Raw genomic sequence first — 142,930 nt, 5'->3', positions numbered from 1 at the left:
TTCAGAAAAGTCTTTATTGCGAGCAGCGTAATCACCAGTAGACTGCCTGTGCAAAGAAAGGCGATGCTACCCTTTTCTAAAGTTGTAGCGAAAGCGCACAGCGATATATCGCGCACCAAGTGTTATGCGACGCGTCTCAGTTTCAGAAAAGTCTTTATTGCGAGCAGCGTAATCCCCAGGAGACTGCCTGTGCAAAGAAAGACGATGCTACCCATTTCTAACGTTGTAGCGAAAGCGCACAGCTATATATCGCGCACCAAGTGTTATGCGACGCTTCTCAGTTTCAGAAAAGTCTTTATTGCGAGCAGCGTAATCACCAGTAGACTGCCTGTGCAAAGAAAGGCGATGCTACCCTTTTCTAACGTTGTAGCGAAAGCGCACAGCGATATATCGCGCACCAAGTGTTATGCGACGCGTCTCAGTTTCAGAAAAGTCTTTATTGCGAGCAGCGTAATCCCCAGGAGACTGCCTGTGCAAAGAAAGACGATGCTACCCATTTCTAACGTTGTAGCGAAAGCGCACAGCGATATATCGCGCACCAAGTGTTATGCGACGCGTCTCAGTTTCAGAAAAGTCTTTATTGCGAGCAGCGTAATCCCCAGGAGACTGCCTGTGCAAAGAAAGGCGATGCTACCCTTTTCTAACGTTGTAGCGAAAGCGCACAGCGATATATCACGCACCAAGTGTTATGCGACGCGTCTCAGTTTCAGAAAAGTCTTTATTGCGAGCAGCGTAATCCCCAGGAGACTGCCTGTGCAACGAAAGGCGATGCTACCCTTTTCTAGCGTTGTAGCGAAAGCACAAAGCGATATATCGCGCACCAAGTGTTATGCGACGCGTCTCAGTTTCAGAAAAGTCTTTATTGCGAGCAGCGTAATCCCCAGGAGACTGCCTGTGCAATGAAAGGCGATGCTACCCTTTTCTAACGTTGTAGCGAAAGCGCACAGCGATATATCACGCACCAAGTGTTATGCGACTCGTCTCAGTTTCAGAAAAGTCTTTATTGCGAGCAGCGTAATCCCCAGGAAACTGCCTGTGCAAAGAAAGGCGATGCTACCCTTTTCTAGCGTTGTAGCGAAAGCACAAAGCGATATATCCCGCACCAAGTGTTATGCGGCGTGTCTCAGTTTCAGAAAGGTCTTTATTGCGAGCAGCATAATCCCCAGAAGACTGCCTGTGCAAAGAAAGGCGATGCTACCCTTTTCTAGCGTTGTAGCGAGAGCGCACAGTGATATATCGCGCACCAAGTGTTATGCGACGCTTCTCAGTTTCAGAAAAGTCTTTATTGCGAGCAGCGTAATCACCAGTAGACTGCCTGTGCAAAGAAAGGCGATGCTACCCTTTTCTAACGTTGTAGCGAAAGCGCACAGCGATATATCGCGCACCAAGTGTTATGCGACGCGTCTCAGTCTCAGAAAAGTCTTTATTGCGAGCAGCGTAATCCCCAGGAGACTGCCTGTGCAAAGAAAGACGATGCTACCCATTTCTAACGTTGTAGCGAAAGCGCACAGCGATATATCGCGCACCAAGTGTTATGCGACGCGTCTCAGTTTCAGAAAAGTCTTTATTGCGAGCAGCGTAATCCCCAGGAGACCGCCTGTGCAAAGCAAGGCGATGCTACCCTTTTCTTACGTTGTAGCGAAAGCTCATAGCGATATATCACGCACCAAGTGTTATGCGACGCGTCTCAGTTTCAGAAAAGTCTTTATTGCGAGCAGCGTAATCCCCAGGAGACTGCCTGTGCAAAGAAAGGCGATGCTACCCTTTTCTAGCGTTGTAGCGAAAGCACAAAGCGATATATCGCGCACCAAGTGTTATGCGACGCGTCTCAGTTTCAGAAAAGTCTTTATTGCGAGCAGCGTAATCCCCAGGAGACTGCCTGGGCAAAGAAAGGCGATGCTACCCTTTTCTAACGTTGTAGCGAAAGCGCACAGCGATATATCACGCACCAAGTGTTATGCGACTCGTCTCAGTTTCAGAAAAGTCTTTATTGCGAGCAGCGTAATCCCCAGGAGACTGCCTGTGCAAAGAAAGGCGATGCTACCCTTTTCTAGCGTTGTAGCGAAAGCACAAAGCGATATATCGCGCACCAAGTGTTATGCGACGCTTCTCAGTTTCAGAAAAGTCTTTATTGCGAGCAGCGTAATCACCAGTAGACTGCCTGTGCAAAGAAAGGCGATGCTACCCTTTTCTAACGTTGTAGCGAAAGCGCACAGCGATATATCGCGCACCAAGTGTTATGCGACGCGTCTCAGTTTCAGAAAAGTCTTTATTGCGAGCAGCGTAATCCCCAGGAGACTGCCTGTGCAAAGAAAGACGATGCTACCCATTTCTAACGTTGTAGCGAAAGCGCACAGCGATATATCGCGCACCAAGTGTTATGCGACGCGTCTCAGTTTCAGAAAAGTCTTTATTGCGAGCAGCGTAATCCCCAGGAGACTGCCTGTGCAAAGAAAGGCGATGCTACCCTTTTCTAACGTTGTAGCGAAAGCGCACAGCGATATATCACGCACCAAGTGTTATGCGACGCGTCTCAGTTTCAGAAAAGTCTTTATTGCGAGCAGCGTAATCCCCAGGAGACTGCCTGTGCAACGAAAGGCGATGCTACCCTTTTCTAGCGTTGTAGCGAAAGCACAAAGCGATATATCGCGCACCAAGTGTTATGCGACGCGTCTCAGTTTCAGAAAAGTCTTTATTGCGAGCAGCGTAATCCCCAGGAGACTGCCTGTGCAATGAAAGGCGATGCTACCCTTTTCTAACGTTGTAGCGAAAGCGCACAGCGATATATCACGCACCAAGTGTTATGCGACTCGTCTCAGTTTCAGAAAAGTCTTTATTGCGAGCAGCGTAATCCCCAGGAAACTGCCTGTGCAAAGAAAGGCGATGCTACCCTTTTCTAGCGTTGTAGCGAAAGCACAAAGCGATATATCCCGCACCAAGTGTTATGCGGCGTGTCTCAGTTTCAGAAAGGTCTTTATTGCGAGCAGCATAATCCCCAGAAGACTGCCTGTGCAAAGAAAGGCGATGCTACCCTTTTCTAGCGTTGTAGCGAGAGCGCACAGTGATATATCGCGCACCAAGTGTTATGCGACGCTTCTCAGTTTCAGAAAAGTCTTTATTGCGAGCAGCGTAATCACCAGTAGACTGCCTGTGCAAAGAAAGGCGATGCTACCCTTTTCTAACGTTGTAGCGAAAGCGCACAGCGATATATCGCGCACCAAGTGTTATGCGACGCGTCTCAGTCTCAGAAAAGTCTTTATTGCGAGCAGCGTAATCCCCAGGAGACTGCCTGTGCAAAGAAAGGCGATGCTACCCTTTTCTAACGCTGTAGCGAGAGCGCGCAGCGATCTATTGCGCACCAAGTGTTATGCGACGCGTCTCAGTTTCAGAAAAGTCTTTATTGCGAGCAGCGTAATCACCAGTAGACTGCCTGTGCAAAGAAAGGCGATGCTACCCTTTTCTAACGCTGTAGCGAAAGCGCACAGCGATATATCGCGCACCAAGTGTTATGTGACGCGTCTCAGTTTCAGAAAAATCTTTATTGCGAGCAGCGTAATCCCCAGGAGACTGCCTGTGCAATAAAAGGGCGATGCTACCCTTTTCTAACGTTGTAGCGAAAGCGCACAGCGATATATCGCGCACCAAGTGTTATGCGGCGTGTCTCAGTTTCAGAAAGGTCTTTATTGCGAGCAGCGTAATCCCCAGAAGACTGCCTGTGCAAAGAAAGGCGATGCTACCCTTTTCTAACGTTGTAGCGAGAGCGCGCAGCGATATATTGCGCACCAAGTGTTATGTGACGCTTCTCAGTTTCAGAAAAGTCTTTATTGCGAGCAGCGTAATCACCAGTAGACTGCCTGTGCAAAGAAAGGCGATGCTACCCTTTTCTAAAGTTGTAGCGAAAGCGCACAGCGATATATCGCGCACCAAGTGTTATGCGACGCGTCTCAGTTTCAGAAAAGTCTTTATTGCGAGCAGCGTAATCCCCAGGAGACTGCCTGTGCAAAGAAAGACGATGCTACCCATTTCTAACGTTGTAGCGAAAGCGCACAGCTATATATCGCGCACCAAGTGTTATGCGACGCTTCTCAGTTTCAGAAAAGTCTTTATTGCGAGCAGCGTAATCACCAGTAGACTGCCTGTGCAAAGAAAGGCGATGCTACCCTTTTCTAACGTTGTAGCGAAAGCGCACAGCGATATATCGCGCACCAAGTGTTATGCGACGCGTCTCAGTTTCAGAAAAGTCTTTATTGCGAGCAGCGTAATCCCCAGGAGACTGCCTGTGCAAAGAAAGACGATGCTACCCATTTCTAACGTTGTAGCGAAAGCGCACAGCGATATATCGCGCACCAAGTGTTATGCGACGCGTCTCAGTTTCAGAAAAGTCTTTATTGCGAGCAGCGTAATCCCCAGGAGACTGCCTGTGCAAAGAAAGGCGATGCTACCCTTTTCTAACGTTGTAGCGAAAGCGCACAGCGATATATCACGCACCAAGTGTTATGCGACGCGTCTCAGTTTCAGAAAAGTCTTTATTGCGAGCAGCGTAATCCCCAGGAGACTGCCTGTGCAACGAAAGGCGATGCTACCCTTTTCTAGCGTTGTAGCGAAAGCACAAAGCGATATATCGCGCACCAAGTGTTATGCGACGCGTCTCAGTTTCAGAAAAGTCTTTATTGCGAGCAGCGTAATCCCCAGGAGACTGCCTGTGCAATGAAAGGCGATGCTACCCTTTTCTAACGTTGTAGCGAAAGCGCACAGCGATATATCACGCACCAAGTGTTATGCGACTCGTCTCAGTTTCAGAAAAGTCTTTATTGCGAGCAGCGTAATCCCCAGGAAACTGCCTGTGCAAAGAAAGGCGATGCTACCCTTTTCTAGCGTTGTAGCGAAAGCACAAAGCGATATATCCCGCACCAAGTGTTATGCGGCGTGTCTCAGTTTCAGAAAGGTCTTTATTGCGAGCAGCATAATCCCCAGAAGACTGCCTGTGCAAAGAAAGGCGATGCTACCCTTTTCTAGCGTTGTAGCGAGAGCGCACAGTGATATATCGCGCACCAAGTGTTATGCGACGCTTCTCAGTTTCAGAAAAGTCTTTATTGCGAGCAGCGTAATCACCAGTAGACTGCCTGTGCAAAGAAAGGCGATGCTACCCTTTTCTAACGTTGTAGCGAAAGCGCACAGCGATATATCGCGCACCAAGTGTTATGCGACGCGTCTCAGTCTCAGAAAAGTCTTTATTGCGAGCAGCGTAATCCCCAGGAGACTGCCTGTGCAAAGAAAGACGATGCTACCCATTTCTAACGTTGTAGCGAAAGCGCACAGCGATATATCGCGCACCAAGTGTTATGCGACGCGTCTCAGTTTCAGAAAAGTCTTTATTGCGAGCAGCGTAATCCCCAGGAGACCGCCTGTGCAAAGAAAGGCGATGCTACCCTTTTCTTACGTTGTAGCGAAAGCTCATAGCGATATATCACGCACCAAGTGTTATGCGACGCGTCTCAGTTTCAGAAAAGTCTTTATTGCGAGCAGCGTAATCCCCAGGAGACTGCCTGTGCAAAGAAAGGCGATGCTACCCTTTTCTAGCGTTGTAGCGAAAGCACAAAGCGATATATCGCGCACCAAGTGTTATGCGACGCGTCTCAGTTTCAGAAAAGTCTTTATTGCGAGCAGCGTAATCCCCAGGAGACTGCCTGGGCAAAGAAAGGCGATGCTACCCTTTTCTAACGTTGTAGCGAAAGCGCACAGCGATATATCACGCACCAAGTGTTATGCGACTCGTCTCAGTTTCAGAAAAGTCTTTATTGCGAGCAGCGTAATCCCCAGGAGACTGCCTGTGCAAAGAAAGGCGATGCTACCCTTTTCTAGCGTTGTAGCGAAAGCACAAAGCGATATATCGCGCACCAAGTGTTATGCGACGCTTCTCAGTTTCAGAAAAGTCTTTATTGCGAGCAGCGTAATCACCAGTAGACTGCCTGTGCAAAGAAAGGCGATGCTACCCTTTTCTAACGTTGTAGCGAAAGCGCACAGCGATATATCGCGCACCAAGTGTTATGCGACGCGTCTCAGTTTCAGAAAAGTCTTTATTGCGAGCAGCGTAATCCCCAGGAGACTGCCTGTGCAAAGAAAGACGATGCCACCCATTTCTAACGTTGTAGCGAAAGCGCACAGCGATATATCGCGCACCAAGTGTTATGCGACGCGTCTCAGTTTCAGAAAAGTCTTTATTGCGAGCAGCGTAATCCCCAGGAGACTGCCTGTGCAAAGAAAGGCGATGCTACCCTTTTCTAACGTTGTAGCGAAAGCGCACAGCGATATATCACGCACCAAGTGTTATGCGACGCGTCTCAGTTTCAGAAAAGTCTTTATTGCGAGCAGCGTAATCCCCAGGAGACTGCCTGTGCAAAGAAAGGCGATGCTACCCTTTTCTAGCGTTGTAGCGAAAGCACAAAGCGATATATCGCGCACCAAGTGTTATGCGACGCGTCTCAGTTTCAGAAAAGTCTTTATTGCGAGCAGCGTAATCCCCAGGAGACTGCCTGTGCAATAAAAGGGCGATGCTACCCTTTTCTGACGTTGTAGCGAAAGCGCACAGCGATATATCGCGCACCAAGTGTTATGCGGCGTGTCTCGGTTTCAGAAAGGTCTTTATTGCGAGCAGGGTAATCCCCAGAAGACTGCCTGTGCAAAGAAAGGCGATGCTACCCTTTTCTAACGTTGTAGCGAAAGCGCACAGCGATATATCGCGCACCAAGTGTTATGCGGCGTGTCTCAGTTTCAGAAAGGTCTTTATTGCGAGCAGCGTAATCCCCAGAAGACTGCCTGTGCAAAGAAAGGCGATGCTACCCTTTTCTAACGTTGTAGCGAGAGCGCGCAGCGATATATTCCGCACCAACTGTTATGCGACGCTTCTCAGTTTCAGAAAAGTCTTTATTGCGTGCAGCGTAATCACCAGTAGACTGCCTGTGCAAATAAAGGTGATGCTACCCTTTTCTAACGTTGTAGCGAAAGCGCACAGCGATATATCGCGCACCAAGTGTTATGCGACGCGTCTCAGTTTCAGAAAAGTCTTTATTGCGAGCAGCGTAATCCCCAGGAGACTGCCTGTGCAAAGAAAGACGATGCTACCCTTTTCTAACGCTGTAGCGAAAGCGCACAGCGATATATCGCGCACCAAGTGTTATGTGACGCGTCTCAGTTTCAGAAAAATCTTTATTGCGAGCAGCGTAATCCCCAGGAGACTGCCTGTGCAATAAAAGGGCGATGCTACCCTTTTCTAACGTTGTAGCGAAAGCGCACAGCGATATATCGCGCACCAAGTGTTATGCGGCGTGTCTCAGTTTCAGAAAGGTCTTTATTGCGAGCAGCGTAATCCCCAGAAGACTGCCTGTGCAAAGAAAGGCGATGCTACCCTTTTCTAACGTTGTAGCGAGAGCGCGCAGCGATATATTCCGCACCAAGTGTTATGCGGCGTGTCTCAGTTTCAGAAAGGTCTTTATTGCGAGCAGCGTAATCCCCAGAAGACTGCCTGTGCAAAGAAAGGCGATGCTACCCTTTTCTAATGTTGTAGCGAGAGCGCGCAGCGATATATTGCGCACCAAGTGTTATGCGACGCTTCTCAGTTTCAGAAAAGTCTTTATTGCGAGCAGCGTAATCACCAGTAGACTGCCTGTGCAAAGAAAGGCGATGCTACCCTTTTCTAACGCTGTAGCGAAAGCGCACAGCGATATATCGCGCACCAAGTGTTATGTGACGCGTCTCAGTTTCAGAAAAATCTTTATTGCGAGCAGCGTAATCCCCAGGAGACTGCCTGTGCAATAAAAGGGCGATGCTACCCTTTTCTAACGTTGTAGCGAAAGCGCACAGCGATATATCGCGCACCAAGTGTTATGCGGCGTGTCTCAGTTTCAGAAAGGTCTTTATTGCGAGCAGCGTAATCCCCAGAAGACTGCCTGTGCAAAGAAAGGCGATGCTACCCTTTTCTAACGTTGTAGCGAGAGCGCGCAGCGATATATTGCGCACCAAGTGTTGTGTGACGCTTCTCAGTTTCAGAAAAGTCTTTATTGCGAGCAGCGTAATCACCAGTAGACTGCCTGTGCAAAGAAAGGCGATGCTACCCTTTTCTAACGTTGTAGCGAAAGCGCACAGCGATATATCGCGCACCAAGTGTCATGCGACGCGTCTCAGTTTCAGAAAAGTCTTTATTGCGAGCAGCGTAATCCCCAGGAGACTGCCTGTGCAAAGAAAGACGATGCTACCCATTTCTAACGTTGTAGCGAAAGCGCACAGCTATATATCGCGCACCAAGTGTTATGCGACGCTTCTCAGTTTCAGAAAAGTCTTTATTGCGAGCAGCGTAATCACCAGTAGACTGCCTGTGCAAAGAAAGGCGATGCTACCCTTTTCTAACGTTGTAGCGAAAGCGCACAGCGATATATCGCGCACCAAGTGTTATGCGACGCGTCTCAGTTTCAGAAAAGTCTTTATTGCGAGCAGCGTAATCCCCAGGAGACTGCCTGTGCAAAGAAAGACGATGCTACCCATTTCTAACGTTGTAGCGAAAGCGCACAGCGATATATCGCGCACCAAGTGTTATGCGACGCGTCTCAGTTTCAGAAAAGTCTTTATTGCGAGCAGCGTAATCCCCAGGAGACTGCCTGTGCAAAGAAAGGCGATGCTACCCTTTTCTAACGTTGTAGCGAAAGCGCACAGCGATATATCACGCACCAAGTGTTATGCGACGCGTCTCAGTTTCAGAAAAGTCTTTATTGCGAGCAGCGTAATCCCCAGGAGACTGCCTGTGCAACGAAAGGCGATGCTACCCTTTTCTAGCGTTGTAGCGAAAGCACAAAGCGATATATCGCGCACCAAGTGTTATGCGACGCGTCTCAGTTTCAGAAAAGTCTTTATTGCGAGCAGCGTAATCCCCAGGAGACTGCCTGTGCAATGAAAGGCGATGCTACCCTTTTCTAACGTTGTAGCGAAAGCGCACAGCGATATATCACGCACCAAGTGTTATGCGACTCGTCTCAGTTTCAGAAAAGTCTTTATTGCGAGCAGCGTAATCCCCAGGAAACTGCCTGTGCAAAGAAAGGCGATGCTACCCTTTTCTAGCGTTGTAGCGAAAGCACAAAGCGATATATCCCGCACCAAGTGTTATGCGGCGTGTCTCAGTTTCAGAAAAGTCTTTATTGCGAGCAGCGTAATCCCCAGGAGACTGCCTGTGCAAAGAAAGACGATGCTACCCATTTCTAACGTTGTAGCGAAAGCGCACAGCTATATATCGCGCACCAAGTGTTATGCGACGCTTCTCAGTTTCAGAAAAGTCTGTATTGCGAGCAGCCTAATCACCAGTAGACTGCCTGTGCAAAGAAAGGCGATGCTACCCTTTTCTAACGCTGTAGCGAAAGCGCACAGCGATATATCGCGCACAAAGTGTTATGTGACGCGTCTCAGTTTCAGAAAAATCTTTATTGCGAGCAGCGTAATCCCCAGGAGACTGCCTGTGCAATAAAAGGGCGATGCTACCCTTTTCTAACGTTGTAGCGAAAGCGCACAGCGATATATCGCGCACCAAGTGTTATGCGGCGTGTCTCAGTTTCAGAAAGGTCTTTATTGCGAGCAGCGTAATCCCCAGAAGACTGCCTGTGCAAAGAAAGGCGATGCTACCCTTTTCTAACGTTGTAGCGAGAGCGCGCAGCGATATATTGCGCACCAAGTGTTGTGTGACGCGTCTCAGTTTCAGAAAAGTCTTTATTGCGAGCAGCGTAATCACCAGTAGACTGCCTGTGCAAAGAAAGGCGATGCTACCCTTTTCTAACGTTGTAGCGAAAGCGCACAGCGATATATCGCGCACCAAGTGTTATGCGACGCGTCTCAGTTTCAGAAAAGTCTTTATTGCGAGCAGCGTAATCCCCAGGAGACTGCCTGTGCAAAGAAAGACGATGCTACCCATTTCTAACGTTGTAGCGAAAGCGCACAGCTATATATCGCGCACCAAGTGTTATGCGACGCTTCTCAGTTTCAGAAAAGTCTTTATTGCGAGCAGCGTAATCACCAGTAGACTGCCTGTGCAAAGAAAGGCGATGCTACCCTTTTCTAACGTTGTAGCGAAAGCACACAGCGATATATCGCGCACCAAGTGTTATGCGACGCGTCTCAGTTTCAGAAAAGTCTTTATTGCGAGCAGCGTAATCCCCAGGAGACTGCCTGTGCAAAGAAAGACGATGCTACCCATTTCTAACGTTGTAGCGAAAGCGCACAGCGATATATCGCGCACCAAGTGTTATGCGACGCGTCTCAGTTTCAGAAAAGTCTTTATTGCGAGCAGCGTAATCCCCAGGAGACTGCCTGTGCAAAGAAAGGCGATGCTACCCTTTTCTAACGTTGTAGCGAAAGCGCACAGCGATATATCACGCACCAAGTGTTATGCGACGCGTCTCAGTTTCAGAAAAGTCTTTATTGCGAGCAGCGTAATCCCCAGGAGACTGCCTGTGCAACGAAAGGCGATGCTACCCTTTTCTAGCGTTGTAGCGAAAGCACAAAGCGATATATCGCGCACCAAGTGTTATGCGACGCGTCTCAGTTTCAGAAAAGTCTTTATTGCGAGCAGCGTAATCCCCAGGAGACTGCCTGTGCAATGAAAGGCGATGCTACCCTTTTCTAACGTTGTAGCGAAAGCGCACAGCGATATATCACGCACCAAGTGTTATGCGACTCGTCTCAGTTTCAGAAAAGTCTTTATTGCGAGCAGCGTAATCCCCAGGAAACTGCCTGTGCAAAGAAAGGCGATGCTACCCTTTTCTAGCGTTGTAGCGAAAGCACAAAGCGATATATCCCGCACCAAGTGTTATGCGGCGTGTCTCAGTTTCAGAAAAGTCTTTATTGCGAGCAGCGTAATCCCCAGGAGACTGCCTGTGCAAAGAAAGACGATGCTACCCATTTCTAACGTTGTAGCGAAAGCGCACAGCTATATATCGCGCACCAAGTGTTATGCGACGCTTCTCAGTTTCAGAAAAGTCTGTATTGCGAGCAGCCTAATCACCAGTAGACTGCCTGTGCAAAGAAAGGCGATGCTACCCTTTTCTAACGTTGTAGCGAAAGCGCACAGCGATATATCACGCACCAAGTGTTATGCGACGCGTCTGAGTTTCAGAAAAGTCTTTATTGCGAGCAGCGTAATCCCCAGGAGACTGCCTGTGCAAAGAAAGGCGATGCTACCCTTTTCTAACGTTGTAGCGAAAGCGCACAGCGATATATCACGCACCAAGTGTTATGCGACGCGCCTCAGTTTCAGAAAAGTCTTTATTGCGAGCAGCGTAATCCCCAGGAGACTGCCTGTGCAAAGAAAGGCGATGCTACCCTTTTCTAGCGTTGTAGCGAAAGCACACAGCGATATATCGCGCACCAAGTGTTATGCGACGCGTCTCAGTTTCAGAAAGGTCTTTATTGCGAGCAGCGTAATCCCCAGAAGACTGCCTGTGCAAAGAAAGGCGATGCTACCCTTTTATAACGTTGTAGCGAGAGCGCGCAGCGATATATTGCGCACCAAGTGTTATGCGACGCTTATCAGTTTCAGAAAAGTCTTTATTGCGAGCAGCGTAATCACCAGTAGACTGCCTGTGCAAAGAAAGGCGATGCGACCCTTTTCTAACATTGTAGCGAAAGCGCACAGCGATATATCGCGCACCAACTGTTATGTGACGCGTCTCAGTTTCAGAAAAATCTTTATTGCGAGCAGCGTAATCCCCAGGAGACTGCCTGTGCAATAAAAGGGCGATGCTACCCTTTTCTAACGTTGTAGCGAAAGCGCACAGCGATATATCGCGCACCAGGTGTTATGCGGCGTGTCTCAGTTTCAGAAAGGTCTTTATTGCGAGCAGCGTAATCCCCAGAAGACTGCCTGTGCAAAGAAAGGCGATGCTACCCTTTTCTAACGTTGTAGCGAGAGCGCGCAGCGATATATTGTGCACCAAGTGTTATGCGACGCTTCTCAGTTTCAGAAAAGTCTTTATTGCGAGCAGCGTAATCACCAGTAGACTGCCTGTGCAAAGAAAGGCGATGCTACCCTTTTCTAACGTTGTAGCGAAAGCGCACAGCGATATATCGCGCACCAAGTGTTATACGACGCGTCTCAGTTTCAGAAAAGTCTTTATTGCGAGCAGCGTAATCCCCAGGAGACTGCCTGTGCAAAGAAAGACGATGCTACCCATTTCTAACGTTGTAGCGAAAGCGCACAGCTATATATCGCGCACCAAGTGTTATGCGACGCTTCTCAGTTTCAGAAAAGTCTTTATTGCGAGCAGCCTAATCACCAGTAGACTGCCTGTGCAAAGAAAGGCGATGCTACCCTTTTCTAACGTTGTAGCGAAAGCGCACAGCGATATATCGCGCACCAAGTGTTATGCGACGCGTCTCAGTTTCAGAAAAGTCTTTATTGCGAGCAGCGTAATCCCCAGGAGTCTGCCTGTGCAAAGAAAGACGATGCTACCCATTTATAACGTTGTAGCGAAAGCGCACAGCGATATATCGCGCACCAAGTGTTATGCGACGCGTCTCAGTTTCAGAAAAGTCTTTATTGCGAGCAGCGTAATCCCCAGGAGACTGCCTGTGCAAAGAAAGGCGATGCTACCCTTTTCTAACGTTGTAGCGAAAGCGCACAGCGATATATCACGCACCAAGTGTTATGCGACGCGTCTCAGTTTCAGAAAAGTCTTTATTGCGAGCAGCGTAATCCCCAGGAGACTGCCTGTGCAAAGAAAGGCGATGCTACCCTTTTCTAGCGTTGTAGCGAAAGCACAAAGCGATATATCGCGCACCAAGTGTTATGCGACGCGTCTCAGTTTCAGAAAAGTCTTTATTGCGAGCAGCGTAATCCCCAGGAGACTGCCTGTGCAAAGAAAGGCGATGCTACCCTTTTCTTACGTTGTAGCGAAAGCGCACAGCGATATATCACGCACCAAGTGTTATGCGACTCGTCTCAGTTTCAGAAAAGTCTTTATTGCGAGCAGCGTAATCCCCAGGAGACTGCCTGTGCAAAAAAAGGCGATGCTACCCTTTTCTAACGTTGTAGCGAAAGCGCACAGCGATATATCACGCACCAAGTGTTATGCGACTCGTCTCAGTTTCAGAAAAGTCTTTATTGCGAGCAGCGTAATCCCCAGGAGACTGCCTGTGCAAAGAAAGGCGATGCTACCCATTTCTAGCGTTGTAGCGAAAGCACAAAGCGATATATCGCGCACCAAGTGTTATGCGGCGTGTCTCAGTTTCAGAAAGGTCTTTATTGCGAGCAGCGTAATCCCCAGAAGACTGCCTGTGCAAAGAAAGGCGATGCTACCCTTTTCTAACGTTGTAGCGAGAGCGCACAGCGATATATCGCGCACCAAGTGTTATGCGACGCTTCTCAGTTTCAGAAAAGTCTTTATTGCGAGCAGCGTAATCACCAGTAGACTGCCTGTGCAAAGAAAGGCGATGCTACCCTTTCTAACGTTGTAGCGAAAGCGCACAGCGATATATCGCGCACCAAGTGTTATGCGACGCGTCTCAGTTTCAGAAAAGTCTTTATTGCGAGCAGCGTAATCCCCAGGAGACTGCCTGTGCAAAGAAAGACGATGCTACCCATTTCTAACGTTGTAGCGAAAGCGCACAGCGATATATCGCGCACCAAGTGTTATGCGACGCGTCTCAGTTTCAGAAAAGTCTTTATTGCGAGCAGCGTAATCCCCAGGAGACTGCCTGTGCAAAGAAAGGCGATGCTACCATTTTCTAACGTTGTAGCGAAAGCGCACAGCGATATATCACGCACCAAGTGTTATGCGACGCGTCTCAGTTTCAGAAAAGTCTTTATTGCGAGTAGCGTAATCCCCAGGAGACTGCCTGTGCAAAGAAAGGCGATGCTACCCTTTTCTAGCGTTGTAGCGAAAGCACAAAGCGATATATCGCGCACCAAGTGTTATGCGACGCGTCTCAGTTTCAGAAAAGTCTTTATTGCGAGCAGCGTAATCCCCAGGAGACTGCCTGTGCAAAGAAAGGCGATGCTACCCTTTTCTAACGTTGTAGCGAAAGCGCACAGCGATATATCACGCACCAAGTGTTATGCGACTCGTCTCAGTTTCAGAAAAGTCTTTATTGCGAGCAGCGTAATCCCCAGGAGACTGCCTGTGCAAAGAAAGGCGATGCTACCCTTTTCTAGCGTTGTAGCGAAAGCACAAAGCGATATATCGCGCACCAAGTGTTATGCGACGCGTCTCAGTTTCAGAAAAGTCTTTATTGCGAGCAGCGTAATCCCCAGGAGACTGCCTGTGCAAAGAAAGGCGATGCTACCCTTTTCTAACGTTGTAGCGAAAGCGCACAGCGATATATCACGCACCAAGTGTTATGCGACGCGTCTCAGTTTCAGAAAAGTCTTTATTGCGAGTAGCGTAATCCCCAGGAGACTGCCTGTGCAAAGAAAGGCGATGCTACCCTTTTCTAGCGTTGTAGCGAAAGCACAAAGCGATATATCGCGCACCAAGTGTTATGCGACGCGTCTCAGTTTCAGAAAAGTCTTTATTGCGAGCAGCGTAATCCCCAGGAGACTGCCTGTGCAAAGAAAGGCGATGCTACCCTTTTCTAGCGTTGTAGCGAAAGCACAAAGCGATATATTGCGCACCAAGTGTTATGCGACGCGTCTCAGTTTCAGAAAAATCTTTATTGCAAGCAGCGTAATCCCCAGGAGACTGCCTGTGCAATAAAAGGGCGATGCTACCCTTTTCTGACGTTGTAGCGAAAGCGCACAGCGATATATCGCGCACCAAGTGTTATGCGGCGTGTCTCAGTTTCAGAAAGGTCTTTATTGCCAGCAGCGTAATCACCAGTAGACTGCCTGTGCAAAGAAAGGCGATGCTACCCTTTTCTAGCGTTGTAGCGAAAGCACAAAGCGATATATCGCGCACCAAGTGTTATGCGACGCGTCTCAGTTTCAGAAAAGTCTTTATTGCGAGCAGGGTAATCCCCAGAAGACTGCCTGTGCAAAGAAAGGCGATGCTACCCTTTTCTAACGTTGTAGCGAAAGCGCACAGCGATATATCACGCACCAAGTGTTATGCGACGCGTTTCAGTTTCAGAAAAGTCTTTATTGCGAGCAGCGTAATCCCCAGGACACTATACTTGTGCAAATCAAGGCGATGCAACCCTTTTCTAACGTTGTAGCGAGAGCGCGCAGCGATATATCGCGTCCCAAGTGTTATGCGACGAGTGTCAGTTTCAGAAAAATCTTTATTGCAAGCAGCGTAATCCCCAGGAGACTGCCTGTGCAAAGAAAGGCGATGCTACCCTTTTCTAGCGTTGTAGCGAAAGCACAAAGCGGTATATCGCGCACCAAGTGTTATGCGACGCGTCTCAGTTTCAGAAAAGTCTTTATTGCGAGCAGCGTAATCCCCAGGAGACTGCCTGTGCAAAGAAAGGCGATGCTACCCTTTTCTAGCGTTGTAGCGAAAGCACAAAGCGATATATTGCGCACCAAGTGTTATGCGACGCGTCTCAGTTTCAGAAAAATCTTTATTGCAAGCAGCGTAATCCCCAGGAGACTGCCTGTGCAATAAAAGGGCGATGCTACCCTTTTCTGACGTTGTAGCGAAAGCGCACAGCGATATATCGCGCACCAAGTGTTATGCGGCGTGTCTCAGTTTCAGAAAGGTCTTTATTGCGAGCAGGGTAATCCCCAGAAGACTGCCTGTGCAAAGAAAGGCGATGCTACCCTTTTCTAGCGTTGTAGCGAAAGCACAAAGCGATATATCGCGCACCAAGTGTTATGCGACGCGTCTCAGTTTCAGAAAAGTCTTTATTGCGAGCAGCGTAATCCCCAGGAGACTGCCTGTGCAAAGAAAGGCGATGCTACCCTTTTCTAGCGTTGTAGCGAAAGCACAAAGCGATATATTGCGCACCAAGTGTTATGCGACGCGTCTCAGTTTCAGAAAAATCTTTATTGCAAGCAGCGTAATCCCCAGGAGACTGCCTGTGCAAAGAAAGGCGATGCTACCCTTTTCTAGCGTTGTAGCGAAAGCACAAAGCGATATATCGCGCACCAAGTGTTATGCGGCGTGTCTCAGTTTCAGAAAGGTCTTTATTGCGAGCAGCGTAATCCCCAGAAGACTGCATGTGCAAAGAAAGGCGATGCTACCCTTTTCTAACGTTGTAGCGAGAGCGCGCAGCGATATATTGCGCACCAAGTGTTATGCGACGCTTCTCAGTTTCAGAAAAATCTTTATTGCGAGCAGCGTAATCACCAGTAGACTGCCTGTGCAAAGAAAGGCGATGCTACCCTTTTCTAACGTTGTAGCGAAAGCGCACAGCGATATATCGCGCACCAAGTGTTATGCGACGCGTCTCAGTTTCAGAAAAGTCTTTATTGCGAGCAGCATAATCCCCAGGAGACTGCCTGTGCAAAGAAAGACGATGCTACCCATTTCTAAGGTTGTAGCGAAAGCACACAGGGATATATCGCGCACCAAGTGTTATGCGACGCGTCTCAGTTTCAGAAAAATCTTCATTGCGAGCAGCGTAATCCCCAGGAGACTGCCTGTGCAATAAAAGGGCGATGCTACCCTTTTCTGACGTTGTAGCGAAAGCGCACAGCGATATATCGCGCACCAAGTGTTATGCGGCGTGTCTCAGTTTCAGAAAGGTCTTTATTGCGAGCAGCGTAATCCCCAGAAGACTGCCTGTGCAAAGAAAGGCGATGCTACCCTCTTCTAACGTTGTAGCGAGGTCGCGCAGCGATATATTGCGCACCAAGTGTTATGCGACGCTTCTCAGCTTCAGAAAAGTCTTTATTGCGAGCAGCGTAATCACCAGTAGACTGCCTGTGCAAAGAAAGGCGATGCTACCCTTTTCTAACGTTGTAGCGAAAGCGCACAGCGATATATCGCGCACCAAGGGTTATGTGACGCGTCTCAGTTTCAGAAAAATCTTTATTGCGAGCAGCGTAATCCCCAGGAGACTGCCTGTGCAATAAAAGGGCGATGCTACCCTTTTCTAACGTTGTAGCGAAAGCGCACAGCGATATATCGCGCACCAAGTGTTATGCGGCGTGTCTCAGTTTCAGAAAGGTCTTTATTGCGAGCAGCGTAATCCCCAGAAGACTGCCTGTGCAAAGAAAGGCGATGCTACCCTTTTCTAACGTTGTAGCGAAAGCGCAAAGCGATATATCGCGCACCAAGGGTTATGCGACGCGTCTCAGTTTCAGAAAAGTCTTTATTGCGAGCAGCGTAATCCCCAGGAGACTGACTGTGCAAAGAAAGACGATGCTACCCATTTCTAACGTTGTAGCGAAAGCGCACAGCGATATATCGTGCACCAAGTGTTATGCGACGCGTCTCAGTTTCAGAAAAGTCTTTATTGCAGGCAGCGTAATCCGGAGGAGACTGCCTGTGCAAAGAAAGGCGATGCTACCCTTTTCTAACGTTGTAGCGAAAGCGCACAGCGATATATCACGCACCAAGTGTTATGCGACGCGTCTCAGTTTCAGAAAAGTCTTTATTGCGAGCAGCGTAATCCCCAGGAGACTGCGTGTGCAAAGAAAGGCGATGCTACCCTTTTCTAGCGTTGTAGCGAAAGCACAAAGCGATATATCGCGCACCAAGTGTTATGCGACGCGTCTCAGTTTCAGAAAAGTCTTTATTGCGAGCAGCGTAATCCCCAGGAGACTGCCTGTGCAAAGAAAGGCGATGCAACCCTTTTCTAACGTTGTAGCGAAAGCACAAAGCGATATATCGCGCACCAAGTGTTATGCGACGCGTCTCAGTTTCAGAAAAGTCTTTATTGCCAGCAGCGTATTCCCCAGAAGACTGCCTGTGCAAAGAAAGGCGATACTACCCTTTTCTAACGTTGTAGCGAAAGCACAAAGCGATATATCGCGCACCAAGTGTTATGCGACGCGTCTCAGTTTCAGAAAAGTCTTTATTGCCAGCAGCGTAATCCCCAGGAGACTGCCTGTGCAAAGAAAGGCGATGCAACCCTTTTCTAACGTTGTAGCGAAAGCGCACAGCGATATATCGCGCACCAAGTGTTATGCGGCGCGTCTCAGTTTTAGAAAAGTCTTTATTGCGAGCAGCGTAATCCCCAGAAGACTGCCTGTGCAAAGAAAGGCGATGCTACCCTTTTCTAACGTTGTAGCGAAAGCACAAAGCGATATATCGCGCACCAAGTGTTATGCGACGCGTCTCAGTTTCAGAAAAGTCTTTATTGCGAGCAGCATAATCACCAGTAGACTGCCTGTGCAAAGAAAGGCGATGCTACCCTTTTCTAACGTTGTAGCGAAAGCGCACAGCGATATATCGCGCACCAAGTGTTATGCGACGCATCTCAGTTTCAGAAAAGTCTTTATTGCGAGCAGCGTAATCCCCAGGAGACTGCCTGTGCAATAAAAGGGCGATTCTACCCTTTTCTAACGTTGTAGCGAAAGCGCACAACGATATATCGCGCACCAAGTGTTATGCGGCGTGTCTCAGTTTCAGAAAAGTCTTTATTGCGAGCAGCGTAATCGCCAGGAGACTGGCTGTGCAAAGAAAGGCGATGCTACCCTTTTCTAACGTTGTAGCGAAAGCGCACAGCGATATATCGCGCACCAAGTGTTATGCGGCGCGTCTCAGTTTCAGAAAAGTCTTTATTGCCAGCAGCTTAATCCCCAGGAGACTGCCTGTGCAAAGAAAGGCGATGCAACCCTTTTCTAACGTTGTAGCGAAAGCGCACAGCGATATATCGCGCACCAAGTGTTATGCGGCGCGTCTCAGTTTCAGAAAAGTCTTTATTGCGAGCAGCGTAATCCCCAGGAGACTGCCTGTGCAAAGAAAGGCGATGCAACCCTTTTCTAACGTTGTAGCGAAAGCACAAAGCGATATATCGCGCACCAAGTGTTATGCGACGCGTCTCAGTTTCAGAAAAGTCTTTATTGCCAGCAGCTTAATCCCCAGGAGACTGCCTGTGCAAAGAAAGGCGATGCAACCCTTTTCTAACGTTGTAGCGAAAGCGCACAGCGATATATCGCGCACCAAGTGTTATGCGGCGCGTCTCAGTTTCAGAAAAGTCTTTATTGCGAGCAGCGTAATCCCCAGGAGAATGCCTGCTCAAAGAAAGGCGATGCTACCCTTTTCTAACGTTGTAGCGAAAGCGCAAAGCGATATATCACGCACCAAGTGTTATGCGACGCGTCTCAGTTTCAGAAAAGTCTTTATTGCGAGCAGCGTAATCCCCAGGAGACTGCCTGTGCAAAGAAACGCAATGCTACCCTTTTCTAACGTTGTAGCGAAAGCGCACAGCGATATATCGCGCACCAAGTGTTATGCGACGCGTCTCAGTTTCAGAAAAGTCTTTATTGCGAGCAGCGTAATCCCCAGGAGACTGCCTGTGCAAAGAAAGGCGATGCTACCCTTTTCTAACGTTGTAGCGAAAGCGCACAGCGATATATCACGCACCAAGTGTTATGCGACGCGTCTCAGTTTTAGAAAAGTCTTTATTGCGAGCAGCGTAATCCCCAGGAGACTGCCTGTGCAAAGAAAGGCGATGCTACCCTTTTCTAACGTTGTAGCGAAAGCACAAAGCGATATATCGCGCACCAAGTGTTATGCGACGCGTCTCAGTTTCAGAAAAGTCTTTATTGCGAGCAGCGTAATCCCCAGGAGACTGCCTGTGCAAAGAAAGGCGATGCTACCCTTTTCTAACGTTGTAGCGAAAGCACACAGCGATATATCGCGCACCAAGTGTTATGCGACGCGTCTCAGTTTTAGCAAAGTCTTTATTGCGAGCAGTGTAATCCCCAGGAAACTGCCTGTGCAAAGAAAGGCGATGCAACCCTTTTCTAACGTTGTAGCGAGAGCGCGCAGCGATATATCGCGCACCAAGTGTTATGCGACGCTTCTCAGTTTCAGGAAAGTCTTTATTGCGAGCAGCGTAATCCCCAGGAGACTGCCTGTGCAATAAAAGGGCGATGCTACCCTTTTCTAACGTTGTAGCGAAAGCGCACAGCGATATATCGCGCACCAAGTGTTATGCGACGCGTCTCAGTTTCAGAAAAGTCTTTATTGCGAGCAGCGTAATCCCCAGGAGACTGCCTGTGCAATAAAAGGGCGATGCTACCCTTTTCTAACGTTGTAGCAAAAGCGCACAGCGATATATCGCGCACCAAGTGTTATGCGGCGTGTCTCAGTTTCAGAAAAGTCTTTATTGCGAGCAGCGTAATCCCCAGAAGACTGCCTGTGCAAAGAAAGGCGATGCTACCCTTTTCTAACGTTGTAGCGAAAGCACAAAGCGATATATCGCGCACCAAGTGTTATGCGACGCGTCTCAGTTTCAGAAAAGTCTTTATTGCCAGCAGCGTAATCACCAGTAGACTGCCTGTGCAAAGAAAGGCGATGCAACCCTTTTCTAACGTTGTAGCGAAAGCGCACAGCGATATATCGCGCACCAAGTGTTATGCGGCGCGTCTCAGTTTTAGAAAAGTCTTTATTGCGAGCAGCGTAATCCCCAGAAGACTGCCTGTGCAAAGAAAGGCGATGCTACCCTTTTCTAACGTTGTAGCGAAAGCACAAAGCGATATATCGCGCACCAAGTGTTATGCGACGCGTCTCAGTTTCAGAAAAGTCTTTATTGCGAGCAGCGTAATCACCAGTAGACTGCCTGTGCAAAGAAAGGCGATGCTACCCTTTTCTAACGTTGTAGCGAAAGCGCACAGCGATATATCGCGCACCAAGTGTTATGCGACGCGTCCCAGTTTCAGAAAAGTCTTTATTGCGAGCAGCGTAATCCCCAGGAGACTGCCTGTGCAATAAAAGGGCGATGCTACCATTTTCTAACGTTCTAGCGAAAGCGCACAGCGATATATCGCGCACCAAGTGTTATGCGGCGTGTCTCAGTTTCAGAAAAGTTTTTTTTGCGAGCAGCGTAATCCCCAGGAGACTGGCTGTGCAAAGAAAGGCGATGCTACCCTTTTCTAACGTTGTAGCGAAAGCGCACAGCGATATATCGCGCACCAAGTGTTATGCGACGCGTCTCAGTTTCAGAAAAGTCTTTATTGCGAGCAGCGTAATCCCCAGGAGACTGCCTGTGCAAAGAAAGACGATGCTACCCATTTCTAACGTTGTAGCGAAAGCGCACAGCGATATATCGTGCACCAAGTGTTATGCGACGCGTCTCAGTTTCAGAAAAGTCTTTATTGCGAGCAGCGTAATCCCCAGGAGACTGCCTGTGCAAAGAAAGGCGATGCTACCCTTTTCTAACGTTGTAGCGAAAGCACAAAGCGATATATCGCGCACCAAGTGTTATGCGACGCGTCTCAGTTTCAGAAAAGTCTTTATTGCGAGCAGCGTAATCCCCAGGAGACTGCCTGTGCAAAGAAAGGCGATGCTACCCTTTTCTAACGTTGTAGCGAAAGCACACAGCGATATATCGCGCACCAAGTGTTATGCGACGCGTCTCAGTTTTAGCAAAGTCTTTATTGCGAGCAGTGTAATCCCCAGGAAACTGCCTGTGCAAAGAAAGGCGATGCAACCCTTTTCTAACGTTGTAACGAGAGCGCGCAGCGATATATCGCGCACCAAGTGTTATGCGACGCGTCTCAGTTTCAGAAAAGTCTTTATTGCGAGCAGCGTAATCCCCAGGAGACTGCCTGTGCAAAGAAAGGCGATGCTACCCTTTTCTAACGTTGTAGCGAAAGCACACAGCGATATATCGCGCACCAAGTGTTATGCGACGCGTCTCAGTTTTAGCAAAGTCTTTATTGCGAGCAGTGTAATCCCCAGGAAACTGCCTGTGCAAAGAAAGGCGATGCAACCCTTTTCTAACGTTGTAGCGAGAGCGCGCAGCGATATATCGCGCACCAAGTGTTATGCGACGCTTCTCAGTTTCAGGAAAGTCTTTATTGCGAGCAGCGTAATCCCCAGGAGACTGCCTGTGCAATAAAAGGGCGATGCTACCCTTTTCTAACGTTGTAGCGAAAGCGCACAGCGATATATCGCGCACCAAGTGTTATGCGACGCGTCTCAGTTTCAGAAAAGTCTTTATTGCGAGCAGCGTAATCCCCAGGAGACTGCCTGTGCAATAAAAGGGCGATGCTACCCTTTTTTAACGTTGTAGCGAAAGCACACAGCGATATATCGCGCACCAAGTGTTATGCGACGCGTCTCAGTTTTACCAAAGTCTTTATTGCGAGCAGTGTAATACCCAGGAAACTGCCTGTGCAAAGAAAGGCGATGCAACCCTTTTCTAACGTTGTAGCGAGAGCGCGCAGCGATATATCGCGCACCAAGTGTTATGCGACGCTTCTCAGTTTCAGGAAAGTCTTTATTGCGAGCAGCGTAATCCCCAGGAGACTGCCTGTGCAATAAAAGGGCGATGCTACCCTTTTCTAACGTTGTAGCGAAAGCGCACAGCGATATATCGCGCACCAAGTGTTATGCGACGCGTCTCAGTTTCAGAAAAGTCTTTATTGCGAGCAGCGTAATCCCCAGGAGACTGGCTGTGCAAAGAAAGGCGATGCTACCCTTTTCTAACGTTGTAGCGAAAGCGCACAGCGATATATCGCGCACCAAGTGTTATGCGACGCGTCTCAGTTTCAGAAAAGTCTTTATTGCGAGCAGCGTAATCCCCAGGAGACTGCCTGTGCAATAAAAGGGCGATGCTACCCTTTTCTAACGTTGTAGCGAAAGCGCACAGCGATATATCGCGCACCAAGTGTTATGCGACGCGTCTCAGTTTCAGAAAAGTCTTTATTGCGAGCAGCGTAATCCCCAGGAGACTGCCTGTGCAATAAAAGGGCGATGCTACCCTTTTCTAACGTTGTAGCGAAAGCGCACAGCGATATATCGCGCACCAAGTGTTATGCGGCGTGTCTCAGTTTCAGAAAAGTCTTTATTGCGAGCAGCGTAATCCCCAGAAGACTGCCTGTGCAAAGAAAGGCGATGCTACCCTTTTCTAACGTTGTAGCGAAAGCACAAAGCGATATATCGCGCACCAAGTGTTATGCGACGCGTCTCAGTTTCAGAAAAGTCTTTATTGCCAGCAGCGTAATCACCAGTAGACTGCCTGTGCAAAGAAAGGCGATGCAACCCTTTTCTAACGTTGTAGCGAAAGCGCACAGCGATATATCGCGCACCAAGTGTTATGCGGCGCGTCTCAGTTTTAGAAAAGTCTTTATTGCGAGCAGCGTAATCCCCAGAAGACTGCCTGTGCAAAGAAAGGCGATGCTACCCTTTTCTAACGTTGTAGCGAAAGCACAAAGCGATATATCGCGCACCAAGTGTTATGCGACGCGTCTCAGTTTCAGAAAAGTCTTTATTGCGAGCAGCGTAATCACCAGTAGACTGCCTGTGCAAAGAAAGGCGATGCTACCCTTTTCTAACGTTGTAGCGAAAGCGCACAGCGATATATCGCGCACCAAGTGTTATGCGACGCGTCCCAGTTTCAGAAAAGTCTTTATTGCGAGCAGCGTAATCCCCAGGAGACTGCCTGTGCAATAAAAGGGCGATGCTACCATTTTCTAACGTTCTAGCGAAAGCGCACAGCGATATATCGCGCACCAAGTGTTATGCGGCGTGTCTCAGTTTCAGAAAAGTTTTTATTGCGAGCAGCGTAATCCCCAGGAGACTGGCTGTGCAAAGAAAGGCGATGCTACCCTTCTCTAACGTTGTAGCGAAAGCGCACAGCGATATATCGCGCACCAAGTGTTATGCGACGCGTCTCAGTTTCAGAAAAGTCTTTATTGCGAGCAGCGTAATCCCCAGGAGACTGCCTGTGCAAAGAAAGACGATGCTACCCATTTCTAACGTTGTAGCGAAAGCGCACAGCGATATATCGTGCACCAAGTGTTATGCGACGCGTCTCAGTTTCAGAAAAGTCTTTATTGCGAGCAGCGTAATCCCCAGGAGACTGCCTGTGCAAAGAAAGGCGATGCTACCCTTTTCTAACGTTGTAGCGAAAGCACAAAGCGATATATCGCGCACCAAGTGTTATGCGACGCGTCTCAGTTTCAGAAAAGTCTTTATTGCGAGCAGCGTAATCCCCAGGAGACTGCCTGTGCAAAGAAAGGCGATGCTACCCTTTTCTAACGTTGTAGCGAAAGCACACAGCGATATATCGCGCACCAAGTGTTATGCGACGCGTCTCAGTTTTAGCAAAGTCTCTATTGCGAGCAGTGTAATCCCCAGGAAACTGCCTGTGCAAAGAAAGGCGATGCAACCCTTTTCTAACGTTGTAACGAGAGCGCGCAGCGATATATCGCGCACCAAGTGTTATGCGACGCGTCTCAGTTTCAGAAAAGTCTTTATTGCGAGCAGCGTAATCCCCAGGAGACTGCCTGTGCAAAGAAAGGCGATGCTACCCTTTTCTAACGTTGTAGCGAAAGCACACAGCGATATATCGCGCACCAAGTGTTATGCGACGCGTCTCAGTTTTAGCAAAGTCTTTATTGCGAGCAGTGTAATCCCCAGGAAACTGCCTGTGCAAAGAAAGGCGATGCAACCCTTTTCTAACGTTGTAGCGAGAGCGCGCAGCGATATATCGCGCACCAAGTGTTATGCGACGCTTCTCAGTTTCAGGAAAGTCTTTATTGCGAGCAGCGTAATCCCCAGGAGACTGCCTGTGCAATAAAAGGGCGATGCTACCCTTTTCTAACGTTGTAGCGAAAGCGCACAGCGATATATCGCGCACCAAGTGTTATGCGACGCGTCTCAGTTTCAGAAAAGTCTTTATTGCGAGCAGCGTAATCCCCAGGAGACTGCCTGTGCAATAAAAGGGCGATGCTACCCTTTTTTAACGTTGTAGCGAAAGCACACAGCGATATATCGCGCACCAAGTGTTATGCGACGCGTCTCAGTTTTACCAAAGTCTTTATTGCGAGCAGTGTAATACCCAGGAAACTGCCTGTGCAAAGAAAGGCGATGCAACCCTTTTCTAACGTTGTAGCGAGAGCGCGCAGCGATATATCGCGCACCAAGTGTTATGCGACGCTTCTCAGTTTCAGGAAAGTCTTTATTGCGAGCAGCGTAATCCCCAGGAGACTGCCTGTGCAATAAAAGGGCGATGCTACCCTTTTCTAACGTTGTAGCGAAAGCGCACAGCGATATATCGCGCACCAAGTGTTATGCGACGCGTCTCAGTTTCAGAAAAGTCTTTATTGCGAGCAGCGTAATCCCCAGGAGACTGGCTGTGCAAAGAAAGGCGATGCTACCCTTTTCTAACGTTGTAGCGAAAGCGCACAGCGATATATCGCGCACCAAGTGTTATGCGACGCGTCTCAGTTTCAGAAAAGTCTTTATTGCGAGCAGCGTAATCCCCAGGAGACTGCCTGTGCAAAGAAAGGCGATGCAACCCTTTTCTAACGTTGTAGCGAAAGCGCACAGCGATATATCGCGCACCAAGTGTTATGCGGCGCGTCTCAGTTTCAGAAAAGTCTTTATTGCGAGCAGCGTAATCCCCAGGAGAATGCCTGCTCAAAGAAAGGCGATGCTACCCTTTTCTAACGTTGTAGCGAAAGCGCAAAGCGATATATCACGCACCAAGTGTTATGCGACGCGTCTCAGTTTCAGAAAAGTCTTTATTGCGAGCAGCGTAATCCCCAGGAGACTGCCTGTGCAAAGAAACGCAATGCTACCCTTTTCTAACGTTGTAGCGAAAGCGCACAGCGATATATCGCGCACCAAGTGTTATGCGACGCGTCTCAGTTTCAGAAAAGTCTTTATTGCGAGCAGCGTAATCCCCAGGAGACTGCCTGTGCAAAGAAAGGCGATGCTACCCTTTTCTAACGTTGTAGCGAAAGCGCACAGCGATATATCACGCACCAAGTGTTATGCGACGCGTCTCAGTTTTAGAAAAGTCTTTATTGCGAGCAGCGTAATCCCCAGGAGACTGCCTGTGCAAAGAAAGGCGATGCTACCCTTTTCTAACGTTGTAGCGAAAGCACAAAGCGATATATCGCGCACCAAGTGTTATGCGACGCGTCTCAGTTTCAGAAAAGTCTTTATTGCGAGCAGCGTAATCCCCAGGAGACTGCCTGTGCAAAGAAAGGCGATGCTACCCTTTTCTAACGTTGTAGCGAAAGCACACAGCGATATATCGCGCACCAAGTGTTATGCGACGCGTCTCAGTTTTAGCAAAGTCTTTATTGCGAGCAGTGTAATCCCCAGGAAACTGCCTGTGCAAAGAAAGGCGATGCAACCCTTTTCTAACGTTGTAGCGAGAGCGCGCAGCGATATATCGCGCACCAAGTGTTATACGACGCTTCTCAGTTTCAGGAAAGTCTTTATTGCGAGCAGCGTAATCCCCAGGAGACTGCCTGTGCAATAAAAGGGCGATGCTACCCTTTTCTAACGTTGTAGCGAAAGCGCACAGCGATATATCGCGCACCAAGTGTTATGCGGCGTGTCTCAGTTTCAGAAAAGTCTTTATTGCGAGCAGCGTAATCCCCAGAAGACTGCCTGTGCAAAGAAAGGCGATGCTACCCTTTTCTAACGTTGTAGCGAAAGCGCACAGCGATATATCGCGCACCAAGTGTTATGCGGCGCGTCTCAGTTTTAGAAAAGTCTTTATTGCGAGCAGCGTAATCCCCAGAAGACTGCCTGTGCAAAGAAAGGCGATGCTACCCTTTTCTAACGTTGTAGCGAAAGCACAAAGCGATATATCGCGCACCAAGTGTTATGCGACGCGTCTCAGTTTCAGAAAAGTCTTTATTGCGAGCAGCGTAATCCCCAGAAGACTGCCTGTGCAAAGAAAGGCGATGCTACCCTTTTCTAACGTTGTAGCGAAAGCACAAAGCGATATATCGCGCACCAAGTGTTATGCGACGCGTCTCAGTTTCAGAAAAGTCTTTATTGCCAGCAGCGTAATCACCAGTAGACTGCCTGTGCAAAGAAAGGCGATGCAACCCTTTTCTAACGTTGTAGCGAAAGCGCACAGCGATATATCGCGCACCAAGTGTTATGCGGCGCGTCTCAGTTTTAGAAAAGTCTTTATTGCGAGCAGCGTAATCCCCAGAAGACTGCCTGTGCAAAGAAAGGCGATGCTACCCTTTTCTAACGTTGTAGCGAAAGCACAAAGCGATATATCGCGCACCAAGTGTTATGCGACGCGTCTCAGTTTCAGAAAAGTCTTTATTGCGAGCAGCGTAATCACCAGTAGACTGCCTGTGCAAAGAAAGGCGATGCTACCCTTTTCTAACGTTGTAGCGAAAGCGCACAGCGATATATCGCGCACCAAGTGTTATGCGACGCGTCCCAGTTTCAGAAAAGTCTTTATTGCGAGCAGCGTAATCCCCAGGAGACTGCCTGTGCAATAAAAGGGCGATGCTACCATTTTCTAACGTTCTAGCGAAAGCGCACAGCGATATATCGCGCACCAAGTGTTATGCGGCGTGTCTCAGTTTCAGAAAAGTTTTTATTGCGAGCAGCGTAATCCCCAGGAGACTGGCTGTGCAAAGAAAGGCGATGCTACCCTTTTCTAACGTTGTAGCGAAAGCGCACAGCGATATATCGCGCACCAAGTGTTATGCGACGCGTCTCAGTTTCAGAAAAGTCTTTATTGCGAGCAGCGTAATCCCCAGGAGACTGCCTGTGCAAAGAAAGACGATGCTACCCATTTCTAACGTTGTAGCGAAAGCGCACAGCGATATATCGTGCACCAAGTGTTATGCGACGCGTCTCAGTTTCAGAAAAGTCTTTATTGCGAGCAGCGTAATCCCCAGGAGACTGCCTGTGCAAAGAAAGGCGATGCTACCCTTTTCTAACGTTGTAGCGAAAGCACAAAGCGATATATCGCGCACCAAGTGTTATGCGACGCGTCTCAGTTTCAGAAAAGTCTTTATTGCGAGCAGCGTAATCCCCAGGAGACTGCCTGTGCAAAGAAAGGCGATGCTACCCTTTTCTAACGTTGTAGCGAAAGCACACAGCGATATATCGCGCACCAAGTGTTATGCGACGCGTCTCAGTTTTAGCAAAGTCTCTATTGCGAGCAGTGTAATCCCCAGGAAACTGCCTGTGCAAAGAAAGGCGATGCAACCCTTTTCTAACGTTGTAGCGAGAGCGCGCAGCGATATATCGCGCACCAAGTGTTATACGACGCTTCTCAGTTTCAGGAAAGTCTTTATTGCGAGCAGCGTAATCCCCAGGAGACTGCCTGTGCAATAAAAGGGCGATGCTACCCTTTTCTAACGTTGTAGCGAAAGCGCACAGCGATATATCGCGCACCAAGTGTTATGCGGCGTGTCTCAGTTTCAGAAAAGTCTTTATTGCGAGCAGCGTAATCCCCAGAAGACTGCCTGTGCAAAGAAAGGCGATGCTACCCTTTTCTAACGTTGTAGCGAAAGCGCACAGCGATATATCGCGCACCAAGTGTTATGCGGCGCGTCTCAGTTTTAGAAAAGTCTTTATTGCGAGCAGCGTAATCCCCAGAAGACTGCCTGTGCAAAGAAAGGCGATGCTACCCTTTTCTAACGTTGTAGCGAAAGCACAAAGCGATATATCGCGCACCAAGTGTTATGCGACGCGTCTCAGTTTCAGAAAAGTCTTTATTGCGAGCAGCGTAATCCCCAGAAGACTGCCTGTGCAAAGAAAGGCGATGCTACCCTTTTCTAACGTTGTAGCGAAAGCACAAAGCGATATATCGCGCACCAAGTGTTATGCGACGCGTCTCAGTTTCAGAAAAGTCTTTATTGCCAGCAGCGTAATCACCAGTAGACTGCCTGTGCAAAGAAAGGCGATGCAACCCTTTTCTAACGTTGTAGCGAAAGCGCACAGCGATATATCGCGCACCAAGTGTTATGCGGCGCGTCTCAGTTTTAGAAAAGTCTTTATTGCGAGCAGCGTAATCCCCAGAAGACTGCCTGTGCAAAGAAAGGCGATGCTACCCTTTTCTAACGTTGTAGCGAAAGCACAAAGCGATATATCGCGCACCAAGTGTTATGCGACGCGTCTCAGTTTCAGAAAAGTCTTTATTGCGAGCAGCGTAATCACCAGTAGACTGCCTGTGCAAAGAAAGGCGATGCTACCCTTTTCTAACGTTGTAGCGAAAGCGCACAGCGATATATCGCGCACCAAGTGTTATGCGACGCGTCCCAGTTTCAGAAAAGTCTTTATTGCGAGCAGCGTAATCCCCAGGAGACTGCCTGTGCAATAAAAGGGCGATGCTACCATTTTCTAACGTTCTAGCGAAAGCGCACAGCGATATATCGCGCACCAAGTGTTATGCGGCGTGTCTCAGTTTCAGAAAAGTTTTTATTGCGAGCAGCGTAATCCCCAGGAGACTGGCTGTGCAAAGAAAGGCGATGCTACCCTTTTCTAACGTTGTAGCGAAAGCGCACAGCGATATATCGCGCACCAAGTGTTATGCGACGCGTCTCAGTTTCAGAAAAGTCTTTATTGCGAGCAGCGTAATCCCCAGGAGACTGCCTGTGCAAAGAAAGACGATGCTACCCATTTCTAACGTTGTAGCGAAAGCGCACAGCGATATATCGTGCACCAAGTGTTATGCGACGCGTCTCAGTTTCAGAAAAGTCTTTATTGCGAGCAGCGTAATCCCCAGGAGACTGCCTGTGCAAAGAAAGGCGATGCTACCCTTTTCTAACGTTGTAGCGAAAGCACAAAGCGATATATCGCGCACCAAGTGTTATGCGACGCGTCTCAGTTTCAGAAAAGTCTTTATTGCGAGCAGCGTAATCCCCAGGAGACTGCCTGTGCAAAGAAAGGCGATGCTACCCTTTTCTAACGTTGTAGCGAAAGCACACAGCGATATATCGCGCACCAAGTGTTATGCGACGCGTCTCAGTTTTAGCAAAGTCTCTATTGCGAGCAGTGTAATCCCCAGGAAACTGCCTGTGCAAAGAAAGGCGATGCAACCCTTTTCTAACGTTGTAACGAGAGCGCGCAGCGATATATCGCGCACCAAGTGTTATGCGACGCGTCTCAGTTTCAGAAAAGTCTTTATTGCGAGCAGCGTAATCCCCAGGAGACTGCCTGTGCAAAGAAAGGCGATGCTACCCTTTTCTAACGTTGTAGCGAAAGCACAAAGCGATATATCGCGCACCAAGTGTTATGCGACGCGTCTCAGTTTCAGAAAAGTCTTTATTGCGAGCAGCGTAATCCCCAGGAGACTGCCTGTGCAAAGAAAGGCGATGCTACCCTTTTCTAACGTTGTAGCGAAAGCACACAGCGATATATCGCGCACCAAGTGTTATGCGACGCGTCTCAGTTTTAGCAAAGTCTTTATTGCGAGCAGTGTAATCCCCAGGAAACTGCCTGTGCAAAGAAAGGCGATGCAACCCTTTTCTAACGTTGTAGCGAGAGCGCGCAGCGATATATCGCGCACCAAGTGTTATACGACGCTTCTCAGTTTCAGGAAAGTCTTTATTGCGAGCAGCGTAATCCCCAGGAGACTGCCTGTGCAATAAAAGGGCGATGCTACCCTTTTCTAACGTTGTAGCGAAAGCGCACAGCGATATATCGCGCACCAAGTGTTATGCGGCGTGTCTCAGTTTCAGAAAAGTCTTTATTGCGAGCAGCGTAATCCCCAGAAGACTGCCTGTGCAAAGAAAGGCGATGCTACCCTTTTCTAACGTTGTAGCGAAAGCGCACAGCGATATATCGCGCACCAAGTGTTATGCGGCGCGTCTCAGTTTTAGAAAAGTCTTTATTGCGAGCAGCGTAATCCCCAGAAGACTGCCTGTGCAAAGAAAGGCGATGCTACCCTTTTCTAACGTTGTAGCGAAAGCACAAAGCGATATATCGCGCACCAAGTGTTATGCGACGCGTCTCAGTTTCAGAAAAGTCTTTATTGCGAGCAGCGTAATCCCCAGAAGACTGCCTGTGCAAAGAAAGGCGATGCTACCCTTTTCTAACGTTGTAGCGAAAGCACAAAGCGATATATCGCGCACCAAGTGTTATGCGACGCGTCTCAGTTTCAGAAAAGTCTTTATTGCCAGCAGCGTAATCACCAGTAGACTGCCTGTGCAAAGAAAGGCGATGCAACCCTTTTCTAACGTTGTAGCGAAAGCGCACAGCGATATATCGCGCACCAAGTGTTATGCGGCGCGTCTCAGTTTTAGAAAAGTCTTTATTGCGAGCAGCGTAATCCCCAGAAGACTGCCTGTGCAAAGAAAGGCGATGCTACCCTTTTCTAACGTTGTAGCGAAAGCACAAAGCGATATATCGCGCACCAAGTGTTATGCGACGCGTCTCAGTTTCAGAAAAGTCTTTATTGCGAGCAGCGTAATCACCAGTAGACTGCCTGTGCAAAGAAAGGCGATGCTACCCTTTTCTAACGTTGTAGCGAAAGCGCACAGCGATATATCGCGCACCAAGTGTTATGCGACGCGTCCCAGTTTCAGAAAAGTCTTTATTGCGAGCAGCGTAATCCCCAGGAGACTGCCTGTGCAATAAAAGGGCGATGCTACCATTTTCTAACGTTCTAGCGAAAGCGCACAGCGATATATCGCGCACCAAGTGTTATGCGGCGTGTCTCAGTTTCAGAAAAGTTTTTATTGCGAGCAGCGTAATCCCCAGGAGACTGGCTGTGCAAAGAAAGGCGATGCTACCCTTTTCTAACGTTGTAGCGAAAGCGCACAGCGATATATCGCGCACCAAGTGTTATGCGACGCGTCTCAGTTTCAGAAAAGTCTTTATTGCGAGCAGCGTAATCCCCAGGAGACTGCCTGTGCAAAGAAAGACGATGCTACCCATTTCTAACGTTGTAGCGAAAGCGCACAGCGATATATCGTGCACCAAGTGTTATGCGACGCGTCTCAGTTTCAGAAAAGTCTTTATTGCGAGCAGCGTAATCCCCAGGAGACTGCCTGTGCAAAGAAAGGCGATGCTACCCTTTTCTAACGTTGTAGCGAAAGCACAAAGCGATATATCGCGCACCAAGTGTTATGCGACGCGTCTCAGTTTCAGAAAAGTCTTTATTGCGAGCAGCGTAATCCCCAGGAGACTGCCTGTGCAAAGAAAGGCGATGCTACCCTTTTCTAACGTTGTAGCGAAAGCACACAGCGATATATCGCGCACCAAGTGTTATGCGACGCGTCTCAGTTTTAGCAAAGTCTCTATTGCGAGCAGTGTAATCCCCAGGAAACTGCCTGTGCAAAGAAAGGCGATGCAACCCTTTTCTAACGTTGTAACGAGAGCGCGCAGCGATATATCGCGCACCAAGTGTTATGCGACGCGTCTCAGTTTCAGAAAAGTCTTTATTGCGAGCAGCGTAATCCCCAGGAGACTGCCTGTGCAAAGAAAGGCGATGCTACCCTTTTCTAACGTTGTAGCGAAAGCACACAGCGATATATCGCGCACCAAGTGTTATGCGACGCGTCTCAGTTTTAGCAAAGTCTTTATTGCGAGCAGTGTAATCCCCAGGAAACTGCCTGTGCAAAGAAAGGCGATGCAACCCTTTTCTAACGTTGTAGCGAGAGCGCGCAGCGATATATCGCGCACCAAGTGTTATGCGACGCTTCTCAGTTTCAGGAAAGTCTTTATTGCGAGCAGCGTAATCCCCAGGAGACTGCCTGTGCAATAAAAGGGCGATGCTACCCTTTTCTAACGTTGTAGCGAAAGCGCACAGCGATATATCGCGCACCAAGTGTTATGCGACGCGTCTCAGTTTCAGAAAAGTCTTTATTGCGAGCAGCGTAATCCCCAGGAGACTGCCTGTGCAATAAAAGGGCGATGCTACCCTTTTTTAACGTTGTAGCGAAAGCACACAGCGATATATCGCGCACCAAGTGTTATGCGACGCGTCTCAGTTTTACCAAAGTCTTTATTGCGAGCAGTGTAATACCCAGGAAACTGCCTGTGCAAAGAAAGGCGATGCAACCCTTTTCTAACGTTGTAGCGAGAGCGCGCAGCGATATATCGCGCACCAAGTGTTATGCGACGCTTCTCAGTTTCAGGAAAGTCTTTATTGCGAGCAGCGTAATCCCCAGGAGACTGCCTGTGCAATAAAAGGGCGATGCTACCCTTTTCTAACGTTGTAGCGAAAGCGCACAGCGATATATCGCGCACCAAGTGTTATGCGACGCGTCTCAGTTTCAGAAAAGTCTTTATTGCGAGCAGCGTAATCCCCAGGAGACTGGCTGTGCAAAGAAAGGCGATGCTACCCTTTTCTAACGTTGTAGCGAAAGCGCACAGCGATATATCGCGCACCAAGTGTTATGCGACGCGTCTCAGTTTCAGAAAAGTCTTTATTGCGAGCAGCGTAATCCCCAGGAGACTGCCTGTGCAAAGAAAGGCGATGCAACCCTTTTCTAACGTTGTAGCGAAAGCGCACAGCGATATATCGCGCACCAAGTGTTATGCGGCGCGTCTCAGTTTCAGAAAAGTCTTTATTGCGAGCAGCGTAATCCCCAGGAGAATGCCTGCTCAAAGAAAGGCGATGCTACCCTTTTCTAACGTTGTAGCGAAAGCGCAAAGCGATATATCACGCACCAAGTGTTATGCGACGCGTCTCAGTTTCAGAAAAGTCTTTATTGCGAGCAGCGTAATCCCCAGGAGACTGCCTGTGCAAAGAAACGCAATGCTACCCTTTTCTAACGTTGTAGCGAAAGCGCACAGCGATATATCGCGCACCAAGTGTTATGCGACGCGTCTCAGTTTCAGAAAAGTCTTTATTGCGAGCAGCGTAATCCCCAGGAGACTGCCTGTGCAAAGAAAGGCGATGCTACCCTTTTCTAACGTTGTAGCGAAAGCGCACAGCGATATATCACGCACCAAGTGTTATGCGACGCGTCTCAGTTTTAGAAAAGTCTTTATTGCGAGCAGCGTAATCCCCAGGAGACTGCCTGTGCAAAGAAAGGCGATGCTACCCTTTTCTAACGTTGTAGCGAAAGCACAAAGCGATATATCGCGCACCAAGTGTTATGCGACGCGTCTCAGTTTCAGAAAAGTCTTTATTGCGAGCAGCGTAATCCCCAGGAGACTGCCTGTGCAAAGAAAGGCGATGCTACCCTTTTCTAACGTTGTAGCGAAAGCACACAGCGATATATCGCGCACCAAGTGTTATGCGACGCGTCTCAGTTTTAGCAAAGTCTTTATTGCGAGCAGTGTAATCCCCAGGAAACTGCCTGTGCAAAGAAAGGCGATGCAACCCTTTTCTAACGTTTTAGCGAGAGCGCGCAGCGATATATCGCGCACCAAGTGTTATACGACGCTTCTCAGTTTCAGGAAAGTCTTTATTGCGAGCAGCGTAATCCCCAGGAGACTGCCTGTGCAATAAAAGGGCGATGCTACCCTTTTCTAACGTTGTAGCGAAAGCGCACAGCGATATATCGCGCACCAAGTGTTATGCGGCGTGTCTCAGTTTCAGAAAAGTCTTTATTGCGAGCAGCGTAATCCCCAGAAGACTGCCTGTGCAAAGAAAGGCGATGCTACCCTTTTCTAACGTTGTAGCGAAAGCGCACAGCGATATATCGCGCACCAAGTGTTATGCGGCGCGTCTCAGTTTTAGAAAAGTCTTTATTGCGAGCAGCGTAATCCCCAGAAGACTGCCTGTGCAAAGAAAGGCGATGCTACCCTTTTCTAACGTTGTAGCGAAAGCACAAAGCGATATATCGCGCACCAAGTGTTATGCGACGCGTCTCAGTTTCAGAAAAGTCTTTATTGCGAGCAGCGTAATCACCAGTAGACTGCCTGTGCAAAGAAAGGCGATGCTACCCTTTTCTAACGTTGTAGCGAAAGCGCACAGCGATATATCGCGCACCAAGTGTTATGCGACGCGTCCCAGTTTCAGAAAAGTCTTTATTGCGAGCAGCGTAATCCCCAGGAGACTGCCTGTGCAATAAAAGGGCGATGCTACCCTTTTGTAACGTTCTAGCGAAAGCGCACAGCGATATATCGCGCACCAAGTGTTATGCGGCGTGTCTCAGTTTCAGAAAAGTCTTTATTGCGAGCAGCGTAATCCCCAGGAGACTGGCTGTGCAAAGAAAGGCGATGCTACCCTTTTCTAACGTTGTAGCGAAAGCGCACAGCGATATATCGCGCACCAAGTGTTATGCGACGCGTCTCAGTTTCAGAAAAGTCTTTATTGCGAGCAGCGTAATCCCCAGGAGACTGCCTGTGCAAAGAAAGACGATGCTACCCATTTCTAACGTTGTAGCGAAAGCGCACAGCGATATATCGTGCACCAAGTGTTATGCGACGCGTCTCAGTTTCAGAAAAGTCTTTATTGCGAGCAGCGTAATCCCCAGGAGACTGCCTGTGCAAAGAAAGGCGATGCTACCCTTTTCTAACGTTGTAGCGAAAGCACAAAGCGATATATCGCGCACCAAGTGTTATGCGACGCGTCTCAGTTTCAGAAAAGTCTTTATTGCCAGCAGCGTAATCCCCAGGAGACTGCCTGTGCAAAGAAAGGCGATGCTACCCTTTTCTAACGTTGTAGCGAAAGCACACAGCGATATATCGCGCACCAAGTGTTATGCGACGCGTCTCAGTTTTAGCAAAGTCTTTATTGCGAGCAGTGTAATCCCCAGGAAACTGCCTGTGCAAAGAAAGGCGATGCAACCCTTTTCTAACGTTGTAACGAGAGCGCGCAGCGATATATCGCGCACCAAGTGTTATGCGACGCGTCTCAGTTTCAGAAAAGTCTTTATTGCGAGCAGCGTAATCCCCAGGAGACTGCCTGTGCAATAAAAGGGCGATGCTACCCTTTTCTAACGTTGTAGCGAAAGCACACAGCGATATATCGCGCACCAAGTGTTATGCGACGCGTCTCAGTTTTAGCAAAGTCTTTTTTGCGAGCAGTGTAATCCCCAGGAAACTGCCTGTGCAAAGAAAGGCGATGCAACCCTTTTCTAACGTTGTAGCGAGAGCGCGCAGCGATATATCGCGCACCAAGTGTTATGCGACGCTTCTCAGTTTCAGGAAAGTCTTTATTGCGAGCAGCGTAATCCCCAGGAGACTGCCTGTGCAATAAAAGGGCGATGCTACCCTTTTCTAACGTTGTAGCGAAAGCGCACAGCGATATATCGCGCACCAAGTGTTATGCGACGCGTCTCAGTTTCAGAAAAGTCTTTATTGCGAGCAGCGTAATCCCCAGGAGACTGGCTGTGCAAAGAAAGGCGATGCTACCCTTTTCTAACGTTGTAGCGAAAGCGCACAGCGATATATCGCGCACCAAGTGTTATGCGACGCGTCTCAGTTTCAGAAAAGTCTTTATTGCGAGCAGCGTAATCCCCAGGAGACTGCCTGTGCAAAGAAAGACGATGCTACCCATTTCTAACGTTGTAGCGAAAGCGCACAGCGATATATCGTGCACCAAGTGTTATGCGACGCGTCTCAGTTTCAGAAAAGTCTTTATTGCGAGCAGCGTAATCCGGAGGAGACTGCCTGTGCAAAGAAAGGCGATGCTACCCTTTTCTAACGTTGTAGCGAAAGCGCACAGCGATATATCACGCACCAAGTGTTATGCGACGCGTCTCAGTTTCAGAAAAGTCTTTATTGCGAGCAGCGTAATCCCCAGGAGACTGCCTGTGCAAAGAAAGGCGATGCTACCCTTTTCTAGCGTTGTAGCGAAAGCACAAAGCGATATGTCGCGCACCAAGTGTTATGCGGCGCGTCTCAGTTTTAGAAAAGTCTTTATTGCGAGCAGCGTAATCCCCAGAAGACTGCCTGTGCAAAGAAAGGCGATGCTACCCTTTTCTAACGTTGTAGCGAAAGCGCACAGCGATATATCGCGCACCAAGTGTTATGCGACGCGTCCCAGTTTCAGAAAAGTCTTTATTGCCAGCAGCGTAATCCCCAGGAGACTGCCTGTGCAAAGAAAGGCGATGCTACCCTTTTCTAACGTTGTAGCGAAAGCACAAAGCGATATATCGCGCACCAAGTGTTATGCGACGCGTCTCAGTTTCAGAAAAGTCTTTATTGCGAGCAGCGTAATCCCCAGGAGACTGCCTGTGCAAAGAAAGGCGATGTAACCCTTTTCTAACGTTGTAGCGAAAGCGCACAGCGATATATCGCGCACCAAGTGTTATGCGGCGCGTCTCAGTTTTAGAAAAGTCTTTATTGCGAGCAGCGTAATCCCCAGAAGACTGCCTGTGCAAAGAAAGCCGATGCTACCCTTTTCTAACGTTGTAGCGAAAGCACAAAGCGATATATCGCGCACCAAGTGTTATGCGACGCGTCTCAGTTTCAGAAAAGTCTTTATTGCGAGCAGCGTAATCACCAGTAGACTGCCTGTGCAAAGAAAGGCGATGCTACCCTTTTCTAACGTTGTAGCGAAAGCGCACAGCGATATATCGCGCACCAAGTGTTATGCGACGCGTCCCAGTTTCAGAAAAGTCTTTATTGCGAGCAGCGTAATCCCCAGGAGACTGCCTGTGCAATAAAAGGGCGATGCTACCCTTTTCTAACGTTCTAGCGAAAGCGCACAGCGATATATCGCGCACCAAGTGTTATGCGGCGTGTCTCAGTTTCAGAAAAGTCTTTATTGCGAGCAGCGTAATCCCCAGGAGACTGGCTGTGCAAAGAAAGGCGATGCTACCCTTTTCTAACGTTGTAGCGAAAGCGCACAGCGATATATCGCGCACCAAGTGTTATGCGACGCGTCTCAGTTTCAGAAAAGTCTTTATTGCGAGCAGCGTAATCCCCAGGAGACTGCCTGTGCAAAGAAAGACGATGCTACCCATTTCTAACGTTGTAGCGAAAGCGCACAGCGATATATCGTGCACCAAGTGTTATGCGACGCGTCTCAGTTTCAGAAAAGTCTTTATTGCGAGCAGCGTAATCCGGAGGAGACTGCCTGTGCAAAGAAAGGCGATGCTACCCTTTTCTAACGTTGTAGCGAAAGCGCACAGCGATATATCACGCACCAAGTGTTATGCGACGCGTCTCAGTTTCAGAAAAGTCTTTATTGCGAGCAGCGTAATCCCCAGGAGACTGCCTGGGCAAAGAAAGGCGATGCTACCCTTTTCTAGCGTTATAGCGAAAGCACAAAGCGATATGTCGCGCACCAAGTGTTTTGCGACGCGTCTCAGTTTCAGAAAAGTCTTTATTGCGAGCAGCGTAATCCCCAGGAGACTGCCTGTGCAAAGAAAGGCGATGCAACCCTTTTCTAACCTTGTAGCGAGAGCGCGCAGCGATATATTGCGCACCAAGTGTTATGCGACGCTTCTCAGTTTCAGAAAAGTCTTTATTGCGAGCAGCGTAATCACCAGTAGACTGCCTGTGCAAAGAAAGGCGATGCTACCCTTTTCTAACGTTGTAGCGAAAGCGCACAGCGATATATCGCGCACCAAGTGTTATGCGACGCGTCTCAGTTTCAGAAAAGTCTTTATTGCGAGCAGCGTAATCCCCAGGAGACTGCCTGTGCAATAAAAGGGCGATGCTACCCTTTTCTAACGTTGTAGCGAAAGCGCACAGCGATATATCGCGCACCAAGTGTTATGCGGCGTGTCTCAGTTTCAGAAAAGTCTTTATTGCGAGCAGCGTAATCCCCAGAAGACTGCCTGTGCAAAGAAAGGCGATGCTACCCTTTTCTTACGTTGTAGCGAAAGCACAAAGCGATATATCGCGCACCAAGTGTTATGCGATGCGTCTCAGTTTCAGAAAAGTCTTTATTGCCAGCAGCGTAATCCCCAAGAGACTGCCTGTGCAAAGAAAGGCGATGCAACCCTTTTCTAACGTTGTAGCGAAAGCGCACAGCGATATATCGCGCACCAAGTGTTATGCGGCGCGTCTCAGTTTTAGAAAAGTCTTTATTGCGAGCAGCGTAATCCCCAGAAGACTGCCTGTGCAAAGAAAGGCGATGCTACCCTTTTCTAACGTTGTAGCGAAAGCACAAAGCGATATATCGCGCACCAAGTGTTATGCGACGCGTCTCAGTTTCAGAAAAGTCTTTATTGCGAGCAGCGTAATCACCAGTAGACTGCCTGTGCAAAGAAAGGCGATGCTACCCTTTTCTAACGTTGTAGCGTAAGCGCACAGCGATATATCGCGCACCAAGTGTTATGCGATGCGTCCCAGTTTCAGAAAAGTCTTTATTGCGAGCAGCGTAATCCCCAGGAGACTGCCTGTGCAATAAAAGGGCGATGCTACCCTTTTCTAACGTTCTAGCGAAAGCGCACAGCGATATATCGCGCACCAAGTGTTATGCGGCGTGTCTCAGTTTCAGAAAAGTCTTTATTGCGAGCAGCGTAATCCCGAGGAGACTGCCTGTGCAAAGAAAGGCGATGCTACCCTTTTCTAACGTTGTAGCGAAAGCGCACAGCGATATATCACGCACCAAGTGTTATGCGACGCGTCTCAGTTTTAGAAAAGTCTTTATTGCGAGCAGCGTAATCCCCAGGAGACTGCCTGTGCAAAGAAAGGCGATGCTACCCTTTTCTAACGTTGTAGCGAAAGCGCAAAGCGATACATCGCGCACCAAGTGTTATGCGACGCGTCTCAGTTTCAGAAAAGTCTTTATTGCGAGCAGCGTAATCCCCAGGAGACTGCCTGTGCAAAGAAAGGCAATGCTACCCTTTTCTAACGTTGTAGCGAATGCGCACAGCGTTATATCGCGCACGAAGTGTTATGCGACGCGTCTCAGTTTCAGAAAAGTCTTTATTGCGAGCAGTGTAATCCCCAGGAGACTGCCTGTGCAAAGAAAGGCGATGCAACCCTTTTCTAACATGGTAGCGAAAGCGCACAGCGATATATCGCGCACCAAGTGTTATGCGGCGCGTCTCAGTTTCAGAAAAGTCTTTATTGCGAGCAGCGTAATCCCCAGGAGACTGCCTGTTCAAAGAAAGGCGATGCTACCCTTTTCTAACGTTGTAGCGAAAGCAAACAGCGATATATCGCGCACCAAGTGTTATGCGACGCGTCTCAGTTTCAGAAAAGTCTTTTTTGCGAGCAGCGTAATCCCCAGGAGACTGCCTGTACAAAGAAAGGCGATGCTACCCATTTCTAACGTTGTAGCGAAAGCGCACAGCGATATATCGCGCACCAAGTGTTATGCGACGCGTCTCAGTTTTAGAAAAGTCTTTATTGCGAGCTGTGTAATCCTCAGGAGACTGCCTGTGCAAAGAAAGGCGATGCAACCCTTTTCTAACGTTGTAGCGAGAGCGCGCAACGATATATCGCGCACCAAGTGTTGTGCGACGCTTCTCAGTTTCAGAAAAGTATTTATTGCGAGCAGCGTAATCCCCAGGAGACTGCCTGTGCAAAGAAAGGCGATGCTACCCTTTTCTAACGTTGTAGCGAAAGCGCACAGCGATATATCGCGCACCAAGTGTTATGCGACGCGTCTCAGTTTCAGAAAAGTCTTTATTGCGAGCAGCGTAATCCCCAGGAGACTGCCTGTGCAAAGAAAGGCGATGCTACCCTTTTCTAACGTTGTAGCGAAAGCGCAGAGCGATATATCGCGCACCAAGTGTAATGCGACGCGTCTCAGTTTCAGAAATGTCTTTATTGCGAGCAGCGTAATCCCCAGGAGGCTGCCTGTGCAAAGAAAGGCGATGCTACCCTTTTCTAACGTTGTAGCGAAAGCGCACAGCGATATATCACGCACCAAGTGTAATGCGACGTGTCTCAGTTTCAGAAAAGTCTTTATTGCGAGCAGCGTAATCCCCAGGACACTGCCTGTGCAAAGAAAGGCGATGCTACCCTTTTCTAACGTTGTAGCGAAAGCACAAAGCGATATATCGCGCACCAAGTGTTATGCGACGCGTCTCAGTTTTAGAAAAGTCTTTATTGCGAGCAGTGTAATCCCCAGGACACTGCCTGTGCAAAGAAAGGCGATGCAACCCTTTTCTAACGTTGTAGCGAGAGCGCGCAGCGATATGTCGCGCACCAAGTATTATGCGACGCTTCTCAGTTTCAGAACAGTCTTTATTGCGAGCTGCGTAATCACCAGTAGACTGCCTGTGCAACGAAAGGCGATGCTACCCTTTTCTAACGTTGTAGCGAAAGCGCACAGCGATACATCGGGCACCAAGTGTTATGCGACGCGTCTCAGTTTCAGAAAAGTCTTTATTGCGAGCAGCGTAATCCCCAGGAGACTGCCTGTGCAAAGAAAGGCGATGCTACCCTTTTTTAAGGTTGTAGCGAAAGCGCAAAGCGATATATCGCGCACCAAGTGTTATGCGACGCGTCTCAGTTTCAGAAAAGTCTTTATTGCGAGCAGCGTAATCCCCAGGAGACTGCCTGTGCAAAGAAAGGCGATGCTACCCTTTTCTAACGTTGTAGCGAAAGCGCACAGCGATATATCGCGCACCAAGTGTTATGCGGCGCGTCTCAATTTTAGAAAAGTCTTTATTGCGAGCAGCGTAATCCCCAGAAGACTGCCTGTGGAAAGAAAGGCGATGCTACCCTTTTCTAACGTTGTAGCGAAAGCACAAAGCGATATATCGCGCACCAAGTGTTATGCGACGCGTCTCAGTTTCAGAAAAGTCTTTATTGCGAGCAGCGTAATCACCAGTAGACTGCCTGTGCAAAGAAAGGCGATGCTACCCTTTTCTAACGTTGTAGCGAAAGCGCACAGCGATATATCGCGCACCAAGTGTTATGCGACGCGTCCCAGTTTCAGAAAATCTTTATTGCGAGCAGCGTAATCCCCAGGAGACTGCCTGTGCAATAAAAGGGCGATGCTACCCTTTTCTAACGTTCTAGCGAAAGCGCACTGCGATATATCGCGCACCAAGTGTTATGCGGCGTGTCTCAGTTTCAGAAAAGTCTTTATTGCGAGCAGCGTAATCCCGAGGAGACTGCCTGTCCAAAGAAAGGCGATGCTACCCTTTTCTAACGTTGTAGCGAAAGCGCACAGCGATATATCACGCACCAAGTGTTATGCGACGCGTCTCAGTTTTAGAAAAGTCTTTATTGCGAGCAGCGTAATCCCCAGGAGACTGCCTGTGCAAAGAAAGGCGATGCTACCCTTTTCTAACGTTGTAGCGAAAGCGCAAAGCGATACATCGCGCACCAAGTGTTATGCGACGCGTCTCAGTTTCAGAAAAGTCTTTATTGCGAGCAGCGTAATCCCCAGGAGACTGCCTGTGCAAAGAAAGGCAATGCTACCCTTTTCTAACGTTGTAGCGAATGCGCACAGCGTTATATCGCGCACGAAGTGTTATGCGACGCGTCTCAGTTTCAGAAAAGTCTTTATTGCGAGCAGTGTAATCCCCAGGAGACTGCCTGTGCAAAGAAAGGCGATGCAACCCTTTTCTATCATGGTAGCGAAAGCGCACAGCGATATATCGCGCACCAAGTGTTATGCGGCGCGTCTCAGTTTCAGAAAAGTCTTTATTGCGAGCAGCGTAATCCCCAGGAGACTGCCTGTTCAAAGAAAGGCGATGCTACCCTTTTCTAACGTTGTAGCGAAAGCAAACAGCGATATATCGCGCACCAAGTGTTATGCGACGCGTCTCAGTTTCAGAAAAGTCTTTTTTGCGAGCAGCGTAATCCCCAGGAGACTGCCTGTACAAAGAAAGGCGATGCTACCCATTTCTAACGTTGTAGCGAAAGCGCACAGCGATATATCGCGCACCAAGTGTTATGCGACGCGTCTCAGTTTTAGAAAAGTCTTTATTGCGAGCTGTGTAATCCTCAGGAGACTGCCTGTGCAAAGAAAGGCGATGCAACCCTTTTCTAACGTTGTAGCGAGAGCGCGCAACGATATATCGCGCACCAAGTGTTGTGCGACGCTTCTCAGTTTCAGAAAAGTATTTATTGCGAGCAGCGTAATCCCCAGGAGACTGCCTGTGCAAAGAAAGGCGATGCTACCCTTTTCTAACGTTGTAGCGAAAGCGCACAGCGATATATCGCGCACCAAGTGTTATGCGACGCGTCTCAGTTTCAGAAAAGTCTTTATTGCGAGCAGCGTAATCCCCAGGAGACTGCCTGTGCAAAGAAAGGCGATGCTACCCTTTTCTAACGTTGTAGCGAAAGCGCAGAGCGATATATCGCGCACCAAGTGTAATGCGACGCGTCTCAGTTTCAGAAATGTCTTTATTGCGAGCAGCGTAATCCCCAGGAGGCTGCCTGTGCAAAGAAAGGCGATGCTACCCTTTTCTAACGTTGTAGCGAAAGCGCACAGCGATATATCACGCACCAAGTGTAATGCGACGTGTCTCAGTTTCAGAAAAGTCTTTATTGCGAGCAGCGTAATCCCCAGGAGACTGCCTGTGCAAAGAAAGGCGATGCTACCCTTTTCTAACGTTGTAGCGAAAGCACAAAGCGATATATCGCGCACCAAGTGTTATGCGACGCGTCTCAGTTTTAGAAAAGTCTTTATTGCGAGCAGTGTAATCCCCAGGACACTGCCTGTGCAAAGAAAGGCGATGCAACCCTTTTCTAACGTTGTAGCGAGAGCGCGCAGCGATATGTCGCGCACCAAGTATTATGCGACGCTTCTCAGTTTCAGAACAGTCTTTATTGCGAGCAGCGTAATCACCAGTAGACTGCCTGTGCAAAGAAAGGCGATGCTACCCTTTTCTAACGTTGTAGCGAAAGCGCACAGCGATACATCGGGCACCAAGTGTTATGCGACGCGTCTCAGTTTCAGAAAAGTCTTTATTGCGAGCAGCGTAATCCCCAGGAGACTGCCTGTGCAAAGAAAGGCGATGCTACCCTTTTTTAAGGTTGTAGCGAAAGCGCAAAGCGATATATCGCGCACCAAGTGTTATGCGACGCGTCTCAGTTTCAGAAAAGTCTTTATTGCGAGCAGCGTAATCCCCAGGAGACTGCCTGTGCAAAGAAAGGCGATGCTACCCTTTTCTAACGTTGTAGCGAAAGCGCACAGCGATATATCGCGCACCAAGTGTTATGCGGCGCGTCTCAGTTTTAGAAAAGTCTTTATTGCGAGCAGCGTAATCCCCAGAAGACTGCCTGTGCAAAGAAAGGCGATGCTACCCTTTTCTAACGTTGTAGCGAAAGCACAAAGCGATATATCGCGCACCAAGTGTTATGCGACGCGTCTCAGTTTCAGAAAAGTCTTTATTGCGAGCAGCGTAATCACCAGTAGACTGCCTGTGCAAAGAAAGGCGATGCTACCCTTTTCTAACGTTGTAGCGAAAGCGCACAGCGATATATCGCGCACCAAGTGTTATGCGACGCGTCCCAGTTTCAGAAAAGTCTTTATTGCGAGCAGCGTAATCCCCAGGAGACTGCCTGTGCAATAAAAGGGCGATGCTACCCTTTTCTAACGTTCTAGCGAAAGCGCACTGCGATATATCGCGCACCAAGTGTTATGCGGCGTGTCTCAGTTTCAGAAAAGTCTTTATTGCGAGCAGCGTAATCCCCAGGAGACTGCCTGTGCAAAGAAAGACGATGCTACCCATTTCTAACGTTGTAGCGAAAGCGCACAGCGATATATCGTGCACCAAGTGTTATGCGACGCGTCTCAGTTTCAGAAAAGTCTTTATTGCGAGCAGCGTAATCCGGAGGAGACTGCCTGTGCAAAGAAAGGCGATGCTACCCTTTTCTAACGTTGTAGCGAAAGCGCACAGCGATATATCACGCACCAAGTGTTATGCGACGCGTCTGAGTTTCAGAAAAGTCTTTATTGCGAGCAGCGTAATCCCCAGGAGACTGCCTGTGCAAAGAAAGGCGATGCTACCCTTTTCTAGCGTTGTAGCGAAAGCACAAAGCGATATGTCGCGCACCAAGTGTTATGCGACGCGTCTCAGTTTCAGAAAAGTCTTTATTGCGAGCAGCGTAATCCCCAGGAGACTGCCTGTGCAAAGAAAGGCGATGCAACCCTTTTCTAACCTTGTAGCGAGAGCGCGCAGCGATATATTGCGCACCAAGTGTTATGCGACGCTTCTCAGTTTCAGAAAAGTCTTTATTGCGAGCAGCGTAATCACCAGTAGACTGCCTGTGCAAAGAAAGGCGATGCTACCCTTTTCTAACGTTGTAGCGAAAGCGCACAGCGATATATCGCGCACCAAGTGTTATGCGACGCGTCTCAGTTTCAGAAAAGTCTTTATTGCGAGCAGCGTAATCCCCAGGAGACTGCCTGTGCAATAAAAGGGCGATGCTACCCTTTTCTAACGTTGTAGCGAAAGCGCACAGCGATATATCGCGCACCAAGTGTTATGCGGCGTGTCTCAGTTTCAGAAAAGTCTTTATTGCGAGCAGCGTAATCCCCAGAAGACTGCCTGCGCAAAGAAAGGCGATGCTACCCTTTTCTAACGTTGTAGCGAAAGCACAAAGCGATATATCGCGCACCAAGTGTTATGCGACGCGTCTCAGTTTCAGAAAAGTCTTTATTGCCAGCAGCGTAATCCCCAAGAGACTGCCTGTGCAAAGAAAGGCGATGCAACCCTTTTCTAACGTTGTAGCGAAAGCGCACAGCGATATATCGCGCACCAAGTGTTATGCGGCGCGTCTCAGTTTCAGAAAAGTCTTTATTGCGAGCAGCGTAATCCCCAGAAGACTGCCTGTGCAAAGAAAGGCGATGCTACCCTTTTCTAACGTTGTAGCGAAAGCGCACAGCGATATATCGCGCACCAAGTGGTATGCGACGCGTCCCAGTTTCAGAAAAGTCTTTATTGCGAGCAGCGTAATCCCCAGGAGACTGCCTGTGCAATAAAAGGGCGATGCTACCCTTTTCTAACGTTGTAGCGAAAGCGCACAGCGATATATCGCGCACCAAGTGTTATGCGGCGTGTCTCAGTTTCAGAAAAGTCTTTATTGCGAGCAGCGTAATCCCCAGAAGACTGCCTGTGCAAAGAAAGGCGATGCTACCCTTTTCTAACGTTGTAGCGAAAGCACAAAGCGATATATCGCGCACCAAGTGTTATGCGACGCGTCTCAGTTTCAGAAAAGTCTTTATTGCCAGCAGCGTAATCCCCAAGAGACTGCCTGTGCAAAGAAAGGCGATGCAACCCTTTTCTAACGTTGTAGCGAAAGCGCACAGCGATATATCGCGCACCAAGTGTTATGCGGCGCGTCTCAGTTTCAGAAAAGTCTTTATTGCGAGCAGCGTAATCCCCTGAAGACTGCCTGTGCAAAGAAAGGCGATGCTACCCTTTTCTAACGTTGTAGCGAAAGCGCACAGCGATATATCGCGCACCAAGTGTTATGCGACGCGTCCCAGTTTCAGAAAAGTCTTTATTGCGAGCAGCGTAATCCCCAGGAGACTGCCTGTGCAATAAAAGGGCGATGCTACCCTTTTCTAACGTTCTAGCGAAAGCGCACTGCGATATATCGCGCACCAAGTGTTATGCGGCGTGTCTCAGTTTCAGAAAAGTCTTTATTGCGAGCAGCGTAATCCCCAGGAGACTGCCTGTGCAAAGAAAGACGATGCTACCCATTTCTAACGTTGTAGCGAAAGCGCACAGCGATATATCGTGCACCAAGTGTTATGCGACGCGTCTCAGTTTCAGAAAAGTCTTTATTGCGAGCAGCGTAATCCCCAGGAGACTGCCTGTGCAATAAAAGGGCGATGCTACCCTTTTCTAACGTTCTAGCGAAAGCGCACTGCGATATATCGCGCACCAAGTGTTATGCGGCGTGTCTCAGTTTCAGAAAAGTCTTTATTGCGAGCAGCGTAATCCCCAGGAGACTGCCTGTGCAAAGAAAGACGATGCTACCCATTTCTAACGTTGTAGCGAAAGCGCACAGCGATATATCGTGCACCAAGTGTTATGCGACGCGTCTCAGTTTCAGAAAAGTCTTTATTGCGAGCAGCGTAATCCGGAGGAGACTGCCTGTGCAAAGAAAGGCGATGCTACCCTTTTCTAACGTTGTAGCGAAAGCGCACAGCGATATATCACGCACCAAGTGTTATGCGACGCGTCTGAGTTTCAGAAAAGTCTTTATTGCGAGCAGCGTAATCCCCAGGAGACTGCCTGTGCAAAGAAAGGCGATGCTACCCTTTTCTAGCGTTGTAGCGAAAGCACAAAGCGATATGTCGCGCACCAAGTGTTATGCGACGCGTCTCAGTTTCAGAAAAGTCTTTATTGCGAGCAGCGTAATCCCCAGGAGACTGCTTGTGCAAAGAAAGGCGATGCAACCCTTTTCTAACCTTGTAGCGAGAGCGCGCAGCGATATATTGCGCACGAAGTGTTATGCGACGCTTCTCAGTTTCAGAAAAGTCTTTATTGCGAGCAGCGTAATCACCAGTAGACTGCCTGTGCAAAGAAAGGCGATGCTACCCTTTTCTAACGTTGTAGCGAAAGCGCACAGCGATATATCGCGCACCAAGTGTTATGCGACGCGTCTCAGTCTCAGAAAAGTCTTTATTGCGAGCAGCGTAATCCCCAGGAGACTGCCTGTGCAATAAAAGGGCGATGCTACCCTTTTCTAACGTTGTAGCGAAAGCGCACAGCGATATATCGCGCACCAAGTGTTATGCGGCGTGTCTCAGTTTCAGAAAAGTCTTTATTGCGAGCAGCGTAATCCCCAGAAGACTGCCTGTGCAAAGAAAGGCGATGCTACCCTTTTCTAACGTTGTAGCGAAAGCACAAAGCGATATATCGCGCACCAAGTGTTATGCGACGCGTCTCAGTTTCAGAAAAGTCTTTATTGCCAGCAGCGTAATCCCCAAGAGACTGCCTGTGCAAAGAAAGGCGATGCAACCCTTTTCTAACGTTGTAGCGAAAGCGCACAGCGATATATCGCGCACCAAGTGTTATGCGGCGCGTCTCAGTTTCAGAAAAGTCTTTATTGCGAGCAGCGTAATCCCCAGAAGACTGCCTGTGCAAAGAAAGGCGATGCTACCCTTTTCTAACGTTGTAGCGAAAGCACAAAGCGATATATCGCGCACCAAGTGTTATGCGACGCGTCTCAGTTTCAGAAAAGTCTTTATTGCCAGCAGCGTAATCCCCAGGAGACTGCCTGTGCAAAGAAAGGCGATGTAACCCTTTTCTAACGTTGTAGTGAAAGCGCACAGCGATATATCGCGCACCAAGTGTTATGCGACGCGTCTCAGTTTCAGAAAAGTCTTTATTGCGAGCAGCGTAATCCCCAGGAGACTGGCTGTGCAAAGAAAGGCGATGCTACCCTTTTCTAACGTTGTAGCGAAAGCGCACAGCGATATATCGCGCACCAAGTGTTATGCGACGCGTCTCAGTTTCAGAAAAGTCTTTATTGCGAGCAGCGTAATCCCCAGGAGACTGCCTGTGCAAAGAAAGACGATGCTACCCATTTCTAACGTTGTAGCGAAAGCGCACAGCGATATATCGTGCACCAAGTGTTATGCGACGCGTCTCAGTTTCAGAAAAGTCTTTATTGCGAGCAGCGTAATCCGGAGGAGACTGCCTGTGCAAAGAAAGGCGATGCTACCCTTTTCTAACGTTGTAGCGAAAGCGCACAGCGATATATCACGCACCAAGTGTTATGCGACGCGTCTGAGTTTCAGAAAAGTCTTTATTGCGAGCAGCGTAATCCCCAGGAGACTGCCTGTGCAAAGAAAGGCGATGCTACCCTTTTCTAGCGTTGTAGCGAAAGCACAAAGCGATATGTCGCGCACCAAGTGTTATGCGACGCGTCTCAGTTTCAGAAAAGTCTTTATTGCGAGCAGCGTAATCCCCAGGAGACTGCCTGTGCAAAGAAAGGCGATGCAACCCTTTTCTAACCTTGTAGCGAGAGCGCGCAGCGATATATTGCGCACCAAGTGTTATGCGACGCTTCTCAGTTTCAGAAAAGTCTTTATTGCGTGCAGCGTAATCACCAGTAGACTGCCTGTGCAAAGAAAGGCGATGCTACCCTTTTCTAACGTTGTAGCGAAAGCGCACAGCGATATATCGCGCACCAAGTGTTATGCGACGCGTCTCAGTTTCAGAAAAGTCTTTATTGCGAGCAGCGTAATCCCCAGGAGACTGCCTGTGCAATAAAAGGGCGATGCTACCCTTTTCTAACGTTGTAGCGAAAGCGCACAGCGATATATCGCGCACCAAGTGTTATGCGGCGTGTCTCAGTTTCAGAAAAGTCTTTATTGCGAGCAGCGTAATCCCCAGAAGACTGCCTGTGCAAAGAAAGGCGATGCTACCCTTTTCTAACGTTGTAGCGAAAGCACAAAGCGATATATCGCGCACCAAGTGTTATGCGACGCGTCTCAGTTTCAGAAAAGTCTTTATTGCCAGCAGCGTAATCCCCAAGAGACTGCCTGTGCAAAGAAAGGCGATGCAACCCTTTTCTAACGTTGTAGCGAAAGCGCACAGCGATATATCGCGCACCAAGTGTTATGCGGCGCGTCTCAGTTTCAGAAAAGTCTTTATTGCGAGCAGCGTAATCCCCAGAAGACTGCCTGTGCAAAGAAAGGCGATGCTACCCTTTTTTAACGTTGTAGCGAAAGCACAAAGCGATATATCGCGCACCAAGTGTTATGCGACGCGTCTCAGTTTCAGAAAAGTCTTTATTGCCAGCAGCGTAATCCCCAGGAGACTGCCTGTGCAAAGAAAGGCGATGTAACCCTTTTCTAACGTTGTAGTGAAAGCGCACAGCGATATATCGCGCACCAAGTGTTATGCGGCGCGTCTCAGTTTTAGAAAAGTCTTTATTGCGAGCAGCGTAATCCCCAGAAGACTGCCTGTGCAAAAAAAGGCGATGCTACCCTTTTCTAACGTTGTAGCGAAAGCACAAAGCGATATATCGCGCACCAAGTGTTATGCGGCGTGTCTCAGTTTCAGAAAAGTCTTTATTGCGAGCAGCGTAATCCCCAGGAGACTGGCTGTGCAAAGAAAGGCGATGCTACCCTTTTCTAACGTTGTAGCGAAAGCGCACAGCGATATATCGCGCACCAAGTGTTATGCGACGCGTCTCAGTATCAGAAAATCTTTATTGCCAGCAGCGTAATCCCCAGGAGACTGCCTGTGCAAAGAAAGGCGATGCAACCCTTTTCTAACGTTGTAGCGAAAGCGCAAAGCGATATATCACGCACCAAGTGTTATGCGGCGTGTCTCAGTTTCAGAAAAGTCTTTATTGCGAGCAGCGTAATCCCCAGGAGACTGGCTGTGCAAAGAAAGGCGATGCTACCCTTTTCTAACGTTGTAGCGAAAGCGCACAGCGATATATCGCGCACCAAGTGTTATGCGGCGCGTCTCAGTTTCAGAAAAGTCTTTATTGCGAGCAGCGTAATCCCCAGGATAATGCCTGTTCAAAGAAAGGCGATGCTCCCTTTTCTAACGTTGTAGCGAAAGCGCAAAGCGATATATCACGCACCAAGTGTTATGCGACGCGTCTCAGTTTCAGAAAAGTCTTTATTGCGAGCAGCGTAATCCCCAGGAGACTGCCTGTGCAAAGAAAGGCAATGCTACCCTTTTCTAACGTTGTAGCGAAAGCGCACAGCGATATATCGCGCACCAAGTGTTATGCGACGCGTCTCAGTTTCAGAAAAGTCGTTATTGCGAGCAGCGTAATCCCCAGGAGACTGCCTGTGCAAAGAAAGGCGATGCTACCCTTTTCTAACGTTGTAGCGGAAGCGCATAGCGATATATCACGCACCAAGTGTTATGCGACGCGTCTCAGTTTTAGAAAAGTCTTTATTGCGAGCAGCGTAATCCCCAGGAGACTGCCTGTGCAAAGAAAGGCGATGCTACCCTTTTCTAACGTTGTAGCGAAAGCGCAAAGCGATATATCGCGCACCAAGTGTTATGCGACGCGTCTCAGTTTCAGAAAAGTCTTTATTGCGAGCAGCGTAATCCCCAGGAGACTGCCTGTGCAAAGAAAGGCAATGCTACCCTTTTCTAACGTTGTAGCGAAAGCGCAAAGCGATACATCGCGCACCAAGTGTTATGCGACGCGTCTCAGTTTCAGAAAAGTCTTTATTGCGAGCAGCGTAATCCCCAGGAGACTGCCTGTGCAAAGAAAGGCAATGCTACCCTTTTCTAACGTTGTAGCGAATGCGCACAGCGTTATATCGCGCACGAAGTGTTATGCGACGCGTCTCAGTTTCAGAAAAGTCTTTATTCCGAGCAGTGTAATCCCCAGGAGACTGCCTGTGCAAAGAAAGGCGATGCAACCCTTTTCTAACATGGTAGCGAAAGCGCACAGCGATATATCGCGCACCAAGTGTTATGCGGCGCGTCTCAGTTTCAGAAAAGTCTTTATTGCGAGCAGCGTAATCCCCAGGAGACTGCCTGTTCAAAGAAAGGCGATGCTACCCTTTTCTAACGTTGTAGCGAAAGCGCAGAGCGATATATCGCGCACCAAGTGGTATGCGACGCGTCTCTGTTTCAGAAAAGTCTTTATTGCGAGCAGCGTAATCCCCAGGAGACTGCCTGTGCACAGAAAGGCGATGCTACCCTTTTCTAACGTTGTAGCGAAAGCGCACAGCGATATATCACGCACCAAGTGTTATGCGACGCGTCTCAGTTTCAGAAAAGTCTTTATTGCGAGCAGCGTAATCCCCAGGAGACTGCCTGTGCAAAGAAAGGCGATGCTACCCGTTTCTAACGTTGTAGCGAAAGCACAAAGCGATATATCGCGCACCAAGTGTTATGCGACGCGTCTCAGTTTTAGAAAAGTCTTTATTGCGAGCAGTGTAATCCCCAGGAGACTGCCTGTGCAAAGAAAGGCGATGCAACCCTTTTCTAACGTTGTAGCGAGAGCGCGCAGCGATATATCGCGCACCAAGTGTTGTGCGACGCTTCTCAGTTTCAGAAAAGTATTTATTGCGAGCAGCGTAATCCCCAGGAGACTGCCTGTGCAAAGAAAGGCGATGCTACCCTTTTCTAACGTTGTAGCGAAAGCGCACAGCGATATATCGCGCACCAAGTGTTATGCGACGCGTCTCAGTTTCAGAAAAGTCTTTATTGCGAGCAGCGTAATCCCCAGGAGGCTGCCTGTGCAAAGAAAGGAGATGGTACCCTTTTCTAACGTTGTAGCGAAAGCGCACAGCGATATATCACGCACCAAGTGTAATGCGACGTGTCTCAGTTTCAGAAAAGTCTTTATTGCGAGCAGCGTAATCCCCAGGAGACTGCCTGTGCAAAGAAAGGCGATGCTACCCTTTTCTAACGTTGTAGCGAAAGCGCAGAGCGATATATCGCGCACCAAGTGTTATGCGACGCGTCTCAGTTTCAGAAAAGTCTTTATTGCGAGCAGCGTAATCCCCAGGAGGCTGCCTGTGCAAAGAAAGGAGATGCTACCCTTTTCTAACGTTGTAGCGAAAGCGCACAGCGATATATCACGCACCAAGTGTAATGCGACGTGTCTCTGTTTCAGAAAAGTCTTTATTGCGAGCAGCGTAATCCCCAGGAGACTGCCTGTGCAAAGAAAGGCGATGCTACCCTTTTCTAACGTTGTAGCGAAAGCACACAGCGATATATCGCGCACCAAGTGTTATGCGACGCGTCTCAGTTTTAGAATAGTGTTTATTGCGAGCAGTGTAATCCCCAGGAGACTGCCTCTGCAAAGAAAGGCGATGCTACCCTTTTCTAACGTTGTAGCGAAAGCGCACAGCGATATATCACGCACCAAGTGTTATGCGACGCGTCTCAGTTTCAGAAAAGTCTTTATTGCGAGCAGCGTAATCCCCGGGAGACTGCCTGTGCAAAGAAAGGCGATGCTACACTTTTCTAACGTTGTAGCGAAAGCACAAAGCGATATATCACGCACCAAGTGTTATGCGACACGTCTCAGTTTCAGAAAAGTCCTTATTGCGAGCAGCGTAATCCCCAGGAGACTGCCTGTGCAAAGAAAGGCGATGCTACCCTTTTCTAACGTTGTAGCGAAAGCACACAGCGATATATCGCGCACCAAGTGTTATGCGACGCGTCTCAGTTTTAGAAAAGTGTTTATTGCGAGCAGTGTAATCCCCAGGAGACTGCCTCTGCAAAGAAAGGCGATGCAACCCTTTTCTAACGTTGTAGCGAAAGCGCACAGCGATATATCACGCACCAAGTGTTATGCGACGCGTCTCAGTTTTAGAAAAGTCTTTATTGCAAGCAGTGTAATCCCCAGGAGACTGCCTGTGCAAAGAAAGGCGATGCAACCCTTTTCTAACGTTGTAGCGAGAGCGCGCAGCGATATATCGCGCACCAAGTGTTGTGCGACGCTTCTCAGTTTCAGAAAAGTATTTATTGCGAGCAGCGTAATCCCCAGGAGACTCCCTGTGCAAAGAAAGGCGATGCTACCCTTTTCTAACGTTGTAGCGAAAGCGCACAGCGATATATCACGCACCAAGTGTAATGCGACGTGTCTCAATTTCAGAAAAGTCTTTATTGCGACCAGCGTAATCCCCAGGAGACTGCCTGTGCAAAGAAAGGCGATGCTACCCTTTTCTAACGTTGTAGCGAAAGCACAAAGCGATATATCACGCACCAAGTGTTATGCGACGCATCTCAGTTTCAGAAAATTCCTTATTGCGAGCAGCGTAATCCCGAGGAGACTGCCTGTGCAAAGAAACGCGATGCTACCCTTTTCTAACGTTGTAGCGAAAGCACACAGCGATATATCGCGCACCAAGTGTTATGCGACGCTTCTCAGTTTCAGAACAGTCTTTATTGCGAGCAGCGTAATCCCCAGGATACTGCCTGTGCAAAGAAAGGCGATGCTACCCTTTTCTAACGTTGTAGCGAAAGCGCGCAGCGATTTTTCGCGCACCAAGTGTTATGCGACGCGTCTCAGTTTCAGAAAAGTCTTTATTGGGAGCAGCGTAATCCGCAGGAGACTGCCTGTGCAAAGAAAGGCGATGCAACCCTTTTCTAACGTTGTAGCGAGAGCGCGCAGCCATATATCGCGCACCAAGTGTTATGCGACTCTTCTCAGTTTCAGAAAAGTCTTTATTGCGAGCAGCGTAATCCCCAGGATACTACCTGTGCAAAGAAAGGCGATGCTACCCTTTTCTAACGTTGTAGCGAAAGCGCACAGCGATATATCGCGCACCAAGTGTTATGCGACGCGTCTCAGTTTCAGAAAAGTCTTTATTTCGAGCAGCGTAATCCCCAGGAGACTGCCTGTGCAAGGAAAGGCGATGCTACCCTTTTCTAACGTTGTAGCGAAAGCGCACAGCGATATATCGCGCACCAAGTGTTATGCGACGTGTCTCAGTTTCAGAAAAGTCTTTATTGCGAGCAGCGTAATCCCCAGGAGACTGCCTGTGCAAAGAAAGGCGATGCTACCCATTAATAACGTTGTAGCGAAAGCGCACAGCGATATATCGCGCACCAAGTGTTATGCGACGCGTCTCAGTTTCAGAAAAGTATTTATTGCGAGCAGCGTAATCCCCAGGAGACTGCCTGTGCAAAGAAAGGCGATGCTACCCTTTTCTAACGTTGTAGCGAAAGCGCACAGCGATATATCACGCACCAAGTGTAATGCGACGTGTCTCAGTTTCAGAAAAGTCTTTATTGCGAGCAGCGTAATCCCCAGGAGACTGCCTGTGCAAAGAAAGGCGATGCTACCCTTTTCTAACGTTGTAGCGAAAGCGCAGAGCGATATATCGCGCACCAAGTGTTATGCGACGCGTCTCAGTTTCAGAAAAGTCTTTATTGCGAGCAGCGTAATCCCCAGGAGGCTGCCTGTGCAAAGAAAGGAGATGCTACCCTTTTCTAACGTTGTAGCGAAAGCGCACAGCGATATATCACGCACCAAGTGTAATGCGACGTGTCTCTGTTTCAGAAAAGTCTTTATTGCGAGCAGCGTAATCCCCAGGAGACTGCCTGTGCAAAGAAAGGCGATGCTACCCTTTTCTAACGTTGTAGCGAAAGCACACAGCGATATATCGCGCACCAAGTGTTATGCGACGCGTCTCAGTTTTAGAATAGTGTTTATTGCGAGCAGTGTAATCCCCAGGAGACTGCCTCTGCAAAGAAAGGCGATGCTACCCTTTTCTAACGTTGTAGCGAAAGCGCACAGCGATATATCACGCACCAAGTGTTATGCGACGCGTCTCAGTTTCAGAAAAGTCTTTATTGCGAGCAGCGTAATCCCCGGGAGACTGCCTGTGCAAAGAAAGGCGATGCTACACTTTTCTAACGTTGTAGCGAAAGCACAAAGCGATATATCACGCACCAAGTGTTATGCGACACGTCTCAGTTTCAGAAAAGTCCTTATTGCGAGCAGCGTAATCCCCAGGAGACTGCCTGTGCAAAGAAAGGCGATGCTACCCTTTTCTAACGTTGTAGCGAAAGCACACAGCGATATATCGCGCACCAAGTGTTATGCGACGCGTCTCAGTTTTAGAAAAGTGTTTATTGCGAGCAGTGTAATCCCCAGGAGACTGCCTCTGCAAAGAAAGGCGATGCAACCCTTTTCTAACGTTGTAGCGAAAGCGCACAGCGATATATCACGCACCAAGTGTTATGCGACGCGTCTCAGTTTTAGAAAAGTCTTTATTGCAAGCAGTGTAATCCCCAGGAGACTGCCTGTGCAAAGAAAGGCGATGCAACCCTTTTCTAACGTTGTAGCGAGAGCGCGCAGCGATATATCGCGCACCAAGTGTTGTGCGACGCTTCTCAGTTTCAGAAAAGTATTTATTGCGAGCAGCGTAATCCCCAGGAGACTCCCTGTGCAAAGAAAGGCGATGCTACCCTTTTCTAACGTTGTAGCGAAAGCGCACAGCGATATATCACGCACCAAGTGTAATGCGACGTGTCTCAATTTCAGAAAAGTCTTTATTGCGACCAGCGTAATCCCCAGGAGACTGCCTGTGCAAAGAAAGGCGATGCTACCCTTTTCTAACGTTGTAGCGAAAGCACAAAGCGATATATCACGCACCAAGTGTTATGCGACGCATCTCAGTTTCAGAAAATTCCTTATTGCGAGCAGCGTAATCCCGAGGAGACTGCCTGTGCAAAGAAACGCGATGCTACCCTTTTCTAACGTTGTAGCGAAAGCACACAGCGATATATCGCGCACCAAGTGTTATGCGACGCTTCTCAGTTTCAGAACAGTCTTTATTGCGAGCAGCGTAATCCCCAGGATACTGCCTGTGCAAAGAAAGGCGATGCTACCCTTTTCTAACGTTGTAGCGAAAGCGCGCAGCGATTTTTCGCGCACCAAGTGTTATGCGACGCGTCTCAGTTTCAGAAAAGTCTTTATTGGGAGCAGCGTAATCCCCAGGAGACTGCCTGTGCAAAGAAAGGCGATGCAACCCTTTTCTAACGTTGTAGCGAGAGCGCGCAGCCATATATCGCGCACCAAGTGTTATGCGACTCTTCTCAGTTTCAGAAAAGTCTTTATTGCGAGCAGCGTAATCCCCAGGATACTACCTGTGCAAAGAAAGGCGATGCTACCCTTTTCTAACGTTGTAGCGAAAGCGCACAGCGATATATCGCGCACCAAGTGTTATGCGACGCGTCTCAGTTTCAGAAAAGTCTTTATTTCGAGCAGCGTAATCCCCAGGAGACTGCCTGTGCAAGGAAAGGCGATGCTACCCTTTTCTAACGTTGTAGCGAAAGCGCACAGCGATATATCGCGCACCAAGTGTTATGCGACGTGTCTCAGTTTCAGAAAAGTCTTTATTGCGAGCAGCGTAATCCCCAGGAGACTGCCTGTGCAAAGAAAGGCGATGCTACCCATTAATAACGTTGTAGCGAAAGCGCACAGCGATATATCGCGCACCAAGTGTTATGCGACGCGTCTCAGTTTCAGAAAAGTATTTATTGCGAGCAGCGTAATCCCCAGGAGACTGCCTGTGCAAAGAAAGGCGATGCTACCCTTTTCTAACGTTGTAGCGAAAGCGCACAGCGATATATCGTGCACCAAGTGTTATGCCACGCGTCTCAGTTTCAGAAAAGTCTTTATTGGGAGCAGCGTAATCCCCAGGAGACTGCCTGTGCAAAGAAAGGCGATGCTACCCTTTTCTAGCGTTGTAGCGAAAGCACACAGCTATATATCGCGCACCAAATGTTATGCGACGCGTCTCAGTTTTAGAAAAGTCTTTATTGCGAGCAGTGTAATCACCAGGAGACTGCCTGTGCAAAGAAAGGCGATGCAACCCTTTTCTAACGTTGTAGCGTAGAGCCCGCAGCGATATATCGCGCACCAAGTGTTATGCGACGCTTCTCAGTTTCAGAAAAGTCTTTATTGCGAGCAGCGTAATCCCCAGGAGACTGCCTGTGCAAAGAAAGGCGATGCTACCCTTTTCTAACGTTGTAGCGAAAGCGCACAGCGATATATCGCGCACCAAGTGTTATGCGACGCGTCTCAGTTTCAGAAAAGTCTTTATTGCGAGCAGCGTAATCCCCAGGAGACTGTCTGTGCAAAGAAAGGTGATGCTACCCTTTTCTAACGTTGTAACGAAAGCGCACAGCGATATATCGCGCACCAAGTGTTATGCGACGCGTCTCAGTTTCAGAAAAGTCTTTATTGGGAGCAGCGTAATCCCCAGGAGACTGCCTGTGCAAAGAAAGGCGATGCTACCCTTTTCTAACGTTGTAGCGAAAGCGCACAGCGATATATCGCGCACCAAGTGTTATGCGACGCGTCTCAGTTTTAGAAAAGTCTTTATTGCGAGCAGTGTAATCCCCAGGAGACTGCCTGTGCAAAGAAAGGCGATGCAACCCTTTTCTAGCGTTGTAGCGAGAGCGCGCAGCGATATATCGCGCACCAAGTGTTATGCGACGCTTCTCAGTTTCAGAAAAGTCTTTATTGCGAGCACCGTAATCCCCAGGAGACCTCCTGTGCAAAGAAAGGTGATGCTACCCTTTTCTAACGTTGTAGCGAAAGCGCAGAGCGATATATCGCGCACCAAGTGTTATGCGACGCGTCTCAGTTTCAGAAAAGTATTTATTGCGAGCAGCGTAATCCCCAGGAGACTGCCTGTGCAAAGAAAGGCGATGCTACCCTTTTCTAACGTTGTAGCGAAAGCGCACAGCGATATATCGCGCACCAAGTGTTATGCCACGCGTCTCAGTTTCAGAAAAGTCTTTATTGGGAGCAGCGTAATCCCCAGGAGACTGCCTGTGCAAAGAAAGGCGATGCTACCCTTTTCTAGCGTTGTAGCGAAAGCACACAGCTATATATCGCGCACCAAATGTTATGCGACGCGTCTCAGTTTTAGAAAAGTCTTTATTGCGAGCAGTGTAATCACCAGGAGACTGCCTGTGCAAAGAAAGGCGATGCAACCCTTTTCTAACGTTGTAGCGAAAGCGCACAGCGATATATCGCGCACCAAGTGTTATGCGACGCGTCTCAGTTTCAGAAAAGTCTTTATTGCGAGCAGCGTAATCCCCAGGAGACTGCCTGTGCAAAGAAAGGCGATGCTACCCTTTTCTAACGTTGTAGCGAAAGCGCACAGCGATATATCGCGCACCAAGTGTTATGCGACGCGTCTCAGTTTGAGAAAAGTCTTTATTGCGAGCAGTGTAATCCCCAGGAGACTGCCTGTGCAAAGAAAGGCGATGCAACCCTTTTCTAACGTTGTAGCGAGAGCGCGCAGCGATATATCGCGCACCAAGTGTTATGCGACGCTTCTCAGTTTCAGAAAAGTCTTTATTGCGAGCAGCGTAATCCCCAGGAGACTGCCTGTGCAAAGAAAGGCGATGCTACCCTTTTCTAACGTTGTAGCGAAAGCGCACAGCGATATATCGCGCACCAAGTGTTATGCGACGCGTCTCAGTTTTAGAAAAGTCTTTATTGCGAGCAGTGTAATCCCCAGGAGACTGCCTGTGCAAAGAAAGGCGATGCAACCCTTTTGTAACGTTGTAGCGAGAGCGCGCAGCGATATATCGCGCACCAAGTGTTATGCGACGCTTCTCAGTTTCAGAAAAGTCTTTATTGCGAGCAGTGTAATCACCAGGAGACTGCCTGTGCAAAGAAAGGCGATGCTACCCTTTTCTAACGTTGTAGCGAAAGCGCAGGGCGATATATCGCGCACCAAGTGTTATGCGACGCGTCTCAGTTTCAGAAAAGTCTTTATTGCGAGCAGCGTAATCACCAGTAGACTGCCTGTGCAAAGAAAGGCGATACTACCCTTTTCTAACGTTGTAGCGAAGGCGCACAGCGATATATCGCGCACCAAGTGTTTAGCGACGCGTCTCAGTTTCAGAAAAGTCTTTATTGCGAGCAGCGTAATCCCCAGAAGACTGCCTGTGCAAAGAAAGGCGATGCTACCCTTTTCTAACGTTGTAGCGAGAGCGCGCAGCGATATATTGCGCACCAAGTGTTATGCGACCCTTCTCAGTTTCAGAAAAGTCTTTATTGCGAGCAACGTAATCACCAGTAGACTGCCTGTGCAAAGAAAGGCGATGCTACCCTTTTCTAACGTTGTAGCGAAAGCGCACAGCGATATATCGCGCACCAAGTGTTATGCGACGCGTCTCAGTTTTAGAAAAGTCTTTATTGCGAGCAGTGTAATCCCCAGGAGACTGCCTGTGCAAAGAAAGGCGATGCAACCCTTTTCTAACGTTGTAGCGAGAGCGCGCAGCGATATATTGCGCACCAAGTGTTATGCGACGCTTCTCAGTTTCAGAAAAGTCTTTATTGCGAGCAACGTAATCACCAGTAGACTGCCTGTGCAAAGAAAGGCGATGCTACCCTTTTCTAACGTTGTAGCGAAAGCGCACAGCGATATATCGCGCACCAAGTGTTATGCGACGCGTCTCAGTTTTAGAAAAGTCTTTACTGCGAGCAGTGTAATCCCCAGGAGACTGCCTGTGCAAAGAAAGGCGATGCAACCCTTTTCTAACGTTGTAGCGAGAGCGCGCAGCGATATATCGCGCACCAAGTGTTATGCGACGCTTTTCAGTTTCAGAAAAGTCTTTATTGCGAGCAGCGTAATCCCCAGGATACTACCTGTGCAAAGAAAGGCGATGCTACCCTTTTCTAACGTTGTAGCGAAAGCGCACAGCGATATATCGCGCACCATGTGTTATGCGACGCGTCTCAGTTTCAGAAAAGTCTTTATTGCGAGCAGCGTAATCCCCAGGAGACTGCCTGTGCAAAGAAAGGCGATGCTACCCATTTCTAACGTTGTAGCGAAAGCGCACAGCGATATATCGCGCACCAAGTGTTATGCGACGCGTCTCAGTTTCAGAAAAGTATTTATTGCGAGCAGCGTAATCCCCAGGAGACTGCCTGTGCAAAGAAAGGCGATGCTACCCTTTTCTAACGTTGTAGCGAAAGCGCACAGCGATATATCGCGCACCAAGTGTTATGCCACGCGTCTCAGTTTCAGAAAAGTCTTTATTGGGAGCAGCGTAATCCCCAGGAGACTGCCTGTGCAAAGAAAGGCGATGCTACCCTTTTCTAGCGTTGTAGCGAAAGCACACAGTGATATATCGCGCACCAAATGTTATGCGACGCGTCTCAGTTTTAGAAAAGTCTTTATTGCGAGCAGTGTAATCCCCAGGAGACTGCCTGTGCAAAGAAAGGCGATGCAACCCTTTTCTAACGTTGTAGCGAGAGCGCGCAGCGATATATCGCGCACCAAGTGTTATGCGACGCTTCTCATTTTCAGAAAAGTCTTTATTGCGAGCAGCGTAATCCCCAGGAGACTGCCTGTGCAAAGAAAGGCGATGCTACCCTTTTCTAACGTTGTAGCGAAAGCGCACAGCGATATATCGCGCACCAAGTGTTATGCGACGCGTCTCAGTTTCAGAAAAGTCTTTATTGCGAGCAGCGTAATCCCCAGGAGACTGCCTGTGCAAAGAAAGGCGATGCTACCCTTTTCTAACGTTGTAGCGAAAGCGCACAGCGATATATCGCGCACCAAGTGTTATGCGACGCGTCTCAGTTTCAGAAAAGTCTTTATTGGGAGCAGCGTAATCCCCAGGAGACTGCCTGTGCAAAGAAAGGCGATGCTACCCTTTTCTAACGTTGTAGCGAGAGCGCGCAGCGATATATTGCGCACCAAGTGTTATGCGACCCTTCTCAGTTTCAGAAAAGTCTTTATTGCGAGCAACGTAATCACCAGTAGACTGCCTGTGCAAAGAAAGGCGATGCTACCCTTTTCTAACGTTGTAGCGAAAGCGCACAGTGATATATCGCGCACCAAGTGTTATGCGACGCGTCTCAGTTTTAGAAAAGTCTTTATTGCGAGCAGTGTAATCCCCAGGAGACTGCCTGTGCAAAGAAAGGCGATGCAACCCTTTTCTAACGTTGTAGCGAGAGCGCGCAGCGATATATTGCGCACCAAGTGTTATGCGACGCTTCTCAGTTTCAGAAAAGTCTTTATTGCGAGCAGCGTAATCCCCAGAAGACTGCCTGTGCAAAGAAAGGCGATGCTACCCTTTTCTAACGTTGTAGCGAGAGCGCGCAGCGATATATTGCGCACCAAGTGTTATGCGACCCTTCTCAGTTTCAGAAAAGTCTTTATTGCGAGCAACGTAATCACCAGTAGACTGCCTGTGCAAAGAAAGGCGATGCTACCCTTTTCTAACGTTGTAGCGAAAGCGCACAGCGATATATCGCGCACCAAGTGTTATGCGACGCGTCTCAGTTTTAGAAAAGTCTTTATTGCGAGCAGTGTAATCCCCAGGAGACTGCCTGTGCAAAGAAAGGCGATGCAACCCTTTTCTAACGTTGTAGCGAGAGCGCGCAGCGATATATCGCGCACCAAGTGTTATGCGACGCTTCTCATTTTCAGAAAAGTCTTTATTGCGAGCAGCGTAATCCCCAGGAGACTGCCTGTGCAAAGAAAGGCGATGCTACCCTTTTCTAACGTTGTAGCGAAAGCGCACAGCGATATATCGCGCACCAAGTGTTATGCGACGCGTCTCAGTTTCAGAAAAGTCTTTATTGCGAGCAGCGTAATCCCCAGGAGACTGCCTGTGCAAAGAAAGGCGATGCTACCCTTTTCTAACGTTGTAGCGAAAGCGCACAGCGATATATCGCGCACCAAGTGTTATGCGACGCGTCTCAGTTTCAGAAAAGTCTTTATTGGGAGCAGCGTAATCCCCAGGAGACTGCCTGTGCAAAGAAAGGCGATGCTACCCTTTTCTAACGTTGTAGCGAGAGCGCGCAGCGATATATTGCGCACCAAGTGTTATGCGACCCTTCTCAGTTTCAGAAAAGTCTTTATTGCGAGCAACGTAATCACCAGTAGACTGCCTGTGCAAAGAAAGGCGATGCTACCCTTTTCTAACGTTGTAGCGAAAGCGCACAGTGATATATCGCGCACCAAGTGTTATGCGACGCGTCTCAGTTTTAGAAAAGTCTTTATTGCGAGCAGTGTAATCCCCAGGAGACTGCCTGTGCAAAGAAAGGCGATGCAACCCTTTTCTAACGTTGTAGCGAGAGCGCGCAGCGATATATTGCGCACCAAGTGTTATGCGACGCTTCTCAGTTTCAGAAAAGTCTTTATTGCGAGCAGCGTAATCCCCAGAAGACTGCCTGTGCAAAGAAAGGCGATGCTACCCTTTTCTAACGTTGTAGCGAGAGCGCGCAGCGATATATTGCGCACCAAGTGTTATGCGACCCTTCTCAGTTTCAGAAAAGTCTTTATTGCGAGCAACGTAATCACCAGTAGACTGCCTGTGCAAAGAAAGGCGATGCTACCCTTTTCTAACGTTGTAGCGAAAGCGCACAGCGATATATCGCGCACCAAGTGTTATGCGACGCGTCTCAGTTTTAGAAAAGTCTTTATTGCGAGCAGTGTAATCCCCAGGAGACTGCCTGTGCAAAGAAAGGCGATGCAACCCTTTTCTAACGTTGTAGCGAGAGCGCGCAGCGATATATTGCGCACCAAGTGTTATGCGACGCTTCTCAGTTTCAGAAAAGTCTTTATTGCGAGCAACGTAATCACCAGTAGACTGCCTGTGCAAAGAAAGGCGATGCTACCCTTTTCTAACGTTGTAGCGAAAACGCACAGCGATATATCGCGCACCAAGTGTTATGCGACGCGTCTCAGTTTTAGAAAAGTCTTTATTGCGAGCAGTGTAATCCCCAGGAGACTGCCTGTGCAAAGAAAGGCGATGCAACCCTTTTCTAACGTTGTAGCGAGAGCGCGCAGCGATATATCGCGCACCAAGTGTTATGCGACGCTTTTCAGTTTCAGAAAAGTCTTTATTGCGAGCAGCGTAATCCCCAGGATACTACCTGTGCAAAGAAAGGCGATGCTACCCTTTTCTAACGTTGTAGCGAAAGCGCACAGCGATATATCGCGCACCAAGTGTTATGCGACGCGTCTCAGTTTCAGAAAAGTCTTTATTGCGAGCAGCGTAATCCCCAGGAGACTGCCTGTGCAAAGAAAGGCGATGCTACCCATTTCTAACGTTGTAGCGAAAGCGCACAGCGATATATCGCGCACCAAGTGTTATGCGACGCGTCTCAGTTTCAGAAAAGTATTTATTGCGAGCAGCGTAATCCCCAGGAGACTGCCTGTGCAAAGAAAGGCGATGCTACCCTTTTCTAACGTTGTAGCGAAAGCGCACAGCGATATATTGCGCACCAAGTGTTATGCGACCCTTCTCAGTTTCAGAAAAGTCTTTATTGCGAGCAACGTAATCACCAGTAGACTGCCTGTGCAAAGAAAGGCGATGCTACCCTTTTCTAACGTTGTAGCGAAAGCGCACAGTGATATATCGCGCACCAAGTGTTATGCGACGCGTCTCAGTTTTAGAAAAGTCTTTATTGCGAGCAGTGTAATCCCCAGGAGACTGCCTGTGCAAAGAAAGGCGATGCAACCCTTTTCTAACGTTGTAGCGAGAGCGCGCAGCGATATATTGCGCACCAAGTGTTATGCGACGCTTCTAAGTTTCAGAAAAGTCTTTATTGCGAGCAGCGTAATCCCCAGAAGACTGCCTGTGCAAAGAAAGGCGATGCTACCCTTTTCTAACGTTGTAGCGAGAGCGCGCAGCGATATATTGCGCACCAAGTGTTATGCGACCCTTCTCAGTTTCAGAAAAGTCTTTATTGCGAGCAACGTAATCACCAGTAGACTGCCTGTGCAAAGAAAGGCGATGCTACCCTTTTCTAACGTTGTAGCGAAAGCGCACAGCGATATATCGCGCACCAAGTGTTATGCGACGCGTCTCAGTTTTAGAAAAGTCTTTATTGCGAGCAGCGTAATCCCCAGGAGACTGCCTGTGCAAAGAAAGGCGATGCAACCCTTTTCTAACGTTGTAGCGAGAGCGCGCAGCGATATATCGCGCACCAAGTGTTATGCGACGCTTCTCAGTTTCAGAAAAGTCTTTATTGCGAGCAACGTAATCACCAGTAGACTGCCTGTGCAAAGAAAGGCGATGCTACCCTTTTCTAACGTTGTAGCGAAAACGCACAGCGATATATCGCGCACCAAGTGTTATGCGACGCGTCTCAGTTTTAGAAAAGTCTTTATTGCGAGCAGTGTAATCCCCAGGAGACTGCCTGTGCAAAGAAAGGCGATGCAACCCTTTTCTAACGTTGTAGCGAGAGCGCGCAGCGATATATCGCGCACCAAGTGTTATGCGACGCTTTTCAGTTTCAGAAAAGTCTTTATTGCGAGCAGCGTAATCCCCAGGATACTACCTGTGCAAAGAAAGGCGATGCTACCCTTTTCTAACGTTGTAGCGAAAGCGCACAGCGATATATCGCGCACCAAGTGTTATGCGACGCGTCTCAGTTTCAGAAAAGTCTTTATTGCGAGCAGCGTAATCCCCAGGAGACTGCCTGTGCAAAGAAAGGCGATGCTACCCATTTCTAACGTTGTAGCGAAAGCGCACAGCGATATATCGCGCACCAAGTGTTATGCGACGCGTCTCAGTTTCAGAAAAGTATTTATTGCGAGCAGCGTAATCCCCAGGAGACTGCCTGTGCAAAGAAAGGCGATGCTACCCTTTTCTAACGTTGTAGCGAAAGCGCACAGCGATATATCGCGCACCAAGTGTTATGCCACGCGTCTCAGTTTCAGAAAAGTCTTTATTGGGAGCAGCGTAATCCCCAGGAGACTGCCTGTGCAAAGAAAGGCGATGCTACCCTTTTCTAGCGTTGTAGCGAAAGCACACAGGGATATATCGCGCACCAAATGTTATGCGACGCGTCTCAGTTTTAGAAAAGTCTTTATTGCGAGCAGTGTAATCCCCAGGAGACTGCCTGTGCAAAGAAAGGCGATGCAACCCTTTTCTAACGTTGTAGCGAGAGCGCGCAGCGATATATCGCGCACCAAGTGTTATGCGACGCTTCTCATTTTCAGAAAAGTCTTTATTGCGAGCAGCGTAATCCCCAGGAGACTGCCTGTGCAAAGAAAGGCGATGCTACCCTTTTCTAACGTTGTAGCGAAAGCGCACAGCGATATATCGCGCACCAAGTGTTATGCGACGCGTCTCAGTTTCAGAAAAGTCTTTATTGCGAGCAGCGTAATCCCCAGGAGACTGCCTGTGCAAAGAAAGGCGATGCTACCCTTTTCTAACGTTGTAGCGAAAGCGCACAGCGATATATCGCGCACCAAGTGTTATGCGACGCGTCTCAGTTTCAGAAAAGTCTTTATTGGGAGCAGCGTAATCCCCAGGAGACTGCCTGTGCAAAGAAAGGCGATGCTACCCTTTTCTAACGTTGTAGCGAGAGCGCGCAGCGATATATTGCGCACCAAGTGTTATGCGACCCTTCTCAGTTTCAGAAAAGTCTTTATTGCGAGCAACCTAATCACCAGTAGACTGCCTGTGCAAAGAAAGGCGATGCTACCCTTTTCTAACGTTGTAGCGAAAGCGCAGAGCGATATATCGCGCACCAAGTGTTATGCGACGCGTCTCAGTTTCAGAAAAGTCTTTATTGCGAGCAGCGTAATCACAAGTAGACTGCCTGTGCAAAGAAAGGCGATGCTACCCTTTTCTAACGTTGTAGCGAAAGCGCACAGCGATATATCGCGCACCAAGTGTTATGCGACGCGTCTCAGTTTCAGAAAAGTCTTTATTGCGAGCAGCGTAATCCCCAGAAGACTGCCTGTGCAAAGAAAGGCGATGCTACCCTTTTCTAACGTTGTAGCGAGAGCGCGCAGCGATATATTGCGCACCAAGTGTTATGCGACGCTTCTCAGTTTCAGAAAAGTCTTTATTGCGAGCAGCGTAATCACCAGTAGACTGCCTGTGCAAAGAAAGGCGATGCTACCCTTTTCTAACGTTGTAGCGAAAGCGCACAGCGATATATCGCGCACCAAGTGTTATGCGACGCGTCTCAGTTTCAGAAAAGTGTTCATTGCGAGCAGCGTAATCCCCAGGAGACTGCCTGTGCAAAGAAAGGCGATGCTACCCTTTTCTAACGTTGTAGCGAAAACGCAAAGCGAGATATCGCGCACCAAGTGTTATGCGACGCGTCTCAGTTTCAGAAAAGTCTTTATTACGAGCAGCGTAATCCCCAGGAGACTGCCTGTGCAAAGAAAGGCGATGCAACCCTTTTCTAACGTTGTAGCGAGAGCGCGCAGCGATATATCGCGCACCAAGTGTTATGCGACGCTTCTCAGTTTCAGAAAAGTCTTTATTGCGGGCAGCGTAATCCCCAGGAGACTGCCTGTGCAAAGAAAGGCGATGCTACCCTTTTCTAACGTTGTTGCGAAAGCGCACAGCGATATATCGCGCACCAAGTGTTATGCTACGCGTCTCAGTTTCAGAAAAGTCTTTATTGCGAGCAGCGTAATCCCCAGGAGACTGCCTGTGCAAAGAAAGGCGATGCTACCCTTTTCTAACGTTGTAGCGAAAGCGCACAGCGATATATCGCGCACCAAGTGTTATGCGGCGTGTCTCAGTTTCAGAAAGGTCTTTATTGCGAGCAGCGTAATCCCCAGAAGACTGCCTGTGCAAAGAAAGGCGATGCTACCCTTTTCTAACGTTGTAGCGAGAGCGCGCAGCGATATATTGCGCACCAAGTGTTATGCGACGCGTCTCAGTTTCAGAAAAATCTTTATTGCGAGCAGCGTAATCCCCAGGAGACTGCCTGTGCAATAAAAGGGCGATGCTACCCTTTTCTAACGTTGTAGCGAAAGCGCAGAGCGATATATCGCGCACCAAGTGTTATGCGACGCGTCTCAGTTTCAGAAAAGTCTTTATTGCGAGCAGCGTAATCACAAGTAGACTGCCTGTGCAAAGAAAGGCGATGCTACCCTTTTCTAACGTTGTAGCGAAAGCGCCCAGCGATATATCGCGCACCAAGTGTTATGCGACGCGTCTCAGTTTCAGAAAAGTCTTTATTGCGAGCAGCGTAATCCCCAGAAGACTGCCTGTGCAAAGAAAGGCGATGCTACCCTTTTCTAACGTTGTAGCGAGAGCGCGCAGCGATATATTGCGCACCAAGTGGTATGCGACGCTTCTCAGTTTCAGAAAAGTCTTTATTGCGAGCAGCGTAATCACCAGTAGACTGCCTGTGCAAAGAAAGGCGATGCTACCCTTTTCTAACGTTGTAGCGAAAGCGCACAGCGATATATCGCGCACCAAGTGTTATGCGACGCGTCTCAGTTTCAGAAAAGTCTTCATTGCGAGCAGCGTAATCCCCAGGAGACTGCCTGTGCAAAGAAAGGCGATGCTACCCTTTTCTAACGTTGTAGCGAAAGCGCAAAGCGATATATCGCGCACCAAGTGTTATGCGACGCGTCTCAGTTTCAGAAAAGTCTTTATTACGAGCAGCGTAATCCCCAGGAGACTGCCTGTGCAAAGAAAGACGATGCTACCCATTTCTAACGTTGTAGCGAAAGCGCACAGCGATATATCGCGCACCAAGTGTTATGCGACGCGTCTCAGTTTCAGAAAAGTCTTTATTGCGAGCAGCGTAATCCCCAGGAGACTGCCTGTGCAAAGAAAGGCGATGCTACCCTTTTCTAACGTAATAGCGAAAGCGCACAGCGATATATCACGCACCTAGAGTTATGCGACGCGTCTCAGTTTCAGAAAAGTCTTTATTGCGAGCAGCGTAATCCCCAGGAGACTGCCTGTGCAAAGATAGGCGATGCTACCCTTTTCTAACGTTGTAGCGAAAGCGCACAGCGATATATCGCGCACCAAGTGTTATGCGACGCGTCTCAGTTTCAGAAAAGTCTTTATTGGGAGCAGCGTAATCCCCAGGAGACTGCCTGTGCAAAGAAAGGCGATGCTACCCTTGTCTAACGTTGTAGCGAAAGCGCACAGCGATATATCGCGCACCAAGTGTTATGCGACGCGTCTCAGTTTTAGAAAAGTCTTTATTGCGAGCAGTGTAATCCCCAGGAGACTGCCTGTGCAAAGAAAGGCGATGCAACCCTTTTCTAACGTTGTAGCGAGAGCGCGCCGCGATATATCGCGCACCAAGTGTTATGCGACGCTTCTCAGTTTCAGAAAAGTCTTTATTGCGAGCACCGTAATCCCCAGGAGACTGCCTGTGCAAAGAAAGGCGATGCTACCCTTTTCTAACGTTGTAGCGAAAGCGCAGAGCGATATATCGCGCACCAAGTGTTATGCGACGCGTCTCAGTTTCAGAAAAGTCTTTATTGCGAGCAGCGTAATCACAAGTAGACTGCCTGTGCAAAGAAAGGCGATGCTACCCTTTTCTAACGTTGTACCGAAAGCGCACAGCGATATATCGCGCACCAAGTGTTATGCGACGCGTCTCAGTTTCAGAAAAGTCTTTATTGCGAGCAGCGTAATCCCCAGGAGACTGCCTGTGCAAAGAAAGGCGATGCTACCCTTTTCTAACGTTGTAGCGAAAGCGCACAGCGATATATCGCGCACCAAGTGTTATGCGACGCGTCTCAGTTTCAGAAAAGTCTTTATTGCGAGCAGCGTAATCCCCAGGAGACTGCCTGTGCAAAGAAAGGCGATGCTACCCTTTTCTAACGTTGTAGCGAAAGCGCACAGCGATATATCGCGCACCAAGTGTTATGCGACGCGTCTCAGTTTCAGAAAAGTCTTTATTGGGAGCAGCGTAATCCCCAGGAGACTGCCTGTGCAAAGAAAGGCGATGCTACCCTTTTCTAACGTTGTAGCGAAAGCGCACAGCGATATATCGCGCACCAAGTGTTATGCGACGCGTCTCAGTTTTAGAAAAGTCTTTATTGCGAGCAGTGTAATCCCCAGGAGACTGCCTGTGCAAAGAACGGCGATGCAACCCTTTTCTAACGTTGTAGCGAAAGCGCACAGCGATATATCGCGCACCAAGTGTTATGCGACGCGTCTCAGTTTCAGAAAAGTATTTATTGCGAGCAGCGTAATCCCCAGGAGACTGCCTGTGCAAAGAAAGGCGATGCTACCCTTTTCTAACGTTGTAGCGAAAGCGCACAGCGATATATCGCGCACCAAGTGTTATGCCACGCGTCTCAGTTTCAGAAAAGTCTTTATTGGGAGCAGCGTAATCCCCAGGATTCTGTCTGTGCAAAGAAAGGCGATGCTACCCTTTTCTAGCCTTGTAGCGAAAGCACAAAGCGATATATCGCGCACCAAGTGTTATGCGGCGTGTCTCAGTTTCAGAAAGGTCTTTATTGCGAGCAGCGTAATCCCCAGAAGACTGCCTGTGCAAAGAAAGGCGATGCTACCCTTTTCTAACGTTGTAGCGAGAGCGCGCAGCGATATATTGCGCACCAAGTGTTATGCGACGCGTCTCAGTTTCAGAAAAATCTTTATTGCGAGCAGCGTAATCCCCAGGAGACTGCCTGTGCAATAAAAGGGCGATGCTACCCTTTTCTGACGTTGTAGCGAAAGCGCACAGCGATATATCGCGCACCAAGTGTTATGCGGCGTGTCTCAGTTTCAGAAAGGTCTTTATTGCGAGCAGCGTAATCCCCGGAAGACTGCCTGTGCAAAGAAAGGCGATGCTACCCTTTTCTAACGTAGCGAGAGCGCGCAGCGATATATTGCGCACCAAGTGTTATGCGACGCTTCTGTTTCAGAAAAGTCTTTATTGCGAGCAGCGTAATCACCAGTTGACTGCCTGTGCAAAGAAAGGCGATGCTACCCTTTTCTAACGTTGTAGCGAAAGCGCACAGCGATATATCGCGCACCAAGTGTTATGTGACGCGTCTCAGTTTCAGAAAAATCTTTATTGCGAGCAGCGTAATCCCCAGGAGACTGCCTGTGCAATAAAAGGGCGATGCTACCCTTTTCTAACGTTGTAGCGAAAGCGCACAGCGATATATCGCGCACCAAGTGTTATGCGGCGTGTCTCAGTTTCAGAAAGGTCTTTATTGCGAGCAGCGTAATCCCCAGAAGACTGCCTGTGCAGAGAAAGGCAATGCTACCCTTTTCTAACGTTGTAGCGAAAGCGCACAGCGATATATCGCGCACCAAGTGTTATGCGACGCGTCTCAGTTTCAGAAAAGTCTTTATTGCGAGCAGCGTAATCCCCAGGAGACTGCCTGTGCAAAGAAAGGCGATGCTACCCTTTTCTAACGTAGTAGCGAAAGCGCGCAGCGATATATTGCGCACCAAGTGTTATGCGACGCTTCTGTTTCAGAAAAGTCTTTATTGCGAGCAGCGTAATCACCAGTAGACTGCCTGTGCAAAGAAAGGCGATGCTACCCTTTTCTAACGTTGTAGCGAAAGCGCACAGCGATATATCGCGCACCAAGTGTTATGCGACGCGTCTCAGTTTCAGAAAAGTCTTCATTGCGAGCAGCGTAATCCCCAGGAGACTGCCTGTGCAAAGAAAGGCGATGCTACCCTTTTCTAACGTTGTAGAGAAAGCGCAAAGCGATATATCGCGCACCAAGTGTTATGCGACGCGTCTCAGTTTCAGAAAAGTCTTTATTACGAGCAGCGTAATCCCCAGGAGACTGCCTGTGCAAAGAAAGACGATGCTACCCATTTCTAACGTTGTAGCGAAAGCGCAAAGCGATATATCGCGCACCAAGTGTTATGCGACGCGTCTCAGTTTCAGAAAAGTCTTTATTGCGAGCAGCGTAATCCCCAGGAGACTGCCTGTGCAAAGAAAGGCGATGCTACCCTTTTCTAACGTAGTAGCGAAAGCGCACAGCGATATATCACGCACCTAGTGTTATGCGACGCGTCTCAGTTTCAGAAAAGTCTTTATTGCGAGCAGCGTAATCCCCAGGAGACTGCCTGTGCAAAGAAAGGCGATGCTACCCTTTTCTAGCGTTGTAGCGAAAGCACAAAGCGATATATCGCGCACCAAGTGTTATGCGGCGTGTCTCAGTTTCAGAAAGGTCTTTATTGCGAGCAGCGTAATCCCCAGAAGACTGCCTGTGCAAAGAAAGGCGATGCTACCCTTTTCTAACGTTGTAGCGAGAGCGCGCAGCGATATATTGCGCACCAAGTGTTATGCGACGCTTCTGTTTCAGAAAAGTCTTTATTGCGAGCAGCGTAATCACCAGTAGACTGCCTGTGCAAAGAAAGGCGATGCTACCCTTTTCTAACGTTGTAGCGAAAGCGCACAGCGATATATCGCGCACCAAATGTTATGTGACGCGTCTCAGTTTCAGAAAAGTCTTTATTGCGAGCAGCGTAATCCCCGGAAGACTGCCTGTGCAAAGAAAGGCGATGCTACCCTTTTCTAACGTTGTAGCGAGAGCGCGCAGCGATATATTGCGCACCAAGTGTTATGCGACGCGTCTCAGTTTCAGAAAAATCTTTATTGCGAGCAGCGTAATCCCCAGGAGACTGCCTGTGCAATAAAAGGGCGATGCTACCCTTTTCTGACGTTGTAGCGAAAGCGCACAGCGATATATCGCGCACCAAGTGTTATGCGGCGTGTCTCAGTTTCAGAAAGGTCTTTATTGCGAGCAGCGTAATCCCCGGAAGACTGCCTGTGCAAAGAAAGGCGATGCTACCCTTTTCTAACGTAGCGAGAGCGCGCAGCGATATATTGCGCACCAAGTGTTATGCGACGCTTCTGTTTCAGAAAAGTCTTTATTGCGAGCAGCGTAATCACCAGTAGACTGCCTGTGCAAAGAAAGGCGATGCTACCCTTTTCTAACGTTGTAGCGAAAGCGCACAGCGATATATCGCGCACCAAGTGTTATGTGACGCGTCTCAGTTTCAGAAAAATCTTTATTGCGAGCAGCGTAATCCCCAGGAGACTGCCTGTGCAATAAAAGGCCGATGCTACCCTTTTCTAACGTTGTAGCGAAAGCGCACAGCGATATATCGCGCACCAAGTGTTATGCGGCGTGTCTCAGTTTCAGAAAGGTCTTTATTGCGAGCAGCGTAATCCCCAGAAGACTGCCTGTGCAGAGAAAGGCGATGCTACCCTTTTCTAACGTTGTAGCGAAAGCGCACAGCGATATATCGCGCACCAAGTGTTATGCGACGCGTCTCAGTTTCAGAAAAGTCTTTATTGCGAGCAGCGTAATCCCTAGGAGACTGCCTGTGCAAAGAAAGGCGATGCTACCCTTTTCTAACGTAGTAGCGAAAGCGCGCAGCGATATATTGCGCACCAAGTGTTATGCGACGCTTCTGTTTCAGAAAAGTCTTTATTGCGAGCAGCGTAATCACCAGTAGACTGCCTGTGCAAAGAAAGGCGATGCTACCCTTTTCTAACGTTGTAGCGAAAGCGCACAACGATATATCGCGCACCAAGTGTTATGCGGCGTGTCTCAGTTTCAGAAAGGTCTTTATTGCGAGCAGCGTAATCCCCAGAAGACTGCCTGTGCAAAGAAAGGCGATGCTACCCTTTTCTAACGTTGTAGCGAGAGCGCGCAGCGATATATTGCGCACCAAGTGTTATGCGACGCGTCTCAGTTTCAGAAAAATCTTTATTGCGAGCAGCGTAATCCCCAGGAGACTGCCTGTGCAATAAAAGGGCGATGCTACCCTTTTCTGACGTTGTAGCGAAAGCGCACAGCGATATATCGCGCACCAAGTGTTATGCGGCGTGTCTCAGTTTCAGAAAGGTCTTTATTGCGAGCAGCGTAATCCCCGGAAGACTGCCTGTGCAAAGAAAGGCGATGCTATCCTTTTCTAACGTTGTAGCGAGAGCGCGCAGCGATATATTGCGCACCAAGTGTTATGCGACGCTTCTGTTTCAGAAAAGTCTTTATTGCGAGCAGCGTAATCACCAGTAGACTGCGTGTGCAAAGAAAGGCGATGCTACCCTTTTCTAACGTTGTAGCGAAAGCGCACAGCGATATATCGCGCACCAAGTGTTATGTGACGCGTCTCAGTTTCAGAAAAATCTTTATTGCGAGCAGCGTAATCCCCAGGAGACTAATTGTGCAATAAAAGGGCGATGCTACCCTTTTCTAACGTTGTAGCGAAAGCGCACAGCGATATATCGCGCACCAAGTGTTATGCGGCGTGTCTCAGTTTCAGAAAGGTCTTTATTGCGAGCAGCGTAATCCCCAGAAGACTGCCTGTGCAGAGAAAGGCGATGCTACCCTTTTCTAACGTTGTAGCGAGAGCGCGCAGCGATATATTGCGCACCAAGTGTTATGCGACGCTTCTCAGTTTCAGAAAAGTCTTTATTGCGAGCAGCGTAATCCCCAGGAGACTGCCTGTGCAAAGAAAGGCGATGCTACCCTTTTCTAACGTTGTAGCGAAAGCGCAAAGTGATATATCGCGCTCCAAGTGTTATGCGACGCGTCTCAGTTTCAGAAAAGTCTTTATTGCGAGCAGCGTAATCCCCAGGAGACTGCCTGTGGAAAGAAAGACGATGCTACCCATTTCTAACGTTGTAGCGAAAGCGCACAGCGATATATCGCGCACCAAGTGTTATGCGACGCGTCTCAGTTTCAGAAAAGTCTTCATTGCGAGCAGCGTAATCCCCAGGAGACTGCCTGTGCAAAGAAAGGCGATGCTACCCTTTTCTAACGTTGTAGCGAAAGCGCAAAGCGATATATCGCGCACCAAGTGTTATGCGACGCGTCTCAGTTTCAGAAAAGTCTTTATTACGAGCAGCGTAATCCCCAGGAGACTGCCTGTGCAAAGAAAGACGATGCTACCCATTTCTAACGTTGTAGCGAAAGCGCACAGCGATATATCGCGCACCAAGTGTTATGCGACGCGTCTCAGTTTCAGAAAAGTCTTTATTGCGAGCAGCGTAATCCCCAGGAGACTGCCTGTGCAAAGAAAGGCGATGCTACCCTTTTCTAACGTAGTAGCGAAAGCGCACAGCGATATATCACGCACCTAGTGTTATGCGACGCGTCTCAGTATCAGAAAAGTCTTTATTGCGAGCAGCGTAATCCCCAGGAGACTGCCTGTGCAAAGATAGGCGATGCTACCCTTTTCTAGCCTTGTAGCGAAAGCACAAAGCGATATATCGCGCACCAAGTGTTATGCGGCGTGTCTCAGTTTCAGAAAGGTCTTTATTGCGAGCAGCGTAATCCCCAGAAGACTGCCTGTGCAAAGAAAGGCGATGCTACCCTTTTCTAACGTTGTAGCGAGAGCGCGCAGCGATATATTGCGCACCAAGTGTTATGCGACGCGTCTCAGTTTCAGAAAAATCTTTATTGCGAGCAGCGTAATCCCCAGGAGACTGCCTGTGCAATAAAAGGGCGATGCTACCCTTTTCTGACGTTGTAGCGAAAGCGCACAGCGATATATCGCGCACCAAGTGTTATGCGGCGTGTCTCAGTTTCAGAAAGGTCTTTATTGCGAGCAGCGTAATCCCCGGAAGACTGCCTGTGCAAAGAAAGGCGATGCTACCCTTTTCTAACGTAGCGAGAGCGCGCAGCGATATATTGCGCACCAAGTGTTATGCGACGCTTCTGTTTCAGAAAAGTCTTTATTGCGAGCAGCGTAATCACCAGTAGACTGCCTGTGCAAAGAAAGGCGATGCTACCCTTTTCTAACGTTGTAGCGAAAGCGCACAGCGATATATCGCGCACCAAGTGTTATGTGACGCGTCTCAGTTTCAGAAAAATCTTTATTGCGAGCAGCGTAATCCCCAGGAGACTGCCTGTGCAATAAAAGGGCGATGCTACCCTTTTCTAACGTTGTAGCGAAAGCGCACAGCGATATATCGCGCACCAAGTGTTATGCGGCGTGTCTCAGTTTCAGAAAGGTCTTTATTGCGAGCAGCGTAATCCCCAGAAGACTGCCTGTGCAGAGAAAGGCAATGCTACCCTTTTCTAACGTTGTAGCGAAAGCGCACAGCGATATATCGCGCACCAAGTGTTATGCGACGCGTCTCAGTTTCAGAAAAGTCTTTATTGCGAGCAGCGTAATCCCCAGGAGACTGCCTGTGCAAAGAAAGGCGGTGCTACCCTTTTCTAACGTAGTAGCGAAAGCGCGCAGCGATATATTGCGCACCAAGTGTTATGCGACGCTTCTGTTTCAGAAAAGTCTTTATTGCGAGCAGCGTAATCACCAGTAGACTGCCTGTGCAAAGAAAGGCGATGCTACCCTTTTCTAACGTTGTAGCGAAAGCGCACAGCGATATATCGCGCACCAAGTGTTATGCGACGCGTCTCAGTTTCAGAAAAGTCTTCATTGCGAGCAGCGTAATCCCCAGGAGACTGCCTGTGCAAAGAAAGGCGATGCTACCCTTTTCTAACGTTGTAGAGAAAGCGCAAAGCGATATATCGCGCACCAAGTGTTATGCGACGCGTCTCAGTTTCAGAAAAGTCTTTATTACGAGCAGCGTAATCCCCAGGAGACTGCCTGTGCAAAGAAAGACGACGCTACCCATTTCTAACGTTGTAGCGAAAGCGCACAGCGATATATCGCGCACCAAGTGTTATGCGACGCGTCTCAGTTTCAGAAAAGTCTTTATTGCGAGCAGCGTAATCCCCAGGAGACTGCCTGTGCAAAGAAAGGCGATGCTACCCTTTTCTAACGTAGTAGCGAAAGCGCACAGCGATATATCACGCACCTAGTGTTATGCGACGCGTCTCAGTTTCAGAAAAGTCTTTATTGCGAGCAGCGTAATCCCCAGGAGACTGCCTGTGCAAAGAAAGGCGATGCTACCCTTTTCTAGCGTTGTAGCGAAAGCACAAAGCGATATATCGCGCACCAAGTGTTATGCGGCGTGTCTCAGTTTCAGAAAGGTCTTTATTGCGAGCAGCGTAATCCCCAGAAGACTGCCTGTGCAAAGAAAGGCGATGCTACCCTTTTCTAACGTTGTAGCGAGAGCGCGCAGCGATATATTGCGCACCAAGTGTTATGCGACGCGTCTCAGTTTCAGAAAAATCTTTATTGCGAGCAGCGTAATCCCCAGGAGACTGCCTGTGCAATAAAAGGGCGATGCTACCCTTTTCTGACGTTGTAGCGAATACGCACAGCGATATATCGCGCACCAAGTGTTATGCGGCGTGTCTCAGTTTCAGAAAGGTCTTTATTGCGAGCAGCGTAATCCCCGGAAGACTGCCTGTGCAAAGAAAGGCGATGCTACCCTTTTCTAACGTTGTAGCGAGAGCGCGCAGCGATATATTGCGCACCAAGTGTTATGCGACGCTTCTGTTTCAGAAAAGTCTTTATTGCGAGCAGCGTAATCACCAGTAGACTGCCTGTGCAAAGAAAGGCGATGCTACCCTTTTCTAACGTTGTAGCGAAAGCGCACAGCGATATATCGCGCACCAAGTGTTATGTGACGCGTCTCAGTTTCAGAAAAATCTTTATTGCGAGCAGCGTAATCCCCAGAAGACTGCCTGTGCAAAGAAAGGCGATGCTACCCTTTTCTAACGTTGTAGCGAGAGCGCGCAGCGATATATTGCGCACCAAGTGTTATGCGACGCGTCTCAGTTTCAGAAAAATCTTTATTGCGAGCAGCGTAATCCCCAGGAGACTGCCTGTGCAATAAAAGGCGATGCTACCCTTTTCTGACGTTGTAGCGAAAGCGCACAGCGATATATCGCGCACCAAGAGTTATGCGGCGTGTCTCAGTTTCAGAAAGGTCTTTATTGCGAGCAGCGTAATCCCCGGAAGACTGCCTGTGCAAAGAAAGGCGATGCTACCCTTTTCTAACGTAGCGAGAGCGCGCAGCGATATATTGCGCACCAAGTGTTATGCGACGCTTCTGTTTCAGAAAAGTCTTTATTGCGAGCAGCGTAATCACCAGTAGACTGCCTGTGCAAAGAAAGGCGATGCTACCCTTTTCTAACGTTGTAGCGAAAGCGCACAGCGATATATCGCGCACCAAGTGTTATGTGACGCGTCTCAGTTTCAGAAAAATCTTTATTGCGAGCAGCGTAATCCCCAGGAGACTGCCTGTGCAATAAAAGGGCGATGCTACCCTTTTCTAACGTTGTAGCGAAAGCGCACAGCGATATATCGCGCACCAAGTGTTATGCGGCGTGTCTCAGTTTCAGAAAGGTCTTTATTGCGAGCAGCGTAATCCCCAGAAGACTGCCTGTGCAGAGAAAGGCGATGCTACCCTTTTCTAACGTTGTAGCGAAAGCGCACAGCGATATATCGCGCACCAAGTGTTATGCGACGCGTCTCAGTTTCAGAAAAGTCTTTATTGCGAGCAGCGTAATCCCCAGGAGACTGCCTGTGCAAAGAAAGGCGATGCTACCCTTTTCTAACGTAGTAGCGAAAGCGCGCAGCGATATATTGCGCACCAAGTGTTATGCGACGCTTCTGTTTCAGAAAAGTCTTTATTGCGAGCAGCGTAATCACCAGTAGACTGCCTGTGCAAAGAAAGGCGATGCTACCCTTTTCTAACGTTGTAGCGAAAGCGCACAACGATATATCGCGCACCAAGTGTTATGCGACGCGTCTCAGTTTCAGAAAAGTCTTCATTGCGAGCAGCGTAATCCCCAGGAGACTGCCTGTGCAAAGAAAGGCGATGCTACCCTTTTCTAGCGTTGTAGCGAAAGCACAAAGCGATATATCGCGCACCAAGTGTTATGCGGCGTGTCTCAGTTTCAGAAAGGTCTTTATTGCGAGCAGCGTAATCCCCAGAAGACTGCCTGTGCAAAGAAAGGCGATGCTACCCTTTTCTAACGTCGTAGCGAGAGCGCGCAGCGATATATTGCGCACCAAGTGTTATGTGACGCGTCTCAGTTTCAGAAAAATCTTTATTGCGAGCAGCGTAATCCCCAGGAGACTGCCTGTGCAATAAAAGGGTGATGCTACCCTTTTCTAACGTTGTAGCGAAAGCGCACAGCGATATATCGCGCACCAAGTGTTATGCGGCGTGTCTCAGTTTCAGAAAGGTCTGTATTGCGAGCAGCGTAATCCCCAGAAGACTGCCTGTGCAGAGAAAGGCGATGCTACCCTTTTCTAACGTTGTAGCGAAAGCGCACAGCGATATATCGCGCACCAAGTGTTATGCGACGCGTCTCAGTTTCAGAAAAGTCTTTATTGCGAGCAGCGTAATCCCCAGGAGACTGCCTGTGCAAAGAAAGGCGATGCTACCCTTTTCTAACGTAGTAGCGAAAGCGCGCAGCGATATATTGCGCACCAAGTGTTATGCGACGCTTCTGTTTCAGAAAAGTCTTTATTGCGAGCAGCGTAATCACCAGTAGACTGCCTGTGCAAAGAAAGGCGATGCTACCCTTTTCTAACGTTGTAGCGAAAGCGCACAACGATATATCGCGCACCAAGTGTTATGCGACGCGTCTCAGTTTCAGAAAAGTCTTCATTGCGAGCAGCGTAATCCCCAGGAGACTGCCTGTGCAAAGAAAGGCGATGCTACCCTTTTCTAGCGTTGTAGCGAAAGCACAAAGCGATATATCGCGCACCAAGTGTTATGCGGCGTGCCTCAGTTTCAGAAAGGTCTTTATTGCGAGCAGCGTAATCCCCAGAAGACTGCCTGTGCAAAGAAAGGCGATGCTACCCTTTTCTAACGTCGTAGCGAGAGCGCGCAGCGATATATTGCGCACCAAGTGTTATGCGACGCGTCTCAGTTTCAGAAAAATCTTTATTGCGAGCAGCGTAATCCCCAGGAGACTGCCTGTGCAATAAAAGGGCGATGCTACCCTTTTCTGACGTTGTAGCGAAAGCGCACAGCGATATATCGCGCACCAAGTGTTATGCGGCGTGTCTCAGTTTCAGAAAGGTCTTTATTGCGAGCAGCGTAATCCCCGGAAGACTGCCTGTGCAAAGAAAGGCGATGCTATCCTTTTCTAACGTTGTAGCGAGAGCGCGCAGCGATATATTGCGCACCAAGTGTTATGCGACGCTTCTGTTTCAGAAAAGTCTTTATTGCGAGCAGCGTAATCACCAGTAGACTGCCTGTGCAAAGAAAGGCGATGCTACCCTTTTCTAACGTTGTAGCGAAAGCGCACAGCCATATATCGCGCACCAAGTGTTATGTGACGCGTCTCAGTTTCAGAAAAATCTTTATTGCGAGCAGCGTAATCCCCAGGAGACTGCCTGTGCAATAAAAGGGCGATGCTACCCTTTTCTAACGTTGTAGCGAAAGCGCACAGCGATATATCGCGCACCAAGTGTTATGCGGCGTGTCTCAGTTTCAGAAAGGTCTTTATTGCGAGCAGCGTAATCCCCAGAAGACTGCCTGTGCAGAGAAAGGCGATGCTGCCCTTTTCTAACGTTGTAGCGAGAGCGCGCAGCGATATATTGCGCACCAAGTGTTATGCGACGCTTCTCAGTTTCAGAAAAGTCTTTATTGCGAGCAGCGTAATCCCCAGGAGACTGCCTGTGCAAAGAAAGGCGATGCTACCCTTTTCTAACGTTGTAGCGAAAGCGCACAGCGATATATCGCGCACCAAGTGTTATGCGGCGTGTCTCAGTTTCAGAAAGGTCTTTATTACGAGCAGCGTAATCCCCAGGAGACTGCCTGTGCAAAGAAAGACGACGCTACCCATTTCTAACGTTGTAGCGAAAGCGCACAGCGATATATCGCGCACCAAGTGTTATGCGACGCGTCTCAGTTTCAGAAAAGTCTTTATTGCGAGCAGCGTAATCCCCAGGAGACTGCCTGTGCAAAGAAAGGCGATGCTACCCTTTTCTAACGTAGTAGCGAAAGCGCACAGCGATATATCACGCACCTAGTGTTATGCGGCGTGTCTCAGTTTCAGAAAGGTCTTTATTGCGAGCAGCGTAATCCCCAGAAGACTGCCTGTGCAGAGAAAGGCGATGCTGCCCTTTTCTAACGTTGTAGCGAGAGCGCGCAGCGATATATTGCGCACCAAGTGTTATGCGACGCTTCTCAGTTTCAGAAAAGTCTTTATTGCGAGCAGCGTAATCCCCAGGAGACTGCCTGTGCAAAGAAAGGCGATGCTACCCTTTTCTAACGTTGTAGCGAAAGCGCACAGCGATATATCGCGCACCAAGTGTTATGCGGCGTGTCTCAGTTTCAGAAAGGTCTTTATTACGAGCAGCGTAATCCCCAGGAGACTGCCTGTGCAAAGAAAGACGACGCTACCCATTTCTAACGTTGTAGCGAAAGCGCACAGCGATATATCGCGCACCAAGTGTTATGCGATGCGTCTCAGTTTCAGAAAAGTCTTTATTGCGAGCAGCGTAATCCCCAGGAGACTGCCTGTGCAAAGAAAGGCGATGCTACCCTTTTCTAACGTAGTAGCGAAAGCGCACAGCGATATATCACGCACCTAGTGTTATGCGGCGTGTCTCAGTTTCAGAAAGGTCTTTATTGCGAGCAGCGTAATCCCCAGAAGACTGCCTGTGCAGAGAAAGGCGATGCTGCCCTTTTCTAACGTTGTAGCGAGAGCGCGCAGCGATATATTGCGCACCAAGTGTTATGCGACGCTTCTCAGTTTCAGAAAAGTCTTTATTGCGAGCAGCGTAATCCCCAGGAGACTGCCTGTGCAAAGAAAGGCGATGCTACCCTTTTCTAACGTTGTAGCGAAAGCGCACAGCGATATATCGCGCACCAAGTGTTATGCGGCGTGTCTCAGTTTCAGAAAGGTCTTTATTACGAGCAGCGTAATCCCCAGGAGACTGCCTGTGCAAAGAAAGACGACGCTACCCATTTCTAACGTTGTAGCGAAAGCGCACAGCGATATATCGCGCACCAAGTGTTATGCGACGCGTCTCAGTTTCAGAAAAGTCTTTATTGCGAGCAGCGTAATCCCCAGGAGACTGCCTGTGCAAAGAAAGGCGATGCTACCCTTTTCTAGCGTTGTAGCGAAAGCACAAAGCGATATATCGCGCACCAAGTGTTATGCGGCGTGTCTCAGTTTCAGAAAGGTCTTTATTGCGAGCAGCGTAATCCCCAGAAGACTGCCTGTGCAAAGAAAGGCGATGCTACCCTTTTCTAACGTTGTAGCGAGAGCGCGCAGCGATATATTGCGCACCAAGTGTTATGCGACGCGTCTCAGTTTCAGAAAAATCTTTATTGCGAGCAGCGTAATCCCCAGGAGACTGCCTGTGCAATAAAAGGGCGATGCTACCCTTTTCTGACGTTGTAGCGAAAGCGCACAGCGATATATCGCGCACCAAGTGTTATGCGGCGTGTCTCAGTTTCAGAAAGGTCTTTATTGCGAGCAGCGTAATCCCCGGAAGACTGCCTGTGCAAAGAAAGGCGATGCTACCCTTTTCTAACGTTGTAGCGAGAGCGCGCAGCGATATATTGCGCACCAAGTGTTATGCGACGCTTCTGTTTCAGAAAAGTCTTTATTGCGAGCAGCGTAATCACCAGTAGACTGCCTGTGCAAAGAAAGGCGATGCTACCCTTTTCTAACGTTGTAGCGAAAGCGCACAGCGATATATCGCGCACCAAGTGTTATGTGACGCGTCTCAGTTTCAGAAAAATCTTTATTGCGAGCAGCGTAATCCCCAGAAGACTGCCTGTGCAAAGAAAGGCGATGCTACCCTTTTCTAACGTTGTAGCGAGAGCGCGCAGCGATATATTGCGCACCAAGTGTTATGCGACGCGTCTCAGTTTCAGAAAAATCTTTATTGCGAGCAGCGTAATCCCCAGGAGACTGCCTGTGCAATAAAAGGCGATGCTACCCTTTTCTGACGTTGTAGCGAAAGCGCACAGCGATATATCGCGCACCAAGAGTTATGCGGCGTGTCTCAGTTTCAGAAAGGTCTTTATTGCGAGCAGCGTAATCCCCGGAAGACTGCCTGTGCAAAGAAAGGCGATGCTACCCTTTTCTAACGTAGTAGCGAAAGCGCACAGCGATATATCGCGCACCAAGTGTTATGTGACGCTTCTGTTTCAGAAAAGTCTTTATTGCGAGCAGCGTAATCCCCAGGAGACTGCCTGTGCAATAAAAGGGCGATGCTACCCTTTTCTAACGTTGTAGCGAAAGCGCACAGCGATATATCGCGCACCAAGTGTTATGCGGCGTGTCTCATTTTCAGAAAGGTCTTTATTGCGAGCAGCGTAATCCCCAGAAGACTGCCTGTGCAGAGAAAGGCGATGCTACCCTTTTCTAACGTTGTAGCGAAAGCGCACAGCGATATATCGCGCACCAAGTGTTATGCGACGCGTCTCAGTTTCAGAAAAGTCTTTATTGCGAGCAGCGTAATCCCCAGGAGACTGCCTGTGCAAAGAAAGGCGATGCTACCCTTTTCTAACGTAGTAGCGAAAGCGCGCAGCGATATATTGCGCACCAAGTGTTATGCGACGCTTCTGTTTCAGAAAAGTCTTTATTGCGAGCAGCGTAATCACCAGTAGACTGCCTGTGCAAAGAAAGGCGATGCTACCCTTTTCTAACGTTGTAGCGAAAGCGCACAACGATATATCGCGCACCAAGTGTTATGCGACGCGTCTCAGTTTCAGAAAAGTCTTTATTGCGAGCAGCGTAATCCCCAGTAGACTGCCTGTGCAAAGAAAGGCGATGCTACCCTTTTCTAACGTTGTAGCGAAAGCGCACAGCGATATATCGCGCACCAAGTGTTATGTGACGCGTCTCAGTTTCAGAAAAATCTTTATTGCGAGCAGCGTAATCCCCAGGAGACTGCCTGTGCAATAAAAGGGCGATGCTACCCTTTTCTAACGTTGTAGCGAAAGCGCACAGCGATATATCGCGCACCAAGTGTTATGCGGCGTGTCTCAGTTTCAGAAAGGTCTTTATTGCGAGCAGCGTAATCCCCGGAAGACTGCCTGTGCAAAGAAAGGCGATGCTATCCTTTTCTAACGTTGTAGCGAGAGCGCGCAGCGATATATTGCGCACCAAGTGTTATGCGACGCTTCTGTTTCAGAAAAGTCTTTATTGCGAGCAGCGTAATCACCAGTAGACTGCCTGTGCAAAGAAAGGCGATGCTACCCTTTTCTAACGTTGTAGCGAAAGCGCACAGCGATATATCGCGCACCAAGTGTTATGTGACGCGTCTCAGTTTCAGAAAAATCTTTATTGCGAGCAGCGTAATCCCCAGGAGACTGCCTGTGCAATAAAAGGGCGATGCTACCCTTTTCTAACGTTGTAGCGAAAGCGCACAGCGATATATCGCGCACCAAGTGTTATGCGACGCGTCTCAGTTTCAGAAAAGTCTTTATTGCGAGCAGCGTAATCCCCAGGAGACTGCCTGTTCAAAGAAAGGCGATGCCACCCTTTTCTAACGTTGTAGCGAAAGCGCACAGCGATATATCACGCACCAAGTGTTATGCGACGCGTCTCAGTTTCAGAAAAGTCTTTATTGCGAGCAGCGTAATCCCCAGAATACTGCCTGTGCAAAGAAAGGCGATGCTACCCTTTTCTAACGTTGTAGCGAGAGCGCGCAGCGATATATTGCGCACCAAGTGTTATGCGACGCTTCTCAGTTTCAGAAAAGTCTTTATTGCGAGAAGCGTAATCACCAGTAGACTGCCTGTGCAAAGAAAGGCGATGCTACCCTTTTCTAACGTTGTAGCGAAAGCGCACAGCGATATATCGCGCACCAAGTGTTAGGCGACGCGTCTCAGTTTCAGAAAAGTCTTCATTGCGAGCAGCGTAATCCCCAGGAGACTGCCTGTGCAAAGAAAGGCGATGCTACCCTTTTCTAACGTTGTAGCGAAAGCGCAAAGCGATATATCGCGCACCAAGTGTTATGCGACGCGTCTCAGTTTTAGAAAAGTCTTTTTTACGAGCAGCGTAATCCCCAGGAGACTGCCTGTGCAAAGAAAGACGATGCTACCCATTTCTAACGTTGTAGCGAAAGCGCACAGCGATATATCGCGCACCAAGTGTTATGCGACGCTTCTCAGTTTCAGAAAAGTCTTTATTGCGAGCAGCGTAATCCCCAGGAGACTGCCTGTGCAAAGACAGGCGATGCTACCCTTTTCTAACGTAGTAGCGAAAGCGCACAGCGATATATCACGCACCTAGTGTTATGCGACGCGTCTCAGTTTCAGAAAAGTCTTTATTGCGAGCAGCGTAATCCCCAGGAGACTGCCTGTGCAAAGATAGGCGATGCTACCCTTTTCTAGCGTTGTAGCGAAAGCACAAAGCGATATATCGCGCACCAAGTGTTATGCGGCGTGTCTCAGTTTCAGAAAGGTCTTTATTGCGAGCAGAGTAATCCTCAGAAGACTGCCTGTGCAAAGAAAGGCGATGCTACCCTTTTCTAACGTTGTAGCGAGAGCGCGCAGCGATATATTGCGCACCAAGTGTTATGCGACGCGTCTCAGTTTCAGAAAAATCTTTATTGCGAGCAGCGTAATCCCCAGGAGACTGCCTGTGCAATAAAAGGGCGATGCTACCCTTTTCTGACGTTGTAGCGAAAGCGCACAGCGATATATCGCGCACCAAGTGTTATGCGGCGTGTCTCAGTTTCAGAAAGGTCTTTATTGCGAGCAGCGTAATCCCCGGAAGACTGCCTGTGCAAAGAAAGGCGATGCTACCCTTTTCTAACGTAGCGAGAGCGCGCAGCGATATATTGCGCACCAAGTGTTATGCGACGCTTCTGTTTCAGAAAAGTCTTTATTGCGAGCAGCGTAATCACCAGTAGACTGCCTGTGCAAAGAAAGGCGATGCTACCCTTTTCTAACGTTGTAGCGAAAGCGCACAGCGATATATCGCGCACCAAGTGTTATGTGACGCGTCTCAGTTTCAGAAAAATCTTTATTGCGAGCAGCGTAATCCCCAGGAGACTGCCTGTGCAGAGAAAGGCGATGCTGCCCTTTTCTAACGTTGTAGCGAGAGCGCGCAGCGATATATTGCGCACCAAGTGTTATGCGACGCTTCTCAGTTTCAGAAAAGTCTTTATTGCGAGCAGCGTAATCCCCAGGAGACTGCCTGTGCAAAGAAAGGCGATGCTACCCTTTTCTAACGTTGTAGCGAAAGCGCACAGCGATATATCGCGCACCAAGTGTTATGCGGCGTGTCTCAGTTTCAGAAAGGTCTTTATTACGAGCAGCGTAATCCCCAGGAGACTGCCTGTGCAAAGAAAGACGACGCTACCCATTTCTAACGTTGTAGCGAAAGCGCACAGCGATATATCGCGCACCAAGTGTTATGCGACGCGTCTCAGTTTCAGAAAAGTCTTTATTGCGAGCAGCGTAATCCCCAGGAGACTGCCTGTGCAAAGAAAGGCGATGCTACCCTTTTCTAGCGTTGTAGCGAAAGCACAAAGCGATATATCGCGCACCAAGTGTTATGCGGCGTGTCTCAGTTTCAGAAAGGTCTTTATTGCGAGCAGCGTAATCCCCAGAAGACTGCCTGTGCAAAGAAAGGCGATGCTACCCTTTTCTAACGTTGTAGCGAGAGCGCGCAGCGATATATTGCGCACCAAGTGTTATGCGACGCGTCTCAGTTTCAGAAAAATCTTTATTGCGAGCAGCGTAATCCCCAGGAGACTGCCTGTGCAATAAAAGGGCGATGCTACCCTTTTCTGACGTTGTAGCGAAAGCGCACAGCGATATATCGCGCACCAAGTGTTATGCGGCGTGTCTCAGTTTCAGAAAGGTCTTTATTGCGAGCAGCGTAATCCCCGGAAGACTGCCTGTGCAAAGAAAGGCGATGCTACCCTTTTCTAACGTTGTAGCGAGAGCGCGCAGCGATATATTGCGCACCAAGTGTTATGCGACGCTTCTGTTTCAGAAAAGTCTTTATTGCGAGCAGCGTAATCACCAGTAGACTGCCTGTGCAAAGAAAGGCGATGCTACCCTTTTCTAACGTTGTAGCGAAAGCGCACAGCGATATATCGCGCACCAAGTGTTATGTGACGCGTCTCAGTTTCAGAAAAATCTTTATTGCGAGCAGCGTAATCCCCAGAAGACTGCCTGTGCAAAGAAAGGCGATGCTACCCTTTTCTAACGTTGTAGCGAGAGCGCGCAGCGATATATTGCGCACCAAGTGTTATGCGACGCGTCTCAGTTTCAGAAAAATCTTTATTGCGAGCAGCGTAATCCCCAGGAGACTGCCTGTGCAATAAAAGGCGATGCTACCCTTTTCTGACGTTGTAGCGAAAGCGCACAGCGATATATCGCGCACCAAGAGTTATGCGGCGTGTCTCAGTTTCAGAAAGGTCTTTATTGCGAGCAGCGTAATCCCCGGAAGACTGCCTGTGCAAAGAAAGGCGATGCTACCCTTTTCTAACGTAGCGAGAGCGCGCAGCGATATATTGCGCACCAAGTGTTATGCGACGCTTCTGTTTCAGAAAAGTCTTTATTGCGAGCAGCGTAATCACCAGTAGACTGCCTGTGCAAAGAAAGGCGATGCTACCCTTTTCTAACGTTGTAGCGAAAGCGCACAGCGATATATCGCGCACCAAGTGTTATGTGACGCGTCTCAGTTTCAGAAAAATCTTTATTGCGAGCAGCGTAATCCCCAGGAGACTGCCTGTGCAATAAAAGGGCGATGCTACCCTTTTCTAACGTTGTAGCGAAAGCGCACAGCGATATATCGCGCACCAAGTGTTATGCGGCGTGTCTCAGTTTCAGAAAGGTCTTTATTGCGAGCAGCGTAATCCCCAGAAGACTGCCTGTGCAGAGAAAGGCGATGCTACCCTTTTCTAACGTTGTAGCGAAAGCGCACAGCGATATATCGCGCACCAAGTGTTATGCGACGCGTCTCAGTTTCAGAAAAGTCTTTATTGCGAGCAGCGTAATCCCCAGGAGACTGCCTGTGCAAAGAAAGGCGATGCTACCCTTTTCTAACGTAGTAGCGAAAGCGCGCAGCGATATATTGCGCACCAAGTGTTATGCGACGCTTCTGTTTCAGAAAAGTCTTTATTGCGAGCAGCGTAATCACCAGTAGACTGCCTGTGCAAAGAAAGGCGATGCTACCCTTTTCTAACGTTGTAGCGAAAGCGCACAACGATATATCGCGCACCAAGTGTTATGCGACGCGTCTCAGTTTCAGAAAAGTCTTCATTGCGAGCAGCGTAATCCCCAGGAGACTGCCTGTGCAAAGAAAGGCGATGCTACCCTTTTCTAGCGTTGTAGCGAAAGCGCAAAGCGATATATCGCGCACCAAGTGTTATGCGGCGTGTCTCAGTTTCAGAAAGGTCTTTATTGCGAGCAGCGTAATCCCCAGAAGACTGCCTGTGCAAAGAAAGGCGATGCTACCCTTTTCTAACGTTGTAGCGAGAGCGCGCAGCGATATATTGCGCACCAAGTGTTATGCGACGCGTCTCAGTTTCAGAAAAATCTTTATTGCGAGCAGCGTAATCCCCAGGAGACTGCCTGTGCAATAAAAGGGCGATGCTACCCTTTTCTGACGTTGTAGCGAAAGCGCACAGCGATATATCGCGCACCAAGTGTTATGCGGCGTGTCTCAGTTTCAGAAAGGTCTTTATTGCGAGCAGCGTAATCCCCGGAAGACTGCCTGTGCAAAGAAAGGCGATGCTATCCTTTTCTAACGTTGTAGCGAGAGCGCGCAGCGATATATTGCGCACCAAGTGTTATGCGACGCTTCTGTTTCAGAAAAGTCTTTATTGCGAGCAGCGTAATCACCAGTAGACTGCCTGTGCAAAGAAAGGCGATGCTACCCTTTTCTAACGTTGTAGCGAAAGCGCACAGCGATATATCGCGCACCAAGTGTTATGTGACGCGTCTCAGTTTCAGAAAAATCTTTATTGCGAGCAGCGTAATCCCCAGGAGACTGCCTGTGCAATAAAAGGGCGATGCTACCCTTTTCTAACGTTGTAGCGAAAGCGCACAGCGATATATCGCGCACCAAGTGTTATGCGGCGTGTCTCAGTTTCAGAAAGGTCTTTATTGCGAGCAGCGTAATCCCCAGAAGACTGCCTGTGCAGAGAAAGGCGATGCTGCCCTTTTCTAACGTTGTAGCGAGAGCGCGCAGCGATATATTGCGCACCAAGTGTTATGCGACGCTTCTCAGTTTCAGAAAAGTCTTTATTGCGAGCAGCGTAATCCCCAGGAGACTGCCTGTGCAAAGAAAGGCGATGCTACCCTTTTCTAACGTTGTAGCGAAAGCGCAAAGTGATATATCGCGCACCAAGTGTTATGCGACGCGTCTCAGTTTCAGAAAAGTCTTTATTGCGAGCAGCGTAATCCCCAGGAGACTGCCTGTGCAAAGAAAGACGATGCTACCCATTTCTAACGTTGTAGCGAAAGCGCACAGCGATATATCGCGCACCAAGTGTTATGCGACGCGTCTCAGTTTCAGAAAAGTCTTTATTGCGAGCAGCGTAATCCCCAGGAGACTGCCTGTTCAAAGAAAGGCGATGCCACCCTTTTCTAACGTTGTAGCGAAAGCGCACAGCGATATATCACGCACCAAGTGTTATGCGACGCGTCTCAGTTTCAGAAAAGTCTTTATTGCGAGCAGCGTAATCCCCAGAATACTGCCTGTGCAAAGAAAGGCGATGCTACCCTTTTCTAACGTTGTAGCGAGAGCGCGCAGCGATATATTGCGCACCAAGTGTTATGCGACGCTTCTCAGTTTCAGAAAAGTCTTTATTGCGAGAAGCGTAATCACCAGTAGACTGCCTGTGCAAAGAAAGGCGATGCTACCCTTTTCTAACGTTGTAGCGAAAGCGCACAGCGATATATCGCGCACCAAGTGTTAGGCGACGCGTCTCAGTTTCAGAAAAGTCTTCATTGCGAGCAGCGTAATCCCCAGGAGACTGCCTGTGCAAAGAAAGGCGATGCTACCCTTTTCTAACGTTGTAGCGAAAGCGCAAAGCGATATATCGCGCACCAAGTGTTATGCGACGCGTCTCAGTTTTAGAAAAGTCTTTATTACGAGCAGCGTAATCCCCAGGAGACCGCCTGTGCAAAGAAAGACGATGCTACCCATTTCTAACGTTGTAGCGAAAGCGCACAGCGATATATCGCGCACCAAGTGTTATGCGACGCTTCTCAGTTTCAGAAAAGTCTTTATTGCGAGCAGCGTAATCCCCAGGAGACTGCCTGTGCAAAGACAGGCGATGCTACCCTTTTCTAACGTAGTAGCGAAAGCGCACAGCGATATATCACGCACCTAGTGTTATGCGACGCGTCTCAGTTTCAGAAAAGTCTTTATTGCGAGCAGCGTAATCCCCAGGAGACTGCCTGTGCAAAGATAGGCGATGCTACCCTTTTCTAGCGTTGTAGCGAAAGCACAAAGCGATATATCGCGCACCAAGTGTTATGCGGCGTGTCTCAGTTTCAGAAAGGTCTTTATTGCGAGCAGAGTAATCCTCAGAAGACTGCCTGTGCAAAGAAAGGCGATGCTACCCTTTTCTAACGTTGTAGCGAGAGCGCGCAGCGATATATTGCGCACCAAGTGTTATGCGACGCGTCTCAGTTTCAGAAAAATCTTTATTGCGAGCAGCGTAATCCCCAGGAGACTGCCTGTGCAATAAAAGGGCGATGCTACCCTTTTCTGACGTTGTAGCGAAAGCGCACAGCGATATATCGCGCACCAAGTGTTATGCGGCGTGTCTCAGTTTCAGAAAGGTCTTTATTGCGAGCAGCGTAATCCCCGGAAGACTGCCTGTGCAAAGAAAGGCGATGCTACCCTTTTCTAACGTAGCGAGAGCGCGCAGCGATATATTGCGCACCAAGTGTTATGCGACGCTTCTGTTTCAGAAAAGTCTTTATTGCGAGCAGCGTAATCACCAGTAGACTGCCTGTGCAAAGAAAGGCGATGCTACCCTTTTCTAACGTTGTAGCGAAAGCGCACAGCGATATATCGCGCACCAAGTGTTATGTGACGCGTCTCAGTTTCAGAAAAATCTTTATTGCGAGCAGCGTAATCCCCAGGAGACTGCCTGTGCAATACAAGGGCGATGCTACCCTTTTCTAACGTTGTAGCGAAAGCGCACAGCGATATATCGCGCACCAAGTGTTATGCGGCGTGTCTCAGTTTCAGAAAGGTCTTTATTGCGAGCAGCGTAATCCCCAGAAGACTGCCTGTGCAGAGAAAGGCGATGCTACCCTTTTCTAACGTTGTAGCGAAAGCGCAAAGCGATATATCGCGCACCAAGTGTTATGCGACGCGTCTCAGTTTCAGAAAAGTCTTTATTACGAGCAGCGTAATCCCCAGGAGACTGCCTGTGCAAAGAAAGACGATGCTACCCATTTCTAACGTTGTAGCGAAAGCGCACAGCGATATATCGCGCACCAAGTGTTATGCGACGCGTCTCAGTTTCAAAAAAGTCTTTATTGCGAGCAGCGTAATCCCCAGGAGACTGCCTGTGCAAAGAAAGGCGATGCTACCCTTTTCTAACGTAGTAGCGAAAGCGCACAGCGATATATCACGCACCTAGTGTTATGCGACGCGTCTCAGTTTCAGAAAAGTCTTTATTGCGAGCAGCGTAATCCCCAGGAGACTGCCTGTGCAAAGAAAGGCGATGCTACCCTTTTCTAGCGTTGTAGCGAAAGCACAAAGCGATATATCGCGCACCAAGTGTTATGCGGCGTGTCTCAGTTTCAGAAAGGTCTTTATTGCGAGCAGCGTAATCCCCAGAAGACTGCCTGTGCAAAGAAAGGCGATGCTACCCTTTTCTAACGTTGTAGCGAGAGTGCGCAGCGATATATTGCGCACCAAGTGTTATGCGACGCGTCTCAGTTTCAGAAAAATCTTTATTGCGAGCAGCGTAATCCCCAGGAGACTGCCTGTGCAATAAAAGGGCGATGCTACCCTTTTCTGACGTTGTAGCGAAAGCGCACAGCGATATATCGCGCACCAAGTGTTATGCGGCGTGTCTCAGTTTCAGAAAGGTCTTTATTGCGAGCAGCGTAATCCCCGGAAGACTGCCTGTGCAAAGAAAGGCGATGCTACCATTTTCTAACGTTGTAGCGAGAGCGCGCAGCGATATATTGCGCACCAAGTGTTATGCGACGCTTCTGTTTCAGAAAACTCTTTATTGCAAGCAGCGTAATCACCAGTAGACTGCCTGTGCAAAGAAAGGCGATGCTACCCTTTTCTAACGTTGTAGCGAAAGCGCACAGCGATATATCGCGCACCAAGCGTTATGTGACGCGTCTCAGTTTCAGAAAAATCTTTATTGCGAGCAGCGTAATCCCCAGGAGACTGCCTGTGCAATAAAAGGGCGATGCTACCCTTTTCTAACGTTGTAGCGAAAGCGCACAGCGATATATCGCGCACCAAGTGTTATGCGGCGTGTCTCAGTTTCAGAAAGGTCTTTATTGCGAGCAGCGTAATCCCCAGAAGACTGCCTGTGCAGAGAAAGGCGATGCTACCCTTTTCTAACGTTGTAGCGAGAGCGCGCAGCGATATATTGCGCACCAAGTGTTATGCGACGCTTCTCAGTTTCAGAAAAGTCTTTATTGCGAGCAGCGTAATCACCAGTAGACTGCCTGTGCAAAGAAAGGCGATGCTACCCTTTTCTAACGTTGTAGCGAAAGCGTACAGCGATATATCGCGCACCAAGTGTTATGCGACGCGTCTCAGTTTCAGAAAAGTCTTTATTGCGAGCAGCGTAATCCCCAGGAGACTGCCTGTGCAAAGAAAGGCGATGCTACCCTTTTCTAACGTTGTAGCGAAAGCGCAAAGTGATATATCGCGCACCAAGTGTTATGCGACGCGTCTCAGTTTCAGAAAAGTCTTTATTGCGAGCAGCGTAATCCCCAAGAGACTGCCTGTGCAAAGAAAGACGATGCTACCCATTTCTGATGATGATGATGATGTATGGGGGTTTTTTGGCGCAAGGGCCAGGTATGGCCAAAGAGCGCCATGTCTGTGCTAATGGGTTTGCAATGTACTTATGATTACTATGAGGTTGGTGTGACGTGGCTGTAAAGGGGCCTTAAAATATACGCAATAAAGTGCGTAAAATCGGTATAATAAAATTATGGCGATGACGTATGACTTGTACGATGAACATTTAGATGATGATGATGTGTTGTGTTTAGTGGCGCAAGGGCCAGGTTTGGCCAAAGAGCGCCATGACAAGTGTTATTGTTGATTTATTATGGAAGATGTGAGTTGGCTGTAAAGTGGCCTAAAAATAGTCGCTGTAAACTGCGTAAAATGTACGTGCTATAAAATTATGGCGATGATTTATGAAGAAAACTATGACCATTAAAATCCATCGTAGGAGAATGATGCAAAATGGAAAATGTATAAGATAGTAAAATTACTTGGAGCACTGCTGCCTCGCCAGAGCCCTTGAAACACAAGGGCCTAGAGGCGCGTGCTACACGAAAGAGCTATCACAGCGGTATCCTCTGAAGAGAGGACCCGCTACGAACATGTGGGGCTAAGAACATGCAAAACAACATCTTTCAGGAAGCCCAGCACTGCGCTGGAGTCAAACAGCGGTTCTGGGCCCAGTAACATTACTGGATGAAGGGGGATGTTCTGGCGGTATGCTAAGGGAAAATGTTTCTTTCTTTCAGATTCGGCTGCCCGACACTCCAGAAGGACGTGGAGGACGGTCAGCCTCTCCCCGCATCTACCACAGGTTGGAGGCTCGTTTCCGGTGAGTAAAAAGTTATGTGTGCCAAATGTGTGTCCTATTCTTAGACGACAGAATAGGACATCTGTCCGGCGTGATTTTGTTACGGAAGGCCAGAGTCCTAACTGTGGCTTTATTAGGTGGAGCTTATTATCTTTTTCCGCGTCCCACATGCGTTGCCAGTGGGCACGCAGCCGCCTTCGCAAGAAAGGCCTCAAATCTGTGACAGGCACCTCAGCAGTAGGGTTAACGGCTTGCGATGCTATAGACGTAGCCATCTCGTCCGCCAGAACGTTGCCCTCGATGCTCCTATGGCCAGGCACCCAGCATATAATGATATGCTGGTTAGATATGTACGCCCTACACAAGACGGAATATAGTTTATTAAGTACTGGATTTTTGTGTCTATAGGGTGACATCAAGGCCTTCACGACGCTTAGGGAGTCCGTATATATAATTGATTTCTGGAGTTGTGATTTATTTATATGCTTTACGGCCGACAGTAGTGCGTAGGCCTCAGCCGTAAAGATATTTGTTTCCGGGTGCAGTGCGTCGGATTCCGAGAAGGATGGACCGACGGCTGCATAGGATACCCCGTCGTGTGACTTTGATGCGTCTGTGTAGAACTCCGTGCAGGAGTATTTGTGCTGGAGTTCCCGGAAATGCATCTTTATTTCAATCTCTGGGGCATGCTTTGTGACTTCCACGAACGATATATCACATTGTATGAGCTGCCACTCCCAAGGAGGTAGCAGCTTGGCTGGATGCATTAGGCGAAGCTCGAGGAGTGGAACGTGCATTTCTTCGCTAAGCTCCCTCACACGTACCGAGAAAGGCTGTCTTACTGAGGGACGATTATGAAAGAGTGTAGCATATGTCATATCGTTAACGGTATTGAAACATGGATGTTGAGGGTTAGAGTGGACTTTTAGGAAATAACTTTGGCTGATGTATGTTCTTTGAAAATGGAGTGACCACTCATTTGATTCTACATACAGACTTTCAATGGGACTTGTCCTAAAAGCGCCCGTGGCTAAGCGGATACCTAGATGGTGAATAGGGTCTAGCATTTTTAGCGCACTTGGGGCGGCAGAGTGATAAATCACGGCACCATAGTCTAGTCGTGATCGAATGAGGCTTTTATAGAGGTTCATTAAGCACTTTCTGTCACTACCCCACGTAGTCTGGGATAGAATTTTGATTATGTTCATTGTTTTTAGACACTTTTCTTTAAGATGTTTAATGTGGGGGACGAAAGTGAGTTTGTAGTCAAGTATGACACCTAGAAATTTGTGCTCTTTGTTTACTGGTATCTCTTGTCCACACATTTGTAAGCAAGGATCCGGAACTAGGCCTCTCTTCCTTGTGAACAGCACACAAGAACTCTTTTGAGGATTGATTTTAAATCCGTTTTTCTCTGCCCACTGTGACACCTTGTTCAAACCATGCTGTACCTGTCTCTCGCAGACAGTGAGATTGCAGGATTTGAATCCTATCTGTATATCGTCTACGTAGACGGAGTAGAAAATAGCTGGTGGTAGAGATGCACGAAGCGTGTTCATTTTGACGACAAAGAGCGTGCAGCTGAGTACGCCACCCTGGGGTACCCCAGTTTCCTGTATGAATGTACGCGACTGTGCAGGACCTATTTTCACTCGAAATGTACGGTTCTCTAGGTAGCTCTCTATAATATTTAACATATTGCCGCGGATACCTAGCGCGGAAAGATCGCGCAGGATTCCGTACCGCCAGGTTGTGTCGTACGCTTTTTCCATATCCAGAAATACAGATAAGAAAGATTGCTTGTGCACGAATGCATCGCGAATGCTCGCTTCGATGCGCACAAGATGATCGGTTGTAGATCGCCCTTCCCGAAAACCACACTGAAATGGGTCAAGCATTTTCCTGGACTCTAGGAGATGCACGAGACGGCGATTGATCATTTTTTCAAATACCTTACAAAGGCAGCTTGTCAGGGCTATCGGGCGGTAACTTGCCACTGAGGAAGGATCTTTGCCTTGTTTCAAAACCGGGATCACTATAGCTTCTTTCCATGCAGTCGGGAGGTATCCCGCAGCCCAAATGGTGTTGAAAAGTGTGACTAGTGTAACTTGGGTGTCTTTATGTAAGTTTTTGATCATTTCATACATGATCCTGTCAGATCCCGGTGCAGAGCTCTTGCATGCACTCAAGGCAGCTCTCAACTCGGCAATGCTAAAAGGACAGTTGTATGGTTCATTCTGTTGACATTTTCTCATGAGTGGCTTACATTCTTCTATTTGTTTATATATGAGAAAGGATTGCGAGTAATGGTTGGCACTTGACACGCTCTCAAAGTGCTCCCCAAGTGAGTCCGCCTGATCTTGTAGGGTATCGCCTTCTGTGTTTACCAAAGGGAGTGCATGTGCTTGTCGCCCTCTTATCCTATTGACCCTGTTCCAGGCTTTCGCCTCATCTCTGAAAGAGTTAATACTCGATAGAAACTTCTGCCAACTTTCTCGTCTGGCCTGTCGGCGGGTTCGCCTGCCTTCGGATTTTACTTTTTTAAAGTTGACTAGATTCTCTGCAGTGGGGGAAGCGCGTAGCAACCCCCACGCCCTGTTCTGTTTTTTACGAGCGATCCTACAATCGTCGTTCCACCATGGGACACGTCGTTTGCAGGCCAAGCCTTTTACTTCTGATATGCATTTAAATGCGACATCTATTATGAATGCTGTAAAAAACTCAACTGCAGCGTCAATTCCTAACGAAGACAGGTCGGCCCATGAGATACTAGTTAGAGATCGAAATTTCTCCCAATCAGCTGTCTCAATCTTCCACCTAGGAGCGTATGGTGGATATTGGTTTTCTTTATATGATCTTAGCAGTATAGGGAAGTGGTCGCTACCGTAAGGGTTGTCGGTAACTTCCCATTCAAGTTCAGGCAGTACCGACGGGGAGACTATACTAAGATCTATTAACGAAAAGGATCGGTTTGCAAGAGAGTAATATGTAGGTTCTTTCTTATTGATAAGGCACGCTCCAGAAGAAAAAAGGAACTGTTCAACAAGGCGACCTCGCGCATCTATACGAGAGTCGCCCCACAGGGAGCTGTGCGCATTGAAATCGCCAAGAAGAGCATAAGGTTCTGGCAATTGATCGATCAAGGAGTGAAATTCATGTTTGTTCAGTTGGTAGTGCGGGGGTATGTAAAGGGAGCAAATGGTGATGAGTTTGTTTAGTAGGACAACTCGAACCGCCACTGCTTCAAGGGGCGTTTGTAGCTGTAGAGGTTGACACGCAATACTTCTATGAGAAAGAATCGCAACACCACCCGATGATGCGACGGCATCATCGCGATCTTTGCGAAACGTAACATACGTACGGAGAAAGTTTGTGTGTTTAGATTTTAAGTGTGTTTCCTGTAAACACAGCACTTTTGGATTATGTTTGTGGATGAGTTCTTGCAAATCATCAAGGTTTCTAAGGAGACCTCTGACGTTCCATTGTATGATTTGTGTATCCATATTTAATGTAAATTAGTGCTGTGTGTACGGAAACGGAAAGATGCCTTAGATTACAGAGCCCTTTCGAGGCCCTGTAATTGGTGTTTTGTTCTTTTTGAAGCGTTCGAGTGATTCTCGACGCTCCTTAGGCGCCTGGTGCGCCTTGAGGATAGGTGTGGTGTCCATTGCCTCTTGTGAGGCGCCGGACACGTGCTCTTGCGAGCGGGAAGTTTTCAGAGGGAGTCCCGCCTTGGAGGGCAAGACCCCTGCGCCCACCAGCCCGGAGGTCGATGGGACTCCCTGAGGGATTTGGCTGCGCTGGCCGTTGCCAGCGCTGGAAGGGGCCTCGGAGGTTGGGGCAGCCTCGGCTGCACCCACCTTCGGGGTGGATGGTCCCTTCTCCTCGGTTGACGGAGCAGCGCTAGCTGCAACCGCCGCGGGGGCAGATGGCGTGACTGCCGACTCACTGCTTGTGGGTCGGACAGCCGCCGGAGGCCGTTGTGACGCTGCCCCCTGACGCGCCACTTCGGCAAAGCTGGCCTTAGGAAGGTATGCAACCCGCCTGCGTGCCTCTTTGAATGATATGTTTTCTTTTACTTTTATGGTCACAATCTCTTTTTCTCTTTTCCAGGACGGGCAGGCGCGCGAGTATGCGGCGTGCTCGCCATCACAGTTGACACAATGTGGAGTCTTCTGACATGTTTCGGAGGAATGTTCAGTGTCACTACACTTGGCGCATGTCAGCCGGCCTCGACAGTTCTGTGAACTGTGGCCGAACCTTTGGCACTTAAAGCATCTCAGAGGATTGGGAACGTATGGCCTAACACGAAGTTTGATATAACCGGCCTCGATGGACTCGGGAAGGACACTTGAGCCGAAGGTGAGTATCAGGTGTTTCGTTTTGATCTCTTTTCCATCTCGCCTCATCTTAATTCGCTTAACATTGATAACATTCTGGTCACTGAAGCCCTCCAAGAGTTCAGCCTCAGTGAGCTCCATCATGTCATCGTCAGAGACAACACCACGGGTGGTGTTCATCGTGCGGTGCGGGGTTATAATTATTTGGGTTTCCCCAAATGAAACAAGTGTTGACAATTTTTCATACTGTTTTTGATTGCGGAGCTCCAAGAGGAGATCTCCGCTTGCCATCCTCGACGCCTTATATCCAGGACCAAAGACTTCAGTCAATGACTTGGAAACAAGGAAGGGTGAGATTGTTCGTACTGGTTTATCTGGTTTTGCAGAATGTATCACGTGGAAACGTGGGAAGGATTCTTTTTGCCGTCCAAAAAACTGGAATACTTCATCGGTGCGCCCTCTTTTCTGAGGGCGATCAGGAAGTGCAGGGAAGGAACTAGCCATAGAATAATGTAATTTTCGGCAATAACGCCAACCACCCACCATGGAGCCCTACAAGGGGACGCTACAGGGACTGTAAAAAACAGGTCCTGTAAGCGCCAGCTGTACGTTATCACTATAACCAAATATGAGATAACCTAGGTTGGCTATTCACACAAGGTTAACCCTTGCTGCCTGGAAAAATTGGAAGTGAGCGGAAGTTAGGAGAAGACAGGAAAGATGGAAAGTGAGGGAAAGACGAAGGTTGGAGGGAGAGCGAGAGACAGGAAAAGGCAACTACCGATTTCCCCCGGGTGGGTCAGTCCGGGGGTGCCGTCTACGTGAAGCAGAGGCCAAAGAGGTGTGTTGCCTCCGCCGGGGGGCCTTAAAGGTCCGAACACCCGGCATCGGCTCAACCTCCAGGATCCCCCTTTCCCCGGACACGGCTAAGCCGCGCACGGCTACACGCGGGAGGGTCGAACCCTCATGTGCTCGGGTACGTGGTGGCGCAACACACCAAACGCCTGCTTACGCAGACGCCCCTGCGGGGTACCCATTTCTAACGTTGTAGCGAAAGCGCACAGCGATATATCGCGAACCAAGTGTTATGCGACGCGTCTCAGTTTCAGAAAAGTCTTTATTGCGAGCAGCGTAATCCCCAGGAGACTGCCTGTTCAAAGAAAGGCGATGCCACCCTTTTCTAACGTTGTAGCGAAAGCGCACAGCGATATATCACGCACCAAGTGTTATGCGACGCGTCTCAGTTTCAGAAAAGTCTTTATTGCGAGCAGCGTAATCCCCAGGAGACTGCCTGTGCAAAGAAAGGCGATGCTACCCTTTTCTAGCGTTGTAGCGAAAGCACAAAGCGATATATCGCGCACCAAGTGTTATGCGACGCGTCTCAGTTCCAGAAAAGTCTTTATTGCGAGCAGCGTAATCCCCAGGAGACTGCCTGTACAAAGAAAGGCGATGCTACCCTTTTCTAACGTTGTAGCGAAAACGCACAGCGATATATCACGCACCAAGTGTTATGCGACGCGTCTCAGTTTCAGAAAAGTCTTTATAGCGAGCAGCGTAATCCCCAGGAGACTGCCTGTGCAAAGAAAGGCGATGCTACCCTTTTCTAGCGTTGTAGCGAAAGCACAAAGCGATATATCGCGCACCAAGTGTTATGCGGCGTGTCTCAGTTTCAGAAAGGTCTTTATTGCGAGCAGCGTAATCCCCAGAAGACTGCCTGTGCAAAGAAAGGCGATGCTACCCTTTTCTAACGTTGTAGCGAGAGCGCGCAGCGATATATTGCGCACCAAGTGTTATGCGACGCGTCTCAGTTTCAGAAAAATCTTTATTGCGAGCAGCGTAATCCCCAGGAGACTGCCTGTGCAATAAAAGGGCGATGCTACCCTTTTCTGACGTTGTAGCGAAAGCGCACAGCGATATATCGCGCACCAAGTGTTATGCGGCGTGTCTCAGTTTCAGAAAGGTCTTTATTGCGAGCAGCGTAATCCCCGGAAGACTGCCTGTGCAAAGAAAGGCGATGCTACCCTTTTCTAACGTTGTAGCGAGAGCGCGCAGCGATATATTGCGCACCAAGTGTTATGCGACGCTTCTGTTTCAGAAAACTCTTTATTGCAAGCAGCGTAATCACCAGTAGACTGCCTGTGCAAAGAAAGGCGATGCTACCCTTTTCTAACGTTGTAGCGAAAGCGCACAGCGATATATCGCGCACCAAGCGTTATGTGACGCGTCTCAGTTTCAGAAAAATCTTTAGTGCGAGCAGCGTAATCCCCAGGAGACTGCCTGTGCAATAAAAGGGCGATGCTACCCTTTTCTAACGTTGTAGCGAAAGCGCACAGCGATATATCGCGCACCAAGTGTTATGCGGCGTGTCTCAGTTTCAGAAAGGTCTTTATTGCGAGCAGCGTAATCCCCAGAAGACTGCCTGTGCAGAGAAAGGCGATGCTACCCTTTTCTAACGTTGTAGCGAGAGCGCGCAGCGATATATTGCGCACCAAGTGTTAGGCGACGCTTCTCAGTTTCAGAAAAGTCTTTATTGCGAGCAGCGTAATCACCAGTAGACTGCCTGTGCAAAGAAAGGCGATGCTACCCTTTTCTAACGTTGTAGCGAAAGCGTACAGCGATATATCGCGCACCAAGTGTTATGCGACGCGTCTCAGTTTCAGAAAAGTCTTTATTGCGAGCAGCGTAATCCCCAGGAGACTGCCTGTGCAAAGAAAGGCGATGCTACCCTTTTCTAACGTTGTAGCGAAAGCGCAAAGTGATATATCGCGCACCAAGTGTTATGCGACGCGTCTCAGTTTCAGAAAAGTCTTTATTGCGAGCAGCGTAATCCCCAGGAGACTGCCTGTGCAAAGAAAGACGATGCTACCCATTTCTAACGTTGTAGCGAAAGCGCACAGCGATATATCGCGCACCAAGTGTTATGCGACGCGTCTCAGTTTCAGAAAAGTCTTTATTGCGAGCAGCGTAATCCCCAGGAGACTGCCTGTTCAAAGAAAGGCGATGCCACCCTTTTCTAACGTTGTAGCGAAAGCGCACAGCGATATATCACGCACCAAGTGTTATGCGACGCGTCTCAGTTTCAGAAAAGTCTTTATTGCGAGCAGCGTAATCCCCAGGAGACTGCCTGTGCAAAGAAAGGCGATGCTACCCTTTTCTAGCGTTGTAGCGAAAGCACAAAGCGATATATCGCGCACCAAGTGTTATGCGACGCGTCTCAGTTCCAGAAAAGTCTTTATTGCGAGCAGCGTAATCCCCAGGAGACTGCCTGTACAAAGAAAGGCGATGCTACCCTTTTCTAACGTTGTAGCGAAAACGCACAGCGATATATCACGCACCAAGTGTTATGCGACGCGTCTCAGTTTCAGAAAAGTCTTTATTGCGAGCAGCGTAATCCCCAGGAGACTGCCTGTGCAAAGAAAGGCGATGCTACCCTTTTCTAGCGTTGTAGCGAAAGCACAAAGCGATATATCGCGCACCAAGTGTTATGCGACGCGTCTCAGTTCCAGAAAAGTCTTTATTGCGAGCAGCGTAATCCCCAGGAGACTGCCTGTGCAAAGAAAGGCGATGCTACCCTTTTCTAACGTTGTAGCGAAAGCGCACAGCGATATATCACGCACCAAGTGTTATGCGACGTGTCTCAGTTTCAGAAAAGTCTTTATTGCGAGCAGCGTAATCCCCAGGAGACTGCCTGTGAAAAGAAAGGCGATGCTACCCTTTTCTAGCGTTGTAGCGAAAGCACAAAGCGATATATCGCGCACCAAGTGTTATGCGGCGTGTCTCAGTTTCAGAAAGGTCTTTATTGCGAGCAGCGTAATCCCCAGAAGACTGCCTGTGCAAAGAAAGGCGATGCTACCCTTTTCTAACGTTGTAGCGAGAGCGCGCAGCGATATATTGCGCACCAAGTGTTATGCGACGCGTCTCAGTTTCAGAAAAATCTTTATTGCGAGCAGCGTAATCCCCAGGAGACTGCCTGTGCAATAAAAGGGCGATGCTACCCTTTTCTGACGTTGTAGCGAAAGCGCACAGCGATATATCGCGCACCAAGTGTTATGCGGCGTGTCTCAGTTTCAGAAAGGTCTTTATTGCGAGCAGCGTAATCCCCAGAAGACTGCCTGTGCAAAGAAAGGCGATGCTACCCTTTTCTAACGTTGTAGCGAGAGCGCGCAGCGATATATTGCGCACCAAGTGTTATGCGACGCTTCTCAGTTTCAGAAAAGTCTTTATTGCGAGCAGCGTAATCACCAGTAGACTGCCTGTGCAAAGAAAGGCGATGCTACCCTTTTCTAACGTTGTAGCGAAAGCGCACAGCGATATATCGCGCACCAAGTGTTATGTGACGCGTCTCAGTTTCAGAAAAATCTTTATTGCGAGCAGCGTAATCCCCAGGAGACTGCCTGTGCAATAAAAGGGCGATGCTACCCTTTTCTAACGTTGTAGCGAAAGCGCACAGCGATATATCGCGCACCAAGTGTTATGCGACGCTTCTCAGTTTCAGAAAAGTCTTTATTGCGAGCAGCGTAATCCCCAGGAGACTGCCTGTGCAATAAAAGGGCGATGCTACCCTTTTCTAACGTTGTAGCGAAAGCGCACAGCGATATATCGCGCACCAAGTGTTATGCGACGCGTCTCAGTTTCAGAAAAATCTTTATTGCGAGCAGCGTAATCACCAGTAGACTGCCTGTGCAAAGAAAGGCGATGCTACCCTTTTCTAACGTTGTAGCGAAAGCGCACAGCGATATATCACGCACCAAGTGTTACGCGACGCGTCTCAGTTTCAGAAAAGTCTTTATTGCGAGCAGCGTAATCCCCAGGAGACTGCCTGTGCAAAGAAAGGCGATGCTACCCCTTTCTAACGTTGTAGCGAAAGCGCAAAGCGATATATCGCGCACCAAGTGTTATGCGACGCGTCTCAGTTTCAGAAAAGTCTTTATTGCGAGCAGCGTAATCCCCAGGAGACTGCCTGTGCAAAGAAAGACGATGCTACCCATTTCTAACGTTGTAGCGAAAGCGCACAGCGATATATCGCGCACCAAGTGATATGCGACGCGTCTCAGTTTCAGAAAAGTCTTTATTGCGAGCAGCGTAATCCCCAGGAAACTGCCTGTGCAAAGAAAGGCGATGCTACCCTTTTCTAACGTTGTAGCGAAAGCGCACAGAGATATATCACGCACCAAGTGTTATGCGACGCGTCTCAGTTTCAGAAAAGTCTTTATTGCGAGCAGCGTAATCCCCTGGAGACTGCCTGTGCAAAGAAAGGCGATGCTACCCTTTTCTAGCGTTGTAGCGAAAGCACAAAGCGATATATCGCGCACCAAGTGTTATGCGACGCGTCTCAGTTTCAGAAAAGTCTTTATTGCGAGCAGCGTAATCCCCAGAAGACTGCCTGTGCAAAGAAAGGCGATGCTACCCTTTTCTAACGTTGTAGCGAGAGCGCGCAGCGATATATTGCGCACCAGGTGTTATCCGACGCTTCTCAGTTTCAGAAAAGTCTTTATTGCGAGCAGCGTAATCACCAGTAGACTGCCTGTGCAAAGAAAGGCGATACTACCCTTTTCTAACGTTGTAGCGAAAGCGCACAGCGATATATCGCGCACCAAGTGTTATGCGACGCGTCTCAGTTTCAGAAAAGTCTTTATTGCGAGCAGCGTAATCCCCAGGAGACTGCCTGTGCAATAAAAGGGCGATGCTACCCTTTTCTAACGTTGTAGTGAAAGCGCACAGCGATATATCGCGCTCCAAGTGTTATGCGGCGTGTCTCAGTTTCAGAAAAGTCTTTATTGCGAGCAGCGTAATCCCCAGAAGACTGCCTGTGCAAAGAAAGGCGATGCTACCCTTTTCTAACATTGTAGCGAAAGCACAAAGCGATATATCGCGCACCAAGTGTTATGCGGCGTGTCTCAGTTTCAGAAAGGTCTTTATTGCGAGCAGCGTAATCCCCAGAAGACTGCCTGTGCAAAGAAAGGCGATGCTACCCTTTTCTTACCTTGTAGCGAGAGCGCGCAGCGATATATTGCGCACCAAGTGTTATGCGACGCGTCTCAGTTTCAGAAAAATCTTCATTGCGAGCAGCGTAATCCCCAGGAGACTGCCTGTGCAAAGAAAGGCGATGCTACCCTTTTCTAACGTTGTAGCGAGAGCGCGCAGCGATATATTGCGCACCAAGTGTTATGCGACGCTTCTCAGTTTCAGAAAAGTCTTTATTGCGAGCAGCGTAATCACCAGTAGACTGCCTGTGCAAAGAAAGGCGATGCTACCCTTTTCTAACGTTGTAGCGAAAGCGCACAGCGATATATCGCGCACCAAGTGTTATGTGACGCGTCTCAGTTTCAGAAAAATCTTTATTGCGAGCAGCGTAATCCCCAGGAGACTGCCTGTGCAATAAAAGGGCGATGCTACCCTTTTCTAACGTTGTAGCGAAAGCGCACAGCGATATATCGCGCACCAAGTGTTATGCGACGCTTCTCAGTTTCAGAAAAGTCTTTATTGCGAGCAGCGTAATCACCAGTAGACTGCCTGTGCAAAGAAAGGCGATGCTACCCTTTTCTAACGTTGTAGCGAAAGCGCACAGCGATATATCACGCACCAAGTGTTACGCGACGCGTCTCAGTTTCAGAAAAGTCTTTATTGCGAGCAGCGTAATCCCCAGGAGACTGCCTGTGCAAAGAAAGGCGATGCTACCCCTTTCTAACGTTGTAGCGAAAGCGCAAAGCGATATATCGCGCACCAAGTGTTATGCGACGCGTCTCAGTTTCAGAAAAGTCTTTATTGCGAGCAGCGTAATCCCCAGGAGACTGCCTGTGCAAAGAAAGACGATGCTACCCATTTCTAACGTTGTAGCGAAAGCGCACAGCGATATATCGCGCACCAAGTGATATGCGACGCGTCTCAGTTTCAGAAAAGTCTTTATTGCGAGCAGCGTAATCCCCAGGAAACTGCCTGTGCAAAGAAAGGCGATGCTACCCTTTTCTAACGTTGTAGCGAAAGCGCACAGAGATATATCACGCACCAAGTGTTATGCGACGCGTCTCAGTTTCAGAAAAGTCTTTATTGCGAGCAGCGTAATCCCCTGGAGACTGCCTGTGCAAAGAAAGGCGATGCTACCCTTTTCTAGCGTTGTAGCGAAAGCACAAAGCGATATATCGCGCACCAAGTGTTATGCGACGCGTCTCAGTTTCAGAAAAGTCTTTATTGCGAGCAGCGTAATCCCCAGAAGACTGCCTGTGCAAAGAAAGGCGATGCTACCCTTTTCTAACGTTGTAGCGAGAGCGCGCAGCGATATATTGCGCACCAGGTGTTATGCGACGCTTCTCAGTTTCAGAAAAGTCTTTATTGCGAGCAGCGTAATCACCAGTAGACTGCCTGTGCAAAGGAAGGCGATACTACCCTTTTCTAACGTTGTAGCGAAAGCGCACAGCGATATATCGCGCACCAAGTGTTATGCGACGCGTCTCAGTTTCAGAAAAGTCTTTATTGCGAGCAGCGTAATCCCCAGGAGACTGCCTGTGCAATAAAAGGGCGATGCTACCCTTTTCTAACGTTGTAGCGAAAGCGCACAGCGATATATCGCGCACCAAGTGTTATGCGACGCGTGTCAGTTTCCGAAAAGTCTTTATTGCGAGCAGCGTAATCCCCAGGAGACTGCCTGTGCAAAGAAAGGCGATGCTACCCTTTTCTAACGTTGTAGCGAAAGCGCACAGCGATATATCACGCACCAAGTGTTATGCGACGCGTCTCAGTTTCAGAAAAGTCTTTATTGCGAGCAGCGTTATCCCCAGGAGACTGCCTGTGCAAAGAAAGGCGATGCTACCCTTTTCTAACGTTGTAGCGAAAGCGCAAAGCGATATATCGCGCACCAAGTGTTATGCGACGCGTCTCAGTTTCAGAAAAGTCTTTATTGCGAGCAGCGTAATCCCCAGGAGACTGCCTGTGCAAAGAAAGACGATGCTACCCATTTCTAACGTTGTAGCGAAAGCGCACAGCGATATATCGCGCACCAAGTGATATGCGACGCGTCTCAGTTTCAGAAAAGTCTTTATTGCGAGCAGCGTAATCCCCAGGAAACTGCCTGTGCAAAGAAAGGCGATGCTACCCTTTTCTAACGTTGTAGCGAAAGCGCACAGCGATATATCGCGCACCAAGTGTTATGCGGCGCGTCTCAGTTTCAGAAAAGTCTTTATTGCGAGCAGCGTAATCCCCATAAGACTGCCTGTGCAAAGAAAGGCGATGCTACCCTTTTCTAACGTTGTAGCGAAAGCACAAATCGATATATCGCGCACCAAGTGTTATGCGACGCGTCTCAGTTTTAGAAAAGTCTTTATTGCGAGCAGTGTAATCCCCAGGAGACTGCCTGTGCAAAGAAAGGCGATGCAACCCTTTTCTAACGTTGTAGCGAAAGCGCACAGCGATATATCGCGCACCAAGTGTTATGCGGCGCGTCTCAGTTTCAGAAAAGTCTTTATTGCGAGCAGCGTAATCCCCATAAGACTGCCTGTGCAAAGAAAGGCGATGCTACCCTTTTCTAACGTTGTAGCGAAAGCACAAATCGATATATCGCGCACCAAGTGTTATGCGACGCGTCTCAGTTTTAGAAAAGTCTTTATTGCGAGCAGTGTAATCCCCAGGAGACTGCCTGTGCAAAGAAAGGCGATGCAACCCTTTTCTAACGTTGTAGCGAGAGCGCGCAGCGATATATCGCGCACCAAGTGTTATGCGACGCTTCTCAGTTTCAGGAAAGTCTTTATTGCGAGCAGCGTAATCCCCAGGAGACTGCCTGTGCAATGAAAGGCGATGCTATCCTTTTCTAACGTTGTAACGAAAGCGCACAGCGATATATCGCGCACCAAGTGCTATGCGACGCGTCTCAGTTTCAGAAAAGTGTTTATTGCGAGTAGCGTAATACCCAGGAGACTGCCTGTGCAAAGAAAGGCGATGCTACCCTTTTCTAACGTTGTAGCGAAAGCGCACAGCGATATATCGCGCACCAAGTGTTATGTGACGCGTCTCAGTTTCAGAAAAATCTTTATTGCGAGCAGCGTAATCCCCAGGAGACTGCCTGTGCAAAGAAAGGCGATGCTACCCTTTTCTAACGTTGTAGCAAAAGCGCACAGCGATATATCGCGCACCAAGTGTTATGCGACGCGTCTCAGTTTCAGAAAAGTCTTTATTGCGAGCAGCGTAATCCCCAGGAGACTGCCTGTGCAATAAAAGGGCGATGCTACCCTTTTCTAACGTTGTAGCGAAAGCGCAAAGCGATATATCGCGCACCAAGTGTTATGCGACGCGTCTCAGTTTCAGAAAAGTCTTTATTGCGAGCAGCGTAATCCCCAGGAGACTGCCTGTGCAAAGAAAGACGATGCTACCCATTTCTAACGTTGTAGCGAAAGCGCACAGCGATATATCGCGCACCAAGTGATATGCGGCGCGTCTCAGTTTCAGAAAAGTCTTTATTGCGAGCAGCGTAATCCCCAGGAAACTGCCTGTGCAAAGAAAGGCGATGCTACCCTTTTCTAACGTTGTAGCGAAAGCGCACAGAGATATATCACGCACCAAGTGTTATGCGACGCGTCTCAGTTTCAGAAAAGTCTTTATTGCGAGCAGCGTAATCCCCTGGAGACTGCCTGTGCAAAGAAAGGCGATGCTACCCTTTTCTAGCGTTGTAGCGAAAGCACAAAGCGATATATCGCGCACCAAGTGTTATGCGACACGTCTCAGTTTCAGAAAAGTCTTTATTGCGAGCAGCGTAATCCCCAGAAGACTGCCTGTGCAAAGAAAGGCGATGCTACCCTTTTCTAACGTTGTAGCGAGAGCGTGCAGCGATATATTGCGCACCAGGTGTTATGCGACGCTTCTCAGTTTCAGAAAAGTCTTTATTGCGAGCAGCGTAATCACCAGTAGACTGCCTGTGCAAAGAAAGGCGATACTACCCTTTTCTAACGTTGTAGCGAAAGCGCACAGCGATATATCGCGCACCAAGTGTTATGCGACGCGTCTCAGTTTCAGAAAAGTCTTTATTGCGAGCAGCGTAATCCCCAGGAGACTGCCTGTGCAATAAAAGGGCGATGCTACCCTTTTCTAAGGTTGTAGTGAAAGCGCACAGCGATATATCGCGCTCCAAGTGTTATGCGGCGTGTCTAAGTTTCAGAAAAGTCTTTATTGCGAGCAGCGTAATCCCCAGAAGACTGCCTGTGCAAAGAAAGGCGATGCTACCCTTTTCTAACGTTGTAGCGAAAGCGCACAGCGATATATCACGCACCAAGTGTTATGCGACGCGTCTCAGTTTCAGAAAAGTCTTTATTGCGAGCAGCGTAATCCCCAGGAGACTGCCTGTGCAAAGGAAGGCGATGCTACCCTTTTCTTGCGTTGTAGCGAAAGCACAAAGCGATATATCGCGCACCAAGTGTTATGCGGCGTGTCTCAGTTTCAGAAAGGTCTTTATTGCGAGCAGCATAATCCCCAGAAGACTGCCTGTGCAAAGAAAGGCGATGCTATCCTTTTCTAACGTTGTAGCGAAAGCGCAAAGCGATATATCGCGCACCAAGTGTTATGCGACGCGTCTCAGTTTCAGAAAAGTCTTTATTGCGAGCAGCGTAATCCCCAGGAGACTGCCTGTGCAAAGAAAGACGATGCTACCCATTTCTAACGTTGTAGCGAAAGCGCACAGCGATATATCGCGCACCAAGTGATATGCGACGCGTCTCAGTTTCAGAAAAGTCTTTATTGCGAGCAGCGTAATCCCCAGGAAACTGCCTGTGCAAAGAAAGGCGATGCTACCCTTTTCTAACGTTGTAGCGAAAGCGCACAGAGATATATCACGCACCAAGTGTTATGCGACGCGTCTCAGTTTCAGAAAAGTCTTTATTGCGAGCAGCGTAATCCCCTGGAGACTGCCTGTGCAAAGAAAGGCGATGCTACCCTTTTCTAGCGTTGTAGCGAAAGCACAAAGCGATATATCGCGCACCAAGTGTTATGCGACGCGTCTCAGTTTCAGAAAAGTCTTTATTGCGAGCAGCGTAATCCCCAGAAGACTGCCTGTGCAAAGAAAGGCGATGCTACCCTTTTCTAACGTTGTAGCGAGAGCGCGCAGCGATATATTGCGCACCAGGTGTTATGCGACGCTTCTCAGTTTCAGAAAAGTCTTTATTGCGAGCAGCGTAATCACCAGTAGACTGCCTGTGCAAAGGAAGGCGATACTACCCTTTTCTAACGTTGTAGCGAAAGCGCACAGCGATATATCGCGCACCAAGTGTTATGCGACGCGTCTCAGTTTCAGAAAAGTCTTTATTGCGAGCAGCGTAATCCCCAGGAGACTGCCTGTGCAATAAAAGGGCGATGCTACCCTTTTCTAACGTTGTAGCGAAAGCGCACAGCGATATATCGCGCACCAAGTGTTATGCGACGCGTGTCAGTTTCCGAAAAGTCTTTATTGCGAGCAGCGTAATCCCCAGGAGACTGCCTGTGCAAAGAAAGGCGATGCTACCCTTTTCTAACGTTGTAGCGAAAGCGCACAGCGATATATCACGCACCAAGTGTTATGCGACGCGTCTCAGTTTCAGAAAAGTCTTTATTGCGAGCAGCGTTATCCCCAGGAGACTGCCTGTGCAAAGAAAGGCGATGCTACCCTTTTCTAACGTTGTAGCGAAAGCGCAAAGCGATATATCGCGCACCAAGTGTTATGCGACGCGTCTCAGTTTCAGAAAAGTCTTTATTGCGAGCAGCGTAATCCCCAGGAGACTGCCTGTGCAAAGAAAGACGATGCTACCCATTTCTAACGTTGTAGCGAAAGCGCACAGCGATATATCGCGCACCAAGTGATATGCGACGCGTCTCAGTTTCAGAAAAGTCTTTATTGCGAGCAGCGTAATCCCCAGGAAACTGCCTGTGCAAAGAAAGGCGATGCTACCCTTTTCTAACGTTGTAGCGAAAGCGCACAGCGATATATCGCGCACCAAGTGTTATGCGGCGCGTCTCAGTTTCAGAAAAGTCTTTATTGCGAGCAGCGTAATCCCCATAAGACTGCCTGTGCAAAGAAAGGCGATGCTACCCTTTTCTAACGTTGTAGCGAAAGCACAAATCGATATATCGCGCACCAAGTGTTATGCGACGCGTCTCAGTTTTAGAAAAGTCTTTATTGCGAGCAGTGTAATCCCCAGGAGACTGCCTGTGCAAAGAAAGGCGATGCAACCCTTTTCTAACGTTGTAGCGAAAGCGCACAGCGATATATCGCGCACCAAGTGTTATGCGGCGCGTCTCAGTTTCAGAAAAGTCTTTATTGCGAGCAGCGTAATCCCCATAAGACTGCCTGTGCAAAGAAAGGCGATGCTACCCTTTTCTAACGTTGTAGCGAAAGCACAAATCGATATATCGCGCACCAAGTGTTATGCGACGCGTCTCAGTTTTAGAAAAGTCTTTATTGCGAGCAGTGTAATCCCCAGGAGACTGCCTGTGCAAAGAAAGGCGATGCAACCCTTTTCTAACGTTGTAGCGAGAGCGCGCAGCGATATATCGCGCACCAAGTGTTATGCGACGCTTCTCAGTTTCAGGAAAGTCTTTATTGCGAGCAGCGTAATCCCCAGGAGACTGCCTGTGCAATGAAAGGCGATGCTATCCTTTTCTAACGTTGTAACGAAAGCGCACAGCGATATATCGCGCACCAAGTGCTATGCGACGCGTCTCAGTTTCAGAAAAGTGTTTATTGCGAGTAGCGTAATACCCAGGAGACTGCCTGTGCAAAGAAAGGCGATGCTACCCTTTTCTAACGTTGTAGCGAAAGCGCACAGCGATATATCGCGCACCAAGTGTTATGTGACGCGTCTCAGTTTCAGAAAAATCTTTATTGCGAGCAGCGTAATCCCCAGGAGACTGCCTGTGCAAAGAAAGGCGATGCTACCCTTTTCTAACGTTGTAGCAAAAGCGCACAGCGATATATCGCGCACCAAGTGTTATGCGACGCGTCTCAGTTTCAGAAAAGTCTTTATTGCGAGCAGCGTAATCCCCAGGAGACTGCCTGTGCAATAAAAGGGCGATGCTACCCTTTTCTAACGTTGTAGCGAAAGCGCAAAGCGATATATCGCGCACCAAGTGTTATGCGACGCGTCTCAGTTTCAGAAAAGTCTTTATTGCGAGCAGCGTAATCCCCAGGAGACTGCCTGTGCAAAGAAAGACGATGCTACCCATTTCTAACGTTGTAGCGAAAGCGCACAGCGATATATCGCGCACCAAGTGATATGCGGCGCGTCTCAGTTTCAGAGAAGTCTTTATTGCGAGCAGCGTAATCCCCAGGAAACTGCCTGTGCAAAGAAAGGCGATGCTACCCTTTTCTAACGTTGTAGCGAAAGCGCACAGAGATATATCACGCACCAAGTGTTATGCGACGCGTCTCAGTTTCAGAAAAGTCTTTATTGCGAGCAGCGTAATCCCCTGGAGACTGCCTGTGCAAAGAAAGGCGATGCTACCCTTTTCTAGCGTTGTAGCGAAAGCACAAAGCGATATATCGCGCACCAAGTGTTATGCGACACGTCTCAGTTTCAGAAAAGTCTTTATTGCGAGCAGCGTAATCCCCAGAAGACTGCCTGTGCAAAGAAAGGCGATGCTACCCTTTTCTAACGTTGTAGCGAGAGCGTGCAGCGATATATTGCGCACCAGGTGTTATGCGACGCTTCTCAGTTTCAGAAAAGTCTTTATTGCGAGCAGCGTAATCACCAGTAGACTGCCTGTGCAAAGAAAGGCGATACTACCCTTTTCTAACGTTGTAGCGAAAGCGCACAGCGATATATCGCGCACCAAGTGTTATGCGACGCGTCTCAGTTTCAGAAAAGTCTTTATTGCGAGCAGCGTAATCCCCAGGAGACTGCCTGTGCAATAAAAGGGCGATGCTACCCTTTTCTAAGGTTGTAGTGAAAGCGCACAGCGATATATCGCGCTCCAAGTGTTATGCGGCGTGTCTCAGTTTCAGAAAAGTCTTTATTGCGAGCAGCGTAATCCCCAGAAGACTGCCTGTGCAAAGAAAGGCGATGCTACCCTTTTCTAACGTTGTAGCGAAAGCGCACAGCGATATATCACGCACCAAGTGTTATGCGACGCGTCTCAGTTTCAGAAAAGTCTTTATTGCGAGCAGCGTAATCCCCAGGAGACTGCCTGTGCAAAGGAAGGCGATGCTACCCTTTTCTTGCGTTGTAGCGAAAGCACAAAGCGATATATCGCGCACCAAGTGTTATGCGGCGTGTCTCAGTTTCAGAAAGGTCTTTATTGCGAGCAGCATAATCCCCAGAAGACTGCCTGTGCAAAGAAAGGCGATGCTATCCTTTTCTTACGTTGTAGCGAGAGCGCGCAGCGATATATTGCGCACCAAGTGTTATGCGGCGTGTCTCAGTTTCAGAAAGGTCTTTATTGCGAGCAGCGTAATCTCCAGGAGACTGCCTGTGCAAAGAAAGGCGATGCTACCCTTTTCTAACGTTGTAGCGAGAGCGCGCAGCGATATATTGCGCACCAAGTGTTATGCGACGCTTCTCAGTTTCAGAAAAGTCTTTATTGCGAGCAGCGTAATCCCCAGGAGACTGCCTGTGCAAAGAAAGGCGATGCTACCCTTTTCTAACGTTGTAGCGGAAGCGCACAGCGATATATCACGCACCAAGTGTTATGCGACGCGTCTCAGTTTCAGAAAAGTCTTTATTGCGAGCAGCGTTATCCCCAGGAGACTGCCTGTGCAAAGAAAGGCGATGCTACCCTTTTCTAACGTTGTAGCGAAAGCGCACAGCGATATATTGCGCACCAAGTGTTATGCGGCGTGTCTCAGTTTCAGAAAAGTCTTTATTGCGAGCAGCGTAATCCCCAGAAGACTGCCTGTGCAAAGAAAGGCGATGCTACCCTTTTCTAACGTTGTAGCGAAAGCGCACAGCGATATATTGCGCACCAAGTGTTATGCGACGCTTCTCAGTTTCAGAAAAGTCTTTATTGCGAGCAGCGTAATCCCCAGGAGACTGCCTGTGCAATAAAAGGGCGATGCTACCCTTTCCTAACGTTGTAGTGAAAGCACAAAGCGATATATCGCGCACCAAGTGTTATGCGGCGTGTCTCAGTTTCAGAAAGGTCTTTATTGCGAGCAGCATAATCCCCAGAAGACTGCCTGTGCAAAGAAAGGCGATGCTACCCTTTTCTTATGTTGTAGCGAGAGCGCGCAGCGATATATTGCGCACCAAGTGTTATGCGGCGTGTCTCAGTTTCAGAAAGGTCTTTATTGCGAGCAGCGTAATCCCCAGGAGACTGCCTGTGCAAAGAAAGGCGATGCTACCCTTTTCTAACGTTGTAGCGAGAGCGCGCAGCGATATATTGCGCACCAAGTGTTATGCGACGCTTCTCAGTTTCAGAAAAGTCTTTATTGCGAGCAGCGTAATCCCCAGGAGACTGCCTGTGCAATAAAAGGGCGATGCTACCCTTTCCTAACGTTGTAGTGAAAGCGCACAGCGATATATCGCGCACCAAGTGTTATGCGGCGCGTCTCAGTTTCAGAAAACTCTTATTGCCAGCAGCGTAATCCCCAGAAGACTGCCTGTGCAAAGAAAGGCGATGCTACCCTTTTCTAACATTGTAGCGAAAGCACAAATCGATATATCGCGCACCAAGTGTTATGCGACGCGTCTCAGTTTCAGAAAACTCTTTATTGCCAGCAGCGTAATCCCCAGAAGACTGCCTGTGCAAAGAAAGGCGATGCTACCCTTTTCTAACATTGTAGCGAAAGCACAAAGCGATATATCGCGCACCAAGTGTTATGCGACGCGTCTCAGTTTCAGAAAACTCTTTATTGCCAGCAGCGTAATCCCCAGAAGACTGCCTGTGCAAAGAAAGGCGATGCAACCCTTTTCTAACGTTGTAGCGAAAGCGCACAGCGATATATCGCGCACCAAGTGTTATGCGGCGCGTCTCAGTTTCAGAAAAGTCTTTATTGCGAGCAGCGTAATCCCCATAAGACTGCCTGTGCAGAGAAAGGCGATGCTACCCTTTTCTAACGTTGTCGCGAAAGCACAAATCGATATATCGCGCACCAAGTGTTATGCGACGCGTCTCAGTTTTAGAAAAGTCTTTATTCCGAGCAGTGTAATCCCCAGGAGACTGCCTGTGCAAAGAAAGGCGATGCAACCCTTTTCTAACGTTGTAGCGAGAGCGCGCAGCGATATATCGCGCACCAAGCGTTATGCGACGCTTCTCAGTTTCAGGAAAGTCTTTATTGCGAGCAGCGTAATCCCCAGGAGACTGCCTGTGCAATGAAAGGCGATGCTATCCTTTTCTAACATTGTAACGAAAGCGCACAGCGATATATCGCGCACCAAGTGCTATGCGACGCGTCTCAGTTTTAGAAAAGTGTTTATTGCGAGTAGCGTAATACCCAGGAGACTGCCTGTGCAAAGAAAGGCGATGCTACCCTTTTCTAACGTTGTAGCGAAAGCGCACAGCGATATATCGCGCACCAAGTGTTATGTGACGCGTCTCAGTTTCAGAAAAATCTTTATTGCGAGCAGCGTAATCCCCAGGAGACTGCCTGTGCAATAAAAGGGCGATGCTACCCTTTTCTAACGTTGTAGCGAAAGCGCACACCGATATATCGCGCACCAAGTGTTATGCGGCGTGTCTCAGTTTCAGAAAAGTCTTTATTGCGAGCAGCGTAATCCCCAGAAGACTGCCTGTGCAAAGAAAGGCGATGCTAACCTTTTCTAACGTTGTAGCGAAAGCGCACAGCGATATATCACGCACCAAGTGTTATGCGACGCGTCTCAGTTTCAGAAAAGTCTTTATTGCGAGCAGCGTAATCCCCAGGAGACTGCCTGTGCAAAGAAAGGCGATGCTACCCTTTTCTTGCGTTGTAGCGAAAGCACAAAGCGATATATCGCGCACCAAGTGTTATGCGGCGTGTCTCAGTTTCAGAAAGGTCTTTATTGCGAGCAGCATAATCCCCAGAAGACTGCCTGTGCAAAGAAAGGCGATGCTACCCTTTTCTTACGTTGTAGCGAGAGCGCGCAGCGATATATTGCGCACCAAGTGTTATGCGGCGTGTCTCAGTTTCAGAAAGGTCTTTATTGCGAGCAGCGTAATCCCCAGGAGACTGCCTGTGCAAAGAAAGGCGATGCTACCCTTTTCTAACGTTGTAGCGAGAGCGCGCAGCGATATATTGCGCACCAAGTGTTATGCGACGCTTCTCAGTTTCAGAAAAGTCTTTATTGCGAGCAGCGTAATCCCCAGGAGACTGCCTGTGCAATAAAAGGGCGATGCTACCCTTTCCTAACGTTGTAGTGAAAGCGCACAGCGATATATCGCGCACCAAGTGTTATGCGGCGCGTCTCAGTTTCAGAAAACTCTTTATTGCCAGCAGCGTAATCCCCAGAAGACTGCCTGTGCAAAGAAAGGCGATGCTACCCTTTTCTAACATTGTAGCGAAAGCACAAATTGATATATCGCGCACCAAGTGTTATGCGACGCGTCTCAGTTTCAGAAAACTCTTTATTGCCAGCAGCGTAATCCCCAGAAGACTGCCTGTGCAAAGAAAGGCGATGCTACCCTTTTCTAACATTGTAGCGAAAGCACAAAGCGATATATCGCGCACCAAGTGTTATGCGACGCGTCTCAGTTTCAGAAAACTCTTTATTGCCAGCAGCGTAATCCCCAGAAGACTGCCTGTGCAAAGAAAGGCGATGCAACCCTTTTCTAACGTTGTAGCGAAAGCGCACAGCGATATATCGCGCACCAAGTGTTATGCGGCGCGTCTCAGTTTCAGAAAAGTCTTTATTGCGAGCAGCGTAATCCCCATAAGACTGCCTGTGCAAAGAAAGGCGATGCTACCCTTTTCTAACGTTGTCGCGAAAGCACAAATCGATATATCGCGCACCAAGTGTTATGCGACGCGTCTCAGTTTTAGAAAAGTCTTTATTCCGAGCAGTGTAATCCCCAGGAGACTGCCTGTGCAAAGAAAGGCGATGCAACCCTTTTCTAACGTTGTAGCGAGAGCGCGCAGCGATATATCGCGCACCAAGTGTTATGCGACGCTTCTCAGTTTCAGGAAAGTCTTTATTGCGAGCAGCGTAATCCCCAGGAGACTGCCTGTGCAATGAAAGGCGATGCTATCCTTTTCTAACGTTGTAACGAAAGCGCACAGCGATATATCGCGCACCAAGTGCTATGCGACGCGTCTCAGTTTTAGAAAAGTGTTTATTGCGAGTAGCGTAATACCCAGGAGACTGCCTGTGCAAAGAAAGGCGATGCTACCCTTTTCTAACGTTGTAGCGAAAGCGCACAGCGATATATCGCGCACCAAGTGTTATGTGACGCGTCTCAGTTTCAGAAAAATCTTTATTGCGAGCAGCGTAATCCCCAGGAGACTGCCTGTGCAATAAAAGGGCGATGCTACCCTTTTCTAACGTTGTAGCGAAAGCGCACACCGATATATCGCGCACCAAGTGTTATGCGACGCGTGTCAGTTTCCGAAAAGTCTTTATTGCGAGCAGCGTAATCCCCAGGAGACTGCCTGTGCAAAGAAAGGCGATGCTACCCTTTCCTAACGTTGTAGCGAAAGCGCACAGCGATATATCACGCACCAAGTGTTATGCGACGCGTCTCAGTTTCAGAAAAGTCTTTATTGCGAGCAGCGTTATCCCCAGGAGACTGCCTGTGCAAAGAAAGGCGATGCTACCCTTTTCTAACGTTGTAGCGAAAGCGCAAAGCGATATATCGCGCACCAAGTGTTATGCGACGCGTCTCAGTTTCAGAAAAGTCTTTATTGCGAGCAGCGTAATCCCCAGGAGACTGCCTGTGCAAAGAAAGACGATGCTACCCATTTCTAACGTTGTAGCGAAAGCGCACAGCGATATATCGCGCACCAAGTGATATGCGACGCGTCTCAGTTTCAGAAAAGTCTTTATTGCGAGCAGCGTAATCCCCAGGAAACTGCCTGTGCAAAGAAAGGCGATGCTACCCTTTTCTAACGTTGTAGCGAAAGCGCACAGAGATATATCACGCACCAAGTGTTATGCGACGCGTCTCAGTTTCAGAAAAATCTTTATTGCGAGCAGCGTAATCCCCTGGAGACTGCCTGTGCAAAGAAAGGCGATGCTACCCTTTTCTAGCGTTGTAGCGAAAGCACAAAGCGATATATCGCGCACCAAGTGTTATGCGACGCGTCTGAGTTTCAGAAAAGTCTTTATTGCGAGCAGCGCAATCCCCAGAAGACTGCCTGTGCAAAGAAAGGCGATGCTGCCCTTTTCTAACGTTGTAGCGAGAGCGCGCAGCGATATATTGCGCACCAGGTGTTATACGACGCTTCTCAGTTTCAGAAAAGTCTTTATTGCGAGCAGCGTAATCACCAGTAGACTGCCTGTGCAAAGAAAGGCGATACTACCCTTTTCTAACGATGTAGCGAAAGCGCACAGCGATATATCGCGCACCAAGTGTTATGCGACGCGTCTCAGTTTCAGAAAAGTCTTTATTGCGAGCAGCGTAATCCCCAGGAGACTGCCTGTGCAATAAAAGGGCGATGCTACCCTTTTCTAACGTTGTAGTGAAAGCGCACAGCGATATATCGCGCTCCAAGTGTTATGCGGCGTGTCTCAGTTTCAGAAAAGTCTTTATTGCGTGCAGCGTAATCCCCAGAAGACTGCCTGTGCAAAGAAAGGCGATGCTACCCTTTTCTAACATTGTAGCGAAAGCACAAAGCGATATATCGCGCACCAAGTGTTATGCGGCGCGTCTCAGTTTCAGAAAACTCTTTATTGCGAGCAGCGTAATCCCCAGAAGACTGCCTGTGCAAAGAAAGGCGATGCTACCCTTTTCTAACATTGTAGCGAAAGCACAAAATCGATATATCGCGCACCAAGTGTTATGCGACGCGTCTCAGTTTCAGAAAACTCTTTATTGCCAGCAGCGTAATCCCCAGAAGACTGCCTGTGCAAAGAAAGGCGATGCAACCCTTTTCTAACGTTGTAGCGAAAGCGCACAGCGATATATCGCGCACCAAGTGTTATGCGGCGCGTCTCAGTTTCAGAAAAGTCTTTATTGCGAGCAGCGTAATCCCCATAAGACTGCCTGTGCAAAGAAAGGCGATGCTACCCTTTTCTAACGTTGTCGCGAAAGCACAAATCGATATATCGCGCACCAAGTGTTATGCGACGCGTCTCAGTTTTAGAAAAGTCTTTATTCCGAGCAGTGTAATCCCCAGGAGACTGCCTGTGCAAAGAAAGGCGATGCAACCCTTTTCTAATGTTGTAGCGAGAGCGCGCAGCGATATATCGCGCACCAAGTGTTATGCGACGCTTCTCAGTTTCAGGAAAGTCTTTATTGCGAGCAGCGTAATCCCCAGGAGACTGCCTGTGCAATGAAAGGCGATGCTATCCTTTTCTAACGTTGTAACGAAAGCGCACAGCGATATATCGCGCACCAAGTGCTATGCGACGCGTCTCAGTTTTAGAAAAGTGTTTATTGCGAGTAGCGTAATACCCTGGAGACTGCCTGTGCAAAGAAAGGCGATGCTACCCTTTTCTAACGTTGTAGCGAAAGCGCAAAGCGATATATCGCGCACCAAGTGTTATGTGACGTGTCTCAGTTTCAGAAAAATCTTTATTGCGAGCAGCGTAATCCCCAGGAGACTGCCTGTGCAATAAAAGGGCGATGCTACCCTTTTCTAACGTTGTAGCGAAAGCGCACAGCGATATATCGCGCACCAAGTGTTATGCGACGCGTGTCAGTTTCCGAAAAGTCTTTATTGCGAGCAGCGTAATCCCCAGGAGACTGCCTGTGCAAAGAAAGGCGATGCTACCCTTTCCTAACGTTGTAGCGAAAGCGCACAGCGATATATCACGCACCAAGTGTTATGCGACGCGTCTCAGTTTCAGAAAAGTCTTTATTGCGAGCAGCGTTATCCCCAGGAGACTGCCTGTGCAAAGAAAGGCGATGCTACCCTTTTCTAACGTTGTAGCGAAAGCGCAAAGCGATATATCGCGCACCAAGTGTTATGCGACGCGTCTCAGTTTCAGAAAAGTCTTTATTGCGAGCAGCGTAATCCCCAGGAGACTGCCTGTGCAAAGAAAGACGATGCTACCCATTTCTAACGTTGTAGCGAAAGCGCACAGCGATATATCGCGCACCAAGTGATATGCGACGCGTCTCAGTTTCAGAAAAGTCTTTATTGCGAGCAGCGTAATCCCCAGGAAACTGCCTGTGCAAAGAAAGGCGATGCTACCCTTTTCTAACGTTGTAGCGAAAGCGCACAGAGATATATCACGCACCAAGTGTTATGCGACGCGTCTCAGTTTCAGAAAAATCTTTATTGCGAGCAGCGTAATCCCCTGGAGACTGCCTGTGCAAAGAAAGGCGATGCTACCCTTTTCTAGCGTTGTAGCGAAAGCACAAAGCGATATATCGCGCACCAAGTGTTATGCGACGCGTCTCAGTTTCAGAAAAGTCTTTATTGCGAGCAGCGCAATCCCCAGAAGACTGCCTGTGCAAAGAAAGGCGATGCTGCCCTTTTCTAACGTTGTAGCGAAAGCGCACAGCGATATATCGCGCACCAAGTGTTATGCGACGCGTCTCAGTTTCAGAAAAGTCTTTATTGCGAGCAGCGTAATCCCCAGGAGACTGCCTGTGCAATAAAAGGGCGATGCTACCCTTTTCTAACGTTGTAGTGAAAGCGCACAGCGATATATCGCGCTCCAAGTGTTATGCGGCGTGTCTCAGTTTCAGAAAAGTCTTTATTGCGTGCAGCGTAATCCCCAGAAGACTGCCTGTGCAAAGAAAGGCGATGCTACCCTTTTCTAACATTGTAGCGAAAGCACAAAGCGATATATCGCGCACCAAGTGTTATGCGACGCGTCTCAGTTTCAGAAAAGTCTTTATTGCGAGCAGCGTAATCCCCAGGAGACTGCCTGTGCAAAGAAAGGCGATGCTACCCTTTTCTAACGTTGTAGCGAAAGCGCACAGCGATATATCGCGCACCAAGTGTTATGCGACGCGTCCCAGTTTCAGAAAAGTCTTTATTGCGAGCAGCGTAATCCCCAGGAGACTGCCTGTGCAAAGAAAGGCGATGCTACCCTTTTCTTGCGTTGTAGCGAAAGCACAAAGCGATATATCGCGCACCAAGTGTTATGCGGCGTGTCTCAGTTTCAGAAAGGTCTTTATTGCGAGCAGCGTAATCCCCAGGAGACTGCCTGTGCAAAGAAAGGCGATGCTACCCTTTTCTAACGTTGTAGCGAGAGCGCGCAGCGATATATTGCGCACCAAGTGTTATGCGACGCTTCTCAGTTTCAGAAAAGTCTTTATTGCGAGCAGCGTAATCACCAGTAGACTGCCTGTGCAAAGAAAGGCGATGCTACCCTTTTCTAAAGTTGTAGCGAAAGCGCACAGCGATATATCGCGCACCAAGTGTTATGTGACGCGTCTCAGTTTCAGAAAAATCTTTATTGCGAGCAGCGTAATCCCCAGGAGACTGCCTGTGCAATAAAAGGGCGATGCTACCCTTTTCTAACGTTGTAGCGAAAGCGCACAGCGATATATCGCGCACCAAGTGTTATGCGACGCGTGTCAGTTTCCGAAAAGTCTTTATTGCGAGCAGCGTAATCCCCAGGAGACTGCCTGTGCAAAGAAAGGCGATGCTACCCTTTTCTAACGTTGTAGCGAAAGCGCAAAGCGATATATCGCGCACCAAGTGTTATGCGACGCGCCTCAGTTTCAGAAAAGTCTTTATTGCGAGCAGCGTAATCCCCAGGAGACTGCCTGTGCAAAGAAAGACGATGCTACCCATTTCTAACGTTGTAGCGAAAGCGCGCAGCGATATATCGCGCACCAAGTGTTATGCGACGCGTCTCAGTTTCAGAAAAGTCTTTATTGCGAGCAGCGTAATCCCCAGGAGACTGCCTGTGCAAAGGAAGGCGATGCTACCCTTTTCTAACGTTGTAGCGAAAGCGCACAGCGATATATCACGCACCAAGTGTTATGCGACGCGTCTCAGTTTCAGAAAAGCCTTTATTGCGAGCAGCGTAATCCCCAGGAGACTGCCTGTGCAAAGAAAGGCAATGCTACCCTTTTCTAGCGTTGTAGCGAAAGCACAAAGCGATATATCGCGCACCAAGTGCTATGCGACGCGTCTCAGTTTCAGAAAAGTCTTTATTGCGAGCAGCGTAATCCCCAGGAGACTGCCTGTGCAAAGAAAGTCGATGCAACCCTTTTCTAACGTTGTAGCGAGAGCGCGCAGCGATATATTGCGCACCAAGTGTTATGCGACGCTTCTCAGTTTCAGAAAGGTCTTTATTGCGAGCAGCGTAATCACCAGTAGACTGCCTGTGCAAAGAAAGGCGATGCTACCCTTTTCTAACGTTGTAGCAAAAGCGCACAGCGATATATCGCGCACCAAGTGTTATGCGACGCGTCTCAGTTTCAGAAAAGTCTTTATTGCGAGCAGCGTAATCCCCAGGAGACTGCCTGTGCAATAAAAGGGCGATGCTACCCTTTTCTAACGTTGTAGTGAAAGCGCACAGCGATATATCGCGCACCAAGTGTTATGCGGCGTGTCTCAGTTTCAGAAAAGTCTTTATTGCGAGCAGCGTAATCCCCAGAAGACTGCCTGTGCAAAGAAAGGCGATGCTACCCTTTTCTAACATTGTAGCGAAAGCACAAAGCGATATATCGCGCACCAAGTGTTATGCGGCGCGTCTCAGTTTCAGAAAACTCTTTATTGCCAGCAGCGTAATCCCCAGGAGACTGCCTGTGCAAAGAAAGGCGATGCAACCCTTTTCTAACGTTGTAGCGAAAGCGCACAGCGATATATCGCGCACCAAGTGTTATGCGACGCGTCTCAGTTTCAGAAAACTCTTTATTGCCAGCAGCGTAATCCCCAGGAGACTGCCTGTGCAAAGAAAGGCGATGCAACCCTTTTCTAACGTTGTAGCGAAAGCGCACAGCGATATATCGCGCACCAAGTGTTATGCGACGCGTCTCAGTTTCAGAAAACTCTTTATTGCCAGCAGCGTAATCCCCAGGAGACTGCCTGTGCAAAGAAAGGCGATGCAACCCTTTTCTAACGTTGTAGCGAAAGCGCACAGCGATATATCGCGCACCAAGTGTTATGCGGCGCGTCTCAGTTTCAGAAAAGTCTTTATTGCGAGCAGCGTAATCCCCATAAGACTGCCTGTGCAAAGAAAGGCGATGCTACCCTTTTCTAATGTTGTAGCGAAAGCACAAAGCGATATATCGCGCACCAAATGTTATGTGACGCGTCTCAGTTTCAGAAAAGTCTTTATTGCCAGCAGCGTAATCCCCAGGAGACTGCCTGTGCAAAGAAAGGCGATGCAACCCTTTTCTAACGTTGTAGCGAAAGCGCACAGCGATATATCGCGTACCAAGTGTTATGCGGCGCGTCTCAGTTTCAGAAAAGTCTTTATTGCGAGCAGCGAAATCCCCAGAAGACTGCCTGTGCAACGAAAGGCGATGCTACCCTTTTCTAACGTTGTAGCGAAAGCACAAAGCGATATATCGCGCACCAAGTGTTATGCGACGCGTCTCAGTTTCAGAAAAGTCTTTATTGCGAGCAGCGTAATCACCAGTAGACTGCCTGTGCAATGAAACGCGATGCTACCCTTTTCTAACGTTGTAGCGAAAGCGCAAAGCGATATATCGCGCACCAAGTGTTATGCGACGCGTCTCAGTTTCAGAAAAGTCTTTATTGCGAGCAGCGTAATCCCCAGGAGACTGCCTGTGCAAAGAAAGACGATGCTACCCATTTCTAACGTTGTAGCGAAAGCGCACAGCGATATATCGCGCACCAAGTGATATGCGACGCGTCTCAGTTTCAGAAAAGTCTTTATTGCGAGCAGCGTAATCCCCAGGAAACTGCCTGTGCAAAGAAAGGCGATGCTACCCTTTTCTAACGTTGTAGCGAAAGCGCACAGAGATATATCACGCACCAAGTGTTATGCGACGCGTCTCAGTTTCAGAAAAATCTTTATTGCGAGCAGCGTAATCCCCTGGAGACTGCCTGTGCAAAGAAAGGCGATGCTACCCTTTTCTAGCGTTGTAGCGAAAGCACAAAGCGATATATCGCGCACCAAGTGTTATGCGACGCGTCTCAGTTTCAGAAAAGTCTTTATTGCGAGCAGCGCAATCCCCAGAAGACTGCCTGTGCAAAGAAAGGCGATGCTGCCCTTTTCTAACGTTGTAGCGAAAGCGCACAGCGATATATCGCGCACCAAGTGTTATGCGACGCGTCTCAGTTTCAGAAAAGTCTTTATTGCGAGCAGCGTAATCCCCAGGAGACTGCCTGTGCAATAAAAGGGCGATGCTACCCTTTTCTAACGTTGTAGTGAAAGCGCACAGCGATATATCGCGCTCCAAGTGTTATGCGGCGTGTCTCAGTTTCAGAAAAGTCTTTATTGCGTGCAGCGTAATCCCCAGAAGACTGCCTGTGCAAAGAAAGGCGATGCTACCCTTTTCTAACATTGTAGCGAAAGCACAAAGCGATATATCGCGCACCAAGTGTTATGCGACGCGTCTCAGTTTCAGAAAAGTCTTTATTGCGAGCAGCGTAATCCCCAGGAGACTGCCTGTGCAAAGAAAGGCGATGCTACCCTTTTCTAACGTTGTAGCGAAAGCGCACAGCGATATATCGCGCACCAAGTGTTATGCGACGCGTCCCAGTTTCAGAAAAGTCTTTATTGCGAGCAGCGTAATCCCCAGGAGACTGCCTGTGCAAAGAAAGGCGATGCTACCCTTTTCTTGCGTTGTAGCGAAAGCACAAAGCGATATATCGCGCACCAAGTGTTATGCGGCGTGTCTCAGTTTCAGAAAGGTCTTTATTGCGAGCAGCGTAATCCCCAGGAGACTGCCTGTGCAAAGAAAGGCGATGCTACCCTTTTCTAACGTTGTAGCGAGAGCGCGCAGCGATATATTGCGCACCAAGTGTTATGCGACGCTTCTCAGTTTCAGAAAAGTCTTTATTGCGAGCAGCGTAATCACCAGTAGACTGCCTGTGCAAAGAAAGGCGATGCTACCCTTTTCTAAAGTTGTAGCGAAAGCGCACAGCGATATATCGCGCACCAAGTGTTATGTGACGCGTCTCAGTTTCAGAAAAATCTTTATTGCGAGCAGCGTAATCCCCAGGAGACTGCCTGTGCAATAAAAGGGCGATGCTACCCTTTTCTAACGTTGTAGCGAAAGCGCACAGCGATATATCGCGCACCAAGTGTTATGCGACGCGTGTCAGTTTCCGAAAAGTCTTTATTGCGAGCAGCGTAATCCCCAGGAGACTGCCTGTGCAAAGAAAGGCGATGCTACCCTTTTCTAACGTTGTAGCGAAAGCGCAAAGCGATATATCGCGCACCAAGTGTTATGCGACGCGCCTCAGTTTCAGAAAAGTCTTTATTGCGAGCAGCGTAATCCCCAGGAGACTGCCTGTGCAAAGAAAGACGATGCTACCCATTTCTAACGTTGTAGCGAAAGCGCGCAGCGATATATCGCGCACCAAGTGTTATGCGACGCGTCTCAGTTTCAGAAAAGTCTTTATTGCGAGCAGCGTAATCCCCAGGAGACTGCCTGTGCAAAGGAAGGCGATGCTACCCTTTTCTAACGTTGTAGCGAAAGCGCACAGCGATATATCACGCACCAAGTGTTATGCGACGCGTCTCAGTTTCAGAAAAGCCTTTATTGCGAGCAGCGTAATCCCCAGGAGACTGCCTGTGCAAAGAAAGGCAATGCTACCCTTTTCTAGCGTTGTAGCGAAAGCACAAAGCGATATATCGCGCACCAAGTGCTATGCGACGCGTCTCAGTTTCAGAAAAGTCTTTATTGCGAGCAGCGTAATCCCCAGGAGACTGCCTGTGCAAAGAAAGTCGATGCAACCCTTTTCTAACGTTGTAGCGAGAGCGCGCAGCGATATATTGCGCACCAAGTGTTATGCGACGCTTCTCAGTTTCAGAAAGGTCTTTATTGCGAGCAGCGTAATCACCAGTAGACTGCCTGTGCAAAGAAAGGCGATGCTACCCTTTTCTAACGTTGTAGCAAAAGCGCACAGCGATATATCGCGCACCAAGTGTTATGCGACGCGTCTCAGTTTCAGAAAAGTCTTTATTGCGAGCAGCGTAATCCCCAGGAGACTGCCTGTGCAATAAAAGGGCGATGCTACCCTTTTCTAACGTTGTAGTGAAAGCGCACAGCGATATATCGCGCACCAAGTGTTATGCGGCGTGTCTCAGTTTCAGAAAAGTCTTTATTGCGAGCAGCGTAATCCCCAGAAGACTGCCTGTGCAAAGAAAGGCGATGCTACCCTTTTCTAACATTGTAGCGAAAGCACAAAGCGATATATCGCGCACCAAGTGTTATGCGACGCGTCTCAGTTTCAGAAAACTCTTTATTGCCAGCAGCGTAATCCCCAGGAGACTGCCTGTGCAAAGAAAGGCGATGCAACCCTTTTCTAACGTTGTAGCGAAAGCGCACAGCGATATATCGCGCACCAAGTGTTATGCGGCGCGTCTCAGTTTCAGAAAAGTCTTTATTGCGAGCAGCGTAATCCCCATAAGACTGCCTGTGCAAAGAAAGGCGATGCTACCCTTTTCTAATGTTGTAGCGAAAGCACAAAGCGATATATCGCGCACCAAATGTTATGTGACGCGTCTCAGTTTCAGAAAAGTCTTTATTGCCAGCAGCGTAATCCTCAGGAGACTGCCTGTGCAAAGAAAGGCGATGCAACCCTTTTCTAACGTTGTAGCGAAAGCGCACAGCGATATATCGCGTACCAAGTGTTATGCGGCGCGTCTCAGTTTCAGAAAAGTCTTTATTGCGAGCAGCGAAATCCCCAGAAGACTGCCTGTGCAACGAAAGGCGATGCTACCCTTTTCTAACGTTGTAGCGAAAGCACAAAGCGATATATCGCGCACCAAGTGTTATGCGACGCGTCTCAGTTTCAGAAAAGTCTTTATTGCGAGCAGCGTAATCACCAGTAGACTGCCTGTGCAATGAAACGCGATGCTACCCTTTTCTAACGTTGTAGCGAAAGCGCACAGCGATATATCGCGCACCAAGTGTTATGCGACGCGTCTCAGTTTCAGAAAAGTCTTTATTGCGAGCAGCGTAATCCCCAGGAGACTGCCTGTGCAAAGAAAGACGATGCTACCCATTTCTAACGTTGTAGCGAAAGCGCGCAGCGATATATCGCGCACCAACTGTTATGCGACGCGTCTCAGTTTCAGAAAAGTCTTTATTGCGAGCAGCGTAATCCCCAGGAGACTGCCTGTGCAAAGAAAGGCGATGCTACCCTTTTCTAACGTTGTAGCGAAAGCGCACAGCGATATATCACGCACCAAGTGTTATGCGACGCGTCTCAGTTTCAGAAAAGTCTTCATTGCGAGCAGCGTAATCCCCAGGAGACTGCCTGTGCAACGAAAGGCAATGCTACCCTTTTCTAGCGTTGTAGCGAAAGCACAAAGCGATATATCGCGCACCAAGTGTTATGCGACGCGTCTCAGTTTCAGAAAAGTCTTTATTGCGAGCAGCGTAATCCCCAGGAGACTGCCTGTGCAAAGAAAGGCGATGCAACCCTTTTCTAACGTTGTAGCGAGAGCGCGCAGCGATATATTGCGCACCAAGTGTTATGCGACGCTTCTCAGTTTCAGAAAGGTCTTTATTGCGAGCAGCGTAATCACCAGTAGACTGCCAGTGCAAAGAAAGGCGATGCTACCCTTTTCTAACGTTGTAGCAAAAGCGCACAGCGATATATCGCGCACCAATTGTTATGCGACGCGTCTCAGTTTCAGAAAAGTCTTTATTGCGAGCAGCGTAATCCCCAGGAGACTGCCTGTGCAATAAAAGGGCGATGCTACCCTTTCCTAACGTTGTAGTGAAAGCGCACAGCGATATATCGCGCACCAAGTGTTATGCGGCGTGTCTCAGTTTCAGAAAAGTCTTTATTGCGAGCAGCGTAATCCCCAGAAGACTGCCTGTGCAAAGAAAGGCGATGCTACCCTTTTCTAACGTTGTAGCGAAAGCACAAATCGATATATCGCGCACCAAGTGTTATGCGACGCGTCTCAGTTTTAGAAAAGACTTTATTGCGAGCAGTGTAATCCCCAGGAGACTGCCTGTGCAAAGAAAGGCGATGCAACCCTTTTCTAACGTTGTAGCGAGAGCGCGCAGCGATATATCGCGCACCAAGTGTTATGCGATGCTTCTCAGTTTCAGGAAAGTCTTTATTGCGAGCAGCGTAATCCCCAGAAGACTGCCTGTGCAAAGAAAGGCGATGCTACCCTTTTCTAACATTGTAGCGAAAGCACAAAGCGATATATCGCGCACCAAGTGTTATGCGACGCGTCTCAGTTTCAGAAAACTCTTTATTGCCAGCAGCGTAATCCCCAGGAGACTGCCTGTGCAAAGAAAGGCGATGCAACCCTTTTCTAACGTTGTAGCGAAAGCGCACAGCGATATATCGCGCACCAAGTGTTATGCGGCGCGTCTCAGTTTCAGAAAAGTCTTTATTGCGAGCAGCGTAATCCCCATAAGACTGCCTGTGCAAAGAAAGGCGATGCTACCCTTTTCTAACGTTGTAGCGAAAGCACAAAGCGATATATCGCGCACCAAGTGTTATGTGACGCGTCTCAGTTTCAGAAAAGTCTTTATTGCCAGCAGCGTAATCCCCAGGAGACTTCCTGTGCAAAGAAAGGTGATGCAACCCTTTTCTAACGTTGTAGCGAAAGCGCACAGCGATATATCGCGTACCAAGTGTTATGCGGCGCGTCTCAGTTTCAGAAAAGTCTTTATTGCGAGCAGCGAAAACCCCAGAAGACTGCCTGTGCAAAGAAAGGCGATGCTACCCTTTTCTAACGTTGTAGCGAAAGCACAAAGCGATATATCGCGCACCAAGTGTTATGCGACGCGTCTCAGTTTCAGAAAAGTCTTTATTGCGAGCAGCGTAATCCCCAGGAGACTGCCTGTGCAAAGAAAGGCGATGCAACCCTTTTCTAACGTTGTAGCGAGAGCGCGCAGCGATATATTGCGCACCAAGTGTTATGCGACGCTTCTCAGTTTCAGAAAGGTCTTTATTGCGAGCAGCGTAATCACCAGTAGACTGCCTGTGCAAAGAAAGGCGATGCTACCCTTTTCTAACGTTGTAGCAAAAGCGCACAGCGATATATCGCGCACCAAGTGTTATGCGACGCGTCTCAGTTTCAGAAAAGTCTTTATTGCGAGCAGCGTTATCCCCAGGAGACTGCCTGTGCAATAAAAGGGCGATGCTACCCTTTTCTAACGTTGTAGCGAAAGCGCACAGCGATATATCACGCACCAAGTGTTATGCGACGCGTCTCAGTTTCAGAAAAGTCTTTATTGCGAGCAGCGTAATCCCCAGGAGACTGCCTGTGCAAAGAAAGGCAATGCTACGCTTTTCTAGCGTTGTAGCGAAAGCACAAAGCGATATATCGCGCACCAAGTGTTATGCGACGCGTCTCAGTTTCAGAAAAGTCTTTATTGCGAGCAGCGTAATCCCCAGGAGACTGCCTGTGCAAAGAAAGGCGATGCAACCCTTTTCTAACGTTGTAGCGAGAGCGCGCAGTGATATATTGCGCACCAAGCGTTATGCGACGCTTCTCAGTTTCAGAAAGGTCTTTATTGCGAGCAGCGTAATCACCAGTAGACTGCCAGTGCAAAGAAAGGCGATGCTACCCTTTTCTAACGTTGTAGCAAAAGCGCACAGCGATATATCGCGCACCAAGTGTTATGCGACGCGTCTCAGTTTCAGAAAAGTCTTTATTGCGAGCAGCGTAATCCCCAGGAGACTGCCTGTGCAATAAAAGGGCGATGCTACCCTTTCCTAACGTTGTAGTGAAAGCGCACAGCGATATATCGCGCACCAAGTGTTATGCGGCGTGTCTCAGTTTCAGAAAAGTCTTTATTGCGAGCAGCGTAATCCCCAGAAGACTGCCTGTGCAAAGAAAGGCGATGCTACCCTTTTCTAACGTTGTAGCGAAAGCACAAATCGATATATCGCGCACCAAGTGTTATGCGACGCGTCTCAGTTTTAGAAAAGTCTTTATTGCGAGCAGTGTAATCCCCAGGAGACTGCCTGTGCAAAGAAAGGCGATGCAACCCTTTTCTAACGTTGTAGCGAGAGCGCGCAGCGATATATCGCGCACCAAGTGTTATGCGACGCTTCTCAGTTTCAGGAAAGTCTTTATTGCGAGCAGCGTAATCCCCAGGAGACTGCCTGTGCAATGAAAGGCGATGCTATCCTTTTCACAACGTTGTAACGAAAGCGCACAGCGATATATCGCGCACCAAGTGCTATGCGACGCGTCTCAGTTTCAGAAAAGTGTTTATTGCGAGTAGCGTAATACCCAGGAGACTGCCTGTGCAAAAAAAGGCGATGCTCCCCTTTTCTAACGTTGTAGCGAAAGCACAAAGCGATATATCGCGCACCAAGTGTTATGCGACGCTTCTCAGTTTCAGAAAAGTCTTTATTGCGAGCAGCGTAATCCCCAGGAGACTGCCTGTGCAAAGAAAGACGATGCTACCCATTTCTAACGTTGTAGCGAAAGCGCGCAGCGATATATCGCGCACCAAGTGTTATGCGACGCGTCTCAGTTTCAGAAAAGTCTTTATTGCGAGCAGCGTAATCCCCAGGAGACTGCCTGTGCAAAGAAAGGCGATGCTACCCTTTTCTAACGTTGTAGCGAAAGCGCACAGCGATATATCACGCACCAAGTGTTATGCGACGCGTCTCAGTTTCAGAAAAGTCTTTATTGCGAGCAGCGTAATCCCCAGGAGACTGCCTGTGCAAAGAAAAGCAATGCTACCCTTTTCTAGCGTTGTAGCGAAAGCACAAAGCGATATATCGCGCACCAAGTGTTATGCGACGCGTCTCAGTTTCAGAAAAGTCTTTATTGCGAGCAGCGTAATCCCCAGGAGACTGCCTGTGCAAAGAAAGGCGATGCAACCCTTTTCTAACGTTGTAGCGAGAGCGCGCAGCGATATATTGCGCACCAAGTGTTATGCGACGCTTCTCAGTTTCAGAAAGGTCTTTATTGCGAGCAGCGTAATCACCAGTAGACTGCCTGTGCAAAGAAAGGCGATGCTACCCTTTTCTAACGTTGTAGCAAAAGCGCACAGCGATATATCGCGCACCAAGTGTTATGCGACGCGTCTCAGTTTCAGAAAAGTCTTTATTGCGAGCAGCGTTATCCCCAGGAGACTGCCTGTGCAATAAAAGGGCGATGCTACCCTTTTCTAACGTTGTAGTGAAAGCGCACAGCGATATATCGCGCACCAAGTGTTATGCGGCGTGTCTCAGTTTCAGAAAAGTCTTTATTGCGAGCAGCGTAATCCCCAGAAGACTGCCTGTGCAAAGAAAGGCGATGCTACCCTTTTCTAACATTGTAGCGAAAGCGCACAGCGATATATCGCGCACCAAGTGTTATGCGGCGCGTCTCAGTTTCAGAAAAGTCTTTATTGCGAGCAGCGTTATCCCCAGGAGACTGCCTGTGCAATAAAAGGGCGATGCTACCCTTTTCTAACGTTGTAGTGAAAGCGCACAGCGATATATCGCGCACCAAGTGTTATGCGGCGTGTCTCAGTTTCAGAAAAGTCTTTATTGCGAGCAGCGTAATCCCCAGAAGACTGCCTGTGCAAAGAAAGGCGATGCTACCCTTTTCTAACATTGTAGCGAAAGCGCACAGCGATATATCGCGCACCAAGTGTTATGCGACGCGTCTCAGTTTCAGAAAAGTCTTTATTGCGAGCAGCGTTATCCCCAGGAGACTGCCTGTTCAATAAAAGGGCGATGCTACCCTTTTCTAACGTTTTAGTGAAAGCGCACAGCGATATATCGCGCACCAAGTGTTATGCGGCGCGTCTCAGTTTCAGAAAACTCTTTATTGCCAGCAGCGTAATCCCCAGGAGACTGCCTGTGCAAAGAAAGGCGATGCAACCCTTTTCTAACGTTGTAGCGAAAGCGCACAGCGATATATCGCGCACCAAGTGTTATGCGGCGCGTCTCAGTTTCAGAAAAGTCTTTATTGCGAGCAGCGTAATCCCCATAAGACTGCCTGTGCAAAGAAAGGCGATGCTACCCTTTTCTAACGTTGTAGCGAAAGCACAAAGCGATATATCGCGCACCAAGTGTTATGTGACGCGTCTCAGTTTCAGAAAAGTCTTTATTGCCAGCAGCGTAATCCCCAGGAGACTGCCTGTGCAAAGAAAGGCGATGCAACCCTTTTCTAACGTTGTAGCGAAAGCGCACAGCGATATATCGCGTACCAAGTGTTATGCGGCGCGTCTCAGTTTCAGAAAAGTCTTTATTGCGAGCAGCGAAATCCCCAGAAGACTGCCTGTGCAAAGAAAGGCGATGCTACCCTTTTCTAACGTTGTAGCGAAAGCACAAAGCGATATATCGCACACCAAGTGTTATGCGACGCGTCTCAGTTTCAGAAAAGTCTTTATTGCGAGCAGCGTAATCACCAGTAGACTGCCTGTGCAATGAAACGCGATGCTACCCTTTTCTAACGTTGTAGCGAAAGCGCACAGCGATATATCGCGCACCAAGTGTTATGCGACGCGTCTCAGTTTCAGGAAAGTCTTTATTGCGAGCAGCGTAATCCCCAGGAGACTGCCTGTGCAAAGAAAGACGATGCTACCCATTTCTAACGTTGTAGCGAAAGCGCGCAGCGATATATCGCGCACCAAGTGTTATGCGACGCGTCTCAGTTTCAGAAAAGTCTTTATTGCGAGCAGCGTAATCCCCAGGAGACTGCCTGTGCAAAGAAAGGCGATGCTACCCTTTTCTAACGTTGTAGCGAAAGCGCACAGCGATATATCACGCACCAAGTGTTATGCGACGCGTCTCAGTTTCAGAAAAGTCTTTATTGCGAGCAGCGTAATCCCCAGGAGACTGCCTGTGCAAAGAAAGGCAATGCTACCCTTTTCTAGCGTTGTAGCGAAAGCACAAAGCGATATATCGCGCACCAAGTGTTATGCGACGCGTCTCAGTTTCAGAAAAGTCTTTATTGCGAGCAGCGTAATCCCCAGGAGACTGCCTGTGCAAAGAAAGGCGATGCAACCCTTTTCTAACGTTGTAGCGAGAGCGCGCAGCGATATATTGCGCACCAAGTGTTATGCGACGCTTCTCAGTTTCAGAAAGGTCTTTATTGCGAGCAGCGTAATCACCAGTAGACTGCCTGTGCAAAGAAAGGCGATGCTACCCTTTTCTAACGTTGTAGCAAAAGCGCACAGCGATATATCGCGCACCAAGTGTTATGCGACGCGTCTCAGTTTCAGAAAAGTCTTTATTGCGAGCAGCGTAATCCCCAGGAGACTGCCTGTGCAATAAAAGGGCGATGCTACCCTTTCCTAACGTTGTAGTGAAAGCGCACAGCGATATATCGGGCACCAAGTGTTATGCGGCGTGTCTCAGTTTCAGAAAAGTCTTTATTGCGAGCAGCGTAATCCCCAGGAGACTGCCTGTGCAAAGAAAGGCGATGCTACCCTTTTCTAACGTTGTAGCGAAAGCGCACAGCGATATATCACGCACCAAGTGTTATGCGACGCGTCTCAGTTTCAGAAAAGTCTTTATTGCGAGCAGCGTAATCCCCAGGAGACTGCCTGTGCAAAGAAAGGCAATGCTACCCTTTTCTAGCGTTGTAGCGAAAGCACAAAGCGATATATCGCGCACCAAGTGTTATGCGACGCGTCTCAGTTTCAGAAAAGTCTTTATTGCGAGCAGCGTAATCCCCAGGAGACTGCCTGTGCAAAGAAAGGCGATGCAACCCTTTTCTAACGTTGTAGCGAGAGCGCGCAGCGATATATTGCGCACCAAGTGTTATGCGACGCTTCTCAGTTTCAGAAAGGTCTTTATTGCGAGCAGCGTAATCACCAGTAGACTGCCTGTGCAAAGAAAGGCGATGCTACCCTTTTCTAACGTTGTAGCAAAAGCGCACAGCGATATATCGCGCACCAAGTGTTATGCGACGCGTCTCAGTTTCAGAAAAGTCTTTATTGCGAGCAGCGTAATCCCCAGGAGACTGCCTGTGCAATAAAAGGGCGATGCTACCCTTTCCTAACGTTGTAGTGAAAGCGCACAGCGATATATCGGGCACCAAGTGTTATGCGGCGTGTCTCAGTTTCAGAAAAGTCTTTATTGCGAGCAGCGTAATCCCCAGGAGACTGCCTGTGCAAAGAAAGGCGATGCTACCCTTTTCTAACGTTGTAGCGAAAGCGCACAGCGATATATCACGCACCAAGTGTTATGCGACGCGTCTCAGTTTCAGAAAAGTCTTTATTGCGAGCAGCGCAATCCCCAGGAGACTGCCTGTGCAAAGAAAGGCAATGCTACCCTTTTCTAGCGTTGTAGCGAAAGCACAAAGCGATATATCGCGCACCAAGTGTTATGCGACGCGTCTCAGTTTCAGAAAAGTCTTTATTGCGAGCAGCGTAATCCCCAGGAGACTGCCTGTGCAAAGAAAGGCGATGCAACCCTTTTCTAACGTTGTAGCGAGAGCGCGCAGCGATATATTGCGCACCAAGTGTTATGCGACGCTTCTCAGTTTCAGAAAGGTCTTTATTGCGAGCAGCGTAATCACCAGTAGACTGCCTGTGCAAAGAAAGGCGATGCTACCCTTTTCTAACGTTGTAGCAAAAGCGCACAGCGATATATCGCGCACCAAGTGTTATGCGACGCGTCTCAGTTTCAGAAAAGTCTTTATTGCGAGCAGCGTAATCCCCAGGAGACTGCCTGTGCAATAAAAGGGCGATGCTACCCTTTCCTAACGTTGTAGTGAAAGCGCACAGCGATATATCGGGCACCAAGTGTTATGCGGCGTGTCTCAGTTTCAGAAAAGTCTTTATTGCGAGCAGCGTAATCCCCAGAAGACTGCCTGTGCAAAGAAAGGCGATGCTACCCTTTTCTAACATTGTAGCGAAAGCAAAAAGCGATATATCGCGCACCAAGTGTTATGCGACGCGTCTCAGTTTCAGAAAACTCTTTATTGCCAGCAGCGTAATCCCCAGGAGACTGCCTGTGCAAAGAAAGGCGATGCAACCCTTTTCTAACGTTGTAGCGAAAGCGCACAGCGATATATCGCGCACCAAGTGTTATGCGGCGCGTCTCAGTTTCAGAAAAGTCTTTATTGCGAGCAGCGTAATCCCCATAAGACTGCCTGTGCAAAGAAAGGCGATGCTACCCTTTTCTAACGTTGTAGCGAAAGCACAAATCGATATATCGCGCACCAAGTGTTATGCGACGCGTCTCAGTTTTAGAAAAGTCTTTATTGCGAGCAGTGTAATCCCCAGGAGACTGCCTGTGCAAAGAAAGGCGATGCAACCCTTTTCTAACGTTATAGCGAGAGCGCGCAGCGATATATCGCGCACCAAGTGTTATGCGACGCTTCTCAGTTTCAGGAAAGTCTTTATTGCGAGCAGCGTAATCCTAGGAGACTGCCTGTGCAAAGAAAGCCGATGGAACCCTTTTCTAACGTTGTAGCGAAAGCGCAGAGCGATATATCGCGCACCAAATGGTATGCGGCGCGTCTCAGTTTCAGAAAAGTCTTTATTGCGAGCAGTGTAATCCCCAGGAGACTGCCTGTGCAAAGAAAGGCGATGCAACCCTTTTCTAACGTTGTAGCTAAGGCGCACAGCGATATATCGCGCACCAAGTGTTATGCGGCGCGTCTCAGTTTCAGAAAAGTCTTTATTGCGAGCAGCGTAATCCCCAGGAGACTGCCTGTTCAAAGAAAGGCGATGCTACCCTTTTCTAACGTTGTAGCGAAAGCGCACAGCGATATATCGCGCACCAAGTGTTATGCGACACGTCTCAGTTTCAGAAAAGTCTTTATTGCGAGCAGCGTAATCCCCAGGAGACTGCCTGTACAAAGAAAGGCGATGCTACCCATTTCTAACGTTGTAGCGAAAGCGCACAGCGATATATCGAGCACCAAGTGTTATGCGACGCGTCTCAGTTTCAGAAAAGTCTTTATTACGAGCAGCGTAATCCCCAGGAGACTGCCTGTGCAAAGAAAGGCGATGCAACCCTTTTCTAACGTTGTAGCGAAAGCGCACAGCGATATATCGCGCACCAAGTGTTATGCGACGCGTCTCAGTTTTAGAAAAGTCTTTATTGCGAGCAGCGTAATCCCCAGGATACTGCCTGTGCAAAGAAAGGCGATGCTACCCTTTTCTAACGTTGTAGCGGAAGCACAAATCGATATATCGCGCACCAAGTGTTATGCGACGCGTCTCAGCTTCAGAAAAGTCTTTATTGCGAGCAGCGTAATCCCCAGCAGACTACCTGTGCAAAGAAAGGCGATGCTACCCTTTTCTAACGTTGTAGCGAAAGCGCACAGCGATATATCACGCACCAAGTGTTATGCGACGCGTCTCAGTTTTAGAAAAGTCTTTATTGCGAGCAGCGTAATCCCCAAGATACTGCCTGTGCAAAGAAAGGCGATGCTACCCTTTTCTAACGTTGTAGCGAAAGCACAAATCGATATATCACGCACCAAGTGTTATGCGACGCGTCTCAGTTTCAGAAAAGTCTTTATTGCGAGCAGCGTAATCCCCAGGAGACTGCCTGTGCAAAGAAAGGCGATGCTACCCTTTTCTAACGTTGTAGCGAAAGCACACAGCGATATATCGCGCACCAAGTGTTATGCGACGCGTCTCAGTTTTAGAAAAGTCTTTATTGCGAGCAGTGTAATCCCCAGGAGACTGCCTGTGCAAAGAAAGGCGATGCAACCCTTTTCTAACGTTGTAGCGAGAGCGCGCAGCGATATATCGCGCACCAAGTGTTATGCGACGCTTCTCAGTTTCAGGACAGTCTTTATTGCGAGCAGCGTAATCCCCAGGAGACTGCCTGTGCAATGAAAGGCGATGCTATCCTTTTCTAACGTTGTAACGAAAGCGCACAGCGATATATCGCGCACCAAGTGCTGTGCGACGCGTCTCAGTTTCAGAAAAGTGTTTATTGCGAGCAGCGTAATACCCAGGAGACTGCCTGTGCAAAAAAAGGCGATGCTCCCCTTTTCTAACGTTGTAGCGAAAGCACAAAGCGATATATCGCGCACCAAGTGTTATGCGACGCTTCTCAGTTTCAGAAAAGCCTTTATTGCGAGCAGCGTAATCCCCAGGAGACTGCCTGTGCAAAGAAAGGCGATGCTACCTTTTCTAACGTTGTAGCGAAAGCGCACAGCGATATATCGCGCACCAAGTGTTATGCGACGCGTCTCAGTTTCAGAAAAGTCTTTATTGCGAGCAGTGTAATCCTCAGGAGACTGCCTGTGCAAACAAAGGCGATGCAACCCTTTTCTAACGTTGTAGCGAGTGCGCGCAGCGACATATCGCGCACCAAGTGTTGTGCGACGCGTCTCAGTTTCAGAAAAGTCTTTATTGCGAGCAGCGTAATCCCCAGGAGACTGCCTGTGCAAAGAAAGGCGATGCTACCCTTTTCTAACGTTGTAGCGAAAGCGCGAAGCGATATATCGCGCACCAAGTGTTATGCGACGCGTCTCAGTTTCAGAAAAGTCTTTATTGCGAGCAGCGTAATCCCCAGGAGACTGCCTGTGCAAAGAAAGGCGATGCAACCCTTTTCTAACGTTGTAGCGATAGTGCACAGCGATATATCGCGCACCAAGTGTTATGCGACGCGTCTCAGTTTCAGAAAAGTCTTTATTGCGAGCAGCGTAATCCTAGGAGACTGCCTGTGCAAAGAAAGCCGATGCAACCCTTTTCTAACGTTGTAGCGAAAGCGCAGAGCGATATATCGCGCACCAAGTGGTATGCGGCGCGTCTCAGTTTCAGAAAAGTCTTTATTGCGAGCAGTGTAATCCCCAGGAGACTGCCTGTGCAAAGAAAGGCGATGCAACCCTTTTCTAACGTTGTAGCTAAGGCGCACAGCGATATATCGCGCACCAAGTGTTATGCGGCGCGTCTCAGTTTCAGAAAAGTCTTTATTGCGAGCAGCGTAATCCCCAGGAGACTGCCTGTTCAAAGAAAGGCGATGCTACCCTTTTCTAACGTTGTAGCGAAAGCGCACAGCGATATATCGCGCACCAAGTGTTATGCGACACGTCTCAGTTTCAGAAAAGTCTTTATTGCGAGCAGCGTAATCCCCAGGAGACTGCCTGTACAAAGAAAGGCGATGCTACCCATTTCTAACGTTGTAGCGAAAGCGCACAGCGATATATCGAGCACCAAGTGTTATGCGACGCGTCTCAGTTTCAGAAAAGTCTTTATTACGAGCAGCGTAATCCCCAGGAGACTGCCTGTGCAAAGAAAGGCGATGCAACCCTTTTCTAACGTTGTAGCGAAAGCGCACAGCGATATATCGCGCACCAAGTGTTATGCGACGCGTCTCAGTTTTAGAAAAGTCTTTATTGCGAGCAGCGTAATCCCCAGGATACTGCCTGTGCAAAGAAAGGCGATGCTACCCTTTTCTAACGTTGTAGCGAAAGCACAAATCGATATATCGCGCACCAAGTGTTATGCGACGCGTCTCAGTTTCAGAAAAGTCTTTATTGCGAGCAGCGTAATCCCCAGGAGACTGCCTGTGCAAAGAAAGGCGATGCTACCCTTTTCTAACGTTGTAGCGAAAGCGCACAGCGATATATCGCGCACCAAGTGTTATGCGACGCTTCTCAGTTTCAGAAAAGCCTTTATTGCGAGCAGCGTAATCCCCAGGAGACTGCCTGTGCAAAGAAAGGCGATGCTACCTTTTCTAACGTTGTAGCGAAAGCGCACAGCGATATATCGCGCACCAAGTGTTATGCGACGCGTCTCAGTTTCAGAAAAGTCTTTATTGCGAGCAGTGTAATCCTCAGGAGACTGCCTGTGCAAACAAAGGCGATGCAACCCTTTTCTAACGTTGTAGCGAGTGCGCGCAGCGACATATCGCGCACCAAGTGTTGTGCGACGCGTCTCAGTTTCAGAAAAGTCTTTATTGCGAGCAGCGTAATCCCCAGGAGACTGCCTGTGCAAAGAAAGGCGATGCTACCCTTTTCTAACGTTGTAGCGAAAGCGCGAAGCGATATATCGCGCACCAAGTGTTATGCGACGCGTCTCAGTTTCAGAAAAGTCTTTATTGCGAGCAGCGTAATCCCCAGGAGACTGCCTGTACAAAGAAAGGCGATGCTACCCATTTCTAACGTTGTAGCGATAGTGCACAGCGATATATCGCGCACCAAGTGTTATGCGACGCGTCTCAGTTTCAGAAAAGTCTTTATTGCGAGCAGCGTAATCCTAGGAGACTGCCTGTGCAAAGAAAGCCGATGCAACCCTTTTCTAACGTTGTAGCGAAAGCGCAGAGCGATATATCGCGCACCAAGTGGTATGCGGCGCGTCTCAGTTTCAGAAAAGTCTTTATTGCGAGCAGCGTAATCCCCAGGAGACTGCCTGTGCAAAGAAAGGCGATGCAACCCTTTTCTAACGTTGTAGCGATAGTGCACAGCGATATATCGCGCACCAAGTGTTATGCGACGCGTCTCAGTTTCAGAAAAGTCTTTATTGCGAGCAGCGTAATCCTAGGAGACTGCCTGTGCAAAGAAAGCCGATGCAACCCTTTTCTAACGTTGTAGCGAAAGCGCAGAGCGATATATCGCGCACCAAGTGGTATGCGGCGCGTCTCAGTTTCAGAAAAGTCTTTATTGCGAGCAGTGTAATCCCCAGGAGACTGCCTGTGCAAAGAAAGGCGATGCAACCCTTTTCTAACGTTGTAGCTAAGGCGCACAGCGATATATCGCGCACCAAGTGTTATGCGGCGCGTCTCAGTTTCAGAAAAGTCTTTATTGCGAGCAGCGTAATCCCCAGGAGACTGCCTGTTCAAAGAAAGGCGATGCTACCCTTTTCTAACGTTGTAGCGAAAGCGCACAGCGATATATCGCGCACCAAGTGTTATGCGACACGTCTCAGTTTCAGAAAAGTCTTTATTGCGAGCAGCGTAATCCCCAGGAGACTGCCTGTACAAAGAAAGGCGATGCTACCCATTTCTAACGTTGTAGCGAAAGCGCACAGCGATATATCGAGCACCAAGTGTTATGCGACGCGTCTCAGTTTCAGAAAAGTCTTTATTACGAGCAGCGTAATCCCCAGGAGACTGCCTGTGCAAAGAAAGGCGATGCAACCCTTTTCTAACGTTGTAGCGAAAGCGCACAGCGATATATCGCGCACCAAGTGTTATGCGACGCGTCTCAGTTTCAGAAAAGTCTTTATTGCGAGCAGCGTAATCCCCAGGATACTGCCTGTGCAAAGAAAGGCGATGCTACCCTTTTCTAACGTTGTAGCGAAAGCACAAATCGATATATCGCGCACCAAGTGTTATGCGACGCGTCTCAGTTTCAGAAAAGTCTTTATTGCGAGCAGTGTAATCCCCAGGAGACTGCCTGTGCAAAGAAAGGCGATGCAACCCTTTTCTAACGTTGTAGCTAAGGCGCACAGCGATATATCGCGCACCAAGTGTTATGCGGCGCGTCTCAGTTTCAGAAAAGTCTTTATTGCGAGCAGCGTAATCCCCAGGAGACTGCCTGTTCAAAGAAAGGCGATGCTACCCTTTTCTAACGTTGTAGCGAAAGCGCACAGCGATATATCGCGCACCAAGTGTTATGCGACGCGTCTCAGTTTCAGAAAAGTCTTTATTGCGAGCAGCGTAATCCTAGGAGACTGCCTGTGCAAAGAAAGCCGATGCAACCCTTTTCTAACGTTGTAGCGAAAGCGCAGAGCGATATATCGCGCACCAAGTGGTATGCGGCGCGTCTCAGTTTCAGAAAAGTCTTTATTGCGAGCAGCGTAATCCCCAGGAGACTGCCTGTGCAAAGAAAGGCGATGCAACCCTTTTCTAACGTTGTAGCGATAGTGCACAGCGATATATCGCGCACCAAGTGTTATGCGACGCGTCTCAGTTTCAGAAAAGTCTTTATTGCGAGCAGCGTAATCCTAGGAGACTGCCTGTGCAAAGAAAGCCGATGCAACCCTTTTCTAACGTTGTAGCGAAAGCGCAGAGCGATATATCGCGCACCAAGTGGTATGCGGCGCGTCTCAGTTTCAGAAAAGTCTTTATTGCGAGCAGTGTAATCCCCAGGAGACTGCCTGTGCAAAGAAAGGCGATGCAACCCTTTTCTAACGTTGTAGCTAAGGCGCACAGCGATATATCGCGCACCAAGTGTTATGCGGCGCGTCTCAGTTTCAGAAAAGTCTTTATTGCGAGCAGCGTAATCCCCAGGAGACTGCCTGTTCAAAGAAAGGCGATGCTACCCTTTTCTAACGTTGTAGCGAAAGCGCACAGCGATATATCGCGCACCAAGTGTTATGCGACACGTCTCAGTTTCAGAAAAGTCTTTATTGCGAGCAGCGTAATCCCCAGGAGACTGCCTGTACAAAGAAAGGCGATGCTACCCATTTCTAACGTTGTAGCGAAAGCGCACAGCGATATATCGAGCACCAAGTGTTATGCGACGCGTCTCAGTTTCAGAAAAGTCTTTATTACGAGCAGCGTAATCCCCAGGAGACTGCCTGTGCAAAGAAAGGCGATGCAACCCTTTTCTAACGTTGTAGCGAAAGCGCACAGCGATATATCGCGCACCAAGTGTTATGCGACGCGTCTCAGTTTTAGAAAAGTCTTTATTGCGAGCAGCGTAATCCCCAGGATACTGCCTGTGCAAAGAAAGGCGATGCTACCCTTTTCTAACGTTGTAGCGAAAGCACAAATCGATATATCGCGCACCAAGTGTTATGCGACGCGTCTCAGTTTCAGAAAAGTCTTTATTGCGAGCAGCGTAATCCCCAGGAGACTGCCTGTGCGAAGAAAGGCGATGCTACCCTTTTCTAACGTTGTAGCGAAAGCGCACAGCGATATATCACGCACCAAGTGTTATGCGACGCGTCTCAGTTTTAGAAAAGTCTTTATTGCGAGCAGCGTAATCCCCAGGATACTGCCTGTGCAAAGAAAGGAGATGCTACCCTTTTCTAACGTTGTAGCGAAAGCACAAATCGATATATCGCGCACCAAGTGTTATGCGACGCGTCTCAGTTTCAGAAAAGTCTTTATTGCGAGCAGCGTAATCCCCAGGAGACTGCCTGTGCAAAGAAAGGCGATGCTACCCTTTTCTAACGTTGTAGCGAAAGCACACAGCGATATATCGCGCACCAAGTGTTATGCGACGCGTCTCAGTTTTAGAAAAGTCTTTATTGCGAGCAGTGTAATCCCCAGGAGACTGCCTGTGCAAAGAAAGGCGATGCAACCCTTTTCTAACGTTGTAGCGAGAGCGCGCAGCGATATATCGCGCACCAAGTGTTATGCGACGCTTCTCAGTTTCAGGAAAGTCTTTATTGCGAGCAGCGTAATCCCCAGGAGACTGCCTGTGCAATGAAAGGCGATGCTATCCTTTTCTAACGTTGTAACGAAAGCGCACAGCGATATATCGCGCACCAAGTGCTGTGCGACGCGTCTCAGTTTCAGAAAAGTGTTTATTGCGAGCAGCGTAATACCCAGGAGACTGCCTGTGCAAAAAAAGGCGATGCTCCCCTTTTCTAACGTTGTAGCGAAAGCGCACAGCGATATATCGCGCACCAAGTGTTATGCGACGCGTCTCAGTTTCAGAAAAGTCTTTATTGCGAGCAGTGTAATCCTCAGGAGACTGCCTGTGCAAACAAAGGCGATGCAACCCTTTTCTAACGTTGTAGCGAGTGCGCGCAGCGACATATCGCGCACCAAGTGTTGTGCGACGCGTCTCAGTTTCAGAAAAGTCTTTATTGCGAGCAGCGTAATCCCCAGGAGACTGCCTGTGCAAAGAAAGGCGATGCTACCCTTTTCTAACGTTGTAGCGAAAGCGCGAAGCGATATATCGCGCACCAAGTGTTATGCGACGCGTCTCAGTTTCAGAAAAGTCTTTATTGCGAGCAGCGTAATCCCCAGGAGACTGCCTGTGCAAAGAAAGGCAATGCTACCCTTTTCTAACGTTGTAGCGATAGCGCACAGCGATATATCGCGCACCAAGTGTTATGCGACGCGTCTCAGTTTCAGAAAAGTCTTTATTGCGAGCAGCGTAATCCTAGGAGACTGCCTGTGCAAAGAAAGCCGATGCAACCCTTTTCTAACGTTGTAGCGAAAGCGCAGAGCGATATATCGCGCACCAAGTGGTATGCGGCGCGTCTCAGTTTCAGAAAAGTCTTTATTGCGAGCAGCGTAATCCCCAGGAGACTGCCTGTGCAAAGAAAGGCGATGCAACCCTTTTCTAACGTTGTAGCGATAGTGCACAGCGATATATCGCGCACCAAGTGTTATGCGACGCGTCTCAGTTTCAGAAAAGTCTTTATTGCGAGCAGCGTAATCCTAGGAGACTGCCTGTGCAAAGAAAGCCGATGCAACCCTTTTCTAACGTTGTAGCGAAAGCGCAGAGCGATATATCGCGCACCAAGTGGTATGCGGCGCGTCTCAGTTTCAGAAAAGTCTTTATTGCGAGCAGTGTAATCCCCAGGAGACTGCCTGTGCAAAGAAAGGCGATGCAACCCTTTTCTAACGTTGTAGCTAAGGCGCACAGCGATATATCGCGCACCAAGTGTTATGCGGCGCGTCTCAGTTTCAGAAAAGTCTTTATTGCGAGCAGCGTAATCCCCAGGAGACTGCCTGTTCAAAGAAAGGCGATGCTACCCTTTTCTAACGTTGTAGCGAAAGCGCACAGCGATATATCGCGCACCAAGTGTTATGCGACACGTCTCAGTTTCAGAAAAGTCTTTATTGCGAGCAGCGTAATCCCCAGGAGACTGCCTGTACAAAGAAAGGCGATGCTACCCATTTCTAACGTTGTAGCGAAAGCGCACAGCGATATATCGAGCACCAAGTGTTATGCGACGCGTCTCAGTTTCAGAAAAGTCTTTATTACGAGCAGCGTAATCCCCAGGAGACTGCCTGTGCAAAGAAAGGCGATGCAACCCTTTTCTAACGTTGTAGCGAAAGCGCACAGCGATATATCGCGCACCAAGTGTTATGCGACGCGTCTCAGTTTTAGAAAAGTCTTTATTGCGAGCAGCGTAATCCCCAGGATACTGCCTGTGCAAAGAAAGGCGATGCTACCCTTTTCTAACGTTGTAGCGAAAGCACAAATCGATATATCGCGCACCAAGTGTTATGCGACGCGTCTCAGTTTCAGAAAAGTCTTTATTGCGAGCAGTGTAATCCCCAGGAGACTGCCTGTGCAAAGAAAGGCGATGCAACCCTTTTCTAACGTTGTAGCTAAGGCGCACAGCGATATATCGCGCACCAAGTGTTATGCGGCGCGTCTCAGTTTCAGAAAAGTCTTTATTGCGAGCAGCGTAATCCCCAGGAGACTGCCTGTTCAAAGAAAGGCGATGCTACCCTTTTCTAACGTTGTAGCGAAAGCGCACAGCGATATATCGCGCACCAAGTGTTATGCGACGCGTCTCAGTTTCAGAAAAGTCTTTATTGCGAGCAGCGTAATCCTAGGAGACTGCCTGTGCAAAGAAAGCCGATGCAACCCTTTTCTAACGTTGTAGCGAAAGCGCAGAGCGATATATCGCGCACCAAGTGGTATGCGGCGCGTCTCAGTTTCAGAAAAGTCTTTATTGCGAGCAGCGTAATCCCCAGGAGACTGCCTGTGCAAAGAAAGGCGATGCAACCCTTTTCTAACGTTGTAGCGATAGTGCACAGCGATATATCGCGCACCAAGTGTTATGCGACGCGTCTCAGTTTCAGAAAAGTCTTTATTGCGAGCAGCGTAATCCTAGGAGACTGCCTGTGCAAAGAAAGCCGATGCAACCCTTTTCTAACGTTGTAGCGAAAGCGCAGAGCGATATATCGCGCACCAAGTGGTATGCGGCGCGTCTCAGTTTCAGAAAAGTCTTTATTGTGAGCAGTGTAATCCCCAGGAGACTGCCTGTGCAAAGAAAGGCGATGCAACCCTTTTCTAACGTTGTAGCTAAGGCGCACAGCGATATATCGCGCACCAAGTGTTATGCGGCGCGTCTCAGTTTCAGAAAAGTCTTTATTGCGAGCAGCGTAATCCCCAGGAGACTGCCTGTTCAAAGAAAGGCGATGCTACCCTTTTCTAACGTTGTAGCGAAAGCGCACAGCGATATATCGCGCACCAAGTGTTATGCGACACGTCTCAGTTTCAGAAAAGTCTTTATTGCGAGCAGCGTAATCCCCAGGAGACTGCCTGTACAAAGAAAGGCGATGCTACCCATTTCTAACGTTGTAGCGAAAGCGCACAGCGATATATCGAGCACCAAGTGTTATGCGACGCGTCTCAGTTTCAGAAAAGTCTTTATTACGAGCAGCGTAATCCCCAGGAGACTGCCTGTGCAAAGAAAGGCGATGCAACCCTTTTCTAACGTTGTAGCGAAAGCGCACAGCGAT

The sequence above is a fragment of the Dermacentor andersoni genome, chromosome 1 (genome assembly GCF_023375885.2).
Source record: "Dermacentor andersoni chromosome 1, qqDerAnde1_hic_scaffold, whole genome shotgun sequence".
NCBI classification, from domain to species: domain Eukaryota; kingdom Metazoa; phylum Arthropoda; class Arachnida; order Ixodida; family Ixodidae; genus Dermacentor; species Dermacentor andersoni.
This window is presented reverse-complemented; position numbering follows the sequence as displayed.